This window comes from Lissotriton vulgaris, chromosome 2_1, assembly GCF_964263255.1.
Source record: "Lissotriton vulgaris chromosome 2_1, aLisVul1.2, whole genome shotgun sequence".
Lineage (NCBI taxonomy): Eukaryota > Metazoa > Chordata > Amphibia > Caudata > Salamandridae > Lissotriton > Lissotriton vulgaris.
The window spans coordinates 704,931,344-705,075,522 of NC_141687.1; positions in this window are offsets into that span (position 1 = coordinate 704,931,344).

The following is a 144,179-nucleotide window of genomic DNA, read 5'->3' on the forward strand; positions in this document are numbered from 1 at the left end:
TGGAGCATGACATGTCATAGTGCTCCTAAATTTGCCATAAAGATCCCTTTCCCTTCACTCATGCAAAATCCTTAGGACGTCAACGCCAGTAGCCTCGCCATTCTTCACTAAAATCTGCCTCTACCAGTAAAGCTTCAGGAAACGTTTTCTTGTCTCTTCCTCCTGTCTCGAAATAGGACACTTAAGCAAAGGACTTTTTTCCATGTGAGACATTTATAATGATTATAATATTTGATTTTACACCACTATGAGAATCACATATATCAACGACGTGTTTTGTTCCGATCAAGCGATCATTTCAGCTAGAAAGAAAGATGAGATAATCTACAAGTGAGAAATAAAATGAAACAATAGGCACATTTTTAATCATTAGGAAAGATAATATAAAGTAGATGTGGGCCGATATAGAGTTTACTCCTTTAACCATATTTTGTGAATACCCACACATTTCTATGACCACGTGCACTCTTTCTGGTGATGACTACTCCACTCAAGAAAAGTCATCCATGAGCACAAGCACAATGTGTGTACTTGGATGGCATCATGGTTGAATCCTGATTAATTATTCATCTACGAAAATAGAAAGAACAAAAAGTGATTTCCCACAGCAAATAGCACCCAAGTGTAAATACAAGGGGGCAGTTTTACAAGCCCTGTGCATTGCCAGTACATCACTTTTTATGACACATTTCTCTGACCCATATTTACAAGGACAGGAAATGCCACCCTGCGTGGCTTTTCCAGTCCTTCTAAATACGGCCCCTTTACACGCATCACTTTGCGTGAAAGGGCGGTAACCTGGGTGTTGCTGTGGGTATTCCCACGCAACACCCATGGAACCAGACAAATTTATGAGGATTTGTAAACCAGGAAATGCATTAGTATGCTACGCCACCCTAGGGGTGGCATAGCGAGGCACAACAAGGAGAAATGTTTTCATTTCTTATCGTTTGTTTCCTCTTTCAATGCATTCTGCATTCTGTAGCACCAATTGAAAGAGGAAAATGCCTGTAGTGATTGCTTTTGTGCAGGAAGGTGCCCCTTCCTGCACAAAACAATCTCCCCATGAGTCAGGCATCCTTGCACCATGGTGCAAGGTTGCCTGCGTTGGCGCATGGCAGCTGTTGTGCACCAGCGACTGGGGAGAGCACAGGAATGCAACATATCATTGTAAATATGTTGCATGCCTGTGCTCTGAAAGTGGTGCAGCGTGGCGCAACAAAAGGGCTTGTGGTGCCATGCTGCAGCAACTTCTTGTAAATCTGCCCCAAGATGTGTACTTAATGCAAATGCAACAGGAGAAGAGAGGAAAACTGCTAAATCAACATATGGAAACATTGAGCTAATAATACAGAACAGAACAGAACCTACAACACTGTAGTTAGAGAATAACAATGCAAAGACCTGCCTGCCTCATAATATTCACCTGTGAAAATCTTGTAAAGTATACATGTAAGCATTTCCAACCCAGCTCAAGCACAAGGAGAACGCCATTCACAATGAACATAAATGTACAAAATCGATGAGAAGTGCTACAGATCATTGAAAGGGAACTTGTCTCACACACACTTGCAAAATATGAGGAGAGCATTGATAACAATAAGGTTTCTGGAAAAGAGAATATCTCATGAATTTAGTGACAGACTTTATAGCTAAAGAGTACAGAAAAGTGACACATGGAATGCCTGAATTAATCTCAGTCACTTGTAACTACTCAGGGTTGCATCCCAATCCATCGTTATTTTACACCTCATGTCAACTCAGTTTCGACCTAGCTATGTGCAAATCAGTCTTGACCCTGTTCCAATTGGAACAGTCCAGCCAGAATTCCCCGAACTGGAACAGAAGAAACCCAGGACCGTGTTTGCCTTGGTTATGGGCTCATCAGCTGGGTCCAAACTGAGGTGTTATCATGTGTAAAATAACAATAGATCGGGATACGGCATCAAGTAATTACCAGTGCCTGAAATTAATTCAGCATTCCATCACTTTTTTGTATAGTTTAAAGTTTCTACAGCGATATTGTCTAATAAAGGCCATCGAAAGTTGCTACAAATGATCAAAAACAAAAAGACGCAAAGGAGCACGCTTTTTACTATGATGTAGACTTCTTGATTTAGAGTTTGGCGTAGAGTGTACTCTCCCTTTGTTGATGTATATGCACTAGTAACATGCCAAAGCCACCCTGTGGAATCACTAAAGACACAATTAACAATTCTTAACATTCCATTGAAGCAGGCAATGTCAATTTAAAGTGTCACTATGTCAGTTTCCAAACGCACCAAATGAGATGAAAATTGTATAGTATAAGGTTAATTGACTACACACACCTTGCACCAATAAGATAGTCAACCACAGCTTCAGGGCACTGCTGTGTGATTTGTTTTCTGGATGCGTGAAATATATTGCATATATTAGAGCTCTCACAATATTTTCCCAATCTATTAAGTGTGTAGTAACCAAGTTGAGGTGCTGTGCACTACTAGGTAGGTAGGAAGAGTCTTACAATGTTGATAATGACATATATATCCAATTTACCACAATCCACATTTTGTGCTGCATTATTCTGTTGGGAGTCACTGGATCACTCCTACACATGGGCAACAACTGGATCGGTGCTCAGTCATTTCCTCACACCTTGGTCAGAGAGTCCTCTTGGTAGGGCTCCCCACTGGATCTTGCTCTCTCCAATGCTCTCCTCTTCCTCACAGGGCACACGTGTATTGGCAAGCAGGTAGGCGCTGGTACTCCATCCTGCAGTGCAAGTCGTCTTGGTTTCACTGGGTGAGGTCCCCTCACCTAGCAGAGAGACTAGCAGGTCTTGGCCCCTAGTCCTGGTCACAGGCAGACATCTTGTAGAACCTTCCCTTCTCACAAAGCCCATCTGGCTGCTTAGCAGATGACAACGTTTGAGGCCTCAATCTCCCCTTCTTAGACTCCATTTCCAGACACCAAATGTGATACAGGATCTGTGTCTTTGAAGTTTAGTTGTGGGGTTATGCTTCTTTTGAATTGTACACTTTTCTTTTACTTCTTTCCTCTTGAAAGGCTGTCTGTTACAGCAGGAAAGACTACGAAGATGATTGTTCCCCAACACGGGCCATGGGAGTGACTAGAGTTCACACCTGAATGTCAGACACAGTGATTTGTGCATCAAAAGGTTAATCCTGGGCCCCCAGCCCTACTCTTTATGAATCCCTTATCAGCTCCATCTCTTTCCTGAGATGTGTTCATGCCCCTTCCTTGTTATCTATAATTGAATCAAAAAGCACCTTTGGACGTGTAAAGGGGGAGTCTCTTCCCCCTTCCTCCAGTGAGTGTCCCACACACCCACCTCACAGGAATTCAGCAATACACAAATCTGTCTACAGGAATTCATCTACTCCTCATGTCTTCACCAGGCAGGCCTGAGAGTCCCAAAATGGAACCCCAGGTTCACCACTTAATGTACCATGGCAGGTCACTTGTACTCCGTGTACTTCATAGCACACCTTCCAGTACTGTTACCACCCTGCATTTTGCCACTACAGACACACATATACTCAGCACACACATTCAATCTCTATTTACTGTTCAGTACTATAGTCTCTCTGTATTGTAACAATTATATCAGTGTGTGCTATTTGCAAACACATACACTGCCAGCACACACACACACTCACCATGTGAGTGCTGTGCAACACCTCACCCTTCATGTATTCTACTTCCCACAAGCACACATACACCCAGCACATGTATTTCATTGCACACTCACTGCACAGCACTACATCATTCAAGTAATGTATTCCTCACAGGCATACATACATTCAGCACATGCACCAATTCTGCATGTACTACACAGTATAGCTCCATCTGTGTACTGTATCCTTCCTAGGTACACATGCCTCCAGCGTAGTAGCAAGAGACACACAATTGATGGACGGAATGCAGAACAAATCAAAACATTCACCCCAGTCAAGATATCTGGGTTAAATCCATCATTCGTCTGCTCACCATGCCACTCCAGTTTAGACCTGGCCATATGCAAATCAGTCTTGACCCTGTCCCTCATGGGAACAGTCCAACCCGGACTGCCAAGCCAGGTCCTCCCTGGACCGGAAACAAGCATCATAGGACCAGTTTCGGGGTTTCACCCCTCATCAGCCAGAATAGCTTGAATCCAGTGGCACAGTGAGCCCCGGACCCACATCAGGGCATACCCGGCGCACTTAGGGTGAGGAAGCAAAAGACACACAATTGATAGATGGAATGCAGATCACATCAACAAATTCACCCCCAGTCAAGAGATCTGGGTTAAATCCATCATTCTTTTGCTCACCATGGTAGCCCGGTTTAGGCCTGGCCATATGCAAATCAGTCTTGACCCTGTGCCTCAGTGGAACAGTCCAGCCCATTATTCCTACAGTGCACAACACTCTCCATCTATCTAATGTAGACCAAGAGTGAGTTAAGCACACATCAGTGAAATTTGAAGAGGTGAGGGACCCTGTAGACCTCACTACAGTGACACAGGTTAAAAGCACCTGGTCTCTCCTACTGATCATTACACAATATGCTGCCACCACCCATCTCATGCTGCTGAACTCTTGGTGAAGGCGGCATTTTACACCACTATGAGGGTAGCACTCCCTGTGGAAAAAAGCCGCAATCTGTGAGGCAGGCCTGTGTCATGGTGCACACTCATCATCTGTATTTGCCTATGTAAAAAAATCTGCATTAGGGATCCAGACAACAATACATTTCAGAACTCAGGGCAGGGGTTCATGTCTCTTAACATGCCACGGGCATTTTCTGTCCCAACAGTCGCAAATGAAATTAACAATATACATTCTACATGTTAGACCGGTCAGTCTCGGTGTGGTATTCTCCCAAACATTGTGCCTTCCGCTTTCATATTTACAGACCTCATTTTTACTGTCCTTAGGACTCTGAAAACGTTACCACTGCTAACCAGTGCTAAAGTGCATGTGCTCTGTCCTTAAAACATGGCAGCATTGGCTGATCCCAATTGGCATATTTAATTTACTTATAAATCCATGGTAAAGTGGTACCACATGTACCCAGTCCCTGTAAATTAAATGCTACCAGTGGGCCTGCCGCACTGATTGTGCCATCCAGTTGAGTAACCCTTTAAACATGTCTCAGGCCTTCCACTACAACCTGTGTGTTCAGTTTTAAATTGCCATTTTGACTTGGCAAAATGAACCTTTTGCCAGGTCCAAACCTTCATTTTTAATGCATACAAGTTGCCCCTTGGGTAGGTTCTGTACGGCCCAGAGGGCAGTATCTGTGTATTTAAAAAGTTGGACATGTACTGTTAAGTTCAATTCATTTTTCACTACTACATTAGGGCCTTGATGCGTTCGGGCATGTGTTTTCACCTTATAACTTGCCAAATCAATCAATCACTTGCAAAGCCTACATAACCTATAGAATAACATTGGAGTCCCATCATTACATTTAATAAGCTGTAATTTCCAAATGGGAACAGATAGCCAATTAATGGTGTCTTTGGAATTGTAATGAAAAATCCTAGCTTATGGTAAAGTCGGATTTTGAATCACAATTTTGAAAATGCCAGGAGCTGCCTGCAGCTTGTCTCTGGGTTCCATGACTGGGTGTAGCTGACAGGTGGGCTTTGTGTATTCCTCTTAGACAGCCACAAACAATAGAGAGATTAGGTGTGCCTGGATGGGCCATCATTGGCAGGGTGGGAAGGGGAGCTGGGCACAGCCTAGTTGTACTTGAATAGGTTCTATCCTGGCACCATCCGAAGGACTGCATACTCCCTGTAGGTAGTCTGGAGCAAAGGCAGGGAAGGCAGGAAGCCTGTGGACGACAAAGGGAAACCTCTAGAAGCTTCTCTAACTTCAATTAAAGAAGCAAGTGCTCAGACCTCGGATATCAACTCTTCAGTACAGTTCTGGACCTGTGAAAATTCTGCTAGGAAGAAAGGCTGCTGTGCTGCTGAGAAGACTGCACTCTGTTGGAATGCTGACCTGCCGGTTTAATGCCATGCTGGACTACTGACTTGCTGGATTGTTGCCCTGCTGCCTCCTGCGCTGCTGCCTGAGTCAAAGTAATTTGGACCCGCACCTGAACCAAGGACTCCCGGAGTGACTCCAAGGGCAAGTCTGCTGGCCTACTCTTCAGAGCCACAGGGACATAACAGACACCCAACCACCAGAACCAACACCCAGATCCAGCTGGATCAAGCCCCTGATGCCCAGTTACTGCTACTTAGGTCTTGGAACCTTGGTGTGGTTTCAGAGAGGCTGGATTTAAGCTTGTGGGCTCTCCACAACTTCGAACAGGCCTTTTGGAGTCAAAACCTTGCCACTCCCACAGCCCGCCAATGTAAAGTTACGTCAATCCAACTCTTCATACGACAGCATCGACAGATCATGGAGAGCGCCAGCACGAAGCCCTGGCCTCCCCATTCATGACAACATAACTTTGCAATACAATGAAGACCTTCTGCGATGCCAGACCTCCCCTTCGTGCTACATCGACAAGTGTCCTCATTGTTTCTTCGCTCCTCTCTGACCCCTCCACGACAAACTGGACTCTTTGTGCTGGACTGGGAAAGTGATGTTTCAGCTGGACTAACTGAGCCCTTGTATTCAGCCTATGCTCCAATGTGGTTGGCCTGAACTTGTGACTTTCCCCTGGTCTCGCATGACCGGAGAGCCACGAGCGGTATTTTAATTTTTGGTGATAATTTCACTTAATTCTTTAAAATTGCATATCTCTGGTACTACTGATTGGATTTGTGTTGTTTTGCTCTTGTAAAATCTACTCTATGTTTTTAATTTGGTGTGGGATCCTTTTTTGTACAGTGATTTCATTGTATTAAGGTTTGAAATATTGCACAAATATCTTAAATTTTGCTTCTAAATTGACACTGCCTGCTCTGTGTCAAGCTACCAGAGGGTTGAGCACAAGTTAATTTGTGGTTTGCTTGTGCCTTCACCCTGACAAGGGTTGTGTTTACCACTTGAGTAGAGTTTCAGTCGCCCTAAACCAGTAACCCAATTTCTTACACTACATATATAATGATATCAAACTCCCATTGTGTAAAAAGGCCAGATGTTTCACTGCTGTATTGTTTTATGTTTTACAAGTATTAAAATGGTTATAAAAAAGTTTATAAAACATGACGTTCATACTTAAGACTTGCACTTTTCATCTAACTGATATTTGGAAGCAAAGAGCATTCAATGTGTCATCCTCCTTTTCAATTGATATACAATCTGTGAGAAAGTGGCATATTTTTTGGGATAGGTCGGTGTCCCCCGCAAGTGATGAAGTAACTATCTTGAAAATTACACCAAAACAACAAAAATTCAATAAGGAAAACTGGAGATATGAATGTAAGTTGGAAAAATCAACAAGAAACTGTTGTGCACTCATGTATTGCAGAGACTCCTTTCATTTCAGTTTGAAAACACGTTCTATTGAACATGCAATATGTGATGAAATGTGATTCCATCATATGCATGTTTCTTCTAGTATGTGATTCTTTTCTGTAAATGTGCCACTATTGGACCCGGCCCTTTTGGCAGGTTCACCCCGAGATTTTTTGCTTTTTCCTAGCCTGTTTCTCTGACCTGGTGGTGGTGATTTTAGGCCTCTGTGCACTTTTTCACTGTGGGACAGTGTAAAGTGCGTGAGCTCTCTGTGTATGTGTGGTGAGTGACCTGCCCTCCCGTAGGAATGAATGGGGAACATGTATGCCCATGGCAGTTCCTGATGTGTGGGGAGTGCATGGTCGAGTTTGGTATGTGCGATCTCGTGAGAATGAATGCTGCGTAATGATATATGCGGCATGAGTGTGTCTAGTGTAGAAGTGCCACTTCTAGAAGTTGGCATATTTGTGTAATTTGTGTCTGGCATGTGATTGGCTGAGGCTGGCTGGTGAGCCTGGATCCAAGAGTCTGGGAGGGTCTGCCCCGGTGGTGAATGGAGTGTTTAGCATGCTGATGTGAGGGGAGGAGTGAGCCTGGGCCTGTTTGTGGATTGACCGTCTGGTTTGAGGGTCCTGAATGAGGCTGGGTTTTCCCCACACAATGCTGGCTCCACCCCCTGGGGTGCGTCTGATGTCCCTAGCCTGGTCAGTGAAAGGAATTCCCTATAAACAGTTCCAACATCCACAAAGTCATAATTAGCAATATCATGGAAAAATGCATTCAGTGATAATTTAGTTTAGAAGTTATTCCAGGGATGTTACAAACATTATGACCGTTCACCTTCATAATTCTATTATTTTATTTATAATTGTCACTTGCTTTTAGGCTTCTTTTTTTGTTTTAGCTTCCTAAGCACATACAGGACAGGTTTCCTTTTAGTTAGCCTATGAGCACTTTGGTCCACATTCAACATGCCATTATCTTTCACAGAATTCTTAAAAGTGTCAATTCATCTAAACAATGACTTTGCTAACACGTAAGACAAAAAAAATCTGCTACACATTACATAATATCTATGTTTCAAGGTCTCACAGTGAATGTGTAAAGCAAACATGGAGTCCGAGTTAATGTATTTTCATCATGCGGATTCATACCGGTTATGTCTCAGGTTAAATGGAAATTCCCCCAATGTAGGTTAAAGGTCATTGGTTAATCCTATACAAACCCCATGAATTGACCAGTCAATGAGGGAGAAACGTCACCCGGGCCCATATCCAGACGCAGATCCAGATGGACACAGCACCAGATTCCACCTTTAACTGTAGAAGGCATAGCAAGACTCTCCAAAGCTCTGCAAAAATGTTGCCTTCACTGACTGGTGCCAGAATTGGGTTCCCACACATACACACCTTGCCCTGTGCTCGAAGTAGCTGGAAAGCTATTCCAAACAGACAACAAACCTTGTTCTTCCAGGTATACACACCATCTAATGATTTATTAATCTGCTAGAACTAGTACCGACAGGTAGCACAATGAGGGTGTTAAGGGCACAAATTGTGAATTATAATTTTTCTGTGTTGTTTTTACTGTTCATGAAATGCTTAGCTGCAGTTAATTGTTACCTCCTGCAATGTTACTAAACAGTATTGTGTGCACTAGATCCAGGAGTTTTGAAATAACTATTTTAAAATATATATGACGAAATGCATATCCGTTTCTAGTAGTCCTTGAATGTGTAACTAAGTAATGAACAATCATTTGGATTGCCAATGTGTCTGTAAACACTTAAGGAACTGTTAGTTTAACTGGCTGGTCACAATGTTCTGGAAATAGACCTTACTGAGGCACAATTGGCACATGGCCAACTGCACCATCTGCGGTGCCCTGGGACCCCGTCTCTGCCCACGCACAAGTTACTGTTATGCATCGCGTAATCGTACTGGAAAATGGAAATGAAATATTGCTTGGTTCAGGAGCGTTACGCTCCCAACATACCCTTGTGAAGCCTCCCCACTGCCGCACCCTAACAAGTAGGAGGCTTATACCCTGGGAACCTGAGGGGGTCACCGCGGTGGGTGACCTGTTTGCAGAGGGCTCCCTCATAACACACAAGATCTTCATACATACTCACACACTCCCGGACACTCTATTCCTGATGCATGCCAGTCTCCTCCAGTATGTGCACCAACACTGGGTGGCTATTGATCATGAGCCACCGACTCATGAGTTATTGAGGGCATTGCACACAATGGGACATGGCCGGCACTTGCAATGATGGTTATGTAAAGTCCTTCAAGACCATTTGATGACACCATTACTACACTAAGGGAGAAGTGGGAGATGGACTTGGGCAGGGCACTCTCTGACAAGGAATGGGTACGACTGCTGGTATACTCTAGGAATGTGTCTCGTAATTCGAGATTCAAATTTATTTAATATGCCATTATACATCAATCATATTTAACTTTGCACAAAATCAACATGCTATACCATGCTGCGTCCTCTATGTGCCCCAAGTACAAGGAGATGACCAGACTGTCTTAGGGGCTCTAAGGTGAGGATGCGATTCGCAAACCTGGCACTATTTCTGGCAAACCATCTTCTCACTTGGAAGTCTCCCAGGGCTCCAAGCCTGACAGACTGGCGAGAAGAACTGAAACAGTGGGGCCTTGCTGAAAGTTTAGCCCTAAAGCGAGAAGAATATAAGGGACTCGCAAATCGCCAACATTAATGGAGTGGGACATGCCATTGGAGAGATTTAAGGCACACGATCCGGATCCCGGAGTGGTAGCAGGGTCCCAGTGAATAAGTGTTCATTGTTCCAGACAAGGTTTTGCCCCAGCGATCACAGGTACACGGGGGTCTATTGTCGCCACTGTTTGCAGTGTTTATAAATAAGCGGTACTCCACCCGCACAGACACTCCCCCTCTCTCCTTCACCCCCCTTTGGGTTTATTCCCATAGCTAAGGCTCTTTGGTGACACATAGGAGTTCCGGTTAGGTTTTGGGATCGGGGTGTGTGGATTCAGTTTGCTTGAGTTCTTGATTACTGTCCATGTTTTTTTAGCTGCATAAGCTGTAACACGGAGGAAAACGGAAACTAGTTACTACAATGCAATGCTAGTTTATATAATACAGTATGTTACTCTTGCTCACGAGATGGACACCAATATTCTGTATTGTGGACTGTTTGTTGCAACAAAAATACAATAAATTTATGTTAAAAAAGGGACTGTTAGTATCCCACAGAACCATCTCAGCATGTATGTCCAGTGGGTTGGGTAGGACTACAGTAATCTGGAATTTACTGCGTGTGGGATAGTGCACTGAACTCAGTATCCCTGCACCTGTGGTTTGAAGTCCAAACATTGTTCACCTGGATAAGGCCCCCAGAAAACACAGCAAAGCACAATGTGCCAATGATAGCCAATGGTTGCAGTAGAATAGGACCTAGGCACGATTTGAGGCACCTGGGTCAGATACATCAAGATTGGAAGTTTGAAAAAGTTTCTATATCCCAATATGCAAAGGGGCTTTCTCATTTTTGTGAGAAACAATTTGTCTCCATGCGGGACAAACCTGAAATTCCATCCAATGCTGTGAAACTGCTGGTCTGATACAATTTTCATAAATCTCCGGATCTCTGGAGCAAACATTTTGAAATAAATCCCAAACTCTTTTTTGGTCCTTAAACAACAACAGGGCACTCCAATGACCCAATGTCCTCAGGACCTCAAGATGAGCACTTAGAAACCCTCAGGTTGTCAGGCAGAAGACAACAGCAATGTCTAGTCTAGGGAGGCCTGGTTTGGTGCCAGAGAGCAACGGTCACATCTCACTGGAGCTTTTACAGTGGAGCTACGCCTGAGCCGACAAGACAGCATGACGGAGAGGTGCTGACATGAGCTGTGTGGCTGGTAAACTTCACAGGTAATCTCCTCTCCCACTTTTGGCCAATGGTGGTGGCACAGGGAGGCTTTACCAGGCACATCCATGCAGCAGTGAAGTTGGACATGCAACCATCCATCTTCCAGGAACACCCTGCCGCTGTAGGGCACGGGGTCCCCCTCATCTAATTAGAAGGACTTACCCATAGAACAAGGTGCTGGAGGGCTCCCTTCCCCTCTCACTGTGGCTGTGCCTGGAGAGTCATAAGGGACATGGGTCCCTGTCCTGTACTCAGCCTCTGATCTTAAAAGAGCTGGAATCTGGAAGCATCCCTCCATTTCTCTGCGGTTTATATTGTGGGACCGACTGGAAACTGCTCTGAATCTTAGAGGGGGGCCACCTATGAAGTCAATGTGGTACTTGGCGAGCCTGCCTTGTGAATGTTTGAAAGAGGACTACACATTCAGACCTCTGGTGGCCATTTTGGATATTTCAAGCGCTCCCCTACTGTTGTGTGCCCGAGTTGGGTCCATGCAACAGAGGTGTACATTTTCTTACATTAGCCTCTTTTCTGCACAAAAACATTATTACCATGACCTTTTGCACATATTTGCATGTGTGACAATGTTGGATGTGCTTCTATGAAACTACTTCAGTTTACACATCTGACTTCACACACCATTGTCACGATGCCTCAAACACTGGGGTAAAACGACTTTACACATGATAGACAAATGTCACTCCCTCTTCATTCATGGTGCGATGGGGATATCTACATATCCATAACATTGCTTTTTTTTTTTTTTTTTGGTAATCCTCATATACCATGATTGGAACTCTTGATGAGAAACTGGCGACTCAATGCACTTTGGTCGTACTGATCCGGCCCTTGTTGTTCTCGGCCAAAAGCAAAGTGGTAAGCCTGCACCCTCAAGTAGCCACTACCTTCCCATCCATACTCCTTTTCACCAACCTGTGGGCGCCCATGCTACTTAGGAGTCCAGGGAACCAGCAGGGCTCCAGATAAATCATTGGAAAACCAATCAGCGAGGTCGCCATGCCTCCAATGCCGCCCAAGCATTAACCAGACTCGCGGATTCACAAGCCATGTCTGACTTACTAGTTATCATAATTTTCCGTAAGCAGCTTGGGAAAGTGGGGGGAATTGGGTCCTTCCACGCTCTACAGATCTCACGCCTTGCGAGTAAAATAACATAGAAAACAAATTTAGTGGGGAGACCGTTTACCTTATAACCCGAAATAAGCCCTGATAGTATAGTGGGGGAAAAGATTGTAATGGGCATAGAAAGAACATTTTCTAGAAATTCACTAATCTTGTCCCAATATTCTTTCAGTTCGGGACAATCGGCAAACATGTGGACATCATCAGGTTTCAGATGACCACATCTCGGGCAGTGGTAAGCTATGTTGGAATATTTAGCCAGTTTCTTTGGTGTTATATAGACCCTATACATTGTGAACAAATGATTTCTTTTTAGTGCTGCTGGGTTTATTACTGCGTTTAAGATGCTGAAAGAGTCGTACCAGAAATCCATAAAGGTCCCACTGTCCAATGTTAAAGCGTTGCACCACAGTTTGTTTACCTCCACTTCTGTCACTTCCTCGCCTTCTAGCAGCGCTGAATACCAAAAAGATATTTGGCTCTTCCACCTGCCACCTCTCGTCACCGAATCGAATTTAGGATTTGGGATTTTACTATCTGAGGGTCTTGTTGGCCTTGTTGCCCACCACCCGGATAACTGATAGTATTTAAACCTGGTGAGGGTTCCCCTTGTCAGATTGGAAAGCATATCCCAACTTAAAAGCCGTCCATCCTCCTGCAGATCCCCCCAACAATTCAGCCCTGCCTGTTTTAATGGCAGTGACAGGTGGTCATTTAGGCATGCTGGAAGGCCTGGTGAATCCCATATAGGGGCCTGTGATGCGTAGTAAGGGATATTCAGCTTATTCCTCACAAATACCCAATTTTTCAGGGCTGTCCCCAGAATCTTCAGCCTTACTTTTTAAAAAAATGTTGGGTCCCCAAACTTAAAGAGAAAATAATCTAATCCCTGTGGGACATCCTGTAGTAAGGCAGAAAATAGCAGACCCATAGATGATTGATCTAGTTGGCCAGCCATTAGCCTAAAATGTTTGAAATGAAACGCCTGGCAGTATAGAAGTAAATCTGGAAAAGCCAGCCCTCCTGTTTTTAAGCTTCTTCGTAGTTTTTTCCAGGCGATTCGCGGGGCTTTAGAATTCCAAATAAATGATCCTAATTTCCCTTGCAGCTTTCTAATTAAAGATAATGGAAAAGATAAAGGAATAGGATTAAATAAGAATGTGGTTTTGGGGAGGATAATCATCTTGAGAAGATTCACCCTCCCATAGATCTTTAAGGGGAGAGAGGATCATCGTTGCAGTATGGCATTTGTGTCCTTAATGACTCTCTCTAGATTGATTTTTGGGATTCCTTCAATTTTTTTAGCTAAATGGACTCCTAGGTACCTCATTTTATTTTTACTCCCTGCTGTTTCTGCCAGCTGATTCCATTCCATAATTTCCGTTTTCTTTGTTGATGGTATACCCGGAGATCTCACCAAAGCCTTCTGCAAGATGTATAAGTCTAGGTATGGCTTCTTTCGGGTTTAAGGTATACATCAACAAATCATCTGCATATAATGCAAATTTCAGCTCTAAGTCCGCAATCTTAAAAGGTTTAATTAGGGGATCTGATCTTAACAGGCAAACAAAAGGCTCAATATATAAATTAAACAAAAGGGGCGACAGGGGGAAGCCCTGTCGAGTACCTCGGGCAATAAAGATCTGATCCGTGAGGGAGCCGTTTACTAAGATTTTTGCTGTTGGAACGGAGTATAATGACTTGATAGCTGTGATAAGGTTATTGGGGAGGCCGAATTTGGCCATAGCCATCCAAAGGTATTCCCAATCTACCTGGTCGAAAGCCTTAGCGGCGTCTACTGCCATGATGGTCAGGGGCAGCTTTTTCTCTTGAGCAACATCTATTACCGCAACCACTTGAAAAGTCAGTTCATTGAGTTGCTTATCTGGAATAAAACCCTTTGGTCACAGTGTACGACAGACTTTACTACCTTGGCCAGTCTAGTCGCTAATACCCCCGCAAATACCTTATAATCGACATTTAATAGAGAGATGGATCTATATGACTCTATCTTGCTTGGTTCTTTATTCGGCTTCAGTAGAAGTGTGACTATGGCCTAAGCCCATGACCTTGGAGCCTGCCCCCCTTGAAGTAAGATTTAATTAAATAATAATGTCAAGGCTGTAGCTATTTGTTCCAATACAATCTTATAAAGTTCCATGGGAAGCCCATCCGGGCCTGCGGCCTTGCCTTTAACCATTTTTGACAATTGAGTCCTCACCTCTCCTTCCCTTATCTTGGAGCTGAGGAAAGACCTTTCTGTGTCTGATAACTCGGGGAGCTGTATGTTATGCAACCAGATTTCTGCCTGCTCCCTGCTCAGAGAAGTATTGGATCCGTATAGGGACTGCATGTACCTCTTGGCCTCCTCTATGATAGAGTCATCGTCATTTGTGGTTTCACCCGTGCTTGACAATAATAGGTTATCGATCTGATTCCTCGTCCTGTCAGCTCGGGCTTTCCACGCGAGAAGGCGCCCACATTTCTTCCCATACGCAAACTGTTGTAATTTGCTCACGTCCCATTTGTCCTTTAAGTCTTTATCTAGCTCTGCTTGATATTCTGCTCGCAGAATGTCCAGTTCCCTTTGAAGGGGGAGCCTACTATGAGACTGCTCTGCTGATGCTCTCTTCAGTTCAAGTTCTTTTGCTTTAATTTTCAATAGACGTGCTTCCCTTTTCTTCCTCCCCAGTCTGTTCTTCCTTATCATCAGGGTGGTCAGAAGACCTCGGGTGAAAGCTTTGTATGTTTCTCAAACAGTTTGTTTGCTTTCTGACCCATTGTTGACCCTAAAAAACTCCTCAGACTGAGTCACAAGGTCCCGACTGACCTCCTCTTCAAGTAGTAATGTCCGGTCTAAGGTCCACCTCCTTTGCTGTACTTTTTGCCTTTGATGAATCACCATTTCCACCACTGAGTGATCAGACAAGATGGCCGGGATATAAATTATGGAGTCCACTACCGAGGAAAGAGTTTTGTCCAGTAGAAAAAAATCTATTCTGGAATGATGGCCGTACCTTTTGCTATAAATGGAGTAGTCCCTTTTCCCTGCATTTTTAAATCTCCAAATATCTATTAAGTTAAAATCCCGCATGATGTTCTTCAGCTCCAATCTAGTTTTTTTGGGGGGAGTGAATCTCACTCTAGAGGTGCGATCCAGATCTCTATCAAAAAATAAGTTAAAATCGCCCCCTAGAATTATAGGTCCATCTGCCTCTATTAAACTGCTTTTAAGTTTCAACAATGCCCCTGGAAAATCCTGATTAGGGCCGTAGTAAACTGCACAGGTAAGAGGAATACGCTCAAATGTTAGAGATGTCACCAACCATCTCCCAGAGTGATCTGTCTCATGTTTCGTAAGCCTAATCCCTGCGTTCGCTCTAATTATTATAGCCACCCCTCTCGTACTGCCACTTTGCTCAGAGCAAACAACATCCTGGATCCACCTGCATTTTTTGAAAACTTGCTTACATTCCTCCTTCTCTAAATGAGTCTCCTCAAGTAGACAGATATGTGCTCCCGAGTTATACAGAAAGCCAATTATCCTGCGAGCTTACTTACTATCCCTCAGCCCATTGACATTCCAACTAATGAGTTTTATTTTACATGTCATATTGGCCGAATTATGATATATCCACAGAATGATTCATTAACCAGCTCCCAATTAGTATACAGTGTAATTTTTTATGTATATGAGGATTGTTTTTTCCCGCTTTTTCCCCTGCCCCCCGCCCACCTACCCACCTCCCATGAGGAACCCCCTCCTTTTTCCTTCTGGCGATCTTATCGCCAATTGAGAACTTGCCGGAACACTGGAAGGTGATCCCTCTATAGTGTGCTAAACTAAATACTGGCGCCTAAACGCTATCTTTAAATCCTACCTATAAACCCTTAAACCATTAAATAATCCTAATTCTTCTATGTGTATATGTTCATATGTTCGGGTATACCTAAGTGCGCTTTTATTTTTTTTCTTTTGCCTACTTGCGTCCCTCTTTCCCCCTCTCATAGCACCCGACAGAGTGTAGTTTAATTTCAGGTTATTCCGTTATTACCCAAAATATATATATATATATATATATATATATATATTTTATTTTTATTCTTTCCCATCATTTTGTTATAAAGTTTCTCAAAAATCCTATACAGTCTTGAAATATGATGGTTAACCGACTTCCTAATGATTTAACTTCAGTTATATTTAAATTTTATTAAAGTGCACTATCTCGCATTAGGGTGAGAAAAGCATCAACTTCTTGAGGCGAAGTGAAAATATATGTTTTGTTTCTCCACACCACTCTCAAAAAGGCTGGGAACTTCATTTGCACCTGTGCGCCCATGCTCTTTAAGTCTGGCATCCGATTCCCCAGCTTCCACTGCCTCTGTGCTGTTACCTTCCCCACATCCGAGCGTATAAGATAGTGAGTAGAGCCAATTTGTAAAGTTTTATCTTGCAGTGCCCTGCTTAAAATCAATTCTTTCACAGTGAAAGTGAGAAAGTTTACCAAAATCTTTCTTGGGCCTGACCTTCCCGCTCGCTGCCTAAAGGGGTCTCTGTGTGCCCTTTGAATCTCGGCCTCTAGATTGATATCTGATCTATCTTTAAGGACTCCCTCTCTAAGGAGTTTACAAATAAGGCCCTTGACGTCACCATTTTCTGCTCCCTCAGGAATCTTTAAGAATTTTACATTGTTTCTCTTTGAATGGATTTCTAGTCTTTCGACGTCCATCTGCAGGGCTCTGTTCTGCACTCTTAGGGTTTCAATGTCTCTGTCATGCCTTTTTGAGGCCCCAGTAAGCAGGCTAACTTCCTCCTTCAAAGCATCCGTGCGTTTACAAACATCGTCTAACTTTATTTCCAGATTGGCACACTGCTCATGAATGCTTCTTTGATTAGCTTCGGATGCATCAAATTTTTTATCCAGTTTTGACAAAAGGTCTTCCCTAAGGCTAAGAAGAAGAATCTCTACCTGTGATATGCCTCCTTCTGCTGTCACTGGTGGAGTTGTTGTGGCTTTATCGCCCCCGATTTCGACTGCTGGTTTAATTGCCGGAACTAAAGGATCGGCTAGATCTGCCTGTGAGGAGTTCTGACTTGGAAGCGCTCCTTCTGTTCCTTCCGTTTCTGTTTGTTCTGTATGTTCCTCCAACCCCTCTACGTCCTCTATTTCTGCCAGAACAGTGAATCTATTTTAAGAGGCACTGGGGGGGGGGCATACTGGGCACACTGGGTGGGCTGTGGGTAAGTGAACTTTGAGCACTAAGCGAATCTATTGCATTCAAACCATCAGCTGACTGGGGGCTAGGGGTACTGGCGCTAAGAGTACTAGGGATACTGGCCCCAATTCCTTTACTTATGCTAGATGTTTGTATAGGGGTCAGGGTAGTAGTAGACCCCCCACCTTAGGGTCAACCACCTTCTCCATAATTCTAAAATAGGATTTTAGGGAGGGTGTAGGCTTCGACAGAGATGAACACACTTTCAGAAGCTTTTGATTCTTATCCTCACCAGATCTTCCGATATTCCCCCTCCTTTCTCTCCTCTTTTCTTTGGGTGTTAGTGGTGTAATTTCTACCCTCGAGGTACTCAGACACCCGGTCCCAGTCTTCTGGAGTTCTAGTCTAGACCTTAGCTGGTATCTATTCCTGGTCTGGGGAGCAAGAGGGAAGTGTGGAGGCTCCTTGTCCTTACTCTTGGGATTGCTCTCCTCCCCTACCTGGCTATACTTAGAGGGGCCAGTCAAGGAGGCTGTGTCGATTTCTGTTATATGAAGGGGGTACAAATGCACTGTGTCAGGGGTTGTACCTGGGTCCATGCCCTTACACTGTGTCAGGTTTGAAATATCGGGGGGACACTTCACAAATATCACACAACCTGCAATACCAGCCCTTGTTGACCCCTTTCCAAAGAACTCCAAACCTGCTGCCCCTGCAGTTTGGCAATTCGATCCCCAAATATTCCCCTGTGTCCCCTTGACTGACCGTGCTGAATATGAATATGAGTGGTTACGTTTTAAAGGTGAGCTGAGGCTGACTCTTTCCAACAGCTGCCTTGAACGACGCCAGATACTCGCACGGTCACCTGTGTGCCTCGCCGGTTCACCGGTACACCTCCTCCTTAATCCGCCGAAAACATCTGCTGCCTCTCCAACCGCCTCTCCAGCCTCCCGGTCCACCACACACCAGGAAGAACGTCCACATCAGCCCATAGCCCGGGCGCTTGCCTTGCTTGCCTCGCCCACTTGCCTCGTCTGCTGGGTCCTAATGCTCGTTGAGTGCAGGGGACAGCCAGGACGCGGCTAAGGTGGAGTTGATTTCTCACCGTACAAAAACTTAAGAAAAATAATAGAAAAAAGCACATCAGAGTAGGCTCGTTATAGAAAGTGAGCCATCATATGCTCTCTCACCGTTTCAGTGCCTGTAGTTCTGCCTCAAAGCGGGGAAACCGCCTCCCGGTCCGGAGCTCTCACGTCAGCCTGCCGCCATGTTCCTCCGCCTCCGCATTAAACATATCCATAACATTGCTAATCTATAGGTATGTTGTACGGGTTCTTTTTATTATAAATATTAGGCATCTCAGAGGCTTAGTAGAGAAAACACTTAAGCTAACTCAGAGGGTCCCTGCATGCTGAGACTTCGCCACGCTGCGGTCTGACATCTTGTGACCAGGACGGAGTCCTACATTCTCTCCTGCCAGGTAATGGGGTTGAATCATCCCCATTAGGGAGATTCTTGGCTCTACACCTACACACATTCTAGACACACACCAAGTAGGGTTTGCATAGTAGGAGTAGGCCTGATTACAACCTTGTATTATATGCCTACATATATACACTGACTTAGCACCATGGTGGAACTATATCTGCGTATTACTCTTTTTGTGCTTGTAATCACTTTCATCTGCTTCTGTCTACTGATTATCGCAGCACATGCATTTTATACAAGAATAAAGTTTGTTCAATAAATATATTGAAAATGTCCCATTGTTTAGTTGACTGGTGGGACTTCACAAAGTGCATGCAGATGTAGTGTGGCAATCTTCACACAAAATGGCAGAATACAGTTCAATCAAACACAGGTAGGCAAACTTGGTAGATATGTTATTGTAGAATGCCAGACATTCATGGGAGAATGTTTACTTTGTGTTCAATTTATCGATGTATCTCCGATGATCCTGGCTTACTTGATTGGCTATCTAATGAGTTGGCATTGTGGTCCCTTTCTATTAATATGTGTGGCGATTTTAATAACTATTTACCGGGGAATTGGTCTATGGGGAATATCGGTTATAAGCAGGGAGGAAACCAACAGTATTGCAATCTTTGAGGGGTCTCTGTTGAGATCTTGGCTTGGCTGACTTGTGGCATATCCAAAGACCCACAGAAAATTGGTAAACCTATTACTCAGAGCCGCACCATTCTCATACCAGGTTGAATGATTTTTTGTCTCACATTCCTTAATACCAGAATGCGAAATACAAAGATATCCTAGTATTTTGTTCAAACGCAATCCCTTAGTGTTGGAGATAAAGGAAGCAGCTACAGGATTGGTTTCTGATCCTGTCAGGATCAGAGCGCTATTGCAAAATGATTGTCAATCTCTTTATGCTGATAGCATTAAGGGGGATTTCAGTGAGGTACATGAGAATTTGGATGAGATACCTCTTAATAGACTCTGTATAGAGGATCAAGAACTGCTGGAAGGTTCCCCACAGTGGGTAGAGATTCTTCTTGTGTTGCCTAGTCGTTCAGCTGTAAAAGCAACAGGTACTGATTGCATTCCTACCGAGTGGTATAGAGTGTTCTCCGGGCAACTTGAAGACTGTATGACCAGTTTGTGTTAATTTATATATATAGGGAAGTTCCTGGTCATCCGCTTACATTGTTGTGGTCCCTAACAAGAATAAATCGGTACAGGAACTTGGGTCTTATCACCAGACAACCTTTTTAAATAAGAATTGACTCTAAGATTTTAGCCTCACGTCTGTCTTGAGTAATACACAAGATAGTTTCCAGACGGCAACACTGGTTCATTTCCGGGAAAGGTACAGCAGATCATGTTATCAAGTTATCTTTCTTTTTGTGCCACTCAGGTTACGGGGGACCCCATGGCTCTGGAAAGCCTTTAAAAGGGTCTTCTGGCACTTCTGTGGGCTGCTATGCAAAGGGTGGGTATTGGTAATGGTTTTATTCAGGCAGTAAAGGCCCTCTACAATAAAATTGTGGCCAGAGTATTTTTTTAACTGGGGATTTATCTGAGTCATTTCGATTTTGAGGGGGACACAGCAAGGATGGCCGTTTTCCCAGCTGCTGTTTGCAATATATATGGATCCCTTTAGGCACAGGTAGGAAAAGATATGGCAACTCTGCCGATACAGCCGCAAGGTTGAGGCACTAAGACGGTGACGTATGCTGATGATAATGCTCTTGTGACCCCTGACCCTGTAGTGGCACTTAAAGTCATTGAAGAAGAGGCTTCAAAGTTTTGGGGGCTGTCCGGATAAGGGGTAAATAGGGACAAGACTAAAATAGTCATCAATGATAAGATACCACTGGTGAAAAACCGGGTGGTTAAAAATCAGTATATCTGGGGTCTCGCTACTATTCCACTCATCGTCAAAGTTTCAACCAGAGGGATTCAGGTTAGATAGGGAAGGTAGAGTGGTAATGATCAAAGGATGAATTCATGGAAGGAGGTGTACCTTTGCCTCTATATATATGTTCCCAATAGTAACCAGGGTCTATTCTGGAGCACTGTATTGAGCTTATTGGGCAGACTCGCCGAGGGAAACATAACGTTAATGGAGACTTCAATATCACTTGGGAGCCGAGCGAGGATAGCACTCATCCCCATGGCGCCAACACTGCTTCCCGAAAACGAGGAAACAGGAATTTAAAGACCTAGGCCTTGTAGAAAGTCTGGTGCACCATGCACCCCACAGAGAGTAATTATACATTCTTCTCACTCACCCACCGTGCATACTCCCACCTTGATTATATTTTTGTAAACCAGGCACTGATAGGAGAGGTGAACTTTGCTTTGATTCACCCAATCATGATATCTGGCCATGTCCCAACTACCATTACTATGAAATGGGATCGGGTGGGGCCATTGCAAATGTTTCTTCCCTGACATGGGCGTCCGCAGGGGGGGGCAAGGAGGGGCGCTTGCCCCCCCCTGGAGCGACCCTCCTTGCCCCCCCTGCGGATGCACATGAAAGCCTTCACTTCAAGGCAGGGTTCTCACTCTCTCTCCTCTCCTTTCTTTTATTTGCTTCCCTGTGAAATGGATCCAAAAAAGAAAACACTTTTGCTGGAAATGTCATATTTTTCTGACATTTTAATTCCAAAGTGCAGCATTGGGAGTAAAAGGCTAACAACATGAAAAATGATAGATAACAAAATCAAGTAAGACGGAGTGGTAGCAAACTGGCCAAACTGATTTTATTCACACCGAAACACAGTTGCGCCACTTTTACAGAGTTTGCCAGTGAAGTACAGAGTTTTCCAGTGAAGCGCTATTTTTGTTTTCTTGTCTTTGTTTTACCTGGACTTGGAACTAGTGCACCAATCCTGGAGGAACTGCACTCTGTGGATTGGAAAACAAAATGTGTGCTGCGGCTCTGCGTCCAGGGATGTGGTCTTTTTACCATACTGCTTACGTTTAGTAAGGATATAAGCAATGGCCATTGAAATGGGTCCATTCAGGGCCCTGTAGTCGCGTCCTTAACTTTTCAGGCAAAAGCACTCACTGATTTCTGAATAGTGAGTGTGAAAGCATTATGGTAACCATGTTGTTCCTGCTTACATTTCCCATGGTTTGCTAAATTTTGCATTCCCTATAAGTGTTTGCTTTTTCTAGGATGTTGTTACTTTTTTTTTTGTAGGCCGCGTATTGCTCTTGACTAGTGCGTAATTTAAATTGAGCCGCATCCAGGTGTTTATAGCGGGCAACAATTGGGTTGTAGTTGAAGACAGTGGGAGTTTTTCTCAGTGGGGCAGTACGGTGTTCAGTGGGGGAGAGGATGTGACACTATGGTCAGAGCTGCTGAATTTGGAACTGGGAACCAGGTTCAGCCTTAATAACCAGTCCACCAGATCACTCTCCTGCGAGAGCACAATCACATGCTTGACCTTAGAAGGCTTCGCAACACCTTAGAAGTCCTGGTGTCTTCGCACCAACAGGTGGACCCTAGCATGACAGGTGTAGGTTAACCTTCAAGGCTTGTCCACCACTATCCATACTGAAGTTCACCTCCAGTCTTGCGGGCAGGCCTATGAAGCAGCACACCCTAGAACAACAGTCACTGAGGTCACAGGGCCCTTGAGAAGGGCCAGATCTAGGGCAGTGCAACCAGTATGACAGCAACAGGTGCTGACTTTAGGTGGAGGCATCATGTTTGCAAGTATATTATGGTTTTAAAAACGCTTGCTGCTTCCTTCCTGGCCTCTAGCAATTTTCGGCAACAATAAAAATGTCATGATGACTCTGGTGATTAATGTTCTTCCTAGAGAGAGATCAGAAATTTGTCTAGTGGAAGTTTTGACTCATGGAACGGTAGCTCAGAGGGTTAATGTACCGGCTGCAAAGAACATGTGCCATGCAGATCACAAAGTGCACATAATGTAAATAGGTCAGTGGGCTACTGCTTTTGTCAGAGAGATCCTTTTGTTACTTGCAGTTATAAGTTAAAATCCTAACATAGAACAGTGAGCTATTAACTGTCATCTAAGAGCTGCATACAAACTGCAAGGTATAAAATAGAGCGTTATGTCCCCCCCCCTCTCCCCCAGTCTTTGTTTATCCTAATGTCCCAAAAAGTGTTCTTTTGGACAGAATTCAATTTGGATTATTAAGGAGAACCCCCACCATGGTATTACGTTTTAAATTCCGGGTATTGTGTTTCTCCAGACCAATCACTATAAAACTATACGGGCTACTAGTATGGTTGTCATGTGACTCCTACACCTTTTAGTTCTTAGTCTTATGTAACATTTTCTATACAGTGATTTACACACATATTGATTGTCTCTGTGTAATGTGTGTGATGTAAAGTACTCTGACACTCTACAATGGTATGAGTGGCGCTGTAAATCAAATTAAATGCATCTGAGAGTCGTTATGGAAAATGGGGGGGACAGTTAAAGGGTGGTAGTGAGGGAATCCATGGCAGAGGTGGTCATTGGGAGGCACTAACAAACATTAATGCACAGGACACCACCAGTGCTGTGGCTGGCCCTACCCTTGAGGCCAGTCTGCCTCACCCATAGGTACCTCCATTGGCCTTGTTTCAGCAGTAGTAGCTGCAACTCACCAGGTATTGGCAATGCAGGATTTGCACACACACCAAACTAACAGTCATCCGGCTTCATTCACAAGCCCTTTTAACATGTGCTGCATGCTGTGGGGCCACTGGGATTAATTATGCAGCGAAGGATGACAACATTATGCCGTAGTGTTGACTAAATGATGCATTAAAAAAAGGCTGCAGCATAATGCAGTATATTTTCAGATATTTTATTATTTTGACATGTGTACACATGCTAACAGTCTATGGAAAGATTTTGCCTTATTTGTACCAGTGTAACATATGAAGGCAGCAGTGAGAAAGGTGACCAGTCAACCTTTACAATAGGCCATCCACTACGCAGCAACACAAGTCACATTTTATATTAACTTTGATATGTTTGAGCTACAAACAATTTAATAGTTTAAATGGTCAGATCATGCAGCAGATCTTGCATTATGAGGCAAATATGGCAGAGCCATAATTTTAGAGAAAACATTTGCAAACTAGGATATTTTGCCATTCATGTTTGAACTGCTGTTGTGGAAAAATGGAGTAGTGCTGGTGGCAGAAACTTCATGGCTCAGAGACAAATGGCTTGTGTTTCCACATTTTATTGTATTTGGTACATTCTGTGATTAGAAGCATATCCCACTTTGTGAATATATTTTAATGTCAATAACTCATTATAACCTTAAATAATCATGTGTATCCATTGGTTGATTAAACTGAGCAGTGAAATGCCAAACAAATACAAACAATTGTAATGTCTGCGCATTCTGGCCACACCTCTGGCTCCACCCACAGATCCAATCCTTGGGTTATTCCTGCCCTTTGATTCTCCGCCCACTGTTCCCCTACTTTTTTTACCCCACTTCGACCACTGTGTAAGACTCAGCATTCCTGGACCTTTGATGTGCCGCCGCTGCTGGCCATTATTGTATCCCTAAACGTGGGCACGTTGTCAGTTTGACATTGACTACAGTTAGAGGGACTCTAAGTTTCTTTTAAAAAATATAGCTAACATTTGGACCTACACATTTTATTTTGTATAAATTAATTGATTGTGTGTAAAATTTAGCAATGCACGGGGAATTCTAGTAAAGGGAGCACCCATTGGCGAATCACTAGCGTGTGTGATTGCTGAATTATTTATTACTAACTTTGACGTTGTGCTTTAACTTTGGATAAAAGATATCATGAATTCTAGCACCAAGAAGCCAATATTGGTAAATATGTGTGCTACAAATAATCCCTAACATACACTGTGCATACAATATATTTAATCTGGTGCTTTAATCATAGGCTGTTTTAAAGTATTCTGATAAAAATCGAATCGTGCCGATGACAGCCTTTATTGGTGTTGGATCGAGGACCCGGGAAGTCTGCACACCTAGCACACAGAGATAAAGCACCTTGTCAGAAAGTTTAGTGTTTTCCCTACAGGTGGTGTTTTTTGGCCTGTGGCAGGGTCAGTCACATGTCCTGGATTCATGACATTTAATTGAGTCTATCCCAGTTCTGCGCCCCAGTGTTTCTTGTGCCCCATCTGGCACACATCATGTCGGAGGATGGGGATGATGTCAACATTTTGCCCCCCCCTGGAAAAATTTCTGCGGACGCCCATGTTCCCTGAGTCCTTGATTTGCGATAGGCTGACGCGAGACGAATTACGAAAAACGATTACAGACTTTTTGAGTTGAAGGCCTCACAAGACACTACCCTAAAAAACTACTAGGATGCATTTAAGGCAGTACTTAGGGGCCAATGTATTGCTAAAGGTGCAAAAGACAAAGAACGAAAGCGAGATTAGGACTAGAAAAAGAGCTGAGAGAGGCAGAGAAAATGCACTAAGCAATCCCAACATTAACACTACAAAGGAAAGTAATGACACTCCGGGGAAAACCCAATGCAATTTATAATAATAGGGCAGAACTCACACTCCTGAGACTCAAACGCACTACATATGCGCAAGAGACTAAAGTAGGGTCACACCTAGCCAGACAACTGAGGGTTAAGCAGGAGAAGGAACACATAGGAGACGTCCTATCTAAAACGGTAGAGAGAGTAGTCACAGATTCTGAAAAAGCCCAGGTTTTCATCCAGTTCTATAGACAGCTATACACTGAGGAAACCTCGGCCGAGAAAAAAGAATACTTCCAGCCCCTTTGGTGCTAGATGGAGAAAAGGCTTTCAACAGGGTGGATTGGTCCTTTCTATTTCTCACCTTATGAAGGTTGCGCTTCTGTGACCGATTTGTGGAAATTATAAGGGCTAACTATATAAGGCCTTTTTCTCTGGTACTGGTGAATGGAGTGAGCTCGGACGTCTTTGGTTTGGAGAGGGGAACTAGAGAGGCGTGCCCCCTTTCTCCACTACTGTTTGCCATTAGTATAAAACCCTCTAGCAGCACTGATTAGATCACTATCCACTATCAGGGGCATCCCCTGTGGCAGAGAAGAACATAAGATATATCTCTTTGCTGTTGATATGCTGATGACTATTACAGACCCCACAAATACATTGAAAGCTCTACGCGCAGAGCTTCAGAGATTTGAAACTGCATCGGGCTTTCATAGTAATGAGTCTAAATAGATTCTCCTTAATTTGAACTTACGGCATTCTGCGGTGGCACGGGTTGCAGAGAACACTCTCTTCTGATGGAAGAAAAGGGGGATTACCTATCTAGGCATTAAACATGCACCCAAACTCTCCGATCTTTTTAAGACCAACTACACCCAACCCCCTACTACAACAATTGAAAAATGGACAGGGTAAAAGTATAGTGACATGTACACATTATTAATACATGGAGCTCAAAGGACTGACTATTACGATTAACATGTACATTTTGAGCTATGTTTATATGTGGGAACAATTGACCTGTGTTAGGCTGGAAAGGTTCAACTCCATGTATTAATAAAGTGTACATGTCACTATACTTTCACCCTGTCCTTTACCTACAAATTCACCACCATCTACCCTACACTTCCTTCCTTGTCATATCGATTGGAGCAACTGTGTTGCAATTCATTAATGCTTTGAATTTATATGGCATTTTATGCCCCTCTATTTTAGAATTAAATCTTATTTGAGCATCATACCTAAGTGAGAGTGGTGCATGCTATTCCATTATATGTTTTTTGTTTGATGAATTGCTACCACGACCACTACTCTAGTGTACTGTAATACTAACCCAGGTCGGGGTAAAACTCAACACTCTTGGTACATATACATGCCATAAAAATTAACGTACCCCCCTCGACTATAATACCTATTTCATGGAATGCCAATCGGAGTAATCTATACAGTTTACTCAATATGCCATTAAAATTTGACATAAAGAAGTCTTCACAGACGTGGCAAGATAAATTGCGGATAACTGATACAACATTTCTCAGATTTTTGTCACCTCCAGAGTCTGTTTTTAAGTCAGCAAATTTACAAGTGCAGTATTATAAGACCTGTTGTTTTCTGTATTATACTCCATATAGGAGGTGAGAGGGCAAGGGAACATGTTGCCCTCATTATTCATTACCTGGAGCACATATGTTTGCCTATTGTGGAGAGCTTTAGATTTCTGATAAACTCAAATGGAAAGTGTCCTTAACCCCTGCGTTGGTTCTATTAGGGGTATTAGGAGGTGAGGCAGCAGAAGCCGGTGAAGTCCTGATTTTTATTTCTTTGGTTATCTTGAGTTTGTGCATTGCGTCAGACTGGCTGGATCCTAATCCACCTGTGTTTCAATAGTGGCTGGACCGGCTATTGGCGGTACATAACTTAGAGAAGGCTGTGTATTCAAGAAAGGCTAGTAGGAAAGGATTGAGAATATGGGCACCCTTGACTGAATGGGTGGATATGTTTACTGGTGAAAGAAAAGAAGCCTTTAGATTTAAAAAGTTATTAGGCAGTTAATGCACCTGGCACTTTGGACGCAAAGGGTTCTGCTATGTTGTGAATGAATTATAATGACATTTATATTAATGTAATGTATTTATGGGATCTTGTTTAAGGTATAACATGTTTATATATTTAATTGAAATTGCTACGTATCATGTGTGGTAGGGTGGGGGTATTGTGTATTCATGAAAAATCAGAAATAAAAAATATTTTAAAAAAAGAAAAACAGAAAACATCCCATTGTGTATTCACTGCATATTTCTCTGAGTAAGCCCGAGTGACTTAGCTGCAAGGTTCTATATATGTTACCACAATCCCTGAGTGGTCAGGGTTGTTATGTTCAGTGGTTGCTAGAAACCATTTTCTCCCTGTTTGGGTAAGAAAGGCTAGTGGGCTAGTGGTGGCACTGTGAGCTAGCTTGTCTCTAGGCCAACATATCCCGCGGGGTACCCAGAATAAGTCTAGGCACCTTGCCCAAAGTTTATGTTCTTCACAAACATGCAGGTCCTATGGATTAGTGGGAACTACACAACACTACAGCATTGAACAGTGCTTGGATCTCTGCCTTCTATTCTATTCTATTCTAGTAAAATATTTGTAACGCTCACTATCACCATTGGTTTCTTGGCGCTCATTGATATATATAGCGTTGATCCAGGGTGAGGAGTAAGTTGTACGCCACTTGAAAGAGCAGAGTTTTTAAAAGGGTACGGAAACGGTCATATTTTGGGCAGAGACGGAGAGAGGGGGGTAGGGAGTTCCAGGTGGCGGGAGCCAGGACAGAAAAACTCAGGCCACCATGCTTTTTTCTCTTGAATCTAGGGACCTCAAGGAGGTTTAAAGATGCTGAGCGCAGGGCTCTGGTAGGAATGTGACGGGACAAGGCCGAAGAGATGAACCTGAGAGCTGCGTCCGATAAGGCCTTAAAGGTAGTGCATGCCAGTTTGAAGGTGCAGTGTTTGGAAACAGGGAGCCAATGCAGACTGCGGAGAGGGGGGTGACGTGCTGGTGTTTGGGCTGGCAGAAAATCGGGCGGGCAGCCTGATTCTGCACCAGCTGAAGTCGGTGGAGGTGACATGCAGGAATACCTGCGTACAGAATGTTGGCGTAATCGAGCCTGGAGGTGATAAGTGCAATGACAACCTGGATCAGGGCCTCTTTGGTAAGAAACCTACTGATCTTGCGGATCCGCCTGAGGTGGAAGAAACAGGCAGATGTAACCGCGTTGATGTGTGGTCTCATTGATAGGTCTTCGGAAATGATCACCCCCAGGCTTTTGACTGAGCTCACAGGAGTGGGTGCGGTCCCCAGAGATGTGGGCCAAAAGGTGGCATTCCATGGGTGGTTGGGGCCACCCACCAGGACGAGCTCGGTCTTGGTGGGGTTCAGCTTTAAGTGGCTGTGGTACATCCACTCAGCAATGGTCAGCATGGTGGACTGGAAGTTGATGCGGGAGGAAGGGAGGGAGTCTATGGGAAAAATTAACTGAAGGTCGTCGGCATAATTAAAGATTGTGACCGGGGAATTGCGGAGGGAGGCTAAAAGTGGTTGGAGATACAAATTAAAAAGGAGAGGGGATAGTGCAGAGCCCTGTGGGACACCGCAGTGAAGGGAGGTGAAGGGTGCGGAAAAGGTAGAGAGGTGGACGGACTGTGAGCGCTGGTGAAGGAAAGATCTGAGCCAGTCAAGGGCCACTCCCTGAATGCCGGCGTTGTGGACACGGTCGATCAAGATGGTGTGATCGACCGTGTCAAACGCCGCAGAGAGATCCAGTAGGACAAGGGCTTGAGAGATGTTTTTGTCAGCTCCTTTCCTAAGGGAGTCCACAACTGCTACTATGACCGCCTCGGTAGAATGGAGGGGTCTGAATCCCGCTTGTTGGGGATCTAGAAAAGATGATTTCTCAATGAAAGAGCTCAAGCAGCGGGTAACGTAGGTCTCCAAGATCTTACCTAGGTAGGGGAGAAGGGAAATGGGTCTGTAGTTACTGAGTATTGTAGGGTCTGCATTGGGTTTCTTTAAGATTGGTAAGACTGCAGCTTGTTTGAAGGAGGATGGGACCTCCCCGGTAGCAAGGGAGTTGTTAAGTAATGCTAGCGGGGGGCCTGGGCACGCAAGAAAGGCTCCTTTCAGAACCTGCGGAGGACAGCAATCATTGGGGGAGCCCGAGCTAACTTTATGAAGCAGTGAAGAAAACTCTTGTATAGATATAGGTGGGAATTCAGTCAAGATGCTGGTGTTTGAAGGGGGAAGAGGAGGAGGAATAGGGGATGCCGGGGTTGGGATGTTGTGTTTTATTGTTGTGATTTTTTCTATGAAATAGGAGTTGAGCGAATCGCAGAGGATTTGGGTCGGCTGAGGTTGGGGGGTGACTCTGTCTGGTAGGTGAAGCTCATTTACAATTGAGAAAATCTCTTTCGTTTTGTTATTTGAGTTCACAATTTTTTGTGAAAAATAGGCTGTCTTGGCTGCCAAGATAGATTTTTTGTACGATTTCAAGGTCTCAATGTAAACTAGTTTAAGCTGAGGATCGTAGTGGCGTCACCAGCGGCGTTCTGTTTGCCGCAGGGCGAGTTTATCCACTTTGAGTTGGTCCGTAAACCAACGTTGAGCGTCGTGGGGGTGCATAGCTTTGACTTTTTTCAGGGGGGCAGCTTTATCGCTAGCCTGACGTAGCCATTCGTCAAGTTTCTCAGCCTGATTCTCTAATGAGGACTGCGGCGAAGGTGCAGTGGAAGCCAATGAGGCGTAGAAATCAGGTAGATTGACCCTTTTCCAATTGCGAGCCATCTTGTTCTTAGTGCGGGGGGGGAGGACACAAAGTGTGCAGATGTAGGTGAAAGGAGATGAAGTAGTGGTCGGACCAGGAGCACGGAAGGACTGAGGGAGGCGAGATGTCGAGGTTGGATGTCCAGACTTGGTCAAGTATGTGACCTTTCAGATGGGTGGGGGTGTGAATATGTTGAGAGAGGTTCATACCTTTGAGAAAGTCCGTGAATTCCACCGATGCATGGCTTTCGTGGACATCAGATGGCCAGTAGTTAAAATCACCGATAACCACGATGTTGGCGTGGCCGATTGCCAGTTGAGCGATAGCATCGCTAAAGAGTTGGGGAAAGAGAGGCATAGGATCAGGCGGTCTATATACGAGAACACAGACAAAGGATGATTTCGGGGAAGTGAATTTTAGTGCCAAGCGTTCTGTGTTCGGGATGGGGGTCATCGTGATCTCGGAAAAGGTGTGTTTAGAGCGAATGATAGCCGCCACTCCGCCACCAGTCTTCCCGACTGGCCGGTTGGCGTACATAATATAGTATCCCATAGGGATTGCTGCAAGAATGTCGGGGGCTGAGTCTTCAGTAATCCAAGTTTCTGATAAAAGAAGGATATCAATAGAACTTTGATGCAGTAATTGAAAGATTTCAAGCTGATGTCGAATGAGGGAACGTGTGTTAAGGTAGTAGATCGATAGGGAGGTGATGATCTGAGATGCAGAGGGGGAAGGGTCGTGGAGATCGCCCAGTGCCGGGAAGTCGGATGGGACGAGAATGCCACATGTCTGAGCCGCTTTAGCAGCGCGGGCAGGGATGGGTCCAACACTATTAAGACTCAAAAGGTCGGCGGGGGTATAGGAGTAAAAATGGGCATTATGACAGGGCCCTGGGCCTGGTCGGCCGTGGACGGGCGCAGACGGGCTTGACTTGTGCGCGACTTCGGCGCGAAGTCGGCGCTCCCGCTGCGCTCGTCCGCTGCGCTTCCACCATGCCGCCATTAAGTACTGAAGGGGAGGGAGCACTAGACCGCTAACCTGCGAGTATTCTGCGCAGGGCGGAAGTGATGTCACTGACAGGAAGTGACGCTCCTCGAACTGACCCTCCGCGCAAACGGCACAAGCCGGGGCGGAACGGGGCCACGAGGGAATTAATATGCAGGTAAGAGTATCTTACTAGCTCCAGAGGCAATGTGCAATGTGAAGTTCAAGTATTATCAGAGTGCGGATAGGGCCCAAGTTTCTAGGCTGGGTGAAGCTGCTATACTCGAACCCTAGAGCGAAAGTGCGGATCAATGGGAGGCTCTCCAGGGAGTTTGCGATAGAGCGGGGGACACGCCAGGGGTGCCCGCTCTCCCCACTCCTCTTTACCCTCACGATAGAGATCCTTGCGATCCGTATTCGGCATAACCGAGATGTGATGGGATTTCACTGGGGGGAGTCGGACGCCGACCAGGAGAAGATCTCCCTTTATGCCGATGACGTACTGTTATATGTCACGGACCCAGCCAGGACAATCCCGGCCCTGTTTAAAGAGCTGGGGGACTTTGGGGCAGTGGCAGGACACACTATAAACTGGCATAAGTCGATCCTCTATGACCCGCAAGGTGCCCCTAGGGGGGAGAACCTGCCCGAGCTCCTCATCCACACCACAGAAGGCTTCCGGTATTTGGGGGTTTTTATCAGTCGGGATAGGCGACGCTCGTACACAGACAACATTGACAGGGTATTGGTGGCGGCGAAGACGGAGATGGATAGGTGGAGACCTCTCCCACTCACCATTCTGGGCAGGGCCGCCCTGTATAAAATGATCCTACTGCCGAAGTTTTTATATGCCCTCCAAAATGAGTATTACCCTCTACCGACTCTGACTACACGGAAAATCCATGCTGACCTCCGCTCCTTCCTGTGGCTGGGGAAACAGGCCCGGGTGGCACTCACGACCCTGCAGCGCCACCAATATAGTGGGGGAATCTCGCTACCTAATTTGGAGGCATACTACTGGGCTGAACACCTTACCCCCATCAATGAATGGATACATGCCCCTGCGGACCACCCAACCTATGCACTAGAGAAATCCAAATGGGGAAATAAGACGGTGCTACACTTCCTCTATGGAGGTAAGGGAGGACGTCAGCTTCTCCCGGCGACTAAGATCACCCTATCCGCGTGGCGTAGAGCGACGGTTAAAATGGGATGGCAAGAAAGGCCCACCCGCCAAACCCCCCTGTGGTCGTGTAGATGGCTGGCTGAGCTGAACAAACTGCGGGGATTTCGAAGGTGGGACGACATTGGCATTTCCACAATCGGAGATGTCATAGCGAGGGGAGAGCTTAAGACCTTTCGGGCGTTACAGCAGGACTTTGGCCTCCAGAAAACCCAATACTTTAAATACTTGCAACTGCGACATGCGTGGTGGGCACAAAACATTTCTCTTGCAGACATTCCCCAGTATGCACCACTCGAGGGACGCCTGCTACAGGAACAGATACAGAGGGGGGCGGTGTCTATGACATACAAAACATTGACGAATAACATGTTGGGTGATTTACAGGCTCGGAGGGAGAGGTGGGAGGGTGATGTAGGCACACTGGAAAACCTGGATTGGGAACTCATTCTCATGCACCCTCGAGAAGTAGCCATAAAATCGAGGCTTCGCCTCATACAGTTTAAGGTTCTTCACCGGGCCTACTATGACAGAGTGAGACTCTTCCGGATGGGGAGGGCTACGAACTCCTCTTGCTTACGATGCCTGCATCCAATGGGCGATTTCTTCCACATCATTTGGGGTTGTACTGTGATACAGGAATATTGGGATGAGGTCTTCACTGAATTGAGTGCGATACTGGAGGTGGACATTCCTAAGGACCCCAAGCTGGCGCTTTTGGGCATGTCGACTGAGGTGGATATCACACGACACTCACTCATTTTTCTGCTGCTGGCCTTGGTAGTAGCCAAAAGAGACATTGCGAGACTATGGGGGGCGCCAGGGAAGCCCAATCTGGAGGATTGGAGGAGGGGCCTGGATATGTATATGGCGGCTGAACGGGTTACATATAAAGCGAGAGCGTGCCCACGAAAATTCCGTAAAATCTGGGCCAAGTGGAGGCACTATCATGGACTAGAGTAGGAGGTTGAAACCGAGTGGGGGGGAGTGCGGGTGGCTGGATTGATCGTTGGGGGAGTTCTATATGTAGTTGACTTAGGCCTGTTGACCCCAGGAGGACTCGGGCGATGGGACTGCATATGCTCATATCACACACCCTGAGAGGACCGAGAAGGGCACGGGAGTCGGGCGGTGGGGTGGAGGGAAGGGGTACAAGCTGCTTGGGGGGGGGGAATGGAGGGTGGGAAGGGGGGCCTCGGGTAGAGGTCTCTCAGTTGCTGACTTTCATGGTTGTTGGGGGGGGAGTTCGGGGCGAAAAGAGAAAAATGATTTTGTCATGATGAATGCTATGTAACTGTCTATTCTAAAAGTTGCGTAATGTTGGGTGGAGCGGAATGTTGACGCTCCCCCGTCATACCATGATGCTTGTACTGATGATCCACCTGATGCAACAATAAAAAGAAATTAAAAAAAAAAAAAAAAGTATTATCAGAGTGCTATTAAAATCAGCAGAGATAACAAACAGTAAAATACAGGTTACAGTTTTAAAATTGCTTGTCCAGCGTGCTGGTAAATCAGCAGCGCGATCAGAGGTTCACAGCATAAACACAGGAACACAACCTACTACCGCAGCCTAGATCGCCGCGTTTTATCAATGGGGCTGGGAGCTAAAGAGAGGTTTAAGTAGTCGGAAGGCTCGGCAGCACTAGACCGCTAACCTGCGAGTATTCTGTGCAGGGCGGAAGTGATGTCGCTGACAGGAAGTGACGCTCCTCGAACTGACCCTCCGCGCAAACGGCACAAGCCGGGGCGGAACGGGGCCACGAGGGAATTAATATGCAGGTAAGAGTATCTTACTAGCTCCAGAGGCAATGTGCAATGTGAAGTTCAAGTATTATCAGAGTGCTATTAAAATCAGCAGAGATAACAAACAGTAAAATACAGGTTACAGTTTTAAAATTGCTTGTCCAGCGTGCTGGTAAATCAGCAGCGCGATCAGAGGTTCACAGCATAAACACAGGAACACAATCTACTACCGCAGCCTAGATCGCCGCGTTTTATCAATGGGGCTGGGAGCTAAAGAGAGGTTTAAGTAGTCGGAAGGCTCGGCAGCACTAGACCGCTAACCTGCGAGTATTCTGTGCAGGGCGGAAGTGATGTCACTGACAGGAAGTGACGCTCCTCGAACAGACCCTCCGCGCAAACGGCACAAGCCGGGGCGGAACGGGGCCACGAGGGAATTAATATGCAGGTAAGAGTATCTTACTAGCTCCAGAGGCAATGTGCAATGTGAAGTTCAAGTATTATCAGAGTGCTATAAAAATCAGCAGAGATAACAAACAGTAAAATACAGGTTACAGTTTTAAAATTGCTTGTCCAGCGTGCTGGTAAATCAGCAGCACGATCAGAGGTTCACAGCATAAACACAGGAACACAACCTACTACCGCAGCCTAGATCGCCGCGTTTTATCAATGGGGCTGGGAGCTAAAGAGAGGTTTAAGTAGTCGGAAGGCTCGGCAGCACTAGACCGCTAACCTGCGAGTATTCTGTGCAGGGCGGAAGTGATGTCACTGACAGGAAGTGACGCTCCTCGAACTGACCCTCCGCGCAAACGGCACAAGCCGGGGCGGAACGGGGCCACGAGGGAATTAATATGCAGGTAAGAGTATCTTACTAGCTCCAGAGGCAATGTGCAATGTGAAGTTCAAGTATTATCAGAGTGCTATTAAAATCAGCAAAGATAACAAACAGTAAAATACAGGTTACAGTTTTAAAATTGCTTGTCCAGCGTGCTGGTAAATCAGCAGCCTTCTTACTTCATCCTGTTTTATGCACTGTGCTCATTGATAACATCTTTCTCAGAGTGCTCCTCACTTCATATCTCCAAACGTTATCTATCCTCAATTGCTTTTCATTTACAGGCTATACTGCTGGACTCTGATTGCAGGTACTGTGGGTACTAATGATTGGTATGTGATTTGAGGCCTTTTTTTTCTATAATTCATTAGCTCCACATTAAATATAGGAGTAACAGAGCAGTAACACGGACTCAAATGCGGACCCTTGGGGCTTTCCACCAGCAGAACATTTCCATGTATGCCTGTCATTGAATATTCCCCGCTTTTCATCCTTGCCCATGTCGCAATCCAAACACGTTTGTCAACTCCTATTTTCTGAAGCTGTGGCCTATTTTTACAAACACAAGTTACATGCTATTGCCATGGCTGTCATACAGGAACTTCTGGACATGGCCTTGTCGACCATATTGAACAAACTGGTGACCATTACAGTCTTGATCAACACTGTCAACACTGCAATGTTGGGTAACATCATGGAGGTCAAATCTCTCAGAGGGGAAATTGCAGCTTTTCAGAAACAGATTGCAACAGCTGAATGTCTGCTTGTTGATGTATAAAAACAGATTGACACCCAACTGAACTGGGGCTCAACATATGGAGGCTACACAAAAAGACCACTGATTTGAAGAACCACAGTCGGAGAGATGACAACAACATTTCTGGATTCCGTGAGCAACAGGAGAAAGATAACATGATTCTGTTTCTCAGCAAAAAGATCCCAACCCTATTGAATATTACCTTTCACCCTCCCTTGAAACTACATTGAGTAACCGAACCATGGGAGCCCCCACTTACCCACATTTACCTCACTTCTCAATGGATTTCTCTTCTGAAACTAACGCAAAAACAAAACACATTTTTGCTCTTTTCCTTTCTCTCCATAAGCTGGAAATCAAGTTTGGTATGCTGGAACTGGCCACAATGTTGATGACCGTCCATGGACACATAACAGAATAGGAGGATCCAGAAGATCTGGAATGGTTCCTTTACGAACTGGAAAGTGCAAATATAGAGACAGATCTCTCATTGCAGAACACCCATGACAGTCTTGGAAGACAAAATCCTGACAAATAAGACAGCATGGATCTTGAGGAACGGCAACGGTGGGAGAGTGGGACCAACAAATGGGCAAAAAGTGGAAATCCGCGACAAGGAACCCAAACTCAAGACAGGGACAAATCTAGGACAAACTGAGACAGGATATGAGAGCACCAACATCAGTTCTTTTCAGTGATGTGTACAATCCATTCTGGCCCATGCTGCTGCCATGATCCACCCCTTCCCTCCCATAGAGCACCCATGTCTCTCCTCACCTATAGTTCTATTACCCCCTCCTAGTGGTGACAACTACTCTACAGCACATTACCTGCAGCCATGGAGGGTAGCTTTAACTATGACAAGTTGGCCCGATGACAAGGGTATTCCCAGTATGGCAGCTTTTTGACCACCTGCCCATAGTTGTGATTGGTAGTCCAATCTCCTGGAGGTGTTGAGGTCCAGCCCCTGCCTTCAGGAAATAGGCTACTATGAAGTAACTCACCCATATTTACTATACTTCTTAGAGCTGTACAACCCTTATCAGGGATATAGCACAGACTGCTAGCACCGTAAACTTTAAATCTTCTCTATGAGATGCTGAGAGCCTGCTGTTCACTCCACCTAGACTGTCCATAGCTTTTCTCAACTTTAAAGGCTTAACCCATTTAATTAAACATCAGAAAATCATTTCATTCTTGATCATCAACAACCAGACATTGTATTATTGCAAGATGCACACTTCAAGCCTGAAGAGGGTGCTAAAGATATGTAGAGTTTGAGTTGGTAATTCGTTCCATGCTAACCATATCCACGAAGGTGACTGCACACCGACCACTCTAACTAACCCAAGGAAGAGAGGTGTTGCAATCCTATTTTGCAAATCTTTGTTAGTAAGAGTCCTACAGAAACAAGTAAACAACAAAGGGCGATATGATTTTGTGAAACGTTGCATATTTAAATCATGTATCATAGTGGGATTTTTCTATGCCCCAGTTGGTGACAAGCCCGCCTTTCTCTCCCAACTACGTAGGATGCTCACCTCTTTTGGGAAGACTAAAGTACTGTTGGGAGGCGACTGAAACATAATCATGGACCTGTGTAGTGTAGTTCCTATTTCCCTTATAGGTTCTGCGCATTGGAATAATATACACTAGGTTTTTGAATGGGACTGATGTTAGTATGCCTCTATCGAGTATATTAAACTTAATTACTTGTGCGCTAGCTACCTCAGAGGTCACTGGAAACTTCTCAAATAAACAAGAAGGGATTAGTTTCTGACAACCGCATAAACATGACAATTTTGTTTCCTTTAGAATTGGAACAGTTCTCAGAATCGTGGAAACAATAGATAAAAGTTTCACTCTGTCAAACGTGCATGCTTAGTTTCTTCATAGTTACACAGATATAAATAGACTGCTGTTTCAATAAAATGATTTCTTGAACTGTCTTATTTCTCCACAAGAGATATGAGCTGTTACAATCGCAAGACAGTAAGAAGAAATAATACTGCAAGAGCATTGTCTTTTAGCTATGACAGATATTCATATATACATACATAAATAGCACAGGCTAAAATATGAAAACTCGTCTGGTGCTTCTAAATAGTTCTACCCCAGTGTACCTAACCTAAGTGTAGTACGCGGTAAGAAGTAGGTGCTGTTTTCTATAGTATGGTACGCTATAGTTTGTATTGCGTTTGTATGCCAAGAGTCCCTCTAGGTTCTAGTCTGCTCCATACCTTAGAATGAGAGAGGTGGGAATCGCTTTCGGGATCTCAATCCCTAACACCCCGCGAAGGGAGTCAGGACACTGGAAGCTGGATTCTCTGCGAGCAGGATGAAAGCGTCTGGTCAGTGCGTCAGGCGGGGACTCGAATTCCTTCCGGAATTGCCGAGGCAAGCCGTATCGAGCTGTGTAGCCGAGCTGTGGTTTGCTATGGTAAGTGAAGGTATATTTATACCTGGAAGGTCCCTAGGAATGCTAGCATTGATGTAAAATCGGGCAGAGGAATACGTCATGAATGAACCCCTAAGGAATAGTTGTTCATGCATAATAGATGAGTTCTTGGAGAAATCAATAATCCAAGCAGGGAAAGTCCCAAGGGCTTAAGGGTCTGGTTTCTAAGAACTCGTTGTGGCATGGGATGGACGGATGTAGGTGGCCATGCCTGTATTTGGATAGCATGGCTGATGCCTTAATAAGGACTGGGATACTATGCCTAAATAAGGGCAATGTGAGTTGTGCCTATATAAGTGCATGATTCGGGAAACCTATGTACAGGTATCTAAATCGAAACACAACACCTGGAACTGATTAGATAAGGGAAACTGTATGTTAGGAACGACAGAGATAGACAGGCCTTACAAGGGCTGATCCAAGATAGTGCCTTGATTGAACCAGTTGAGAGAAGAGCTTACAATGGCCAAAATTAAATTGCTTCCCAAACCTGTCAGAGATCCCCTCGAATGCTTGAGTTACAGACACATGTCTTCGATCAATGGCAATATTAAAATCATAGTAAAGGTGTTTGTGAATCGTCTCAAAGCTGTTGTCTTCAGATTGATACACACTCCTCAGGTAGACTTTACCCGAGGGGTGTTCATTGGCCAACCCATCTCCATATGTTATTCTATGTGATTTGGCATGTATAGGAAGAGTACTGACACAATATTGTGGTAAACAATATCGTTGACAAAAATATTGTGTCAAAAATATTGTTTAGCACAATATCGTGGTCAAATACTTAGAATGATAAGGACCAAAAGATCAGACACAAATATCATTTTCCACAATACTGTGTTCCTATCATTATAATGAGGAGTACCAAAATATTGAGAAAAAATTCTTTGACTCTAATATCATTTAAAACATACAGAAATATAGATTTTTTAATATAGAGTTAAATATTTGATGTATCAGTTTCATATAATGTAAATTAAATAAATTCCACTAATATTTAAATCTCTATATGAATAAATAAATATATACATAAACACAGAGAGAGTAAAAACAAAAAATAAACAATTCAATAACAAGGAATATATTAATTAATGTAGGTAATAAATAAATATTAAACATGTAAAATCCCAAAAGCAGATATATGAAAAATACTATCAACATTGAAATACATTTAAAAATATAAACTAATGGGATAAAATGCAAAATGTAAACAATTAATGCTATAAAATTTATTTAAACAATAAGAATATTGAATATACTATTCCCACTCTAGTTTATGCAACAGTAGAGAAAATGTTGGACTTTGGATGGGTTAGAGTTAGTATTTCTACTCCAGTTATTGCAATAAAAGAGAAAGTGTTGGATTTCAGAGTGGGCAAATTTACTATTCCCAAGTTTTTCAAAACAACAGTAGTGAACGTGTTGGACTTTGGAGGAGTAAAATTACCTATTCCCTTTCCAAACAGCAAGACATTAGGGAAAGCATTGGATTTCAGATGGGTAAAATACAGTATTCTATTTCAAACACAGAAACAACAGGGTCAAGACTGATTTGCATATGGCTGGGTCTAAACTGGGATAGGGTGGTGAGCAAAAGAACAATGGATTACACCCAGATCCTGTGACTGGGGGTGAATGTTTGCATTATTCAGCATTCTGGCCGTCACGTGTTCTTTTTGATTCTATTCCAAACATTGCAACACAAGGGAAAGTGTTGGATTTTGGAGGGGTAAAATTTACTATTTCCACTCCAAACAGCTCAACAGTAGAGAACATGTTGGACTTCGAAGAGGGAAGATATACTGCTCCCACTCCAATCTGTGCAACAGTAGGAAAAGCATTGGATTCCAGAAAGGTTACATTTACCATATTCACTCCAAACAGGGCAACAACAGATAAAGCGTTGCATTTCAGAGGGGAAGAATTTACTGTTCCCACTCCAAACAGCGCAACAGTGGGGTAAGTGTTAGACTTCAGAGGGGCAAAATTTACTATTCCCACTCCAGTCTGTGTAGCAGCAGGGAAATAATTGGATTTTGGAGGGGTTACATCTACTATTCACACTCCACACTGTGCAAAAGTATAGAAAATATTGGAATTTGGAGGGTAAAATGTGCTATTCCCACTCCAGTTAGTACAACAGTATGGAAAGAGTCGGACTTCGAAGTGTTTAAATATACAATTCAATTCAAAAAGTCTTTAATGCAATTTCTCATCTTAAAAGACAGGACAGTTAAATAATTACATGTTACAACAAAATTCAACCGTTAAAACACCATAAAAACTGTCCGACAAATTTGGTAAGGATATAAAAACCTATTAACAATTTTAAGAATCAATATATCAAAACAGGATTAAATATATCACACGCACAAGACTTTACTAAATACCGAACCCTGGAGAAATTAATGTATAGCTATTGCAACCCCCCATTTCTCTCCCGCAAAGCCCAAGCCCAACTCAAGAATTTAGATACCCCTATTGTTGCGATGTCATTATAACCGGTTTTCAGTAGCCTTTTGGCAGACAGCGCAGAGCGCGTCCCCAAATTTCTGCATGTTTGGATTAAGCCATGTACTTCTGGGTTGCTGGTACTCCGGACAAATATATAGAAAATGGTCAATATCTTCTACACAATACGGGCAAAATGGGCATTTATCACTAGTTCCTGGTAACCATTTGCATGCAAACTTCCTAAGCGGGAGCGTCTCAACTCTGAACTGGTGATAGAGTTTACGATCTCAGGGTTTTGTTATTAAATCCCAATAGCTTTCCAAACAGGGTTCATTTTTGAACTCGCAAAAATCTCTAGACAATGAAGCACTAGTCAGAGTGGAGTAACTCCTAGTTCTAATAAGATTCCAATATGCAGCTCTATATATTTCTTTGGAAGGAAATTCTGAAGGAAGGAAATTCCACAAGTCTCTCATCCCCATCTCAATAAGCAAGGCTTTGATACCAGTCAACCAGGGGATCTTATGCGAGAGGTCCAATCCCATTAGTCGATCAAAGCCCTAGCGAATAGATGTAATCTGGGTTGTCCAGAGCCTCCTCCAAAAGGCCAATGGCCTATACCTTGCGGTATCCTCAATTGAATGACAGCCAAGGTCCAGGAGAAGTGGGATGCGGGGGGAGGATTGGGGCAGACCCACAACCATTCTCATTAATTTATTCTGGGATACCATTAGTTTGGCTAAATTACCAAAACCTAGTTTGGCTAAATTACCAGTGGGAACCCAGTGATGAAGCATGTCACCGCTAGGCTGGTGAGTGAGGGTTCTTTTTACAATTAACTTTTGTGTTATTCTTTTCACCAGGTTTAACTTTTTTCTTCTTTCCTCCCCGGGAGAATTTCTCTTGAGGTGTTTGTTATAGATCACTCTTCCGTTGTTGATAAAAAGTTGTAACTAGGGGTAAAAGAGTGATTATTCACACCCTGCCTCTGTTGTTGTTTGAAGTAGTAAATTACCAAAACCCCAAATTTCAGCGCCATGTAGGATGGCGGGATGATTTTAGTATTATAAATTTTAACAACTGGGGCTATGGGTTTAGTTAATGAAACCCTATGTTCCTTAGGTAGAGCTCCTGCTAGTTGTGAGTGTTTCAGAGCTAGGATGTTAATTTGGGGTTTCCAGCTCATTTTATTGCCAAAGGTGATGCCTAGGTAAGTGAAGACATCGGTCTGCTCCAAGAGTTTTCCGCTCATGAAGAATCTTGCTTTGACAGGCCTAGTTCCATGAAGTACCATAAATTTGGTCTTCTCTACATTCACCACTAGCCCATGATTGCAGCAAAACTCCTCAAAACGAGACAGAATCAACTGTAGCCCCTGTCTCATCTTAGATAGTCTCAAGGTGTTGTCTGCGAACATGAGCAAGGGCACCTAGCATAGGCGCATCCGTGGGATGGTTAGCAAAATACTGCACCACACCGTTAATAAATAGTGAAAACAGTGTGGGAGCCAACACACACCCTTGACGGACACCTTTCCCTACCTCGAATCTCTCTGTAACTTCACCAGGTTTCCCCCACTGAACCTGAGCATAAGTAGAAGTGTGAAGTCTCATCACGAAGGTGACTAGCTCCTTAGGCATTCCCAGTCCTAATAAGACTTCCTACAATTTAGCTCTAGGGACAAGATCAAACGTGGATTTTAAGCGGTGAAGATCATACCCTTGCCCAAAAGGACCTCCTTCCAAAATAGCAGGAGAAAACAAAAACTTGGTTCAGGGTCCCCATATGGGACCAGAACCCTGCCTCAAAACAGTTGGACAGTATGAAAAATATTGGACTTGGGGGGTGGGAGGTAAAATCTACTCCCCCACTCCACTCTGTGGAAAAGTATGGATAGCTTTATTCATTATTAATTCATTAATGCCCCAGTACATACCCCTGCAAACCTAGCAGGCCACACTTAAAATATAACTAAAAGAAGTAATCTATAATGGACATAGTCAAAATCAATTAAATAATTAATTAACAATTAATAATTGATTGGTAATTAATGCATATTTATCTTCCTACACTAGATTCCTACACATCTAGCAGCCTGCTACTAAAATATAAGTAAAATAAATTAGCAAGCAATAATCTACTGTTAGAAATGGGATCCCTGGCTGGCCAGGGCTTGCGCCAAAGTCAGTCAGAGACCACCACTTCCACGTCAGGGCAAGGGAGTTACACGCCAAGAAAACTGCTGCTCACCCCCTTGGTAACGTAGCACGAGCAGAAAGGCTAAACTCGGAGGCAATGTGAGTTAAGTGTTTGCCTACTCACCCCCAGCAACAACACCCAAGGCCCACCACAAAGGAAACTCCACACAAGGTTTTGTATAAAAATAGCCTTTGTATTACACCAAAACACAGTAGATAAAACACACACACTTTACAATGTTCCAACAGGCACAGGCAGAATTTACAGGGGATATGTACAAGACAGGGCCACATGGACCACTGTCAGGAACATGCACTTTTAGAATATCACTTAGAACATAGAACATAAATCACTTTAGCACACAACCAGTAACTACTGGTACCAGGTAAGTACCATCTACGCAACCCTAACCACCCTAGGAGAATATTACGCAGGGAACCAGGACCTCACAGGGAACACCTGTACTAGGAGAAAACAACCAACTAAATATCACCATACATTTAGGGGTATAGGCCTGGGAACAAAACACATGATGCATTAACATACATTTAGCGGTTTAAGAAAGGAAAACACATGATGCCTAAAAACATTCAGAGGCGTAGCAAATAACAATTCGCAGAATTCACATTAGCACAGAACTTACATCAAAGTCCAGGTTGCGCCACTGCGCCAAAACCTAAACGTAGCAGCTACCCACTACTTGCTGGACAGCGGAGGACAGGGACAGGGCCTACACGCTGCAGCTAGCACTAAGTGCTGCGCAGCTGGGGAAGGCCAAGAAGGGTTGAAGGAGTGCGCCTCACTCCTAAGTCCAGAGCATGTCCCTAGAAAAGAAAAGCCTAAACGGTGCAGCTGCCCACTACTTGCTGGGAAGCTGGAAATAAGGAACTGAGACAGGGCTCTAACTAGCCCTTAGAACCAAAGACTGCGCCAAAGGGGGAGCCCAATGGCTCTGCACGCACCTGTGCATTTTTGGGAGCTCTCTGAGATAAAAACTGCGTATTTTAGAGCCCTCTAGGCTCTGAAACAATAAGGGGGCGTGGGAGCCTTGTGGGTTCTGGCCTTGAATGCTGCCAATACTATGGGAGCGCCCCGCTGCCAGCTGGGGCCGCTCTTTCAATAAAAATGCCCCTGGAATTGTTGGAGCCTTCTAGGCTCTAGGAGCAATGAAGGGGGCCAACAACAGCTGTGGGGGGCCCGGGGGCAGGCACCGATCATGGGCCCCAACATCACCCCCCTTGCACAACAAACCCTTCTATGCGGGGCTGCTCGAGAGCGGGACACCGGCAGGGTGCCTCGCTCAATTTCCCCCCCAGCCGGCCTTTACTCATCGGCTCTGGGGCGGTTTGCGGCTCTCGTATTCGGCGGCGGTAGCGCATGGCGGGGCTCTCCCTCCTCATGGGAGCCCCGCCTTCACAAAGCGCCCACTTCGCTGTTCACCCGGTCCCCTCATCTCGGGACCGGGACTCGATGTGGAGCCTTCGTGGCTCCAAGGCAGCCCGTCTCCTCTCTCGGCCGGGCAGCCAATCGCAGCGCGGCAGCGGTCAGGACTTCCTGGAAGCAAGCAGAAGTCACGCCCCGCTCCAGGCGCCCGGCCGCCTGATTTCCGGTTTTGCAGCCATTTTCCTTCCCGGTGCCGCGGCGGTGAAATGAACGGCAGAAAGGAGGGGTGGGCACATTCGGCAAGTAAATATAAGGCGAGGTAATGCTGGGTGGGCACCGGCTGTGGACATAAATCGCTTCCTCAGCGCTAGTGGAAAATAAAGCTCCCAAAAGCGCTAGAAGGGCAATAAATCAGCGCTCCCAAGTGCTAATGGCCAGATACAGCGCTCCCCAGCGCTAGGGCAAAGAACAAGTGCTCCCAGGCATTTAGAGACAGAATTCTTGGCCCCCAGGCCCTAGAGGAGCCAACAGTCCAGCAAAGTACTTCAGGGGTCAAGGGGCTGCAGTCCAGGGGCTGGGCAGGGCCCAGGGAGGCAAGCCTTCCCCTGGGCCCCAGCAGCAGCACGCCCCTGGTCGATTCGAGTTGAGAACAAGAACCTTTTCATGGGGTCACAGCCCCTCTTTTATACACCTTTTCCCTTTGTCTGAGGTGCAGGGTGGGGGAAGGACCAGTCGCAGCTGGTCTGGGAGCACCTTTGATGTGCTCAGCCCCTCACTCTTTTCACTGGCAGGGCTAAGGTCATTAGACGCACCACAGGGGGCGGAGCCAGCATTGTGTGGGGAAAGCCCAGCCCTATTCAGGACCCAGGTGCACTCCTCCCCAGCCATCAGCATGCTAATCTCACACTCACCACCGGGCAGACCCATCATGACTCATGGAGCCTGGCATCCCAGCCATCTCCAGCCAATCACACGCCAGCATCTTTACATTACACACACAGCCATGTCTAGAAGTGGCACTTCCACACTAGACACATACACGCCGCATACATCATTTCGCAGCATTCAATCACACAAGTCCGCACATACCAAACTCGAGCCTGCACACCCCACACATCAGGAACTACCAGGGACACAGACATTCCCCATGTATTCCTATGGGAAGGCAGGCCTATCTCACCACATGCACTCAGAGTGCGCAAGCACTTTCCACTGGGACACAGTGAAAGTGCGCAGAACCCAACAATCACCATCACCAGGTCACCATTAAAAGCAAAAGGTTTAGGATGGACCTGCCAAAAGGGCCAAGTCCAACATCTACATAATAAAAATGTATTGAATATTTCATTAACAATTAATAACCAATTGTTTATTAAGCATTACGTAAGTTCCCACTCTATGACCCTACAAAGCTAACAGGCTGCAGAAAATATATAACAAGAATAAATCAGTATTATATATTTTACTTTTTAAATAGCATTCATATAATTAAATAACTAATTATTACCTAATTAATTTCCCACCTTATCCCCAAAAACCCAACAACCTTCGGTAACACTATAAATTACTATTAATAATTGTATGATAAATCTAAATCATTTAAAATTATAAGCTATATTGTTTTTAAATAATAGCATGTATATAAAGAATAGTAACACATAAAATCAATATAGCAGCTTAAAAACATTAAAATGATTAAAAAATTATATTTTTCACAACTATATTACTAACACTAACAAATATTTTAAAACATCAATAGTCTTTAAAATGATATCACTTACCTCAAAAAACAATATTTTTGGAAACAAAGTTTGTGTATGACGATATTTGTGTGTCACAATGTTTCATTTCAAATATTTATGTCTCCCAATATTTTGAACCCAATATTTTGTCTAAACACCATAAAGGACGATATGGAGGACCAGGTTCTCCTTTTATAAGATGCCCAAAAGGCCTTTGACAGGATAGAATGGTGTAACTTATTCCGAACAATGGAATGGGTGGGGGAGGCCCCACATTCGTTAATATGGTTAAGAGCATGTACTCTTCCCCTACAGCTTTAGTCAAGTGCTGGTGACAGTCCTCCTCCTTTACTTCTGGATCTACTGTGGTACCTGGCAGGGGTGCCTGCTCTCCTCAATACTATTTCTGTTAGAGCTTGAGCCCCTGGCCTTATCCACAGTACATACACCAGTGGTAGAAGCTATTCTACTACTCCGATGACACCTTGCTAACTTTGACACACCTCCCTGAATTGATTGCTGTACTAACGGCCCTGATCAAACAAGGCTTGAGATTTTCTGGGTACAAAATAAATTGGTTAAAATGTAAAGCCCTGCTGTTAACCACTGAACACGCTGTTTTTTCAGTTGAAGATTTATAAACTAAAATACTTGGGACTCTGTCCCTAAGGATCTATAACATATAATCCCTGAAAATATCCTCCATTTGATAAAGAAAATAAAGGCAGACTTTCAGAAATGGTTGTCGTTCAATCTATCTCTTTGGGGCAAGGTGCATGATATTAAAATTAACATTGCTCCAATATACCTATGGTATGCTCCCCATGCTGGTTCACTGCGAAGTCCTCAGAGACATGAAGGAAATGATTATGTGCTTTGTCTGGGGAACTATGAAATCTAGATTGAAAAGTTCAAACTATACACTGCTAGCAACAAAGGTGTGCTACGCTTTCTACACATCGGGAGCTAATGTCTGGCTCATCAACTGGCGAAGTCAATCCATACGTTTAAAAAACATAGGGTGATGTTGGGTTGGGTGAAGCTTGAGGAACACATCCTAGGTGTGACAGGTGGTCTCTCTTTATATAACACAAAACTACCTAGGGACCTGGCAATCACAAATCCCATCATTTCTACCTCTCATCGTGTACGGGGCAGAACTCATACATTGTAGGAGTCAAAATAAATGTTTTTACAATTACAAGTACAATTTCATTGTTTGCGAATGACCCTTTGGTGGCCGCGAATGGCATTGTGGAGTCGAAGGCATTTCGACCTCCACAATGTATTGTTTTACTGCTTTTTTGCCGCTTCACGTTGTTCCTTAATCACTTGTGTCACTGCGCCGTTCACTCACAGCAACACTTCCAGTGCACAGTTGGTTGTGTGATTGTTACACCTTCTATGAACAGTCCCCCTGAATGATATACCAGTTGAGTGGAGAAGTGTGGCTCAATGATTAGAGCGGCAGACCCTGATGCAGAGGTCTAGCCCGGGACCAGGGTTCAATTCCCCGCCTCAGCGGGTCTTGGGCTTAAAAATTCCACAGACCTGATAATTCTCGCCTCGGTGCCTATTCCAATCATGGAGTCCCACTCTGCAACTCTGGTCAATAGCTTGCTTAATCTCCACAACAGCCCCCACAATGCTAAGGATGCCTGGCCTCCACCTTGGGGGTGCCCAGGAGTGGACGCCTCACAGGGAAAGCCAGGATGGGTTCCACATCGGTATTCGTACAAGCGCTATACAAGTATCAATTTACATTTACATAGTTTTTTTGTTATAAAGCTTACCCGGTCTCTTCTGGGTCAACGGATTTACTCCTGTTTCTATTTCCATATCCAATTTTCAAGCACACTGGGGGATGTACTGGGCTGCTCAGAGATTGTATTACCATGGTCACCCACAGTTGAATAGCTCCAAATATGGAAAGTTTATAGTGGGATGATTGCCGGCTTACACTCGTTCCTGATTGACCATCCCTTTTCTGCAAACACCTCGTTCTCCTTCGCACCTGGTAGGAGGGTCGACTATACTTAGAGTTTCAAGTGAGAGACTGGTAGGTGGTACTGAGTAACTATAACAGGGCACTGAGAGCATCCAACTGAAATATACGTACTATAAATTCTCCATATATCGCAGCCCACAAGTCGCCTGACAGGAGTTGCTGGAGATTTGGAGATTGGGATTTTGACTTTTTTTTATATACTGTGGCCCTGCAGACTGGTACAGAACTGTTGGAGGCAGATTTGGGCATGTCTGAAAGTGAATATATTGATAAAAAAATTCCCTAATCCATGACCTGAGTATCCACCTGCCTTAACTTCCTATTAAATACATTGGCTAGCCACTGCTTTAGGGGGTTGGCGAAGATGCATAGTTTTAGGCATTGCAAAATGTCTACACTTCCTCCACTCCTCCACTGGTTGCATGATATGCACGACATGGCAACTTTTGAAAAACTAATTTTTAAGGTTGATGATGGACTGCCCCAATATTATGAGGCTTAGGGATGATTCCTCAGAGGAGAGACACACAGGTTTGGGACTTGCTCAGATGGTAAACCAGACCCAAGATTGACAGCTTCGGGGCAGCATGGCCCCTCCACAGATAGCAAATTTCACATAGGGGACACCAAGTGGTTAGTCTTCCCCCTTTTCTCTTACCTTTATCCTATAATTTATTACTACAAAGGTGAATGTACCTATTTTAAGGTTAGAGTACTCTCTGTGGAACTTGCAATGTTCTGCCTTTGTATCTTAATAGGCTTTTCTTTAGCTACAAGGTCCATAATTGATTACAGCAAGCATATCTTATGAGCTTAATCTCCTCCCTATGTGGGAAGGGACCTCTAAAGCACAAGTCTATGAGCTCTTTGTACCATCCATGGCTTTATTCCGTAGCCTTGGGAGACACTGATCATCGCTGCATGAAGGCATATTAAGCCCGAAGTATATTTATAACTTGTTGCAACTTCGATTTGTGCATGATGCAATATTTTGCGCAATATGAATACTGTAACTGATCTCAATGAACTTAATCATTTCACTTTTCTCTCCATGGAAAAAGTAAGTAAGCTCATTAGGTCTCCCAAGTCATGTGCTCCTTTGAACCACTGCCACATGCATGTTCTACATAAGGTTTGTGGTACAGTGTCTGTGTTTTTTGATAGATCTACTCAATACAATTCTAATGTCAGGACAGTTTCTAGCCCCCTGAAAAAAGCATCATTACTTCAGTGTGTTGAAAAGCCTACATTAGGTCCAGAGGGTGTAAAAACTATAGATCTATTTCTCGCCTCCCCTTGCCAGCCAAGGTGCTGGAAAGGGCTTTCGAATGAGGATATTCTTACCTTTCTGGATTCAAATCTTCTCGACTCCTCGCAGTATTTTCAGGGCTAACCGTAAACACACCAAGGGGGGTAGTGTGTGTGGATGTCTGGATTAGAGGTGGCATGTGCTCAGTGGAAAAATATTGCCCTCACTCACAAAATTGTGTCATGCTTCATCATCGGGCTGTCTTCAGTACACCCCTTCACAGATCAACACCCGGGGTGGATCAAAAGGTAGGGGAAGACAATTCAAACACATATAAATATTAATATACGTAATGGATCCTGGGATCACCAATAGAAAAAGTGCAGTGTGAGTTAAAACTAGTTCAGTGGTATCTACAGCAAATATTTGTATTCCTAGATCCACCGACTAGGATTAAAAATGTAAAGGATGGCGGTGACAGGAAAGTATAAGGAGTTTCTTTCTGCCAGATTGTCAACATGCTTCAGCTGCTTTTTATTTCCTACAATTTTCAAGTCATCATAGCCTTAATCAGGACTTTTCAGATCCCAGAAATTAGAATCCCCTCAGGACCCACTGTCTTGGGACTCCGAAACTAATTGTTCGTAGATTTAGGGGCCCAATTAGTAATTCACTCCAAAAATTCTGTGGGTAGAGAAAAGGGTAAAAAAGGGTGGAGTCAGTCATACCTGGGTAAGGGTTGTCAAATCCAACCTGATTTACTTCATTCAACTAACCATAGGGCTAACCACCACACCGAGTTGACCCTACTAGCAGGCACTGAGGAAATAAGAATGGTGGTTGACAAGGTGTGGGAAGGCAGTGTTGATTTTATTAGATATTTCTGCCGTTCTTCAACACAGTCAACCACTCTCTTCTTATTAAATCAGCTTGGGAGGATTGGCATTAAGAACTCAGCATTAGCATTGCTTAGTTCGTTCCTGTGCAATAGGAAGCAGAGGGTGGCCTATGAAGACTTTCTCTCTGATTCTTTCTCCCTTCAACGTGTGGTGCCTCAGGGGTCCTCCCTGAGCCCCAAGCTCTTTAACCCCTTGGGTGCTATGGGTTTTCCCCCTGGTGCTGCAATTCCATAAATCCCACTTTACATGACAAAGCCAGCTCGTCATAAGCACAGCGCAGGTAATGCCCATGACGAGCTGGCTTTGTCATCAGCGCTGAAGGGGTTAATATTTATGTCATCCCCTTAGCCAATCTGATCCATAGCTTTGGTTTTGTAGTTATTGCCTATGCTGACAACACAGAAATTGTGGTGTCAATATCACCTGAGGCAGTAAAAGCATTGACAGCATTTAAAGATTGTTTATGTGCAGGAAGGGTGTGTTTCCTGCACATAAACAATCTTTCCCTACACACAGGCACTATAGTAGAAGGGTGCCTGTGTTGGTACTAGGCAGCTAAATGTAGTGCCAGCGTAAGGGGAAATGCAGGGCTGCACCATATTCTAGTAAATATGGTGCAGCCCTGCATTTCTACGGTGATGAAGCGTGTCATTAGCCTTCTTGGCTTAATGACACGCCTCGCCACTTTATTGTAAATATGTCCCTTGGTAGTGTTTTTCAATTCAAATTAATCAGACCACCTCTTCCTGCATCTTCTTGCTTAAAACTTTAACTAAGACTTTTCAATGTATTCCTACGGAACTACGTAAGACAGTTGTTACAGCTCTAATCATCACCATGATCAATCATTGTTATGCTTTGTATCTGGGTGCTTGGAAGTGTCGGGTGAAAAAACTGTAATCTCTTCAGAATGCAGTCGCTAAGCTTCTTTTGACAATTCCTAAATTCACCTCCATTTCTCATTCCTTGCTGTACCTTTATTGGTTACCAGTCAAGGAGAAAGTTAATTTCAAAGCACTGTGCCTGGTGCATAAAGTCCTTCACCTAACTGGACCTGATTTTTCAAAAACATCTTTCATTGCTACTCTCCTGGTCGTAGGCACAGATCCTGCGTGGCTAGATTGGTGATGGTTCCTAGAGTAAAGAAGGCAAGTTGGGGTGGCAGGAATTTCTCCTTCTGTACCAGCAAGCTTTGCAACTCTAAGCGATTAAATGTAATCTCTTAATCATCCTACAGTTGTTTAGGAAAATGCGTTTAGGCTCTGTGGTTTTCTTCTGGAACCCAAGTGCTAAGACACCCTCTGGGTAATCATGCGCTATGCAAAACATTTTTACTTACTTACTGTTGTGTTTTATGAATTTCAAGACTTTAGTGGACATTATTTATGATATCCTGTGACTCAGAGTATCCTGGTAGAGTTGGCCTATTAGTACCCAATAGAGGTCAAAGTGGCACATTGTTATTGATTTTTTGATGGAGTTTAAGGGGCTTCTGGGTCTGCTCTGCTCTTGGTGTAGTTGTAGGTTAAAAGCAAAAGTAAAGAGAAGCGCGTTGCAAGCATTGCCAAGATGGCCACTGGAATATAATCATCCTAAACTGCCCATGTAAAATTCTAGAATAATGCCTCTTCCATGTACCGTTTCCCCACCACTAGATTTGGATGTCAGAAGGCGGGCGCCACCCACTCTTACCATTTTTCTTCCATTGGGCATAGCCCAAAAGTAAAAGGCAAAAGAAACTTCTCCCCCAACCGGAACCAAGTCTACCATTCATCAAACAACTCTTCAAAGAGACCTCGTCCCTGAGAATTTCTCATTTCTAATGGATGGTGCCAACATCTTTGGGATGATAAGTTCTGCGTCATTCTCCACTTCTCTGACAAAAAAGCCCTCCTCTACTGTCAAAAGACCTAAGAAGGACTTGGAACCTACCTCCAAATCATGCTCGCCTTTTCCTTTAACAGACATTTTGAAAGAAGAAAAGGACTTAAAACCCTTCGTGGTGGAGACCAATGCCTCTCTAATATGCATTGAGGAGAAATGGTCCACTCACAACCAACGTGTCACAGCCATAGAGCAGCGCATTAGTGATGTCGAGGACTCTATTAAGAACGTACCTCAGATGACAACAGAAATTGAGCAACTCAAAAAGACCACTGAAGACTTAGAGAACAGAAATAAAGTACAACTTTATGGTATTCCAGAGAATTCAGAAGGTCCCAACATGATCTCCTTTTTACAAAACGCCATTCCTTGCATTAACCATTTTCAAGAGCTCAACCCATTAAACATTCATATAGCTCATCAACTGGGTAACAAACCATCAGCTACAGCACTGCACTCCAAACCCAGATGCATAATTATTCTTATCTTGCATCACATTGACTTAATGTGTATACTCTCTGCAGCCAAACAAGCCAGGCCCTTACTGCGGTCTGGACATAAGGTTTATATTTCACAAGATGTCTCCAATATCACAGCTGCCAGAAGGAAACGACTTCCTTGAATTTCATCCGCAACTAAAGTCCATGAATATGAGACATGGTTTAGTTCACCATTGTTTCTTCAAAACTACTTACAAAGAGTGTGTTACATTTTTGAAGACCCATCTAAGCTTCAGGACTTTCTCCGACAACATAGTCATGGGGACATGGAGATCAGCGCTATTACCAAAACATAACTGTTGTATTTGACAAGTTTGCTCATTTATATGACTAACTCATTGTTTTTTTCTATTTAGGTACTGTGTTTCCTTCAGAGTAATCCCCCCTTTGTACCTCCTTGTTTATCTCTCTTGGTATTTCAGCACCAGAATTTCATATGGAGTATGTATTTGGCTCTGTCCTCCCTGCCATAATTTTACATTGCACAGCTCCTATTGACTCCTTCCCCTTATACCCAATGGTAAGTTTTTTTTCTTTCTTGTACAACCTACCCTTATGTTTTTACCTTTCTAGTAACAGTTTCATGTTGTATCATACCTCCAACCCCTTACATCCTTCCTTAGTGGTGTAGTATTTCTCTCTTAGTGTTCATTGTGTTCTTTTTTTTCTTGTTCGCCAGGGCCGAGTCTGGCTCTATCTTCTTCGGGTGGTTCCGCATGCTACACATCCCTTAGTATGGTCTCTATTGGTTCTAGTGATATTTCTGTAACAAAGAAATTATTTTCCTGTGTTGTCTACATGGCTTTATTAGTTTTCAGGGGGACTTCATCCCCTATCCGTTCTTCCTTCTTCCTTTCTGTCTTACCCTTTTTTAATTTATCTCTCAAGCGGACATTCACTATCTTTGCAACTAAGATGCCAATGTATTATTTTGCTGTTAACAGATTACTTCTTTCAAAATGCCACATAGAATAACAACATGGAATGTAAATGGTTTGAGAAATCCCATAAAATGCGAACATATTTTGTTTCACCTCTCTAGAATAAATTGTCAAATGTGTTTACTTAAATAAACACACCTTACTGATGCAGACAATGCTAAACTTAAAAAACAATGGGTGGGCGACCTTTTCTTTTCCCCCTATGTGTTGCTTAAAAGGGGAGCTGGAGAAAATGGAGTGGCAATATGTGTCATAAGTATTTAAACATTTCATTTGTTTCCCAGGATAATGATGAGCAGGATAGGTGGATCTTAGTTCAACTCAAAATTGATGCCATCATTGTTGCAATTATGAATATCTATGGACATACACACCCTGACTGAACTTTTTGGAGGAATATCTCTAAAAAAAATTGCACAATTTCCTGCAGTAAATTTCAGTTTGGGTGGTGACTGCAATCCCATCCTTGATCCCATTCTAGATTGATGTTCAAATACAATGTTTCTTCATTGTAAAGCCCAGTAAGCACACTATTACCTACAATGCTCTCTCTGATTTCTAGAGACATTTGCACCCCACTCTTCAAGAATCTTCTTTTTACTCTGTTCCTCACCATTCCCAAACTGGAATTGAGTATATCTTTCTCAGTAAAAGTTGTACCCAGCTCCAAGTTCATTCGTAAATTGGTTCCATGCTGATTTCGGACCATGGCCCTGTCTGTACTGATTTAGATATTCTCCCATACAATCCTCCCAAATCTCGCTGGAGGTTCAACAAAGACAAGGATTTGCTCAATTCATTGAAGCTTATGTGCAGGACTTCTTTGTGATTAATGACACAGAAGAAACATATTTTCAATTTCTTTAGGATGCTTTCAAAGCTTTTCCAGGTATTTATTATTAATTACGTCTCTAACAAAAGGAAAGCTATGGAGAAGGAATCAGCCTTTATTCTATCTAATATCAAGCATTTAGAACACAAGTATTACACTTCTAGAAACATCAAAGCAGATCTCCACACCCTAGTAGCTGCAAAGATTCAATTCAACAAATCCACCACAGACAAAGCATGTGGTATGCTTCTAAAAATGAATGCTAGATACTATGGCTGCAAAACCAGAACTGGTGCTCAGTTGACCAACTATTTGAAATACAGGAAAGATAAGTTATCCATAAAATCAATAACCAATCAATCGAGTAATCACCTGTTTTGGGAATTGTACATAGCTAGTTGCTTTGCTGATTACAACTAAGCCCTGTACACTCCTGAATTTACGCCTCCTGAGGACTCTATTGTGTCATTCTTTTATCACCCCACAATGCAAAAGCCCACATATCCTGATTGGAATTCTCTTGAACGATCATTACGTATAGAAGAATTATTCTCAGCTGTTAAACACCTTCCTATCAGTAGAGCACAAATTACAGGTGGCTTTAAAATCAAATTTTATCAGCACTTCTCAAAAATGTTTCCCAAATTATTTAAATTACTAAATTATTTTCTCTCAAAGGAATACTCCTTGGGTTCTTTTACAGGAGCTATTATTTAGATGCAGAAAATGCTTTTAATAGAGTTAATTGTGCTAAAAAAAGCAGGCACAGATGTGACAAATCCGTTCAATTATAGACCGATATTTAAACACCCGTATCTCTCCAAAGTTTTGGAGAAGCTAGTAAACAGACAGCTGACAAAATCCCTAGAAGATAACAACCTACAGGATAACTCCCAAACAGGCTTCAGGGCCACCAACAGCACAGAGGCCACTCTGCTGGCCGTTACAGACAACATTAGAAACTCCCTAGATCAAGGCAAAGCTGTTGCCCTGATCCTGTTGGACCTGCGGCACCGTTCGACACGTTCTCCCACCACCTTCTGCTAGAAAACCTACGGGAAAAAAGGATAAATGGGAAAGCCCTTGAATGAATCAGCTCCTTTCTGTACAACAGAACCCAAACGGTTCAACTAGGAACCTACTCATCCAAGCTAAATCAACTGAAATGCGGCGTCCCGCAGGGAGCATCCCTAAGCCCTACGCGGTTCAATGCTTATGTTTTATCTTTGGCACAAATTGGAACAAAGTGGGGCTTTGGGGTTTGCTCATACGCGGATGACACGCAACTCACCATCACAATTGGGAAGGGGCATGAAGACACCAAAAACAAACTCTCTAGCTGCCTAACTGAAATGGCCACCTGGATGGCAGATCATTGTCTAAAGCTAAACGCGGATAAAACCGAGATCCTGCTTCTCGGAGGAGCCAAACTTATTTGGGACTCTTCCTGGTGGCCCTCCTCTTTAGGAGATGCCCCGACACCCAAACACTGTGCCAAAAACCTGGGTGTAACCATTGACGACACATTATCCATGCAGGCCCACGTACGAACTCTATGTGGGAAAAGTTTCACCACCCTGAAACTCCTAAAAAGGCTATTCCCATGGATTCCCCTGGAAAGCAGGAAGACAGTCACACAGGCCCTGCTAGTCAGCAGGCTGGACTATGGCAATGCCCTTTTCATGGGCATGCCAGACTACCTATTCAAATGCCTAGAGGTGGTGCAGAATGCTGCAGCAAAACTAGTATGCAACAAAGGCAAACACAGTTTTGCAAAGGAATGCCTAAAACAACTTCACTGGCTACCCATGCATCAAAGGGCCTGTTTCAAGCTCCTCGTCATGTCCACAGGACTCTTCATAACACAGGTCCCATGATTCTTAAAAACAAAATACTCTTCTATTCCCTCGCCAGACTACTGAAGTCGCAACACCTTGCTCTTGCAAAAAAAAAAAATCTAGAACAGGTGGCTGTTCTTTCTCTTACCTGGCGGCACGGTACTGGAACGAGCTTCCAGTCGAACTTAGGCTGACAGAAGACTACAACACTTTTAGGAAAAACCTTAAAACACATTTATTCCCAAAAGGAGGATTTGGCCCCTCAATTTCACCCACCTACCTGTTACCGCAATCCCTAGCGCCGTGACATACTCCGGGATAAATGTTGTGCTTTATAAATAAATAAATAAATAAAATAAAATAAATTGGCAATTCATTATGCATGCTGATTTCTACACCTCATCTCCTTGATGTATTCCTCTCCCTGTTCTTTTGTTATGGTTAACAGAGAACGGTCCCCATACTTCTCTCGACGTAGAGGCAAGAGGTAGGATTGCCCCTTATCAACCTTGTTATTCATCACTGCTCTTGAACCCTTTTTGCAATGACTAAAACCTTCCGCTGATATTTCTGGTTTTCATTACAACAACATAGACTCTGTATTTACTGCATATGTGGATGATATCCTTCTTTACATCTCAAAGCCAGAATCTTCTCTTTCACATTTCTTTATTAAGCTAAAAGCATATTCAGCAGTATCTAACTGAAACTTAATGTAGAAAAGTCTGAGGTGATGCCTTGGAATAAGTTCTGTTACAAAACCATATTCAGTGTTATGGGCTTATCCTGGAACCCTGGCAAAATAAAATGCCTTCAGGTCTGGTATTATAATAATCTCAGTAATACCTTCAAAACAAAGATAGGTATTCTTCTCTCTAGAATTCCTAATCTGAAACAGGGCTGGTCGTCTTTCTGTCTTGGTGGAGTTGCCTGGGTGCAATGAAAATGATGTTACTTTCTATTATTCATTTTTACCTTATGAGGTTTCCTATTCAAAATTCACAGGAAGACCAGCTGTTGATAAGCTATTATCTCTCTTTCTCTGGAATGGGAAATGTCATTAAATCTCACTTCACAGCCATAAAGTGTCTAAATCGTTATAGGGGATTAATTTCTCTGAATTTTCTCTTCCTCACCAAGCGTTTGGTATCAAGCAGTGTCAAGGTTGTTTTTATGATCACTTTGATCCTGCATCCAAATTGTGATAGCAATTGGAGCATTGACCTTCACCCACAAGGACATCCTCTATATGTGCCATCCCCGACAGTTTTGAATACCTTCATTTATTTCACATTCCTGCTCCTTATTCAAGCCAAATTTGGCACCTCACCCATCTTAATATTAATATTTTGTTCAAAGCCCCATTTGGTATAGCAAACTGGTATTGCAAAATGGTACAGAACTCTTTTGACAGGAGTGGTGCACCAGCGGTTTATTAACCAACTCTCAACTGCTATATTATAACAATGCTCAATTCCTTTTGACAATATTTCCTTATCCTTTGAGCTACCATCTAAATGTCTTAAAAAATATCACCTTTTGGGACCACTGCTCTTGACCATAGTCTGTTCCTTCTCATCCACTCCTACAACGGATCATGGCCTACAGAGTTTCCCTTTCTCTATTAACACCCATTCCAAAGCAGCTCTTATCTACAGAACACCACAAAACAGTTGAACAGATAGACCCAAACCCAAAATTAAACTCACTTGGGAATTATACTTACAATCCACCACCCTGTGGGAGAAAATATTGGAGAAATTCCACAACACTGCATGCTCTGCTAATCTCACTTAAACACTATACTATTGTTACAATAAGCTTTATTATACCCCAGCGCATCTCTTCAAATTGATATTGCTCAAAACAGATAAGTGTTGGCATTGTAACACAAATTCTGGATTGTACCTCCACATTATTTTCCTGTTTCCAAAGCTCTCTAACTTCTGGGATCAAGTGTGGGCATGAATAAGTGCTATTTTGGGGTTCAGCTCTCCACTTTCAATGTCTGATTTGTTGGTTTAGGTAATCTCTGGTCTCATAACAGACTTCATGGCAAATTAGTAGAACTTATGATCGTGACTGGTCTACAAGTAATCACCTCTACCTGGAAATCTTTTTCTCTCTCTTTTTTTTGTTTTTTATTACTGAAAAGGAGAATCATCACAGTATATACAAAGAAAAATATTTTGACCGTGGGATGGGTGGGTAGCTTCAGACTCACATAGTTTACATCAGGGGTCTCCAAACCGGTCCTGGAGGGCTGGATCCATGCCAGATTTTTGGGATATTCCCATTGAGATACATGTAGTGATTTAAAAAATCTGGCATGGATCTGGCCCTCGAGGACCGGTTTGGGGACCCCTGGTTTACATGAAACAATCCAATACATCTGGTAAAAAAAACATAAAAAGCAGGAAAATCCTATTACATTATTCATCTGTAAGTACATTATGCCAAACAGTTTGAAATTTCTGCATAAAGCGTATACCACTGGCTTAGCCTTAGCTTTTTCCATCTCACAAATCCCGACCAACATGATCCATCATTCTACCGTGCTGCTAGGTTTGGGGAAGATCCAGGCCCTACCGATGGTAAGCCTAGCAGAAAATAGTGAAACATGCAATGCGTGCAGGGCTAGGGTCCGCCTTGAATCACATCATGATCTCCTGTACAGTAAATCTTAATTCTAAACCAAGTCTGTCTTTACAGACATAGCTAACGCCCTCCCAAAATGCCCAGATCAGTGGACATATGCACAGGGTCAATCGCAAAAGATCCACACTTGGGGCATTTGGTTTTATCGTCCGGGGCGTGATCACCACTTTTGCACACCTACTTGCTATCTTCTCAGGGGTGTAGTATAGCATGCACAGTGCCCTAAAATGTTGGAGCCTTAGATTGAATGAGGCTACAGCTTTTTTTAATGTGGTAAGTGAGTACGGCTCCTCTTCAACGAGAGCCAGACGCAAGGATCTATTCTGTGCTGCAATAGATATTAGTAAGCAATGCAAATTGAGTGGTAATGGGGTGTTTCTTGCATTAATGTCAGAATCTCGTAAGCAGATATGGATACGAGGCTTTGTGATCTCAAGAAAAAGTCTCTAATTTGCAGATACTTATAATAATATTGTTGAGGGAAGGAGAACATATTCTGGAGACTTTGGAATCTCTTGAATTTGTTGATATCGAATAGATGTCTGAGTCTCTCCACTCCATACATAGCCCACCTTTTTGCCACCCTGTCATTGAAGATGTCGGGCAAGAATGGGTTACCCATAAAGTGAACTTATCGTGAAAAGTAGGAAGCGATTGGTCAGAAAGTATTTCCCGCCAAACAGTGACAGTGTCTCTGATTGTCTTAAAGCAAACTTGTTTGTAATAGTTAGAATCTAAGGTTCGATAGAGAAATATACTACTGTCTTGGCCCAGTAAAAGCTAGTGGTTGAAATCTTGATCTTTCTTTTAGAGAAGGCTATGTAAACACCACAAGAAAGAGGCCCTGAAATATAGCTTGAAATCAGGTAATTGAAGAACCCCTTATATGTATGGGTATTTTATAAGCTTAATTGCTCGCCAAGCTCTCTTATAGCCCCAAATAAAGCTGCTTAACCCCTTGGACGCTCATGACGAGCTCAGCTCGTCATGATGTACACCTCCATACACTCATGACGAGCTGAGCTCGTCATGAACAATGGGAATCCAGAATAGTCAGCATCCAGGAGAATTAGCTGTAGCATTCAAGGTGTTAAGATACCATCTAGTCTTTTTATAGAAAAAATGGGCATTCTTAACGGAATAGCGCGGAATACGTATAAACATTTAGGTAATATCGACATCGTTATAATGTACCACCTGCCGATAATACTGATAGAAAGATTATGCCATTGGTGTACAGACATAATATCGACTTTTTATTTTCGAAGTACAGAAATATTGAGTTTTGAATATCGAAGGGACAGAATATCAACATCAAGAATATCGGTGACCAGAATATCGACCTGAAGGTAAGAAATATTGTTTTCGTTAATATCAAAGTCAGTAATATCATTTGCAAAAATATTGTTGTTAATAATATGGATGTTTATATTAGTGTTATGTATTTTAGTATGTATTTTATAAGTATGTGTTCAATATATTTTTATGTTTTATATATTTTTTTAAATATATGTATTACATTTTTTGAAGTTAGTAATTCTTTTTAAAGTAAATTTTGCATTTTAGTACCGTAGCGGGTTGTGGGTTTATAGGGGAATAGGGTGGGAAGTAATTTAATTATTGAAAAACAAATAATAATTTTGGGAAATTATTAATCATTTTTTATTACATTTTGTATTTTAGTTTCGTAGGGGGTTGTGGGTTTATAGGGGAATAGGGTGGGGAGTAATTTAATTATAACAAAGTAATTATTCATTTTTATTTTTTAGTATTGATAATTAATTTATTGTTAAATATTTTTATTAATTGATTAATTGATAATTATAATAATTGTGTTAATTTTGTTTAGGAACGGGTTGTGGGTTTATAGGGGAATAGGGTGGGAAGTAATTTATTATAATGACAAAATTATTATTTTTTATTTATTTATATTGCTAATTAATGTATTGTTAATTTATTATTATTTGGTAATTACTTTTTATTAATGGATTAATTGATAATTATAAAAATGGTGTTTATTTTTTGGGGGAGTGGGTTGTGGGTTTATAGGGGAATAGGGTGGGAAGTAAATTAATATAACAAAGTCATTATTTTAATTATTGGTATTGATAATTAAGTAATGGTTAATTCATTAATAATTGGTAATTATTTTTATTAATTGAATAATTGTTTATTATATTAATTGTGTTAATTTATTTTAGGAGTGGGTTGTGGCTTTGTAGGGGAATAGGGTGGGAATTCATTTTATTTTATTAAAGTAAATATTAATTTAAATAAATTGGTATTGATAATTAATTTATTGTTAAATATTTATTAATTGGTTATTTAATTAAACAAATATTTAATTGATAAGCTTTCTGGAGTGGTAATAGTAATTTTAACCCTTTTGTTACCCAACACTTTCCCTACTGTTGCACTCTTTGGAGTGGGAATGGTAATGTTTACCCCTACGCTATCCAACACTTTGCCTACTGTTGCACTCCCTGTAGTTGTAATAGTAATTTTAACCCCTACGGTATCCAACACTTTCCCTACTGTTACACTCTCTGGATTGGGAATAGTCATTTTAACCCCTTCGCTATCCAACAGTTTCCCTACTGTTGCACTCTCTGGAGTGGGAATAGTGATTTTTACCCCTACGCTATCCAAGACTTTCCCTACTGTTGCACTCACTGGAGTTGGAATAGTAATTTTTACTCCTACGCTATCCAACATTTCCCTGCTGATGCACTCCCTGGAATGGGATTAGGAATTTTAACCCCCACGCTATCCAACACTTTCCCTACGTTTCACTCCCTGGAGTTGGAATAGTAATTTTTACCTCTTCGCTACCCCACACTTTCCCTACTGTTGCACTCAGTGGAGTGGGAATAGTAAATGTTACCCATACGCTAAGCATGGGCGAATTTTGCGAATCTCGCGTTCGCGAATTTTGCGGATTTGCGAACTCGCAATTCGCAAAATCCGCGAATTCTCGCAAATTTGCGGATTTTTTTTTTTTGTGTGTTCGCGCGGGTGTCTGCCAGTTCGCGAGGGTTTTGTACAATTTCGCAAACGCGAACTTACCTGTTGGGTCGCAAGTTTTGCGAACTTGTTGTTTCTACGTGTCCAGCCTGTTTGGGACACTCTTCTTCATCACTGCCACTCTCTGTCACCACTGCCACTCTCTGACTACTCATGCCATCCTCTGGCCCACCCATGCCACCCTCTGTTTCATCACAGCACCCTCTGGTTGTCCAGTCAGTGTACATTATTGTGGCAAAGCAAAGCACACCTTCCCTGCCTCAAGTGACCTGAATTAATTTGGGGCTGATTAATGTGTCACAGAATATTTTTTTAGCTGGCACCTGCTTCCTTAGTGCTTCCTGATTAGTGATCTTTTGCACTTGCTAAGTGCTTTCATTGTTGCAAAATTAGTTACAACACCTGCCCTGCCCCAACTGACAATAATGAATTAGGGGCTGATTAATGGATTTGAACTTCCAGCATGGCTCCTGCTTGTCTCCCTTAGCTGTAATTCAGAACCTTTGTGGCATATGTGTAACTATTCTGAGGTTCAGAGCAGGGTCACATAATAGTTGCAAGTAGGCAACTGAACTCTGGAGGGGCCCCTCAGGAAGCACTACAGGAAATGGCTACTAATGATGAGCCTGAACTTTTGAACCTGGTAAGTAGTTTCAGTTTTGCTAAGATCGTATTTCTGCAATTTAGCGCTTATTCGCGGGGCGCGAAGTTGTACTGGGAAGCCGCGAACTCACGCGAACAGTGCGAGCAAGCCATAAAATCCGCTGCTCGCGGATTTGCGGATTTTGCGGGAGATTCGCGAATCTCGCGGATTGCGAATTTACCGAAAATCCGCAAAATCCGCGAGCGAAACGGATTTTCCGCCCATACTTACCATACGCTATCCAACATTTTCCCTATTGTTGCACTCTCTGGAGTGGGAATAGTAATTGTATTCCCACCGCTATCCAATATTTTCTCTACTGTTTTTGTTAATGTAGTGTATAATTTATTTTTAAAAGATTACAAATATTTTATTTTTTAATTTGTTATAAATATTTTTTATATTTTTATTTATATTATTGTTGTATGGGTATATATGTATGTATAATTTATAAAATGTGTTTTAACAATGTATAAGTTATTGAAATAAAATAATTATGATTATTATTAAGTAAGTATATATCATATTTTATATGTATATGTTTAATTTATTTTCGATGCTTGTGACAGAACTATTCCGTCATCAGTCACGGTTGAGCTGTGCTGATGATGGAATGGTTCAGTCGATATTTGTTTCCGATATTTTTGTACTTGCCATAATGTAGATAGGACTTTGATATTCTGGACATCGATATTCTTCTTTGGATATTTCTGTACTTTGATATTCTGACTGTCAATATTTTGTCAGTGAACTGAAGTAATACACACACCGAAATCACACACCTAGATAAGTTGCTACCTGGCACACTCCCGCTATAGGTCTAGCAGGTTTGAAGTTTATGATCACCTGTGTCTTACTAGGGTTTAATTTGTACCCTGAGAATGACCCGAAAAAATTTGCCTCGTTCGAAATCTTCTACCTGGAAATCTACCGAAAATATCACTCTCCAACAGTGGTGGAATTTGTTATGTCATAACCATCATCTGAATCAGCACAATTTACATTCTACCTTTCTATTACCCAAGCACTAAGCTTTGGGGAGCTACTTGCCAGATACTTATCCCTTCATCCATGTGCTAAAGCGTAATTTATTGGTAAGATTACTGCATATTGTTTGTAAATTATACCTTCATACTTACCATGTTCTTTTCTTTATATTTTCATTATTGATGTGAATCCACAGTGCTGAGTTAATTTTTATTCTTACATTTTTCTCTTTTCTTTCTCTTCTTCTCCTTCCTTTCCTTTTCTTCTTTCACCTTTACCATCCTATCTTCTCCTTTTCTAATTTTTCTCAGGATCTTCTCCCATTGACAAATGTTTTAGCACAAGCGCTGCTTGTATTTGTTTTCTTTATCTAAACTATTTGAACATGTTGTATTATCTAACTTCTAAGTTCACAACATATTACTTATAGATTGGCTTCTCAAAGTTAAGTATAATTTGGTTGCTTTTCTTTCATTCCCTTTAGAAAAATATTAAACTTAAAAAAAAGGCAAAAGTTAAGCTCCCAAAAGGATTTGTTCCCAAGAAACAGCTACATGTAAAACCTCTAAGGAGTTAATCAGTAGGGCAATGCGCTAATAGTGAAGTCGGAGGGGGCATTTATTACAGTGGCCTATGAAGAACAAAAATAATGCAAAAGAAATAAATAAGCTGTTGTTATTGTAGTGGATGTTGTAATCATTATGATTGTTATTATTATGTTATTGTTATTTTGTTATTGTTCTTATTATTAGATTGCATGGATTAACCGTCACTCTATGGGCTATTCTTTTAAGATTGAGAAGCAGTGTGTTAGAAAATGATCTTTATTTATATTTACAAACAGGCACATTTTGCCTGCAGATTAGGAATGGGGGATTCAATTTTTATTTACAAGTAAAATGCCCTTTCATCTCTATTTCCTGTAAGAGTAGTGCACCTTAACAAGCATTTATAGGTTTCACATACATCTGAAAAAATGTGTTCAACCTTCTGCCTGACAGCAAACTCAGAATAAGGTTTGCACTTGTGCTGCACTAAATGTATTGCCTTGCAATACCTTCAGGAAAATATAACCTGGAAGATAAATCACCCTTTCTTCGTGTGGCCTTTCCTTCCAAATACACCAGCATTCCTATTACTAGCAACACAGCAGGCTAAAAATCCCAACGAAAATGAGCAAAGTCCTTGGGGTTCTAAAGAAGCTGGGAGCATGTCATAGATGAGTTAGTTTCTTTCGCAACTGCGGAAGGAGCTAAGGGAATAATGAAAGTTGAAAACATTCGTTTATAAAAAAAAAAGGGAAAGCTATTACCAGACTGTAAGGTGAATAGAAAGCTTAGCGCTGCCAGAGTCTTGATTCGCTGACCCTAACGCCACTGTTAATTTAAGTCGATCTATTATTTCTGTTATCTTTTTAGTAGAATGTGGGCGTTTATATAAAAAAAATACTTCTCCATGGAAACAGGGACAGTTCGAATGTCAGGGCTGAGTGGTTGTATTCAACTTCCAATTACGCTGGACCTGCCCAAGCAGTGCTCGACCTCCCGGGCAATGAATGGATGCTACTGTGCCAGCAGTAATGGCATCTAAGTGGTTTTAAAACTCCAAGATTCTGCAGGACTCACAGACCATATCAATAGAAACATTAAAAAATGCATATATCATAAAAGGCAAAAACATCAGTACAAAGTAACTTCAATATAAAAAATGACGTATGAGGCAAACAAAAAAACCCGAGCTGTTGTTGTTGTGTAAAGATAAATGCAGGTGTTTAGTGAAAGTGATAAAGTGCCCTTAAAACTGACTGATGCATAATCCAGATGAAAGGAGGCATTGAGTATGCCAAACATGTTCCACTGTTGATTACACTGCATCCTTCTGGAAGACTGTGACCCTGAACGTATGTGCCTTATCCACATACGACCACGTGTTTTACCTGCAATGCTTTGGGCAGCTCTGTTCACACGTGTACTCTTCTTCCTGTTAGCGATCAGTTTTCCTGTTGAAACAAACTAAGGAACATCTCCTCTCCTGCTCATATTTTATTTCCACAAGGAGGAAGATGGTCTGGCATCATCCTGCATTACTAACTTAAGGCTTTCGGACTGGTTACAACTAAAATGTGCACAATATGCATTTCGGTGAAAAGTTACTCTTAAGCGCATCCATTTCCCACACATTTCAAAGGTCCGCGAGGGACACGCAGCCTCAACAAAACTCCTAATTGATCCTTTGCGTGCTTTTCTGACTGTAAACAAAGCAGTCTGGGCTCTGGCTAGGAGCTATAAATCTTATATAGGAGAAGCAAGGCTGGCAGTAACCACAACTCTTTTACTGCCAGCCATGCATCTTGTAAGCAAGATCTATAAGTACAAAGTGCGTGTTTATGCACTGCTTACAGGTTTTAAAAACACATAAATAAAAGGTATTGTAAATTACAATGCCAATAGCACAAACTCTTGCAGATGCAAGATCTTTTGCATTGCAAATGCTTGTTTATTTTGACTATATAACTTTACTTTTGTTTTTCGGCTACTGATGCATTTTTGTCTGGTGTAGGTTTTCTAAAAATCTATTAGAATCTGTGCCACCACAGATACTTGGGAGCAGATTTACAAGCCCCTTGCGCCACGTTTGCGTCATTTTTAACATGGGAAAAGTGACGCAAAATTGGCGCATGGGGCTTGTAAATCTGCCCCTTGGTGAACAGCGGCCAGAATTATATGATTAAATGAGTAAACATGTTTTAGCTAAACTGATAAATAAATACCATCTCTCATCGCTTTTCACACATAAATTAATGTGTTTAAGTGCATTTTCTTTACTAACATCATTTTCAAGGGGGAAAAGCACACCTCCTAATTCTTAAAACACATTTTTTTATTTTCTCTTTTCATTGTAGAACCCTCACATCTTTCTAGCACAGTGACTGCACCTAAAACTAGCCCTGACCATAGACATTTTGCTAACCCTTCCAGAGCAATATCCATAGTCCCTAAAGCTATCAATTATGGATTTATTTGTTGAGGGGGCGTGGCTAACAGCCGAACATGGCGGTCGTCTCTTAGACGTGCTCCGGACCTCGGCTGCAATATCCTGTAAATTACCTGCTGCGCACGAGTTACATGGGTCAACCGGCAGGGGAATACTCTGCATGCGGCGGTGCTGAGACTCGGAGCTGCTTTCCAGCTGGAAATCATCGGCAAACGGGAAGAAATCTGCCTCGGGCCCAGATGCGAGGAGTGAGGTGGAGCTGCACAATGGGCCTTGCTTGAGACGCACCACAGGCTTGAGATACACAACACTCTGTACGCCGCCCTTCATCCTGGACACAACGGCAGGGAGTGCTGTGACGAGCTCCCTGTGGGTGAGTGCCGCTGGGACTGTGAGTGGCGGCCCGTGTGGGGCGGAGCAAGTATACGGGAGTGGCTGAGGAAGGCAGGCCGGGGAGATACAGTTAAGCGAGGCCCGGGGATGCGGCACGGCCTACGTTGACTGCTCGCATGAAGTACGGCACAGCAGCAGGAACAGCGGCGGTCGCGGAAGAACGCCTGAGTGCAACACGCACATTGGCAGTACGTGTAAAAGGAGTAAGGCAATCTTTGCTGCCTAAACAAGACGATAGAGGATTGTTGCTATCACACTAAAACAGCGAGGCCTCATAGCACGCGGCCCAGACGGGGTGGCTTAACATGTGTGCCCAATTAATCTCGGGTTAGTTTTCCTGCGAAGCACCTACTAGAAGGTGGATGAAAGCAGCGAGTGAAACCGGTCAAGGCAGGTGTCTTGGGAGAGAGTGAATTGAGCAGTGGGTCTGTGCTGACTGGGACCGACGGTCTCGCTGCAGCAAGGAAAGCCTAGCACCACGAGACGCCGAGGAGAGGCGAAACGTATAGTGCCAACACTACTAGCGTGCGAGTGGCATGAAGTAGCCCTGGAGGAAATAAGGTGCTGAGTAGGAGGAAGGTCGGAGGCTACAATTGCCAGAATATTGCACTGTGCAGGTGTTGGTGTGGGGCTGAGGTGGCTGACAGCAGTGTGCAGCGGAACTTCGGCCCAACGTGGCAATGGGGCGCCCCAGGGGGTAGCAGCAGGAAGCGAGCGGCAACCCAGAACATGGCCCGGATAATGTAGAGCACAAGGATGCTACACCAACGCCCAGCTGCATACCGCCCACGGCCATGACTGAGCCTACAGACAAATTAGATCTGATTCTGCAGGAGGTGTGAGACTCCCGGACGGCTATCAAGCACCATATTGGGGCCCTCACGACCAGACTTACATTGCTATGGGCAGACCACGCAAAACTTACAGACAAGGTTAAAGACAGCCCAGTGACGCTGAAAGAGCTGACTCCGCAACAGACTCAAAACACTGCTCATATAAAACAACTGCAGGAACAGGTTGCCACTCTGCTGGATCAGGTGGAAGAAGCAGAGGGGAGAGCTAGGCGGAATAATATCCGCGTTATTTGCCTGCCGGAGAGCTGTAAATGAAGTGATGCAACACGCTATATGGAACAATGGTTCAAAGACCATGTAACATCTGAAGGACTATCTGATCAATATTGTATTGAACGGGCGCACAGGATACCCACAAGGCGGCCAAAGTCGGGAGTCCCTACGCGCCCTCTTATAGTCAAATTATTGAACTTTCGAGACAGAGACACACTTTTGCAAAAAGTCCGTGAACTGCCCCAGATCAACTTTGAGAACACAAGGATATTGCTATTTCCCAACTATACGGTTATGGTGCAAAGTCAACGATCATCATTCATGGCGGTAAAGAAGAAGTTGAGAGACCTGACCTTAAAGTACGCACTTCTCTTCCCGGCTCGGTTAAACATTTTCCACTACCAAAAAACACACTTTTTTGAGAGCCCGTGTGATGTGGAGGAATGGTTGGAGGTGATGGAACTGAATACAACTGCGATGTCTATCTCTCAAAGCACTGCCAAAAGTCTCAACAGTACAGGAGGGCCTGGTACCCGAAACAGCAGACGATCGTGCAAGAACACTGTAAAGCAGTACATCACGTCGCAACAAATGCAGCGGAATAAGTCGCAGGAGATCCTCGCAGCAGCCACCTTCACATACACGGCTCGGACGACTAGCAAGACCTCTTTGGAAGAAGATACGCGAGACACAGACTCGGAAGGAAGTGTGGCCCTGTTCCCCACTGTGACCCCGGAGATGGTGGATGAGCTATTTGGCTGATTAAGATGACGCCTTACATTGCGACTGTTCTGTGTTATGATTTAGTGTGGCACTCTTTATGTGTACATATGATAGTGCTGCGTAGTAGTGTGCGATTATGGCCCAAGGAACCGTAAGAGCTTATAAGTCACTGGGAATAGGTGGTTATACCGCATGCGAAGCGCTGGCAGTACCCCACACATGGCGAATGTGCTTAACGTATTTACTATGGTTTTTTATGTTAGGTTTGGTTGTTTGGCCCGGTATAGTTCTCAGCCCGGACCGAGTATTGGGGTGTTCAGGGGGAAGACAGTCCTATTGTAGATATTTGTATGGTTAGGCTCGACTGCACAAAAGAGATATCTGTCACGGTCCGCCAGCTCCTCAGAATCAGGATGATGCTTATAGGGTTCCACCTCCAGCTTTCCTTGCACTCTGACTGAATATGTTTACAGAGCACAAAGGTAAGCAGGGCGTCCGCACTACCACTTCCTTCAACCTAAACGGAATCACGTACGAGGCACCCGGCATCTCACGCGATTATAAAGTCTTCCATTACCTTCCAGAAGGATGGCCTTCTGGGAGATGTAGTTCCGCCATGCTGTTCCTAGGTAGGCACTATCGGAGCCTGACAATATCTGTTGTTAGGAGGGCACTTGGTGCACTGCAATGCCTACACATAACAAATACACTATAATAACGTGGAATATTTGGGGAAATGGGTTCTGTGCAGAAGTGACATAGGATACACGCGCAGCTACAGCGCCGTAAAGCACAGATAGTTCTTCTTAAAGGAGTCTTACATGGTGGATAGTGAAGTAGCAAAGCTCTGTAAGAAATGGAGAGGGCAGGTTTTTTCCACTACATACTCTGACTTTGCATGAGGAGTCACAATATGGGTTAGGCATGGAGTGCCATTTACAGCATTAGGGCAACGGGTGGATAAGCAAGGGCGATACATTCTTGTGCGAGGGGCCCTGGATGGGCAGCATATTGTTTTGGGCAATAACTATGCACCCAATTCTGACCAGGATAAATACTGGAGTGTATTGAACCTTGCACTGACGTGATGGGAACTGCACCCGTGGATTATCGGGGGAGATTGCAATACAGTAATGGATGTCACGTTGGACAGGTCCCACCCACCTTTACGTGGAGCAGGTGTAATTCAACAAGCGGAGGCATTGAATAGGTGGGCTGCAGGCTCGGAATTATGCAATACATGGAGTACACAATACCCTACCCATAGAGAATATTCTTTCTACTCCCCTGTCCATGTGCTTCACACGAGAATAGATAGAAGATATTGTTCCAACAGGATAGTAATGCAGGTGGCCCAGGCTACATATTTGGCAAAGATCTTTTCCGATCACAACCCACAGGAGATGGTACTTGAATGGGGTAGAATACCCACCCCGACCCTAACCTGGCGTCTGGGGCCACAATTGCTGGAGGACTCAGTGTTCCAAACTACTAAGTTAGACACAATTAAGCATTATTTCGCTGAGGATAGTAACACAGCATCAACTAGGTTGATTGAGTGGGACGCCTTTAAGTCGGTTATCAGGGGAAAGGCCATCAGTGCGACAGTGGGTGCAAGGCAAGAAGTCCATAAGTCTCTAGTGGACATATTGAAGCAGATAAATCCGGGACATTGCTTGCCAGGCTAATTCGAGATGCACTCCCTGTGATTATAATAAACAGAGTAACTACCATAGGAAGAGACACAGCCACTGCCCAGGAGGATATTAATACCGCCTTCAAACAATACTATGCCATACTGTATAGCAAACCCCATTGCAGCGAAGAGACTCACTTTCATATAAACGCTTTCCTCGCCACCCTCCCATATCCACAGTTTTCGACAAAAGCCCAGAAGGAATTATTAGGACCATCACACAGTCTGAAATTAAGATCACAATGAGGGGACTCCTGCGTAAAAAAAACATGGGCTGGATGGCGTACCTGTCAAATGTTATGTTACATACTCAGATTACCTAGTACCCCCAGCTGGAAATATTGTTTAACACAGCACTAGCTAAAGGTTTCTTACCTCTCACTACAGCTCAAGCATTAGCTGTATCGCTCCCGAAAGTAGGACGTGACTCCACAGATATGGCCAACTATCGCCCGTTGTCATTACTGCCCACAGAGAACAAAATACTCAGTAAGGTATTAGCGAACCGATTATTGCCCTCCCAGAATAAATTGATTCATATAGACCAAACTGGTTTTCTGCCTGCCCACTTGCCGTCATTGAATACCAGGAAGCTCCACCATCTCCTATCAGAGGCCCCGCGGCACTATGAACATGCAGGGTGTATCTCGTTGGAACTAAGGAAGGCGGTTGACTCTATAAATTGGGGCTATATGTTCCGGCCATTGGAGAAATTTGGGATACTGGTAGGATATATGGACTGGTCACATCTCCTATATGATTCCCCTACAGCGAGGGCACGTACTGGAGGTAATATCTCAGCTGAATACCCGATATACAGAGGGACGAGGCAGGGATGTCCCCTATCGCCTCTCATATTTATACTGGCCCACGAACCACTGGCACTCAAGATACGTAGGGACCTATTGGATATGAGCATAAAGATAGGGAACACAACACACCTCTTTTCAGCTTATGCGGGAAATATAATTTTGTATCTCCGTGATCTCTGATTGCCCCTAGGCCCGCTTTATGAGGTATTTCGTCACTTTGAATCGATCTCAGGTCTTACCATCAATGCAGCAAAGTCACATGTATTTTTCTTCACAGAATGTGCAGGTCCCACATACATTGAATTTGGCGCTACACGGCTCCAAGTTGCACAACATACATTCAAATACCTTGGGATTCAAGAATACTGAACGCATGTAGATATGTTAGAAGGTAACTTGCACAGAGCGCTTAGAGCATTGAGATCTTGTATTGCCTTCTGGACCACACTACCACTATCAGTGATGGGTAGAGTGGCTTTAGCAAAAATTGTGGTTCTTCCGCGATTGATTTATTATTTTCCTAATCTACCTATTATAATACCACATTCAAACTAATGAACACATTGCTGACTGATCTCATATGGGGATCTGAGAGATGACGCATTAGCCTTAACAAACGTCCACTTGGCATATGCAAGGGAGGCCTGGTGTCCCTGATCTCAGAGCATATTATTACGCATGTCAACTGCAGTGGCTGTCATTCTGGACTGCTAGGCGTAACTTACAAGAGATAGGATTCACGGACAGAGATATTGACAGAGGAACCTTGCATGCCTTTTTACCTAATAGCAAGATCCCGCAATGTCTCCCTCCACTGCTGCGCACCGCACTACAGTGCTGGAAGGCAGCACTACACTACACATGTGCGCCCCCAGCTTATGCCGGCAACATTCCATTATTGGGAATCCCACTGATGGATGGTAACCTAACTAAGCGTAGACTAGCGACATGGCTAGATGTAGGGATCAGTACGGTGGTTGACATCTTTGGGGATGGGATGCTGTTAGATCATGATACTTTTGTCCATGAAATGGGAGCTGTGGCGCATTTATATTTATTGCATGCCGCATTGCTACAATATGTGAAAACCTATTGGGCCCCACAATGACAGGAACCCTCTACGCAAGAATTGGTCAAGATGCTTTACTACATGGGAAGTGGCAGACACCTCATTAAGTGGATATATACTGGGATACGCTCAAACACAAAGGTTGACCTAACACCGTTGCGCACAACTTGGGCAGAAGATACAGGAGAGCTCTGAATGATAGGGAATGGGCGGCTATTGTAGAGCATCCCAACAAAGTGTCAAGGAATGCAAAATTTTAATTTATCCAAACCATGATTCTTCACAGGGCTTACCTCACCCCCCATAAATTAGACAAAATGTTCACGCAGACACAGCATTACTGCCCCAGGTGTTTGTTGGAGGGGGTAGGTCTCATATACATGTTATGGTCATGCCCACAATTTCGAGGGTTTTGGGACGCAGTCCGACAAATTATCCAAACGTCCACACATTGCGAGATATTAAATACGGTAGATGAATGTATTCTGGGTCTGCACAAACACGTGTCTAAACATAAAGTGCAATACCGTTTTGTTAATCTGGCACTCCTCTTAGCGATACGTGCTGTCACAATGAGATGGAAGTCAAAAAAGGCACCTAGAGAAGACGCCTGGCATAGTGAGATGCTCCGTTGGGGCAATGCCGAGAGTGCTGAAATTCGTCGAGAGGAGCTTAGAGGCCAACGCAAAGTCCCAATAGCTCTAGAATGGGATGCTATTTTGCAGTCGCTTAAAGCTGTGGATGTCGACCATTACCATACCCCTAGTTCCACACAATAGAAGGTGCAATACGGGGTTCACTCCCCGGAAGTCATGAAACAAGATGACTATTTAGAATATGCAGTTTTAACAAGAGCCCACGATGTCTGTAAGAACTTTACACCGGACTGTATGAGCATGCATAGGCCTGGAGGGAGGGGGTAAATACGAACAAAGCTTGTTTATTGTTATGTTACGGATGCTTCAGTTAAGCAGTTTACACAAGGTACTACATATGATAAAAGGCATAAATGTTGGAAACTCCAGTGGAGAACTCGTTAATTTAATTGATATGTGCCTACATGATCAGGCGCCCATCTACTCAAGTCTTTTTGCATAGATGTGTATATATAGGTAATCTATGATTCATTATGCATTATTTTCTGCTGAATGCAACTCGTCTAACGATGATGTATTTACCTTGTACCAATGGAATGCTGTGGTTTGGAAAACAATAAAAATATGTTTTAAAAAAAATTATGAATTTATTTGTTTACGATGGGTTCATCAGCTAAACAAAATACTGCTCGATTTTTCTATTGCCTATTACATAAATTATTTTTAGATTATCTATTCATATCCTATGCTAGGCTGCCGAGGAGGGGAAGTGGCAACCGGACTTTGGCGGCCATCTTTAGAGGTTAGCATTCTAGTTGCTAACTCGGGGGGCATAAATGCAAGCTCTGCTCGGACGCACAGCCGGCGCGTCGCTGTTGCGCCGAAGGCACGCCTAAGGAAAGCTCGTCTGCGCCCGTCCGCGCCTGGACGCTGTCGGCTGCCAGGAAACTCTGCCCTCTGCAACAGGCTTAATGACGGTGTTAAAGTACTCTAAAGAAAGGTTGCCTTACTTAAGGGACAGCCTTTCAAGTAAGTGCTGCAAGAGAGAACCCTCAGGGGAATACTAGAGGAGAGATGTGGACACTGTGGGTGAGAAGCCACACAATCTAGGCAAACAGCCGATCCTCTCTACCCTCAGACCCTAGGCAAGCCAGGTAACAAATCCATCAAAGTCTCAAATCCTGGGTATAACCCCCAATGGACAGCAGACCAGGAGCCCTTCCAGGCCCTTTATATTAATGGAAGATCTATCCCTAAGCATTTTGCTGAATTATGGGATTTACTAGAGGATCTGAAGCCAGATATATGTCTCATATCAGAAACCTGGTTGCAGAGTCACACTACACCAGTGCTAGCCCTTGCGTTCCCTGGGGAATACTCCATCACACAACTAGACAGGACAAACAAGAGGGGGGCCTGGTTATAGCCTCACAGGCCCCCCATCACATCAAAGTACTTGAAACAGTGCTGACAGATGGTATGGAACTGATGGTGTGTTGGTTATACTCACGGGGAGGTGTGAATGGGATAGGGCAGTAGTGTATCATCCTCCAGGAGAAAACAATAAAGCTTTCTGCACTTCACTACTGGAGTCCCTCGCACCTTATATTCCACAATCTGAACTCTTTTTTCTGGTTGGCGACTTTAATCATTACTTTGACGACCCCACAAATACAGACACAAAGAGGTTGGTATCGCCCATGGAGTCATTAGGGCTCTCACAAAGGACCCATGAACCTACTCACATAGCAGGTCACACCCTGGACAATATTTTTGCTAACTTTGGTCAATTAGCAGACCCCCCTTGGGCAATGACCTGGACTGATCACTGTGCACTTAAGTTCACCGACGAGGTGATAGGCAGAGGCAGCAAGCCCCCACGTAGAGTGATTCCTTGGAGAGCATGGAGGAAACTCACCCTGGGGTCATTTAGTCAAACTTTTAGACCCCCTGTTAGACCTGACATCATTGGCTTGAGTCTCTCCTCCATTTTTTTCTGTTTGCCTCCACTGTTTTACGATGTTTTGCTACTATATGCTTTGGGCGCTGTGCCACTGCTGATCAGTGCCACAGCGCAAGTGCTCCCTATGTTAAATTGATGTATCTATTGTATCCATGTTTGGCTTATTTGGTTTACTGTCAGTCCCTAGTCTAGTGCACCAGGAGTGCCGGGGCTTGTAAATACAAATGCCGCTCGTGGGCTTGCAGCACGTGTTGTGCCACCCACAGTAGCGGCCTCGTAAAAGAATGTCTACGGGTCGGTCTTTGCGAGACCCACGTGCAGCCTAGTGCTGTCACGCAGGCTGCGCAAGTATACCTACTTGCCAGCCCCTCAAACCTTCCCTTAACTGCATGTTAGTCACCCCTATGGTAGGCCCACGGGCAGGGTGCATTGTAAGTATAAGGTAGGACACGCCTGACCAAGTTGGCATGTCCTAAATAGTGAATTACAGCCATCTTCGTTCTTCACTATTGCGAGGTAGCCTGCTCTCCATTAGTTAGAATGGGCCGCCGGGATTATTAATGCTATGATCCTAGTTGGCTCGGGGAGCATGGTGCAATGTCGAGTTTGGTATCCCTGAACTCGGGGTTTAATTACGCATCCGTTGGTGTGGATGGTTTTTGGACTCTGGGTTTGAAAATAGCACTTTTAGAAAGTGTCTATTTTCTTGTCTAACCATATCTGGTTTCTGCTGGTCTTGCGTGTGTGTGACAGAAGCTGGGTGGCTCCACAGGTCTGGATGAGTCAGTGTGGGATGAGTGGGACATTTGCGTTGAGAGTAGGGGGAGAGTAGTTGCTGATAGCCGCCCTGCCTGATACAATGCTGGCTCCACCTCCTGCCAAGCGGCTGATGGCTCTGTGCCTGCCATGGACGATCCTAGCCCCACCTCCTGCCAGGAGGCCGATAGCTCTGCTCCTGCCAGTGTCAATGCTGGCTCCACCTCCTGCTGGGCGTCTGAGGACCCAGCCATGCTCAGTGAATAGGCCAGGTGCTACTGCCTGGCTCCACCCACAACAGACTCAGGATGTTGGGAAATTCCCCTGCATGGACAAAGGGATCAAAGCCGAAAAGGGGTATAAGAGTAGGACCCCTGAACTAAGAAATCAGATCACTTCTGACAAGGAACCCTGTAACCAAGGACAAGAGGCCTGCTAATCTGAGGACTTGCCTACCCCTTCTGCCAGTGTGCTGTTTGCTGGGGGGAATCCTGCAGTGCTTCTTTATTTTTGCCAAGGAACCAGGAGAGAGGAACTGTGTGTGTACTCTCACGCTTGCTAAGAAAATCTCCAAGGACTGGAAGAGTGCCAGTCTCCTGCTGAAGTCACAGGGCTAAAGGACTTCATCTGCTTAAAGTGCTATTTGCTGGAACCTGTGAATCCAGCACCTCTGAAAGAGCCGGCAACCTCGACGCCGACGGACGTTGCCGAATCCAGCTCGACATAGTGGGTAACGGCCCCAGTGTCCCGCTTCCTCGACGACCAGCCGCCGGGCCCGACCGACGCCAGCAGCAACGCCAGTGAGTGGGAGTATGGCTCCAGCTCCAAGGGACCTCATGTCTGCACCGCTGCTGATGGCATCGCCCTCGTGCCCTCTCGACGCCGTGAGCGCTGCTCACTCTGTGCAACCGCATCATCGACAACGACGCCTGCTGAGGCCTGATCGACACCGAAGACGCGACGCCGGATTGCTCGACGCCGCTGATCATCGTGTGCTTCATTTTCCAAAGGTACTGTGTTGTTGGGGGTCCGTGTGACTCCGGGCTCGACGTAGCGCTCCTCGCGGTCGACGCCGAACCTTTGGATTAACTTTGCCTCGACGTCGTGTAGCCCCCATGTGGGTTACCCTGTTGCTAAGAACTGTGTTTCCAGGAAGAAGATTTGCTTTGATACTAAAGACTTCGTGCTAAAGAAGAAACTACCTTTGAACTATCATTTTTCCCTTCCCAAAGTATTTATTAAGATTGTGTACATTTTTGTCGTTATTTGGTCTTGTGCTAAGCCTTATAGAAAAATACTTATTTTTATAATACTACTGTGTCGTGTCCATTTGTAGTGTATTCACTTTATTACTGTATGTGGTCATAAATGCTTAACACACAGCCTCTGAGATAAGCCTGTCTGCTCTGCCAAGCTACCAAGGGGGTGAGCAGGGGTTATCGAAGGGTGTGATCCCCTTGCCCTGACTAGAAAAGGTGTGTCCCTACTTGTCAGAAGTGCATACCTCTGCCAACTAGAGACAGCCGGTTCTAACATTGGATGCAGCGATGAGGATTTGGACCTTGCATTTATGACCCATGTGCAGTGATTAGTGTGCGCTACATAGTGAAAGCAGACCATAACGCAGTCACAATCTAATTTGGAAGGATCCTATTTTTGGTTCTCCGCTTTTCTGAAGCTTGATTTTTTTTTTAACACTGCCAGTTTTGACCATGAGTGACACCGGAGTCACTACCCCTGTTGTTGTTGAGGAGGAATTCGACAGAGCGAAGATAAACGACTACGGCTTGAAGAAACTAAAATCCTTCTGCAAGCAGTTTAAAGTTCCCACCAAAGGCCTCTCATTGAAGGAGGAATACCTCAAAGCTCTGGAGGCCTGGTTGGAATCCAGAAATCCCACTGATCCGGTGGTGGTACCGCCAGTGGAAGGGGAAGAGGAGGCGCCAGCGAATGGGCCGGAGTCCTCTCCCGGAAGCAGTGTTTCCTCCAAAGGTCTTTCCCCTGAAGAAAGAGAAGAAAGGGCGAAGGAGCGTGCATACAACATGGAAATGGCAAGGCTAAAGATAAATGGGCAGTTGGAGTTAGAAAATGCCAGAGGTAGAAGAGAAGCTGATTTGGAGACCAAAAGGTTAGATTTTGAAAGAGAGAAGTTAGCTTTGGAGCGTGATACCAAGTTGAGGGAGTTGGACATCCAAGCTAAGAAATTAGAATTGAATCCCTCTGGTGGCAGCATCCCATCTGGGCCTGCAGAAAGTAAGTTTTACTTTCCCAAAGATGTGATAAAAGATTATCATAGGAACGAAAATATTGGTCAGTGGTTTAAAGCATATGAGTTAGCATTGCTGGCCCACCAGGTCCCTGAGAAGAATTGGGGAGCGGGGTTGTGGGGTCGCTTTGTGAATGAGGGGAGAGATACCCTGTTAGACATGCCTGTTGAGGATAGGATGTCGTATGCTCATATGAAAGATGCTTTAATGTTGCGGTATGGCCTAACCCCCGAGAAGTACAGACAAGCTTTTAGAGAATGTAAGAAGTTGCCTGGTACGACGTGGGTTGAATATGTGTCTTATTTTTGCAGAGCCATGGATGGTTGGGTAAAGGGCAGCAAAGTGGAAAGTTATGAAGCTCTTTATGATTTGTTCGCTTGGGAGCATTTGTCTAATAACTGTTTTCCAGAGCTGCGCCAGCACCTGATTGATAGCAAGATATCTAACCCTAGAAAACTTGCTGAGGAGGCGGACCGCTGGGTCAGTACCAGGGTCCACAAGGGTCCAGTGGGAGACTCAGCCAAAGGTGGGCAGGGTCCCCAGCAGAAGAGTGGGGGGGACAAGGGTAAACAGAAGGAGTCTCAGAAAGGGCCCCAAAGTAATCCCCAAGGGAACCAAGGGAAAGGTTCCCAGCCTCCCCCTGAGAAGAAGCCAGGGGCCCCGACGGATAAACCTGTTCATAGGGGCCCCCTATTCTGCTACGGTTGTGGGCAGGTGGGACACCAGTTTTATGACCCCCAGTGTCCCAAAAAGGATTCGAATGCATCGCCGCGTGCACCCCCCCGTCAGTTGGCGAGTGTAGCCCTGGGAGGGGAGGAGATGGTTGTCCATGGTGGGAGGGGTCCCGCAGAAATGTCCCTGGTCTCGCTAGGAGACATGCAAATGGTCCCTCCACCCCCTCTGCCTAGTAACACTAGTAAATATAGGCAGTGGGTGACCATTAATGGCCATAGAGTGGAAGCTCTCAGAGACACCGGAGCGAGTGTGACAGCTGTCAAGTGTCACTTAGTGTCCAGAGAGCAGGTGGTTCCCCACGCATTCTACCCTGTGATAGCTGCTAACAACTCCCAGAAAGAGTGTGAAGTAGCTCAGGTTTCCTTTGAATGGGGGGGAGTTTCAGGTACTCTTCAGGTTGCTGTAAGGCCCGCCATGCCTGTCGATTGTCTCCTGGGCAATGATTTAGAAGACTCCCCTTGGACTAAGGTGGAGAGGGAGGCGCACTTAAAAATGTTGGGTGTGCCAGAGTGGGTGTGTGCAACCACTCGATCGATGACAGCGAGTAAGGGTGTTGATGGGGTCCCGGAGCCTGAAAGTATGGCCCAGGACCCAGCTGTAAAGGGAAGAGGCAGGAGGCGCGGGAAACCGGCCCCTGTAGTTCCCGTGGTCCAGGAGGAGGTAGACCCTGAGGGGGATGCCCTGGAGCCCACAGGGGAACAAATTGCCGAACTGGGAGACCTGCCCGAGCTGACCCATTGGCAGCAGGATGGTGGTCCCTCCAGGGAGGAATTCTGTGCGGAACAGAAAGTGTGCCCTTCTCTTGTGGGCATGAGGCAGTAGGCCTCAGCCCAATCCTCAGGTGATCATCAGTCAGGGTCACATTTTGTGTACTGGGAGAACGACCTCCTGTATAGCGAGCCTAAGGCTGCTGAGCCTGGGTCAGCCCGTGTGCTGCTGGTACCCCAGCGCTTCAGAGCCTTCCTACTGGGTTTGGCTCATGACGTTCCGTTAGCTGGACATCTGGGGCAGGACAAGACCTATGACAGGCTTGTCACTCATTTTTACTGGCCTCAGATGCGTAGGGATGTAGACATCCATTGCAAGACTTGTCACACTTGCCAGGCAAGTGGGAAAAGCGGAAGGAAGCAGAAGGCTCCCCTCCAACCTTTTCCGGTGGTCAGTACCCCCTTTGACCGGGTGGGTATTGACATTGTTGGGCCCCTGGACCCCAAGACAGCCCTGGGCAACAGGTTCATCCGCGTCTTGGTGGACCATGCCACACGGTACCCGGAAGCCATCCCTCTCAGAACAGTGATGGCCCCCGTGGTGGGACGGGCACTGATGGGTGTTTTCTCCCGGATGGGGTTCCCCAGAGAGGTGGTGTCGGACCGAGGCACCAACTTCATTTCGAACTATATGAAGTCTCTGTGGAAGGAGTGTGGGGTAACCTACAAGTTCACCACTCCTTACCACCCTCAAGGAAATGGGCTGGTTGAGAGATTAAACCGGACCCTTAAAGGCATGATTATGGGTCTTGAAGAACCAATGAGGCGGGAATGGGACGTCCTCTTGCCATGCCTGTTGTTTGCTTACCGTGATGTGCCGCAAAAGTCTCTAGGGTTCAGCCCCTTTGAGCTCTTATACGGTCACCCGGTAAGAGGGCCTTTGAGTCTGGTCAAGGAAGGCTGGGAGCAATCTCCCAGGAAGCCTCCCCAGGATGTATACATCTACATGCTGGCCTTTCGGAACCAGACTCGGCGCTTCAGAGAACTTGCTCAGGCAACTCTGGAGGCCAGCCAGGAGGAGATGAAGCGATGGTACGACCGGAACGCCACCCTGGTAGAGCTTCAGCCTGGTCAAGAAGTGTGGGTCATGTCCCCTGTGGAACCTTGTGCGCTCAAGGACAGGCGGACTGGACCGTTTAAGGTTGTGGAGAAGAAGAGCGATGTCACCTACTTGGTGGACTTGAAATCTCCCAGGAACCCCTTGCGGGTCCTGCATGTCAACCGTTTGAAGCCCCACTTAGAGAGGTCCGAAGTGGGCATGCTCCTAGCTACAGATGCTGGAATGGAGGAGGAGAGTGAGCCTCTTCCTGACCTCCTGTGTGCTAAAGAGCAAGATGGGTCAGTGGATGGAGTGGTCCTCTCTGACACACTGACCCTTGAGCAGAAACAGGATTGTCGCCACCTGTTGGGACAATTCCCGGATCTGTTTTCCTTGGTTCCGGGCGTCACTCCTTGGTGCGTCCATGACGTTGACACCGGAGACAGCCCTCCTGTGAAGCACAAGGCTTACAGGGTGACTGACAAGGTCCGAGCTTACATTAAGGAGGAGGTCTCCAAAATGTTTGCGTTAGGGGTGGTTGAGTCCTCTAGCAGTCCTTGGGCCAGCCCAGTGGTCTTGGTCCCGAAGGCTGCAGCGCCTGGTGCTTCACCGGAACTCCGGTTCTGTGTGGATTACCGAGGACTCAATTCAGTCACGAAGACTGACGCGCACCCCATCCCCAGAGCTGATGAGCTCATCGATCGGTTGGGGGCTGCCCGGTACCTTAGTACGTTTGATCTAACGTCTGGGTACTGGCAGATCGCCTTGACCGATGGGGCAAAGGAGAGGTCCGCATTCTCCACACCAGATGGGCTATACCAGTTCCGGGTGATGCCCTTCGGGATGAAGAATGCCCCTGCCACCTTCCAGAGGTTGGTCAACCAGGTCTTGGCTGGACTGGAGGATTTCAGTGCCGTCTACCTGGACGACATCGCAGTGTTCAGCGCCAGCTGGGAGGAACACCTGCGCCACCTCCAGGAAGTGTTGTTGGCCCTGCGCAGAGCAGGCCTCACAATCAAAGCCAGTAAGTGCCAGATTGGGCAGGGTTCGGTGGTGTACTTGGGGCACCAAATAGGGAGCGGCAAGGTTGCCCCCCTGCAACCCAAGATTGATACCATCCTGGCTTGGGCGCCGCCCAAAACCCAAACTCAGGTGAGAGCCTTCTTAGGACTCACGGGTTATTACAGGAGGTTTGTCAAGGATTACGGCAACATTGTCCACCCCTTGACTTCGCTGACTTCCAGGAAGCAGCCACGAAACGTGATCTGGACTGATGCCTGTCAAACGGCCTTCGACACCCTGAAAACTGCAATGTGCACGGCACCTATACTCCAGGCACCCGACTTTTCAAAAGAATTTATTGTCCAGACGGACCCTTCAAAGCATGGCGTGGGGGCTGTTCTAGCTCAGGTGAATGAAGAGGGCCGAGACTTACCTGTAGCCTTCATCAGTAGGAGGTTACTTCCCAGGGAAACGAGGTGGAGTGCGATAGAGAGAGAAGCATTTGCTGTGGTCTGGGCACTGAAGAAGCTAAGACCCTACCTGTTTGGGACTCACTTCCGGGTTCAGACAGACCACAGGCCCCTCAGATGGTTGATGCAGATGAGGGGTGAGAATCCGAAACTGTTGAGGTGGTCCATTTCCCTACAGGGGATGGACTTTACGGTGGAACACCGCCCTGGTACAGATCCCGCCAATGCTGATGGTCTGTCCAGATTTTTCCGCCTTAGTGATGAGGACTCCCTCGGTCAAGGGTAGTTCTACCCACATTTCAGCTGGAGGGGACACGTGTTAGACCTGACATCATTGGCTTGAGTCTCTCCTCCATTTTTTTCTGTTTGCCTCCACTGTTTTACGATGTTTTGCTGGTATATGCTTTGGGCGCTGTGCCACTGCTGATCAGTGCCACAGCGCAAGTGCTCCCTATGTTAAATTGATGTATCTATTGTATCCATGTTTGGCTTATTTGGTTTACTGTCAGTCCCTAGTCTAGTGCACCAGGAGTGCCGGGGCTTGTAAATACAAATGCCGCTCGTGGGCTTGCAGCACGTGTTGTGCCACCCACAGGAGCGGCCTCGTAAAAGAATGTCTACGGGTCGGTCTTTGCGAGACCCACGTGCAGCCTAGTGCTGTCACGCAGGCTGCGCAAGTATACCTACTTGCCAGCCCCTCAAACCTTCCCTTAACTGCATGTTAGTCACCCCTATGGTAGGCCCACGGGCAGGGTGCATTGTAAGTATAAGGTAGGACACGCCTGAGCAAGTTGGCATGTCCTAAATAGTGAATTACAGCCATCTTCGTTCTTCACTATTGCGAGGTAGCCTGCTCTCCATTAGTTAGAATGGGCCGCCGGGATTATTAATGCTATGATCCTAGTTGGCTCGGGGAGCATGGTGCAATGTCGAGTTTGGTATCCCTGAACTCGGGGTTTAATTACGCATCCGTTGGTGTGGATGGTTTTTGGACTCTGGGTTTGAAAATAGCACTTTTAGAAAGTGTCTATTTTCTTGTCTAACCATATCTGGTTTCTGCTGTTCTTGCGTGTGTGTGACAGGAGCTGGGTGGCTCCACAGGTCTGGATGAGTCAGTGTGGGATGAGTGGGACATTTGCGTTGAGAGTAGGGGGAGAGTAGTTGCTGATAGCCTGCCCTGCCTGATACCATGCTGGCTCCACCGCCTGCCAAGCTGCTGATGGCTCTGTGCCTGCCATGGACGATCCTAGCCCCACCTCCTGCCAGGAGGCCGATAGCTCTGCTCCTGCCAGTGTCAATGCTGGCTCCACCTCCTGCTGGGCGTCTGAGGACCCAGCCCTGCTCAGTGAATAGGCCAGGTGCTACTGCCTGGCTCCACCCACAACAGACCCAGGATGTTGGGAAATTCCCCTGCATGGACAAAGGGATCAAAGCCGAAAAGGGGTATAAGAGTAGGACCCCTGAACTAAGAAATCAGATCACTTCTGACAAGGAACCCTGTAACCAAGGACAAGAGGCCTGCTGATCTGAGGACTTGCCTACCCCTTCTGCCAGTGTGCTGTTTGCTGGGGGGAATCCTGCAGTGCTTCTTTATTTTTGCCAAGGAACCAGGAGAGAGGAACTGTGTGTGTACTCTCACGCTTGCTAAGAAAATCTCCAAGGACTGGAAGAGTGCCACTCTCCTGCTGAAGTCACAGGGCTAAAGGACTTCATCTGCTTAAAGTGCTATTTGCTGGAACCTGTGAATCCAGCTCCTCTGAAAGAGCCGGCAACCTCGACGCCGACGGACGTCGCCAAATCCAGCTCGACATAGTGGGTAAAGACCCCAGTGTCCCGCTTCCTCAACGACCGGCCGCCGGGCCCGACCGACGCCAGCAGCAACGCCAGTGAGTGGGAGTACGGCTCCAGCTCCAAGGGACCTCGTGTCTGCACCGCTGCTGATGGCATCGCCCTCGTGCCCTCTGGACGCCGTGAGCGCTGCTCACTCTGTGCAACCGCAACATCGACAACGACGCCTGCTGAGGCCTGATCGACACCGAAGACGCGACGCCGGATTGCTCGACGCCGCTGATCATCGTGTGCTTCATTTTCGAAAGGTACTGTGTTGTTGGGGGTCCGTGTGACTCCGGGCTCGACGTAGCGCTCCTCGCGGTCGACGCCGAACCTTTGGATTAACTTTGCCTCGACGTCGTGTAGCCCCCGTGTGGGTTACCCTGTTGCTAAGAACTGTGTTTCCAGGAAGAAGATTTGCTTTGATACTAAAGACTTCGTGCTAAAGAAGAAACTACCTTTGAACTATCATTTTTCCCTTCCCAAAGTATTTATTAAGATTGTGTAAATTTTTGTCGTTATTTGGTCTTGTGCTAAGCCTTATATAAAAATACTTATTTTTATAATACTACTGTGTCGTGTCCATTTGTAGTGTATTCACTTTATTACTGTATGTGGTCATAAATGCTTAACACACAGCCTCTGAGATAAGCCTGTCTGCTCTGCCAAGCTACCAAGGGGGTGAGCAGGGGTTATCGAAGGGTGTGATCCCCTTGCCCTGACTAGAAAAGGTGTGTCCCTACTTGTCAGAAGTGCATACCTCTGCCAACTAGAGACAGCCGGTTCTAACACCCCCCCTCCTTTGATAAAGAAGAGGCAAGTGGCAAGGCCTTGGATAAATGGGAGGCCTCTATTGAAGACACTCTAAACCTTATTGTGCCTTTTAGAGCAATACAGATGTGGGATAGGGTCCGCTCAGCCCCCTGGTACTCAGAGACTCTTAAAAAGGAAAAGGCCCAGTGTAGAGGGAGAGAAAGAAAATGGAGGAAAATCAAATGGGTAAAATTTAAACAGGTCTTCTCAACGTACATAGAATCTACGTAAAAACTGTAATACAGCCAGAGATCATCTAGGCGTGCGAATACGGTAGGCAAAGAACTCCTCCAAGGAGCTCTTTAAAATACTCAAGGAGTTCATAAACCCAATAGTAAACACACATCCATCACCCCGACACAAACACTATGTAATAATTTAGCAAACAATTTTAAGGACAAAATCGACAAGATGTACTGTTCCCTGGCGGTAGGAAAAGTGTCTAGCGGGATACCTCCTCCTGGGAGAGACCCCTCACTACCCAGACTAGACTTCATCACAATAATTACAACAGAGCAAGTGAAAACTTTGCTGGCACAAACTAAATCCGGTGCACGCACAGACCCGGTGATACCATTCATAACGGCTGAACTAGCCCCAATCTTAGGTCCCTCACTAACTGAGGTCTGCAATATTTCCTTGGCTACAGCCACCTTCCCAAGGAACTGGGAGCTTTCGAAAATCTTTATTCGGCATATAAAAAATATCATAAAAGATACAATTCATATATAATAAAAACATAACATTTGAAGTATGCAGCTTTTTGGAAAATTCTTACAGAATACCATTTCATCATAGCCATCATGTTTTGTTACTGTAAGAGATTTTTAAAAAAACAGGAGGCCTACCTAAATTTTAAACCAATAAACATGTATCACCCAGTAAATTTAGTTTTATGAGCAAGGAAATAGTTCATAAACGACACAATGAAATGTAAAATACTATAAGATACTTTTACATAATAGCAAGGTATAAAAGCCCAGAAAGTAGTTTATTAAAGTCAACCGTCCCTTGAAACCCTTAATCTAAAAGCACATCTTAAGAAATGTATAATACTAAAAAGGATGAATGGATCTGGTGCCAGTTTTAAAAAAGCCAAAGCAATACGTGCCTGCCTGAATCTGGATTTCTTTAAAAGACCCTTCAGGAAATATTTTCTGGGGTATACATAATACGGGCAAAACAGAACAAAATGTAAGGTATCCCGCAGAGACCTATTGTCGCAGCCGCAGGATCACTTCTGTTCGGTGGACGCTGTGAAGCCTGCTGGCACTGTCAGTAAATGCTGAAAAATATTTAACCTAAAACGTGTAATAAATAATCTGTCATGGGCCCTTCATATGAGAGACAAGTAAGGCTGAATGCCCTCGGTAGACTTAATTACTAAATAATATTTCACTGAAGACTTAATGAACTCTCTGTCCTCCCTCATATAGTACTTAATAAATCATTCCTTGACAATTATCTTTTCCCGGGTACTCATATTAGCTGGATTTGTAAATAATTCTGCACTCCCCATTTTTAACACCTTAAGTGCTGCGCCTATTCCAACGGCCGACGGCACCACTACCTCGGGAGTGCTGCCGTCGGCCGTTGGACGTTCCAACTGCACCTGCACAATGGAACATTCAGTACTGGAGCTGGACGTTCCATAGCTGCTAAGGTGTTAAGCATTGGCAAAATTTGCGAATTCGCGTTCAGCGAATTCGCGGATTTCCCAGCGAAATCGCAAAAAAATCAGCAAATTCGCAAATCTTCCAGCGAAATTGCGGTTTTTTTTGCGATTTGCCCTGGAGTACTTTCTACTGGCTAATCCAGTAAGTGCTCCCTCATTGGGTAAATGTATAGTGCTTTTACTACACTGCAGCTGCGTAAAGGGCCAGAAGATGTGTCTCCAGTGACCATGTGTGTCTGTAACACAGGCACAGGCACACATGGTCACTGGAGACACATCTTCAGGCCCTTTACCCAGCTACAGTGTAGTAAAAGCACAATGGGGCAGATTTACAAGCCGCTTGCGCCTCTTTTGCACCGCAGTTGCATCACTTTTGTGACGCAGCGGCTGCACAAAAGATGTGATATGGTGCTGGGTATTAACAATGTGACGCATCTGAGAGATGCGTCATGTTGTAAAGCCTTGCGCCATCAGGAGGCGTTCCGGCGCTGGGGAGGGCGTTCCTGCGCAGGAACTCCTCCTAAAAAAGGCTGAGTAAAATCTACAAGATTTCACTCAGTCACTTTTAGGCCAATGCTGCGTCAAAACCCTGCGACTGCTTGAAGCAGGCGCAAGGCTTGACGCAGCATTGGGGAGATAGGGCCCCCCACAGCATTGCTGGAGCTGCGTCGCGCTTGTGACGCAGCTCCAGCAATGCGCTGCTTTTACGGCACAGATGCGTGACGCATCTGTGCCGTTTTTGCCACATTGTGTGCCACAATGTAAATGCGGCGCACCTTGGGTGGCGGAGCTGCGGCGCACAATAACTGACGCATCCCTGGGGATGCGCCAGTTATTGTAAATCTGCCCCTATACATTTAGCCAACGAAGGATCACTTACTGATTACACAGTAGAAAGTACTCCAGTTGAGTAGAGGTATTGCACAAAACGGTGGCATATTTGTGGACAAACATGTAGAGCAGGATTCATTCTGCCCCCTGTTAGACTCATTTTTTGTGCCCTTCTGCCCTCTGTTAGACTCGTTTTTCCCTTGTTTTTCTGCCCTTCTGCCCTCTGTTAGACTCATTTTTCCCTTGTTTTTCTGCCCTTCTGCCCCCTGTTAGACTCGTTTTTTGTACCCTTCTGCCCTCTGTTAGACTAATTTTTCTCTTGTTTTTCTGCCCTTCTGCCCTCTGTTAAACTCGTTTTTTGTGCCCTTCTGCCCTCTGTTATTCCCTTGTTTTTCTGCACTTCTGCCCTCTGTTAGACTCGTGTTTGTGCCTTTCTGCCCCCTGTTAGACTCATTTTTTGTGCCCTTCTGCCCTCTGTTAGACTTGTTTTTCCCTTGTTTATCTGCCCTTCTGTCCTCTGTTAGAATGGTTTTTTGTGCCCTTCTGCCCTCTGTTAGACTCGTTTTCCCCTTTTTGTTTCCCTTCTGCCCTTTGTTAGACTGCTTTTTGTGCCTTTCTGCCCTCTGCATCACCACATCATCACTCAGCGCTACCCCAGCATCACTCAGCACCACCACATTATCACTCAGCACCACCACATTATCACTCAGCACCACCACAGCACCACCATAGCATCACTCAGCACCACAACAGCATCACTCAGCACCACCACAGCACCACTCAGTGCCAGCACAACACTACTCAGTGCCACCACAGCATCACTCAGCACCACCACAGCATCACTCAGCACCACCACATTATCACTCAGCACCACCACAGCACCACTCAGCACAACAACAGCATCACTCAGCACCACCACAGCATCACCCAGAACCACCACAGCACCACTCAGCACCACCACAGCATCACTCAGCACCACCACAGCACCACTCAGCACCACCACAGCACCACTCAGCGCCACCACAGCATCACTCAGAGACACCACAGCATTACTCAGCGCCACCACATTATCACTCAGCACCACCACAGCACCACTCAGAACCACCACAGGATCACTCAGCACCACCACAGTATCACTCAGCACCACCACAGCACCACTCAGCACCACCCCAGCATCACTCAGCACCATCCCAGTATCACTCAGCACCCCCACAGCACCACTCAGCATCACCACAGCACCACTTAGCACCACCACAGCACCACTCAGCGCCACCCCAGCATCAATCTGTGCAACCATTCAACAACAACTGGTTCACTTTTGTTCTCTCAATGTTTCAAGCTTACAAATGTCACAAAAACATGTTAATATTTCACTTCTGTTCTTGGATTTTCGTCACAATAAAATACACTGAGCATAATCTTCACAAAAGTTATTTACAAAAGTTTAAGCTATTGCCATTATAAATTAAAATCACTTTTATTTAAATATTAATTATTTAAAAAAATTAAAAGCCATTGTAATTTGTAATACCAATACATCTAAGTCACGTAAATAAAAAACATGTTGCATTACAAATGCTATAGATGTCACATTTGCGAAAGTTATAACTATTGGAATTGTAAATGACAAAGCTATTAATTTAGCTATTTTCAAAACCAACACATAAATAAAAAAAATAATTTACATGACCAATAGCTCAAACTTTCCTAATGCAAGACCTATTGCATTGCAAATGCTTGTTTTTATATCTGTCACTGCTTCCTGTTGAGGTTTAATTTTCGTGACAGGCGCCTCATTGCCTACTTGTAACTATTCTCTGACCCTGCTTCAAGGGTCAGAGCAGGGTCAGAGAATAGTTGCAAGTAGGCAACGAGGCGCCAGGAAGCACTTGCAGGCTTACAGCAGCAGGTGCCCAAGTTGAAGTTAATTTCTTTGTAACCCTTTTGCAAAAGGTTACCTAAAATTAGCTTCAACTTTTGCACCTGCTGCTGTAACCCTGTAAGTGCTTGGCTGAAAATTCGTCCCGCTGATTCTCGGATTTTACCGCGATTTCGCGAGATTAGCGGATCGCGAAATCGTGGAAAATCCGCAAATTCCACGAGCGGAACGAATTTTTAGCCCATGCTTACCCGTTTTAGCAAAGGACATATTCACATACCCTAGTCAGGGAATTTTAAGCCCATGTTCGAGAGAAAGACAGTCTTGAATCACCAACCTGCTAAAGGCTGCCTCCTCATTTGCCCAGATCTTTACCCAACATAATAGTGATCTAACCGCCATCATGTCCGATATATAGCTGGTTCCCAACTCTTCATGGATAATATATGCAGGAGTGCCCTGGGGAACTTTTAGTAATTGTCTCAGATACCTATTTTCTTCAATTTGTAATTTGTGGCTTCCACAAATCCCCAGACCTCACTTCTGTATAACACTTTGGAACAACACATTGAGCTATATAATTTTAAAACCATTTCTGGGGTCCATCCTCTTAATCTATGTGCAAAATTCGAAATTGACCCTGTTGATTTTACCAAAGCTAGGCACTTTTCCTCTAGCAGGTGTCTAAAATGTAGGTGTTCATCAAATAGGATGCCCAGGTAAAAAAAAAGACTGTACTTTGCCTAGGGTGTAGGAACCTATTGTGTATTTATACGATTTACGTTGCTTCTTTCTAATTTCCATAATGTATGATTTTGTGAGATTTGGAGCCATATCCAGTTTCTCCATGAAGGTCACAAACCATCAATTAGGACCTGCAAATCTCTGGGAGTGCGAGCAAGAAGCACAGGATCATCTGCATAAAGCAGAACCAAAACCACCAGATAACCTATCCTGGGGCTATCTGCCTGTATCACGCTCAGGGCGAAGTCAAGAGCGTTGATATATAAAGTAAAAAGAAAGGCTGCTAGTATACAACCCTGTCTCACCCCTCTGGAGCAATTGAAAGGGTCCGTTACCTTCCCCTCCTGAGTATACCTAACCATCGCCGAGGTATTAAAACGTAAGACCTTTAGAATATTAATTAAGGCCGCGTCCACCCCGAGCTCACTCATCGTCAGCCACAGTTTCCCCCGGTTTACTCGGTCAAAAGCTGCAGTAAGGTCCATAAATGCTAAACACATCGACCCACTTTTGCTACCATGTATTTAGCAGTAATAAGATAAAGGGTGAGGCATTGGTCTGTGGTGGATTTCCCAGGTCGGAATCCATATTGCACATCCATAATAACATGGTTTGCCTCCGCCCATTCCATCACCCGATTGAAGACCACCCGCCCCAAAACCTCGATAGGAGATATTGGGCGGTAGCATTCTGGACTGTCACTATTGCCTTTCTTGAAAATAGGGACAATGATGGCGGTGGACCATGATGCCGGCATTACTGTGTCCACTGCTGCGTTTAGGACCCTTGTCAGAAGCGGCGCCCAGATCTCTATATTACTTAGGAAGAGATCTGGGGAGATCCCATCTGAGCCCGGCGCTTTCTGCCTAGTGAGACCCTCAATTCCCACTCTAACCACATCTAGGGAGAAGGGGATAAGGGACAGCAACTGCTCCAGATATAGCTCCTATGACTGCTAGAGTGGTGATTGTACAACCCCGCGAAATGCTGCTGCCATTGCGCAGGGAAAATGTTGTTGCTTAGCCCGGGTCTATTCGAGTCTTCAAAGCAGGGATTATTTATAACTCTCCAAAAGCGAGTAGAATCCTACATCTCCCCTGCCTCTCTGAGTTCTTTCCAGGCTTCCTGCTGCAATTTTCCCTAGCGCCCCTTGACAGCTAGCTTATATTTTTTCTGACAGACCAACACCCATTCTTTATCCCTCGGAGATTGCTTAAGGGCTGTCAGCACTCCTAAGTGAAAGCAGCAGCTTTCAGCAAGCTATCGACTAGCTGCACAACATTACCAAAGGCCTCCACTAGTTCTACCCCTTGCACATCCAGGTCTAGGCATTTCATAATTTCCTTCTTGCTTTTACTATAAAGGGAACCATTAAAAACCTTGCTATTGACCTGTGTCCAACGCAACCTGCTGCCTTGATCTGTTGCCACAATTACTCCTCCCACCAGACTGCGAGGTACTGGAGGGTGACACTGATCAACAAGGGATAAGAGCACAGGATTATGATCACTAAACACACTGTACTGGATGTTCAAGATACACAACATTTTAGTGTAGAGGATACAAAGATAAAATCAATAATCAAAAATCATCCTCTCCCCTTGAAGGTTGGGTGGACAGTTGATCCTGACTTGGTAGCGATTAGCTGCAACGTATGAGTTAGTACTTAACATGCCACTCAGTTCGTTTCTTTCCTGTGTGTGCTCCCTATGGAACCTGAAAAGGACGCATATAAAACTTCTGCTTAAAAAGACGCTGGCAGACCCGACAGAGTTGCAAAATTATAGACCAATCTCCCTCCTTCCGAGCAGCTCGAAAGTCATGGAGACTCTGGTAAATAAGCAACTGATGGAATATCTAGAACAGCATAGTCTACTCGACCCCTCGCAATCAGGATTCCGTGCAGCCCACAGCATGGAGCATGGAGGCGGCATTGGTGGAAGTCACTGATACCATTAGGATGGGACCCCCACCATGCTGGTGCTCATGGATCTATCGGCAGCCTTCAACACCATCTCCCACCATGTCATGTTGGACAGGCTGCGGGAGATTGGTGTCAGCGGTCGAGCTGGTCATGGCTGCAGAGCTTCTTGAACAACAGAACTCAATGTGTCCAGTTAGACACATTTGTTTCTCAGACCATGGCAGTACACAAGGGGGTCCCGCAGGGCTCAATTTTAAGTCCCACCTTATTTAACATCCATGTGGCTCCGCTGGCCTCCATTATTAGATCCTATGGCTTTGAGACAATCACGTATGCGGATGACACACAGGTGATAGTCCCCATCGAGACGGATCCAGCTGAGACGAAAGCTAAGTTTAAGACCTCCATGCTGCTCATTGCCACCTGGATGAGCGAGAATTTCTTGCAGTTAAACTCCAATAAAATGGAGATCCTCCTATTCAGGAAGGCCACGGAGATATGGTCCTTGGACTGGTGGCCATCGGAATTGGGGGAGGCACCTAACCCAACGATACAGGCACGAAACCTGGGTATACTGATCAACAATAAGATCTCGCTGGAGGAGCATGTGAAATCAGGGTCAGGAACATGCTATGGTATCATGCGGATGTTGAAGAAAATTTTCTTATTGATCCCTCTGAAGGACAGAAAGACCTTAGTACAGGCATTACTAGTCAGTAGACTAGACTATGGCAATGTGCTTTTAGTAGGAATCAGGGAGGGCCTTGCAGCAAGACTACAAGTAGTGTCAAGTCAAGTCAAAATATATGTTTATTATGACCGTAGTCTTTAAACAATGCAATTAGAATAGCACAGAATGGAGTATGACTTATTATTTTTAAAACTTTGTCCATATACGAGGTTCGTACACACCATTATCAAAAATACAAAAAAATCAGTAAAATTTACAGTTATCTTAAAACGTAATTTGTCTAATAAAACCTATTCCTATTCTTATTACTCCGTACAATTACAATCTGCTAAAAACTCATACAGTACTACATGTTATTCTGTATCTCTCAGTGCAGTCAGAGACACCTTTAAAAATTTCCCGAGGGCAATTGCGATATCAATGTAGGGGATTTCTGTTAAGAGACTGGCTGCCTGTGATCTTGTTTTTACATCATATTTTATGAAGACAGGACGCAACAAAAGTTTCCTAAGGTCTAGGAGTGTAAAACAGTCTAACAAGATATGCAGCGGGTCTCCCTTTGTCCTCAAGTAACACTTGCAGTGACCTTCCTTATCTAACATTTTTGCATTCAGGTCTCTGCTTATTAACCATGGGTTGATCCCGATTCTAATTCTGAGGATCTCTTGCCTGTATCCGCGATTGGGTAATCTGTCGAGGTAGGGGAACCAATTATCAAGGGACCACGCATTTAGCATATGTACCACTGATTTTTTCTTTCTTAAATAGCCTCTATCAAGCATTTTCGAGACTTCTTTCCCTCTTTGCTTCAATTCACCTTTGGTACTAGTGATTTGCAATGAGCTCAGGTCCCAGTCGAGCTCAAGAGTGTTACAGATTCCCTTCACTTTATCCCTACTGGACTTCGCCCATTTTAGCTCGCTTTTCTGGATTTCTTTGCGACACCAGTATGCCACTTTTTTTGTTTCAGGGTCTTCTAATCTCTTCCAGAATCTGATCACAGCCATCTGGGTTAATATCGCCCAGGACTTTGTGCCTATTTCTGTTCTGATGGCTTGAATCATAGCAGATTTAGGAAGTGATAGGAGCCTTTTTATGCAATTTCCCTCTATGACGTCCCAGGATCCCCTACCGCTCAAATAAAGGATCTCTGCGCCATAAAGAACTTGGGGGGGAATCATTGCCTCAAAAGCTCTGAGCATTGGCCGGTGTGACATCTCACCATATTCCCTATTGAACCTTTTAAGTCCGCAAATGGAGGAGAGAGCCTTTGCTTTTTGCGTTTCTAAATGGGTGTTCCAATTTAGTGTCCTATCGAACCAAATACCCAAGTAACGGTACTCATTTACTGTTTCTAATTTAAGGTCACCTATGTACCAGCTAAATCTGCTTAGCTTTTTCCCGAAACATAGGGTTTTTGTTTTATCCAAGTTGATAGTCAAGAATTTTTCAGCACAGTAGGTATTAAAAGCATTAAGCTTCTTTTGGAGGCCTCTCTCGGTCTGATCTACTATCACCAGATCATCCGCATATAATAGGCATGGGATTTTGTTTCCATCCATTTTTGGACTGGCACTGCCCTCCACCTCTAAATAGGCCGGGAGATCTGACAAGTAGATAGAAAAAAGCTGGGGGGCCAGCACGCAGCCCTGTCTTAACCCATTAGCTATGGGTATTTTGGGGGTTAGGGAGCCCCCCGTATCTTTAATTACTTGCCCCCAGTTTTCCCTGTGTAGTTCTTTTATTATGGTCAAGAGATCTGTCGGGATATTTAGTCTCTTTAGTGTCTCCCATAGGCAGGCCCGATCTACAGAATCAAAGGCTGCTTTGAAGTCGACGAAACAGCAGCATAGTTTGCCGTTCTGTTCCGTCGACTTCCTCGCCAACGCCCATAGAGCAAACCCGTGGTCTATTGTCGAGTGGCCTGCTCTGAATCCACCCTGTTCTGTGGGGATTATTTGGCACTCTTCTACCCATGTATTCAGTTGTTTTAAAACGATTTTAGAGAACACTTTCTCTCCAATATCTAGGAGGTTAATCAGCCGATAGTTTCTTGGCTCCTCTTTGCTCCCTTTCTTATGTATCGGCCTGATTATGGCCCCCTTCCAGGTTGGAGGCATTGCGCCATCTTTTAGCACTACCTGAAACATATTGGCCAGGAAACTTGCCCACCATGTAACCTCGGTCTTCAGAATTATTGCAGGCAGATTGTCTGGGCCTGCTGCCCGGGTTAGCTTGAGTTCTTTTATTGTGAGCTCTACTTGTTCTTCGTTAAATTTGGCAAGGAGGTCTTCAGAAATATCTTGCCATGATTTAGTCTCCATCTCCTGACTGGGAGTCCTTGCCCCGTACAATTCCCTTATGTATGTATCCCATGCTGCCTCACTCACCACACAGTTTAATTCGCCCTCTGAAGTGCCAGATGCTGTCTTTACTAGTTGCCAAAATTTCCTTAGATTTTTATTCTCTATGGCTTCCAAAAGTTCTAACCAGCATTTTTCTTTATGTAACCTTTTAGTAGAGAGTACCATTTGCTTGAATTCTTTTTTCAGTTTTACCAGGTGATCATGTCTCTCTTGTGTAAAGGTCTTTTTTTGTTTCCTCTGTGTTGCTCTTATCTCCCTTTTCTTGTTTTGACATACTACTGAGAAGCCTTTACCATAATTTCTTTGTTTTACCCTATTGGGATCTTCTCTTTTTAGATTTATCTTGAGGCATTGAACCAGTTCTTCTAATTTTGAGATGAACCATTCCAGTTTTTTATTTTTAAAATTGGCAGGTGCCATTTTTATTTGCGTGGCCTTCACTTTTTCCAGATATTCCTCAGTTAGGCGTGTCGTCACTCGTTTGGGGTACTCAACCGCCTGGTTTATCACTGTTTCTCTCTGTAGTTTCCTACCCCCCGTTATTACTATATGGAGGAGTTTGTGATCGCTCATCACATTTTGAATTAACTTGAAGGATCTTATCTGGTGAAAATTCCAGGCCTGCAGGAATATATAGTCAATTGGGCAGTTCTGCTGCCCTTGAATAAACGTTTTTCCTGCTGGTGTATCTGATTCTATTCTTCCGTTAACACAGTGAAAACCCCTGCCTCCTAAGATATGTATTAATTCCTGGTCTTGTTTCGAGGTTTCCCCTACTGGGAACCTTGCCGGGTTTATACCGTATGCCTCTAGCTGTTCCATATTATAAAGGTCTGCTTTTCTTGGGTTTAGTTTATGGTTGAAGTCCCCCAATATCACTATTGTGTCTGCGGAGTATTTTTCTAAAATACTGTCTACATCCTCCTTAAAAAACCTCCTTTCCCTTTCATACTCCTCCCCATTTTCCCACTGCATGTATACATTCAATAAAATCATCATTTTGTCTTTTAGATCCACCATCAAGAGTTCAATTCTGCTTGATTGTACCCATTTACATTTTGTGTTCAACAGTTTTATTTCCCTCATTACTCTTGTTGATACCAAGGTCATGAGGCCCCCAGAGGGTCTCCCACGATTTTTCTTTATGGCCGGCTGATGTATCTGGGCATAACCGTCAAAGGTTGGGGTATCGTCGCATAACCAGGTCTCTTGCAAGCAGGCAATGTCTACTTTGTTTATGGATTCCTTTATGTATTCCCATTTTTGTTCATTGCCTAGCCCATTTACGTTCCAAGATAAGAGACCTAGGTCTTGCGGACCCCCTTTATCCTATTCGACGTCACTCAGCTCTCCTTCCTCATCTGTAGCCACTGTATTCCTTTCGATACTTTCCTCCGCGTGGGTGCTGTTAGGCGACCAGTTCCCCCATGAGGAATCATTACCTGTGTTTTCAATTATAATGTTCAGAGAGTTTCGATCACTTTTTGATTCTTTATATAGGATTACTTGTCTCTTCTGGAGCCCGGCATGTTGTTTTCAGAAATTATTATCTTTCACCGTTTTTATATCTCTCTCTGGGATAATCTTTAATCCTTGATGCGTTATCTCCTTTGTGGCATTCAGGATTGCCCTTTTTACCAGGTCTGAGTATAATGTGATTTTTGTTATTTCCTTTCCTTGCTTGTTTTCTACAAATCCAACGTGCTGCAGGTCTTTAGTGCCGATCCCCCTCAGACTAGCGCATTTTGCAAATGTCGACAGAACCTGTGCCCTATTCGGGGGGTTAATGTTTCTTCCAGACTTTCCTTTCCTCCCTGCTGGTAACAGGTCCAGGAATAACCATTTGTTGTCATCTCTCTCGTATGAGTTCATGTTTAATTCGTTCTGCTGATGGCTGGTGAGTGTTCTTCCTTCTCTCCGGCTTTTGATTCTTATATTGGGTTCTTCATGTATCTGTGGTCTTATACACCTTTGTTCTGTGGCCGGATCATCCAATAGCCTTACGCTTTGTCTCGTCATACGGGTGGAGGGGGGAATCTCTGTTGCCTCCCTATGTGATTGTTTTTTCTTTGGTACTCTCACAAATTTAGGGGGTATAGGAGTTTTTGCCGCCACCTGTACAGGTCTTTGTGTTATAAATATTGGGGCTAAGGCATTTAATCCTGGGGCCACCCTCCCTTTCCTTGATTCTTTCTCTTTTCTTGTCCTGGCATGGTTCGTTTTCCTGGTTTTTTCCTTCCTGTTCCTAGTCCCGAGTGTAACATACCCTCCTCGCCTTTTTATCAGCATGGGTCTTCTTGATATGTACACGTTGTTCACGGGTTCTACTACCTCCTTTGCTGCTTGTTCTGCAGATTTGGGCATCCTTTCGAGTAAAACCAAGCTTTCTTCTTCCGATACTGTCCTGTCACTTTCCTCGTTTGGTAGGACTGTGTCTGTTGGCATTACCCTACTTGGCAATTGGCACTTTATTTCTCCAAGTTCTTCTTCTATTTTCTTTAAGTGTTGTTTCTGTGCCTTCATTACTCCGTTGTTTGATAGGGTTACTTCCAGGATTCCTTGGAGCGCTCTCTGCATTAACAAGATTAACTCCATCAGAGAGGATGTTGGGGTTTCCGAGAGCACCGAGTCCTGTGTGATATTTCTGCTTGGGTTTGCTGGATAGCTTGTCCTTAAGCACTCTTGCCGTGTTGGGGATTTTTGTCGTAGTTGCTGTTGTAGAAGTTGGTCCGGAGCTCCTCCCCAGATGATACTCTGGTTCTGGTCATCGTTTCCCCTGTGGCCTTCAGTCCCTACTGACATCAAAGAGAACATTTTTGGTGAAGATGATAGGCGAGGGGCCGAGATTTGGTGATTTTGACTCTGTAGTGTCAGGTTTAAGGATCTATGGATCACACCGCCTTCCTCGTTATCAGGGTTGGCTTCTTCCTGGGGATCTCCTTGGTTTGACCGACTCTGGTTTTCATCTGGCAAGCCTAATTTTTCCCCGATTTCTCCGCCAATTTCCGCTATTTCTTCATCTAAGACAGACGCTATTGCTGGGTTTAAAGTTCTATAGTGTTTACCTACGAATTCCTTTATAGATTTTAGCGCTGCTGTGTTCTCTTTCTGTTTGATGGTTGTTTGATTCTTGAACTTCTTGAACAACAGAACTCAATGTGTCCAGTTAGACACATTTGTTTCTCAGACCATGGCAGTACACAAGGGGGTCCCGCAGGGCTCAATTTTAAGTCCCACCTTATTTAACATCTATGTGGCTCCGCTGGCCTCCATTATTAGATCCTATGGCTTTGAGACAATCACGTATGCGGATGACACACAGGTGATAGTCCCCATCGAGACGGATCCAGCTGAGACGAAAGCTAAGTTTAAGACCTCCATGCTGCTCATTGCCACCTGGATGAGCGAGAATTTCTTGCAGTTAAACTCCAATAAAATGGAGATCCTCCTATTCAGGAAGGCCACGGAGATATGGTCCTTGGACTGGTGGCCATCGGAATTGGGGGAGGCACCTAACCCAACGATACAGGCACGAAACCTGGGTATACTGATCGACAATAAGATCTCGCTGGAGGAGCATGTGAAATCAGGGTCAGGAACATGCTATGGTATCATGCGGATGTTGAAGAAAATTTTCTTATTGATCCCTCTGAAGGACAGAAAGACCTTAGTACAGGCATTACTAGTCAGTAGACTAGACTATGGCAATGTGCTTTTAGTAGGAATCAGGGAGGGCCTTGCAGCAAGACTACAAGTAGTGCAAAATACAACGGCACGACTGGTCCTTAATAAACCAAGGCGTAACCCCTCCCGTCCTCTTTTGCAACAGCTGCATTGGCTGCCTGTGAGGAAGAGAGCATTGTTCAAGCTACTGGTAATGGTGTTCCTACCCCGGCAGGGGATTGGCCCCTTATATTTTAGGAGAAATATTAGCCTATACCCCTGCGCGCCCACTAAGATCTATTCTCTGCTTCTCCCATGTAAAATCAAGAAAACCAAAAAGGGAGGACACCCATTCTCGTATTTAGCCCCTCTCCACTGGAATCAGTTGCTGGATGAGTTGCGTGCCTGCTCCAGTCTGGAACAATTTAAGAAGCTATTAAAAACCTGGCTGTTTTGAAGCCGTAATTTCTGTCCTAGCCGCTCGCACTGTGCCGCCAAAGCGCCGAGATATCCCTGTTGGTATGATTCGTTTGCGCGATACAAGTCTTAAAAATAAATAAATAAATATCCTATCAAAGAAACAAAAATATGTAAAATAATATTACACAAGAATTTGGGAGAGTAGTGCTATTTCTAGCACTTGCTGTGACCTTAAAGCGATTTGTAAGCCAGAGGCATTAAATTAGATGCAGGTGTGATTGGTTGCAGGATCACAGTGGGTAGCAGTGTTAATGGTTGCAGGAACAGAGCCGGAAGCAGTGTTAGCTAATCAGGTTGAGTATTCATGTCATGGGTGAAGCCCAGAGATCATGATCAGTCTAACAGCCACTGCATGGTGCTGACTGGAATTGTATATTTCACTCAAGCGTAAAGGTCACTAATTTTCATTTAAGAATGTACGTTGATTTCAGCCTTTCCAGTCAGTCTTGCGCATTATGTTGTTCTCCTAAAGGTCTCGGAGCTTTGTACAGAGGTGAATGGGGCATCGGGAGCAGAACAAGTGCACAGTCATTCCACCTATGAACTTTTCACTCATGGACTTTTTAAGAAAAGTTTACTAGCACTTGCTCTCACAGCCACTTACTGTCCTACTCGGATTCTGGTGTACGCTGAATGGTGTTTATTTTAAAAAGAAAATGGCATATTGCTTATCATTTGAAATCACTAAATGGAAGATTTGGGTGGTTAACAAGTGCAATGTTTTAATTTCCTATTAACCTGAACTCGTGTAAAAAGGATTTTCCGGTTAGAAAATAATGCACTTTTTCAAAAAAATTGAAATTCGACCCCTAAAATGCGGTAGAGCTTCGCATGTATACATTATCTCCTTTTGTATCATGTTCTTATATTTTTTTGCAGTTGTATGCAGCGCAAACTCTGCCCGCAGGAATATCATAGCACTTTACATGTGCACCAGTTGCTTTACAGACTGGACATTATTTGTTTTAGGCACAGGGGGGAATATTTATAATTACTGGCGCATCCCTGCTAATTAGCAGGGATGCGCCAGTAATTGTGCGCCATGCCTCCGCCACCCATGATGCGCCGCATTTACAATGCGGCGCACCATGGGCCAAAAACGGCATAGATGCGTCACGCATCTGTGCCGTAAAGTTATTGAATTGCTGGAGTTGCGTTGCATGCGCGACGCAGCTCCAGCAATGCTCTGGGGGGGCCATTCTACTAATACTGTGTCAAGCCTTACGCCTGCTTCAAGCAGGCGCAGGGTTTTGACGTAGCATTGGCCTAAAAGTGAATAAATGAAATCTTGTAGATTTTACTCAGCCACTTTTAGGAGGCGTTCCTGTCCCGGAACGCCCCCCCCCCCCTGCACCAGAACGCCTCCTTAAGGCGCAGGGCTTTACAACGTGATGCATTTCCCAGATGCGTCACGTTGTAAATAGCCCGCACCATGGCGCATATTTTGCACCGCCGCTGCATCACAAAAGTGACGCAACGGTGGTGTAAAAGAGGCGCAAGGGGCTTGTAAATGTAGCATGTAAAATCAAGAAAACAAAAAGGGAGAACACCCATTCTCGTATTTAGCCCCTCTCCACTGGAATCAGTTGCTGGATGAGTTGCGCGCCTGCTCCAGTCTGGAACAATTTAAGAAGCTATTAAAAACCTGGCTGTTTTGAAGCCGTAATTTCTGTCCTAGCCGCTCGCACTGTGCCGCCAAAAGCGCCGAGAGATCCCTGTTTGGATGATTCGTTTGCGCGATACAAGTCTTAAAAATATATAATAAATATCCTATCAAAGAAACAAAAATATATAAAATAATATTACACAAGAATTTGGGAGAGTAGTGCTATTTCTAGCACTTGCTGTGACCTTTAAGCGATTTGGAAGCCAGAGGCATTGAATTAGATGCAGGTGTGATTGGTTGCAGGATCACAGTGGGTAGCAGTGTTAATTTTTGCAGGAACAGAGCCGGAAGCAGTGTTAGCTAATCAGGTTGAGTATTCATGTCATGAGTGAAGCCCAGAGATCATGATCAGTCTAACAGCCACTGCATGGTGCTGCTAACTGGAATTGTATATTTCACTCAAGCGTAAAGGTCACTAATTTTCATATAAGAATGTATGTTGATTTCAGCCTTTCCAGTCAGTCTTGCGCATAATGTTGTCGTTCTCCTAAAGGTCTCGGGGGCATATTACCAAGCAATAGCGATAATTATCGCTATTGCTTGGTTAGAAACAAATATTTACCGCTGCACTGCAGCGATTTTTACCGCAAATAAACCTTGGTATTACCAAGGTTTATCTCAAATGCGATAAAAATCGCCGCAATGCATGAATATCGCTGAAAAGTCAGCAATATTCATGCATTACCGAGCTAATGCTCTTAGCCATGTTATCCACCTCCCATTGGATAATATGGCTAAGAACTGCTCAGAGCAGGTGTTAGCTTTTGGAGATATTCGCGCTTAGCGCGAATATCTCCAAAAGTTGGTAATAGGAGATAGCGATGTTAGCGACTGTTTTCAGTCGCTAACATCTTGGCACGCCCACTTTGCATATCATTAGTGATAAATATCACTGACATGCAAAGTGGGGCCCAAGATGGTCACTATCTCCTACTAGCTGTCGCTAACTGGTGTTAGCGACAGCTAGGTAATAGGGAGATCATTTTATCTCCGCTTTCTTGGCTTTTATAGCCATAAAAGCGGAGATAAACACCCTTGATAACATGCCCCTCGGAGCTTTGTACAGAGGTGAATGGGGCATCGGGAGCAGAAACAAGTGCTCAGTCATTCCACCTATGAACTGTTCACTCATAGACTTTTTAAGAAAAGTTTACTAGCACTTGCTCTCACAGCCACTTACTGTCCTACTCGGATTCTGGTGTACGCTGAATGGTGTTTATTTTCAAAAGAAAATGGCATATTGCATATCATTTGAAATCACTAAATGGAAGATTTGGGTGGTTATCAAGTGCAATGTTTTATTTTCCTATTAACCTGAACTCGTGTAAAAAGGATTTTCCGGTTAGAAAATAATGCACTTTAAAAAAAAAATTGAAATTCGACCCCTAAAATGCGGTAGAGCTTCGCATGTATACATTATCTCCTTTTGTATCATGTTCTTATATTTTTTTGCAGTTGTATGCAGCGCAAAGTCTGCCCGCAGGAATATCTTAGCGCTTTACATGTGCACCAGTTGCTTTACAGACCGGACATTATTTGTTTTAGGCACAGGGGGGCCCATAGGAATGAATGGGAAGTTATTCTCAATTTGCGAATCGCAATTTGAGAATCACAAATTGAGAATAATTTCAAGGGTGCAGGGGTGTCAAAAGGACATCCTGATGCACCCCTGAAATAAGCATGGGTGCACATGTGGCGCACATACATTCCCTAAGGGCATGTATGTGCTTCACATTGCACTTTGAAAAATGCAAAAAAGTGCATTTTTCAAAGAAATCGCAAATTACCACCAACTTGGAGTTGGTGGTCATTTGCTACTTCTTAAGGCCAAATTGCACTTTTTTGGTGCTTCTTACACTGCATTTAAGGAATCGTAAAATTTGCGATTCCTTAAATGCGATCGCAAAATAAGGAATCGCAAATTTTGCGATTCCTTATTTTGCCTTAATACATACCATTTAGCAAAATTGCATTCGCAAACGCCGAAATTCTGCCAATTTCTGCATTTGCAAATGCAATTATGTTTGATACATATGGCCCATAGTGACAATTTCTTACTAATGTGGAGAATTTGGGACATCTTCCGAAAGGTCTTAAAAAAAGAACACCTTTCTTCTTGACATCCAAGCACAAGGTTGGTCTTAAATGGTGACAGGTCTACATTTCTCTCAGTAATTTACTGCAAATACAATTGAAAAGAGGACTGTTGGATAATACAATTGAAAAGAGGACTGTTGGATGGAAAGTAAAGCCTTGGAGATATCCTAATAATGTTCAATTTTCTATTTGAAAGGTTTTTCAGTGTCCAGCTGTTTTACATTGAATGTTGGAAATTGTAAAATACTTTACAGCTTCTTTCCTACTTACTCTTAATTCTCCACAATCTACCAGCCTGCATTCATGAACCTGTCAAAGACACGGCGGCGCTGAATCATAATTTAAGAATACACTTTGACAGACCATTTCCACGCTTTGAAGATAGATTTTGTTTATATTTCTGATGCAAGCAGTTAATTGCTTGACTTTTTGTTTCGACTCTTTTGAATGGCAGTTGCATTTATTTTCTTGCCATAATTTAAATTATGTCTACTTTCTTTTCATTCCGTGTCCAGGAAAATAACTTAAGAGCTAAGATGAAAATTGCATTCATACCGTCAAGTGTTCAAACAAAAAAAACCTGTCAAAGGAATTTTCAGATATGTCACTCCAAGCAAAATGTGCTTTTAGATTCGAAAGTCACGTTCTTCTATAAGAATGCTGACTGAAACACTGTATGTAGCCAATTATTTTTATTATTGATACACGTTTTCAAATTTCACACCTTGTCATTCATTCAAAGACAGAACATTGAATTTCTTAATAGCTTTGCATCGTCAATGTCACAACATGTATTCTCTGAACACGACGGCCTTGGTCACAGAAAGAGCGTATGGTGCTGAACGTCCTTGCTTTTGTGCACCCTCCAAACTTTGGCATTACAGATGCACTGACACATTCTGCAATACTAAGGAAGGCGGCAGACTTTGTTCATCAGCAAACACGCAAGGTGAGGTGCCTCATTTGCAAAAAGGAGATCCCAGTGTAGATAAAAAGAGGCCAAATGTTCCAGCGTATGTCCTATTAAAGGTTGGTCCAAAAAGAGTGCTTTGGATGCTAGATGTATGCTAGTGGTGCAAGGGCCATATTTACATGGCAGGTGCATGGCTTATGTCAGTGCACATGCAACACTACAATTGTTGCATCAAGTGGACATCGGGCCCTTGCACCAATTGAAACAATAAGGGCTTTCCCATGTGAAGGCGCCTAGGGCAAGGCGAGTGTCTACCAAACTGAAGGCCCAGCAGATGCACACTGATCCGCTGGTGAATCTGCAGCTCTGTGTCTTTATGTTGAGACTTCCCATCACTTGAGTAAGTCCAGACTACACCCTCCCCAACCATGGTCACAGAGTCCATTACATGCATTGGGTTTAGGCTGCTCAAGCTTGGATTCTGGCAGTATAGCTATTGTCATACAGTCAGTGCCTCTGAAGGGTCAAAGCTACACGCCAATTGGAAGGGAGCCAGGGACCAGACACTGGCTGTGCAATACGCACCCACTATTGGACAATTCTCAAAGACTCTCGAACAAACCATGCCCTATCCAAAGTGGCACTCAGGGGTGTGCTACCACTTGGGTTGTACAAATGCAGTTCGTCCACTTTGGGGCATCCTTGCTTGTGAGAATGCTTCAATAATATGCACACTTACAACATTGATTTCCTCATTCGCACGGTGCAAGAGCTGGCACTCCATCTTTTGGTAAGATTACACTAGATCAGGGAGCTCAGTTATATTGCTTTAACCCCAGTAGTGTTCAACAAACCGTGCAGGGACCAAGGGCCATAGAACAAGAGAAGCAGCAAAGGAGTCTGAATAAAGCTACATGCACTACACATCCTTTTACATTTTTTGTGCGTGCCTGAGGGCCCAATGAGTAGAAATTCATTATCAAACTTACACTCTTCAAAGTCAGCTGTTTAAACCCAGTTTAAATGTCAAACTGTGTCTTTTCAGAGACTGACCTATACAAAATGCAACATTTTCTCTCACATTGCATCGTTCACATTTCAAGTCTCCCCCCATGCAGTCATTGACTATTTTTATTATCTGCCAGTGACTTAAAACTTTGGAATGTGTAAGGTTCTCTACCTAGTACTTGGTATCTCTGCCTAGTAGTAGTATGTCTGTCAATATTTGTTCTAGTATGGCTACTGCACTGTAAACTGCATGCTTCAAACAAGCAGTAGCATTCCAACATTAAAATAATTAAAAACAGAGTGCTGCTTTTCAAACTCTTATATTTACAGACAATGCAAGCAAACCTGTAGTGATAAAGTGCTGCCAGAGAAGATATAATAACCCTAGAGGTTCAGACACAGAAAGGTATATGAGACTCTAGAAGGCTGGATTGGTGGAGTGGCTACAGGTGACTTATGGGGCACCACTAAGTAGGATGAAGTCAGCATTAAGGAAGAGTAATATGTAATATTGAAATCAGTATCGTTACTCATGCTATAGTCTCTGTTAGAAATGGGATTCCTGGTTGGATGAGATATGCACCCAGGCCAGGCAGAAACCACCACTCTAGGCAGGGTAAGCTAGTTACACACTAAAAGATCATCTATGATCACCCTCTGGTATCTTGGCACAGAGACAGGTTTAGGAAATGTGAGAATATTAATCTGAGTAAAACAAGACCAAAACAACAAAAATCCAGTCAGTAGAAGTCGAGAAGAAATGTGAACAAGTAGAAAGGCAGACCTTCTTGAAAAGCAGTCCAGTTGAGTACTTCAGGCAGCACAGAAGTCCTTCAAACAGAGGTTCAGTTCAAGATCCATAAGTGTCTGATTTGTGGTCATCAGAGACCCAGCACATATACACAAAAGTGCCTTTGATGTAGGGGATGACTTCAAAGGAGCTCTCTGAAGTGTACAAGGATCACTTTAAACCCAGTCCTGTCTCCCAGGCTAACCCTGGGTGGTAAATCATGGCTTTGTGTGTGGATAGGACACTACCTATTGAAGTGTAAGTGTCAGTCCCTCCCATTCGTCCCTGCCCAGTAATACCCATCAGAATGCAGATGAATGCAGATGAGTGCTCTGAATGCAGATGAGCCTAACTGTTGTGGTGTACCATCGAAATAATTATACTAAATCTACTGTGCTAGTTGAAACTTTATTTGAATATCCATAAACAGTAGGACGGCACAATCCTCCTCCAAGGCATCAGCTGCAGTGTGACCTAATGTCAGATGTCATACATTCTAAATGCCCACAGGTACAGCCAGTCACAAGGCTGGCAAGCCCTACATGAAACGACAAACCATAACACTCACCTTCCTGTGTTTGTAGCTATCTAGAGGCATTTCACAAAGTGTAGCTGTCACCCAACCCAGACATGTATGGGAGACAGTCTGCCAGGTTCAAAGAGCAGTGAGTACAGAGAAGAGTTTTAAAAGCCAAGTCGAAGAAGCAGTAAACTGCACACACAGGCACTATACTGTCAGGCCTGAGACAGGTTTGAAAGACTACTTGTGTGGGTGGCACAATGAACACTGCAGATCCACTAGTAGCATTTGAAGTACAGGCCCTCGGTATATTTTATATCACTTTACAAGGAATTTATTAGTACAACAAACTATGCCATTCAGGTATTTACAATGTCATCATGTTTATGGGAGAAGCACAAGCACTTTAGCACTGGCCAACAGTGGTAAAGTGCTCCGGGGTGAAAGGCCAACAAAAAGAATCAGCAAAAGGTGGAGGCAAAAGTCAAACAGTCCAGGTGAAGGCAACACTAAGGATGCCAGGTCTAACAGTCTCTAACATACACCACTCACTGCAATCGTCTATGTGTAACCTAGTTATTGAATAGAATCTTTCCATTGGAAATAAAAGATGCCAATAAGTTCCGTTACCGTGGCTAAGGGCCTCATTTAGATTTTGGAGGATGGGATTCTCCGTCACAAATGTGACGCATATCCCATACGTCGTATTGCAAGTGAATTATATCTTATGGCACTTGTAATACGGTGGACAGGATATCTGTCATGTTTGTGATTGAGTATGCCATCAGCCAAGTTCTAAATTTGCTCCTAAGGTTTGATGTGTATTGACCAGTTATTATCAAAACATATATTATTTGCCATTGTGTTGTGGAACAACTGTGAATTGAACGGTGGCACAATTAATTCTTCCTCTATGAAGGCTGAAATATGATGACATATGTTTCTCTCTCTGAGCTGGGGTTGTAACTGAGGCAATTCATTATCTCCGCACGTGGGCTGAACAACTGGAGAAATGTATTTTCCATTAAACCAACAAAATTGGCATCTTCATCATTCTGCATATGAACAGTACCACCTTCCTACAAGAATAGTGAATGTTTTTTCCATATCTAGAGTTTTACACCATAGCAGTTAATGTCCATTCTCCACCACAGAGTGGACAACAATGAAGCCATTATTACTGCATCATCCCTGCAGCACTCCCCCATCATTATCGGACTATAGATTTGCTGTGTTCCTTGAACCACCCCCTGCTGTACAGATTTGCTGTCATTTGACCTGAGAGAACCCTATGTGTAGAAAGGGGTTCAATGTCTAGAACACTTACAGGCAGATAAGGCATCTGGTGTAGGTTCACTCTACTGCCTACAGGCCACCCCGCATGACCCCCACATTTCCCTCGATCTCACAACAGGTAAATTCCAATCAATAGCCTCAATCCATCACCTTGATGACCTCTTATTTCACAAGTAGGCTTAAGCACTCCTTTTTTGGGCACAAGCTCTATTTCTGTTAGGGGAATCGTACATATCCTACATGCATTCCTTGACAAGCCCCGGAGTCTTTCTTCCTGGACCTGGTCCATCGACTCAATGCCCTGGAGATTTCCTCTTGCTGGATTTATCCTGCTTAATGACTTGCATAGGTATTCTTAAAGTACGTATTGCAATTATAAAGAAGAAGAAGCCTTGTTTATAGCAACAAGTAGTTAAGGATATTAGTGAGGGGCATATCATTATTTAGAAGGCTTGAACTTCGATTGGATCTGTTGAGAAAACTCTTATTTCTTCAATATGAGTCAGGGGTCCAAAGACTTTTGCCTTTGCTTCTCCCTGTAGTATTTTGAGTTGAACACCCATGTTCTTCTGCCAGTAAGGATATAACAATTTTAATATGAAATCCTGACTCAGACACTCTAGAACTTACTGGAAAATATGAAATAAGGCCTGTTGATGATTTCTCCCAACATTTCAGACCCCCACTTCAGGACCACATCATCTCCAATTATCCTGCTACCTTTTATTAGGACCAAATATAGGTTAACCCAGCTTGGTTGCCGTTTTATAGGGTCTGTGGGTTTATGCTTCAATGGACAAGATATGCACAACATAGAGTAACGTAACACTTAAGCACACTCACACTAAAAGCTATGGTCCTGCATTCAGTATGGGCTGTTCCCATTTTGCACAAATATTTCCTGCAATGACTGAAGGACTGGGTACTTTAAGACCCAGCGGTGCCAGGGGACAACACCTGAAACCTTCGTGGGTTACCTGTTCCGGCGTACGAATGACAGAGACACGGGACACTTCCTTGGGCGTCAAAGATTCAAGGGTTTATTTACTGCAGGGAACACAGAAGTCACGACAAGTACAACACGTGCAACTTGGGGAGACTGCTTCAAATTGGTTCTGTGGATCGCTCCTTTTATACAGAATTTACCCATAGGACAACATGACACACAAAGGTTTACAACCCGGTTCCCATAATTATCCCCCAGAGGGGTCGCTTTGGTCACTTTGATACACACAACGTCCGGGACATAAGTGCGGAAACATTTGGCGGTTCCCAACTGTAAAAACCCATCTTCCCAACATTAGTGCATTCCAATCGGCAGTAAAACAGATCGAAATAGGAACAAAGACAGGTGCAGAGGAAGACGGAGACAGTGGGGAAATCGGAAAGGGTGTAAAAGGGGAGGTATCGGGAAACATGAGATACAGGCATCAAAGGGACGTGCCTAATGAGATGCACGGCTGAGACAATAAGTCCGTGCGGCAAGATGGGCCTCGAGCGGCGCCATCTGCCTTACAGTATCATAAAGACACTTATAAAGAACATGTGTCTTCCGCAAATCTCTTGAGAGTCCCAGGGTCGCGACGCGGACAGCATCCGTTCGCTGGCTACTTGAGGGCAAGAGACAAAATGGATGCCGTATCTAAGATGGAACCCGTGGGTACAGATGAAAAACCCACATAACAAACGAACGGTTTAAGTTAGCACAGCGAAACTGCGCACACTTACCAAACTCGTCATTTGCGGTTCATAGATACCAGACTCGACCATATTCGTGCGAGTCGAAAACACCACTTATAATTGTCACGGAACCTCAGACGCTCCTTTTGCCCTCATGTAGGCAAGCACTAGTCAGAATCATATTCGATATTCATCAGACCATTGAGATGTTGTTGTAGCATAGTTCTGTCCAACCGAGTCCCCCTAGTAGCAGGTGGCTGTCTCATACACGTTGTAGCACAGAGGCCACATAAGGCAGGACCACACTGCACACAAAGGCAACACGTGAACAGGAACGCCACAACGACTCCGATGATCGTCAGAATCTTCCAACCCCAAGTCGACATCAGGCCCCAAAACCACCCAAGTAGCGTCCAATCCCCTATATCCACGTGTATGGATTCGGAGATCTTATGCAACTTCGAGATGGCTTGATAGACAGTTGGAGCGTTATCTGGAATGAAAATGCAGCAGCTCGAATGGATCACCTTACATACCCCACCTCGATCTGCTAAGATGACATCTAAAACCATACGGTTTTGTAACGTCATAAGCCTATCCGCCTGAAGTTCAGTGGTGATATTACCAAGGGCACTGGCAGTAATATTAGCTGTCGATTCTACCACTCGAGTCAACTGTCTCAGGTTCCTACTATTAACCATAGGTCCCCAAAACGGGAGGAAACCCTTGAAAAAGTCTCCTGCCTCTTGACCGGCAGTATCCTCTTCGCTAATTACGCCTCTCACAACTCTAATCTTGTGATAATCTACATCTACAGTAAACGTCGGAGGCAACAAGTTTGCGATAAAACATGAGCCCATGAAGTCAGAGGGCAACCATGCATACGCACGATCATGACAGATAAAGTATGTACCCTTGGCAGCCAAAAACACAGGGGACGAGACCATCGGCAGAATGTAATTTTCAGTGCAAGCACTCTCTCCAAGTCGGGCTTTTGATCTTCGGCCACGACCTATTAGACAAAAATTACCAATGTGGGGTACGACCCATATCGGAGGCGAGCTTTTAAGCTGTTTTTCACCAGTGAACACACTATATTCGCCTCTACTTAGGACCCTATAGGCTTGTACCTCTTCTTCAGGAATAAGCGAGGGATCATAGATATCGCTATCTAAATCCTCTATTGCTATAGACAAAGGTTTTTGGTACGAGGTAGGACCAGAGTAGGGGGAACGTGGTTCTCGAATGGGGTGGAAACCCAGTGCGCTTCGAAACATTGTTTGAAATGCTCGAGCAGACCCTTGGGAACTATACGGTAACACCAGATATGGAATTCCCTTATCCGTAGTATGTGGCATCAACCCACACACCCAACAATTAGTAGTGTTAACCACTAACTGATGCTGGTGAAGGAGCTGAATAAAGGAATTGTTGCGGAATTCTGCACGTCTAGCCTGTTCGTGTTCAGGTAAGATATGAAAAGAATGAGGAGATACAGTGGAGGTAAGTTTAGGGTCAGGGGTAGGAGTGGGTGTAACAGAAGGTAAGAAGTAAAACATCGTGTAATACACCCCACCCGCCAGTAATGCAGAAACAGTCAAAAACAATACAAATATTTGGAATTTAAAACATTTGGTACGACTGAGTTGCCGCAGCTTGAATCTTTGCTCTTGAGCTCCTTCCAAGTCCGTCAGCTTCGAAAATGTCATTCCCTATGACCGTCCGCAACGTTTCTTGACGCACTTCGTTCTGTGTAGCAGTAGTCAATCCCTAGGAGTTCCCAGGAACCGACGGTCTTTAACCTAGTGTCAAGACCTACTAACCAGAAGGAAGTACGCGCGCGGCCCTACGGTCTTTATTTCACAAATATATATATATGTATGCGAAAACAATGTCTCTCAGCTGTGGAAGAACGAAACTCAATGAATATATATACAAAATAATTACAGTAATACGAGTGTTCAAACTGATCGTGGAAAACGGGATAATGCAATTGTCAGGGGACAGAACAGGATCTTTTATTAGTCTCTGGTGCTAGATCGCAAAAAGTATCGGGTTTTCCCAGGACGTGTCTGTTCGTCAAACAAAGGATCGGTTGAAGGGACAACGTCCTGTTGATCAGCTGAATGTTCTGGTCTTGAGTCTTTTGCTGTCAAATGTTCAACAGTGTCTTTCTGCTGCGCTGAGGATTCTCCGACAGGTTGTGCGTCACTGAAAGGTACAAACGCCGGCAATCCTTCGGTTTCAGTTGATGCAATGCCTTTCCTCACCCACGAGTCTGCTGGCAACGGGATAGGGACTTTCTTCGTGTGGGTGGCGTGCACCCAATTCTTCCGCCCCTCAAGACGAACTGCAGTTCTCGTGGCAAGGAGGACCTGGTAGGGTCCAGTGAACCTCGGGTCCAAGTTGTTCTTGCGCGAAAAGTTGCGCGTCACCACCCAATCTCCGGGCTGGAGCTGGTGGCCTGGACCCTCCGTCTGCGTCGGCAATGCTTCGTGAACCTGTTGGTGAATTAACCTCAGTTTAGCAGTCAAGTCATGAAGATAATCGATCAACATTGGATACTCAAGATCACAGAAAATACCCGGTCTAGGGACCCCCCAAACATTAGCAGGACGACTGAACACTATTTCATAGGGACTGAGCCCTACTCGGGAGTGTACAGTTGCCCTTGTTGACAGTAATGCTAGGGGTAAAGCGTCAGGCCACGAGAGACCAGTCGTAGCCTGAATCTTTGCTAGTTTTAGTTTAAGAGTGCCGTTATACCCTTCAACCAAACCAGCTGACTGGGGATGATTGGCGCTATGGAATTTCTGATTAATTCCAAGGCCCTTACACACACTCTTCATCACACTACCCACAAACTCACTTCCGTTATCTGACCACACGACTCTAGGCATTCCATACCGAGGAAAATATTCCTTCAGTAGGATTTTCGCAGTAGACAAAGCAGTATTGTCTTTGAGAGGATAAGCCTCGATCCATCGGGAGAATGCGCAAACCACAACTAAGACGTATTTCAGGTTATTGCATCGCTCCATATGGATGAAGTCCAATTGGATCACTTCAAAGGGACATGAAGGGGGAGCAAAACTGCCAGGAGGAGTTGGGGTTCCCTTACCAGGATTGTACAACATACATACCATACAATTCTTAACCAAGCGTTCAGCACATTTCGTAATACCATCATTCTTCCACACAGGAGACAGTAATTTACAAATACCTTTCGCACTAATATGTGCTACCCCATGCGCCATAGTCACAACAGCCAACACATACGCATCCGGTAACATCCATCTTTTCTGATCAGACAAATCAATCCAACAACCATTCGTATCCAACTTTCCCGTACTTTGTTTCCACTTCGTCTTTTCAGTCTCGGTGGCCTCATTCTGAATTGCTTTCACACTCTCGATAGTGTCCTCACACATACTTGATTCTGTAGGCCACCTAACCGAGCTCGTCACATACATTCGTGTGCTAAGGTTCCGGGCAGTCTCCTTAGCAGTCTCATCCGCAAAAGCATTACCACGACCAACATCATCCGTCACCTTACGATGCGCACTACATTTAACAATTGCCACTTGCTTAGGCAACGTAAGCGCATCCAAAAGATCATTCACGAGCTGGCCATGCTGAATCTTCGTACCATGCGATGTTAGAAAACCTCTCTCTCTCCACAACCGTCCAAAACTATGTGCGACGCCAAAGGCATATTGGCTATCGGTAAACACATTCACACGCTTCCCTTTTGCTAACGCACATGCTCTAGTAAGAGCGATCAGCTCTGCAGCTTGGGCAGAATTCTGACTTAATCTCGCAGTCTCAACAACAGTATTCAACGTTACAACAGCATATGCAGTAGTCACATCGCCATTCGGCAACTTCAAACATGAACCATCCACATACAGTGTACCGTCTGGGTCTTCCAATGGGGTGTTTTTAAGGTCCACTCGACCTTTTGTTTCCTCCTCTGTCCTCAAATAACAATCGTGTTCTGTTATTTCATCTGACTCTGAGCTAATTGGTAACAAAGTTGCCGGGTTCAGAACATTACAACGTTTTATTCGAATGTGGCTTGCCAACAGCGTCAACTCGTACCCAGACAACCTCGCACTCGTCAAGTGCTGAGTTATCGTACGATTTAAAAGAGTATCGACTGCATGCGGAACCATCACCGTAAGCATATTATCCATGACCAACCCTGCTGATTGTCGGATGGAGACCGCGGCTGCCGCCGTCGCTCGCAAACAACTCGGCAATGCTCTAGCTACCGGGTCCAAAGTCGAGGAAAAATATGCACATGGACGTTGCTTACCACCAAAAGGTTGCGTTAAAACACTCAACGCACAACCTTCCCTCTCGTGAACATATAATGTGAACGGCTTGCTATAGTCAGGAGTACCCAACACAGGAGCCGAACACAATGAATCACGTAATTCAGAAAAACTTTTCTGACATTCTTCCGTCCATGGTAAAGGAGTCGAAACATCCTTGCACGTAAGAGCCACTAATGGTTTCGCTAGCAATGAAAAATTAGGAATCCACTGCCTGCAGTACGACGTAATACCTAAAAAGGCACGCACATCTCTTTGGGTTGTTGGCACAGCCATTCGCGCAATCGCCGCAATTCTCTCTGGGGTCAACCTCCTTCCCTCCTTTGACAATAAGTGACCTAAATAGGTTACTTCTTGACAACAATATTGGAGTTTAGAAGACGACACCTTGTGATTTAACTCGCAGAGATGTTGCAGCAGCGATACTGTAGCAATTTTGCAAATGTCCTGAGTATCGGCAGCTACCAATAGGTCATCGACGTATTGGATTAAGGCCGCACCAACCGGCAGCGTAAACGCATCCAGTTGGCCCTTCAAGGCTTGACTGTAAATCGATGGACTTTCACAGTAGCCCTGAGGAGCGCGTTTAAACCGGAAGCTGCGTCCCCCAAGAGAGAAACCGAAAAGGTCTCTACTCTCTTCTGCAATCGGGATGCTGAAGAACGCATTCTTCAAGTCAATCACCGAAAACCACGATGCAGAAGCTGGAATCAGAGTCAGTAGCGCCGTGATGTCAGGCACAACAGGGAACTGAGGAATCACAATCTTATTCACCTCCCGTAAATCGATAACAAAACGATAAACAGGTGGTTTCGAAGGATCAGTACGTTTTAGAATGGGAAGTACAGGGCTGTTGCACACGTTTCCCCGTGTTTCCTCAATAACGTCTTTCTCGATCAAATCATAGATGATCGCTAACAGCGCTCGTTCACCATCAAGAGAGATACGATACTGGGGAATACGTGGCAACCGCACATTAGATTTCAACTGAACAACATATGGTGAGATATCAAGCAGGCCCACATCATTGGGACCTGTTGCCCACAAAGACGCAGGAAGAGAACTCAATTCCGGTGGAAGCTTATCGAGAGACAAGTACATAGGAGAGACAACCCTCTCTCCCAACGTAAGCTTTACACCCGCAGGAGAACAATGTAAAGTCGCATACAAACGTTTAAGCAAATCCAGGCCCAAAAGATTTTCACCACAACCTGTGGTTAGAATCAACGGAGCTTCGAGCTCACGAGGCCCAATTTTAAGGGGCAAGGGGCGCGAAACTGGATTGCTAACGGGGGCGCCAGAGAATCCAACGGAAACATTTGTTAAGCCAGACAAAGGTGCGCCAGGGAGTTTCGAATGCTTTATGGAACTTTTCGCTGCACCAGTGTCCAACAGAAAAGGCTCAACGACGCCCGATGTAGCAACTGCGACGTAAGGCCCTCTCTGATCAACCGGAACTGATACCACTCCCTCTCCTTGTCTTTGGCTGTCCTAGTAATTACTGTCGTCAGTTCCCTGATCGACGTAATAATCGTCTACATTGTATTGCGCAGATCGTCCTTGCGACGATCCACGTTGATCAAAACAATTATCGGAGTTGGATGAATTATCCGAGCGATCATTCTGAGCACCACGACCTCTGCCACGTGGAGCCTGCTGCGAACCACCACGACCTCCCCTAGATGGATTACTACTATTACGTTCATTTAGAACAGGACAATTGAATTTGATATGTCCCTCCTGTCTACAATAAGCACATTGATTGTACCCTAACGAGGATCTTTGGGAGGAAGAGTCATTGCGAGATTGTGATCGGTTCGATTGCGGCTGCGATCGATTTTGTTGCGAAGTAATCTGATTAGAACGTGGAGGATACGCTTGCTGAAGCAACACTTTAGTTTTAAGCTCTTTCGTCTTTTTATCAACACGGTCGCTCTCTTCTTTCTCTCTGTTCTCATAATATTGTGCCGTGGCCAATATCTGAGCTGAAGTAGAAACGGCCCATGCACTTTCTGAATTCTTCAATTTATTGCTCAAATCGGGCAGTAAGTTCGAAACGAATTTATCCACGAACAACCTTTGACCACCCTCAGTGCCCATATCCTGACCACTATGATCAATGAATGACTCCTCAAACCTAGTAAAGTAGTCGGAAACACTCTCGTCCTTCTTTTGCTTACAAGCTGACAATTTGTCCCAGTTCACCCTCATAGCTGGCATAAGAGTTTTCATTAATGTTATAATTCTTTGAGGAAGGTCAACAATCAGCTGCTCGGGTTTAGCACCACCAACTTGTCGAGTATCCGCCGCTACAATGGCAGCCCAAGCACCACCTAATTCATTCGGATGATTCTCCTGACGAATCTTAGCCCATACCGGTTGCGGTACGACATTACCAAACAACATATCAATATCGGCAAGATTCATTATCGTAGCATCTACGAGCTGCGATAATTCCTTATAATACCCTGCAGGATTTTTGCGAGGGTCAGGCAAAGATTGCTTCACTTGCAACACTTCTGATCGTTTCCATGGGAGATGTATCCATACCCTCTGAAAGAACGGCAAAATCGGAGGTTGCGCTGCAGCATTACCTGGCATCCACACTGGTGGAACTTCTCGCATAGGAAACTGACCAGACTCATCTGGCAGCCTTTCGACATCCTTGACAAACAAGGCTTGAGGTATAGGGGAGGAACGAAAAGATAGCAACCGCTCAACAGCACGTCGAACATTGGTATCCACTATCAGTCCAGTTGAGAACTGAAGTTGCAAATCAGACAACGCGGTCAGCACCTCGTCAGGTGCATCGGCCGATATCTGATCACGAAGAACCTTACACATTTCCTCGAACACAAATCTCTGGGTTGGTATATTGAATTGACAAAACGTGTCGAGTACAACACGGGGTGGATTTCTAAGGGGGTGCGTCATCCAACCCATCGCCATATTATATAGCGAAGCACGTTCCCTATTACCTGGAAGCTGGCTACGTCTCTGAGGACCATCTGAACCAGCGGACCCAAGAACAGGTCCGAGCGAATGAAAGAAGCTAGCCGCAAGAGGAGAATTACGACTACGAGTAGAGGGAGAAGTATAGGACACAGGACTAACAAGTGAAGGAGTAGAAACAGAAGCAACAGCAGGAGTTAACAGAGCAGAAGCAGTAGCATGAGCAGGAGTATGTGGAAGCGGAGGAGCAGTAGGGATAGCAACAGACAAAGAAGCAGGAACAGTCGGAAAAACGGGTGCAGGTTGAGGAACAGGCGGAGGAAGAATAGGTGCAGGAACAGGTACAGGGGGAATCACAGGGGCTGTGGTACCCTGTACGTACGGAGGTGGCGACCTCATAAGATAGGACATTAAGGAATCCTCAACTGGCTCATCCTTCTTTTCCGACTCCGTAGGCAAAGTAGGATAGCATTTATCTATAGTCATACGCTGTAATCTGTCAAACACTTCCTTTTCCCTAATCTCCTTATCATGCTGAAACTGCTCTGCTTTCTTTACAATGGTGAATCTAGTTTAAGTGGGCACTCGCACAGCGTGGGTAAACTTGAGTTGATACGGTTGTAATGGATTGTAGCGTGCAATCGGATAAACACTGTCTGACCAAACAGTGAAAGCACAAGAGCTAAGAAGTCTGAAGGTTCCCCTACTCGGAGGGGAACAAACCGATGCACAGCATGTAGACCTTGGTCTTATTCACTAAACATTTTTGATGAAAAACAGTCTGATTGTTGAATTATCAAGTGTTTTATTCTTCACGTGGTATGTTTGTATTCATCTGTGTATTATACATCAAAGGCAAGTTACTGGGTGATCCATAATTCAATCATTATAATCCAAAACACAAATTCCCGATGCATTTCGGGCAGACGCCCTTTCTCAAGGGAAATGCTCTACAAAAAAGAAACAAATTGAACCAAAATCAATAATATGCAGGCGGTTAAATATTCGACCGAATAGCAGCATGTTGAAGCCAGATTTAAGGTGACTAGACAGCAAGTGACGAAGGTTAAAAATGAAATGTGACTAAAAAATACACCGGAGAAGCCAAGTAAAGTATGGTAACCAGAAAGGTGCATGCAAACAAGAAACGGAAATGATAGCAGAAAGTTACACAAAAATAAACAGAGTTGCTAGACCCTAAAACGGGTAAGAACAAACATCAACCTGCTTGGTAGCGCTCAAGTGAACTTACTTGAAGTTGTTAGTAAAGTGCCTCGCGGCGTAACAGCGGTGTGATGATACCAATGTAAGAGGTTCAAACGTGTGTTTAAATAGTGTGTAAAACATAAAGGTAGGACTCAAGATGTGCAATTAGTGAACAGTGAAGAAGGACATCGAACAGAGGAAATCGGTCGCCATCTTAGAACGGGTGTAAGAACAAAAAATCAGTGCCATGAGGTACATTATATAAACAATAGTGATAGACATAAAGTTCTTAATGAATCATAAGTAGCACAAAAATTCAATTCGGTCGTTCAGCCCATTTGGTACCATCGTGGAAAGGAAACGGATCCAAAAGTTCTCACGTTTTAGTAAAGTGTTCTTGTTGTTGTAAGTGACTGGTACTTGTTCCAAGATCAAAAATTTGAGTTGTGCAACTGTATGTCTGGATTCAGCAAAGTGAGAAGCAACTGTGGATTTCAGATTGTTGGTACGTATATTGCTTTTGTGTTCTAAAATCCTTGTGCGGATTTTTCGTTCTGTATGACCCACATAGCATTTTCCGCATGGACACTTCAATAGGTATATGACATTGTTTGAGTTGCAAGTGGCGTTTACTTTCAATTTGATTTGATGCCCTTTCATGGGGTGACAGATAACATTACCAGAGATGCAATTGTTGCAATTCGAGCAGTTGTAGCAAGGTCTCAGTCCTTTGTAGATCCTGGGTGTGTTATCAAGATTAGGTTTGGATATAATTTCCTTCAAATTTCTACCTCTTGTGAATGCGAAAATGGGTGGTTGGTTGAACAAACCCTTAAAATCAGGTTCAAGGGTGAGAATAGACCAGTGTTTACGAATGATGGCTTGAAAACGGTTGGATGATTTTGAATATTTGGATACAACCACGATGCGTTCTGATTGTTCTTTGTGCTTGGGTTGCAACAAGGCGAGCCTACTTTTCTTGTCAGTTCTTGCCATGGCAAGATCCAGTATGGGTGTGGGATATCCTCGTGCTTTGAGTCTATCCAATGTGTGTTTCATCTGTGTTTTGCATTCATTCTCATCAGAAACTATTCGTTTGATCCGTAACAGTTGTGCGTAGGGTAGATTATTCTTGAGACCAGAACGGTGAAAACTGCTGTAGTGGAGGGTTGAGTTTCTGTCTGTAGGCTTACGGTATACCGTGGTGAACCAGTTGCCTTGACTCCTGTGAATTTCCACGTCTAGATAATGTATGAGACTATCACTGTGTTCCCATGTAAATTGGATTCTTTGATTGAACTGATCCCATGTTTCCAAAAAAGCATTCAAAGTGTCTGTGTTGCCCTCCCATAGGAGAAAAATGTCATCAATGAAGCGTAGGTAAAGACGTCCATGTTTTTGCCAACTGCTCTGAGTCATGATGTGAGATTCCTCGAATTGCTTCATATAAATGTTAGCATAGCAGGGAGCTGCCGAATTTCCCATGGCAGTGCCATTGAGTTGGAGCATCCACTTGTCTTTGATAGAAAAATAACTGTGATACAGTGTAAAGATAGTCAGTTGCATTAGGAATAGTTTGAAATCTGCATCAAGATCGGACGAGGATAAAACCTGTTCCACAGCTTCAATACCTCCATCATGTGGAATGGAGGTATACAGTGAACTGACGTCCACCGTACACATGATGAGTTGAGTATTCTTGTGCTGGCTCATGATGGATTCAATCTTGAGTAGGAAGTCAGTTGTGTCTTTGACATGTGATCTGGTGGCTAAGACAAATGGTTGCAGATATTTATCCAAGAATTTGCCGGTGTTTTCATGCAAGCTTCCTCTTGTCGACACGATGGGCCGAAAAGGGGGATGAGTGGGGTGCTTGTGCATCTTAGGCAACATGTAGAGAACCGGTGGTCTGGGGTTGGATGGTGTTAAAAATCTGCGGGTCTTGTCATCAATTGTACCTTGATCAAATGCAGCCTTAACAATGAGTGTAAGTTCTTGTGCGTACTCCTTGGTTGGATCTCCTGGTAGAGAATCATAGGTGTTTCTGTCATTGATATGAATTTCCACTTGTTGGTCATAAAAGGTGGTGGTATGGACACCACCTTTTATGACCAACAAGTGGAAATTCATATCAATGACAGAAACACCTATGATTCTCTACCAGGAGATCCAACCAAGGAGTACGCACAAGAACTTACACTCATTGTTAAGGCTGCATTTGATCAAGGTACAATTGATGACAAGACCCGCAGATTTTTAACACCATCCAACCCCAGACCACCGGTTCTCTACATGTTGCCTAAGATGCACAAGCACCCCACTCATCCCCCTTTTCGGCCCATCGTGTCGACAAGAGGAAGCTTGCATGAAAACACCGGCAAATTCTTGGATAAATATCTGCAACCATTTGTCTTAGCCACCAGATCACATGTCAAAGACACAACTGACTTCCTACTCAAGATTGAATCCATCATGAGCCAGCACAAGAATACTCAACTCATCATGTGTACGGTGGACGTCAGTTCACTGTATACCTCCATTCCACATGATGGAGGTATTGAAGCTGTGGAACAGGTTTTATCCTCGTCCGATCTTGATGCAGATTTCAAACTATTCCTAATGCAACTGACTATCTTTACACTGTATCACAGTTATTTTTCTATCAAAGACAAGTGGATGCTCCAACTCAATGGCACTGCCATGGGAAATTCGGCAGCTCCCTGCTATGCTAACATTTATATGAAGCAATTCGAGGAATCTCACATCATGACTCAGAGCAGTTGGCAAAAACATGGACGTCTTTACCTACGCTTCATTGATGACATTTTTCTCCTATGGGAGGGCAACACAGACACTTTGAATGCTTTTTTGGAAACATGGAATCAGTTCAATCAAAGAATCCAATTTACATGGGAACACAGTGATAGTCTCATACATTATCTAGACGTGGAAATTCACAGGAGTCAAGGCAACTGGTTCACCACGGTATACCGTAAGCCTACAGACAGAAACTCAACCCTCCACTACAGCAGTTTTCACCGTTCTGGTCTCAAGAATAATCTACCCTACGCACAACTGTTACGGATCAAACGAATAGTTTCTGATGAGAATGAATGCAAAACACAGATGAAACACACATTGGATAGACTCAAAGCACGAGGATATCCCACACCCATACTGGATCTTGCCATGGCAAGAACTGACAAGAAAAGTAGGCTCGCCTTGTTGCAACCCAAGCACAAAGAACAATCAGAACGCATCGTGGTTGTATCCAAATATTCAAAATCATCCAACCGTTTTCAAGCCATCATTCGTAAACACTGGTCTATTCTCACCCTTGAACCTGATTTTAAGGGTTTGTTCAACCAACCACCCATTTTCGCATTCACAAGAGGTAGAAATTTGAAGGAAATTATATCCAAACCTAATCTTGATAACACACCCAGGATCTACAAAGGACTGAGACCTTGCTACAACTGCTCGAATTGCAACAATTGCATCTCTGGTAATGTTATCTGTCACCCCATGAAAGGGCATCAAATCAAATTGAAAGTAAACGCCACTTGCAACTCAAACAATGTCATATACCTATTGAAGTGTCCATGCGGAAAATGCTATGTGGGTCATACAGAACGAAAAATCCGCACAAGGATTTTAGAACACAAAAGCAATATACGTACCAACAATCTGAAATCCACAGTTGCTTCTCACTTTGCTGAATCCAGACATACAGTTGCACAACTCAAATTTTTGATCTTGGAACAAGTACCAGTCACTTACAACAACAAGAACACTTTACTAAAACGTGAGAACTTTTGGATCCGTTTCCTTTCCACGATGGTACCAAATGGGCTGAACGACCGAATTGAATTTTTGTGCTACTTATGATTCATTAAGAACTTTATGTCTATCACTATTGTTTATATAATGTACCTCATGGCACTGATTTTTTGTTCTTACACCCGTTCTAAGATGGCGACCGATTTCCTCTGTTCGATGTCCTTCTTCACTGTTCACTAATTGCACATCTTGAGTCCTACCTTTATGTTTTACACACTATTTAAACACACGTTTGAACCTCTTACATTGGTATCATCACACCGCTGTTACGCCGCGAGGCACTTTACTAACAACTTCAAGTAAGTTCACTTGAGCGCTACCAAGCAGGTTGATGTTTGTTCTTACCCGTTTTAGGGTCTAGCAACTCTGTTTATTTTTGTGTAACTTTCTGCTATCATTCCCGTTTCTTGTTTGCATGCACCTTTCTGGTTACCATACTTTACTTGGCTTCTCCGGTGTATTTTTTAGTCACATTTCATTTTTAACCTTCGTCACTTGCTGTCTAGTCACCTTAAATCTGGCTTCAACATGCTGCTATTCGGTCGAATATTTAACCGCCTGCATATTATTGATTTTGGTTCAATTTGTTTCTTTTTTGTAGAGCATTTCCCTTGAGAAAGGGCGTCTGCCCGAAATGCATCGGGAATTTGTGTTTTGGATTATAATGATTGAATTATGGATCACCCAGTAACTTGCCTTTGATGTATAATACACAGATGAATACAAACATACCACGTGAAGAATAAAACACTTGATAATTCAACAATCAGACTGTTTTTCATCAAAAATGTTTAGTGAATAAGACCAAGGTCTACATGCTGTGCATCGGTTTGTTCCCCTCCGAGTAGGGGAACCTTCAGACTTCTTAGCTCTTGTGCTTTCACTGTTTGGTCAGACAGTGTTTATCCGATTGCACGCTACAATCCATTACAACCGTATCAACTCAAGTTTACCCACGCTGTGCGAGTGCCCACTTAAACTAGATTCTCTACTTACTCTGTCCACGGACCTCAGCACGCGCTTTGAAAATGAACTTCGACACAGTTTCAGGGATGACTGATCAAAAAGCGTCAACCTTCGCCTACACCACAGATGACGCGAACACAATTTACAATTTAATCCAGGAAGAAGTTTCCGCTGCTGGCAACACCCGCAGCGCTGAGAGTAATCTTAAACAATTGCTCTACCTCTTAAAAAAGGAAACCAACCAGAAATTACATGCAAGTACCCTAATACGGTACCACCGTGTACAACGGATCCCCCGGGGCCTTCGTGTCCCACTCAAGCCTCTTTTATGCAAAAACAACGTTAAATTTGTGGAACGCTGGTACGCAATATTAAACAAATGTTCCCTCGACTTGATCCTGTTGATCGTCGAGGAATTAGCTAAATCTTTGGATGAACTGTCTACGGAAATCACCAATATCAAAAAGGAACTGACCGATTCCCTATCAGCAGAAGACCTAAACAAAATGCTGGATGACATTAAAATCCAACTGGAAAAACACACCCGAGAAACCCAGGAGAGAAAACTACGGAAGTTTAAAAGGGATACTATAGATTATAAGCTCGGCGAGGTATACACCTGGGCAGAGGTGTATGCCCGCCGACGCTCGAACAAACCCTACAACCCTGCCTCAACCACTGAAACATCATCCTCAGAAGATGACAGCAGATCCAGACCAACTCGCACAACACCAGACGTTGGGTCACAAACACCGAGTACATCTTCAGACTCCTCGGTACATTTTTTAGAGTCGGGTCCAGACCAACAGAAAGATCCAGGGGGGGAAAAACCCGCAGAGGAAACAGGAAAGTCACCTCAACAAGCCAAAAAGAAAACCAAGGGCAGACGATAAATACTCAAGATAACCTGGTTATCAACATATCTTCCACCGTACTTACCAGAGATGAAATCAACACGTTACAAAAGGGTCAATCCTTCGTTCCAACCACCACGATCAACTCTTTGGAACTTGAAGTCAGTGCTTTTAAATTGACCCGCAACTTACGTTTAAGACATTTTTTCACCAACATCAACCCTGTTACCACACAGGAAGAAGACATGCTTAGAGGACTGAGACCTCATAGCACATTTATGCCACCACAGAGTCATAAGATCATTGACGCTTTTGAAAATTTGATCAAGCAGGAAATCTTGAACTTGCCCTTTCAATCTAACATAAAACGTGGGAACTTAACCCGGAAGGAAAGAAATATCCTCCAGAGATTGGCTGATGACCCGTCCATTACCTGCCAGAACGCAGACAAAGGTTATGGACACCACCTTTTATGACCAACAAGTGGAAATTCATATCAATGACAGAAACACCTATGATTCTCTACCAGGAGATCCAACCAAGGAGTACGCACAAGAACTTACACTCATTGTTAAGGCTGCATTTGATCAAGGTACAATTGATGACAAGACCCGCAGATTTTTAACACCATCCAACCCCAGACCACCGGTTCTCTACATGTTGCCTAAGATGCACAAGCACCCCACTCATCCCCCTTTTCGGCCCATCGTGTCGACAAGAGGAAGCTTGCATGAAAACACCGGCAAATTCTTGGATAAATATCTGCAACCATTTGTCTTAGCCACCAGATCACATGTCAAAGACACAACTGACTTCCTACTCAAGATTGAATCCATCATGAGCCAGCACAAGAATACTCAACTCATCATGTGTACGGTGGACGTCAGTTCACTGTATACCTCCATTCCACATGATGGAGGTATTGAAGCTGTGGAACAGGTTTTATCCTCGTCCGATCTTGATGCAGATTTCAAACTATTCCTAATGCAACTGACTATCTTTACACTGTATCACAGTTATTTTTCTATCAAAGACAAGTGGATGCTCCAACTCAATGGCACTGCCATGGGAAATTCGGCAGCTCCCTGCTATGCTAACATTTATATGAAGCAATTCGAGGAATCTCACATCATGACTCAGAGCAGTTGGCAAAAACATGGACGTCTTTACCTACGCTTCATTGATGACATTTTTCTCCTATGGGAGGGCAACACAGACACTTTGAATGCTTTTTTGGAAACATGGAATCAGTTCAATCAAAGAATCCAATTTACATGGGAACACAGTGATAGTCTCATACATTATCTAGACGTGGAAATTCACAGGAGTCAAGGCAACTGGTTCACCACGGTATACCGTAAGCCTACAGACAGAAACTCAACCCTCCACTACAGCAGTTTTCACCGTTCTGGTCTCAAGAATAATCTACCCTACGCACAACTGTTACGGATCAAACGAATAGTTTCTGATGAGAATGAATGCAAAACACAGATGAAACACACATTGGATAGACTCAAAGCACGAGGATATCCCACACCCATACTGGATCTTGCCATGGCAAGAACTGACAAGAAAAGTAGGCTCGCCTTGTTGCAACCCAAGCACAAAGAACAATCAGAACGCATCGTGGTTGTATCCAAATATTCAAAATCATCCAACCGTTTTCAAGCCATCATTCGTAAACACTGGTCTATTCTCACCCTTGAACCTGATTTTAAGGGTTTGTTCAACCAACCACCCATTTTCGCATTCACAAGAGGTAGAAATTTGAAGGAAATTATATCCAAACCTAATCTTGATAACACACCCAGGATCTACAAAGGACTGAGACCTTGCTACAACTGCTCGAATTGCAACAATTGCATCTCTGGTAATGTTATCTGTCACCCCATGAAAGGGCATCAAATCAAATTGAAAGTAAACGCCACTTGCAACTCAAACAATGTCATATACCTATTGAAGTGTCCATGCGGAAAATGCTATGTGGGTCATACAGAACGAAAAATCCGCACAAGGATTTTAGAACACAAAAGCAATATACGTACCAACAATCTGAAATCCACAGTTGCTTCTCACTTTGCTGAATCCAGACATACAGTTGCACAACTCAAATTTTTGATCTTGGAACAAGTACCAGTCACTTACAACAACAAGAACACTTTACTAAAACGTGAGAACTTTTGGATCCGTTTCCTTTCCACGATGGTACCAAATGGGCTGAACGACCGAATTGAATTTTTGTGCTACTTATGATTCATTAAGAACTTTATGTCTATCACTATTGTTTATATAATGTACCTCATGGCACTGATTTTTTGTTCTTACACCCGTTCTAAGATGGCGACCGATTTCCTCTGTTCGATGTCCTTCTTCACTGTTCACTAATTGCACATCTTGAGTCCTACCTTTATGTTTTACACACTATTTAAACACACGTTTGAACCTCTTACATTGGTATCATCACACCGCTGTTACGCCGCGAGGCACTTTACTAACAACTTCAAGTAAGTTCACTTGAGCGCTACCAAGCAGGTTGATGTTTGTTCTTACCCGTTTTAGGGTCTAGCAACTCTGTTTATTTTTGTGTAACTTTCTGCTATCATTTCCGTTTCTTGTTTGCATGCACCTTTCTGGTTACCATACTTTACTTGGCTTCTCCGGTGTATTTTTTAGTCACATTTCATTTTTAACCTTCGTCACTTGCTGTCTAGTCACCTTAAATCTGGCTTCAACATGCTGCTATTCGGTCGAATATTTAACCGCCTGCATATTATTGATTTTGGTTCAATTTGTTTCTTTTTTGTAGAGCATTTCCCTTGAGAAAGGGCGTCTGCCCGAAATGCATCGGGAATTTGTGTTTTGGATTATAATGATTGAATTATGGATCACCCAGTAACTTGCCTTTGATGTATAATACACAGATGAATACAAACATACCACGTGAAGAATAAAACACTTGATAATTCAACAATCAGACTGTTTTTCATCAAAAATGTTTAGTGAATAAGACCAAGGTCTACATGCTGTGCATCGGTTTGTTCCCCTCCGAGTAGGGGAACCTTCAGACTTCTTTACAATGGTACCAGCACTATCTCTCTGATTTCGCTTAGTCTGTCTGATTTCTTTCTGTCGGGCTTCTTTGCGCCACAACCGAAAGGCATCAAACATGGCCGGCCTTGACTTTTTCGCAAACAATTTAACCTCTAGATTATCTAAGATCGGGGCCTCGAAGCTACCATGTGGTGGCCAACGAAGGTCACCATCTTTCTTTGTGTATTTGATCCAGTATTCATTAAAGGTAATCGGGCCTAGCCCATGTTTACTGTACAGTTCATAAGTCGGGGTTCCAACCGGAGGTATCGGACACGAGTCCTCCAGTCGGGAATCCGCACCACAAGGTCTGAAACAACTAAACAAAGTACTGCGACCGGGCATCTTGCACACTAGCCGAGTTTCACAAACTTCAAGGGTTACGGGATTTACCAAGTCCCAGCAAAGAACAAAACCCTCGGTTTTTGGCGGCTGCAGTCGTCAAATAACACAACAAAGTACGCTAGCAAAGTGTCACCGACAAAAACACTCACACAGCGTTAACAACAAAAACACCCGCTAAAGTGTCAACAACTAAGGACTCTGGGAGCGACCCACAAATACTTAACTCAAAGATCGATGGCGTCACCAGGAAGGCCCGTCAATCGTCTCGCTATACCAAGGTCTACGCCAGGCGCCAAAACAGGTCTACAGTCAGGGCAGCAGTCCGTCGCAGCCGTCAGGAGGCGGGAATCTTCGCGGGAAAAGTCTTCGGGCCACTTGTTTCGACAAACAGGATTGATGAAGCGGAGTGCACTTTCCCTCGGAGATTTCACACGAAGTTCCTCACGATCGTCGGGCTTGGACCGGTACCACTGATGCAGCCCCACGTTGGGCGCCAACTGAAGGACTCTGGCATCTTTAAGACCCAGCGGTGCCAGGGGACAACACCTGAAACCTTCGTGGGTTACCTGTTCCGGCGTACGAATGACAGAGACACGGGACACTTCCTTGGGCGTCAAAGATTCAAGGGTTTATTTACTGCAGGGAACACAGAAGTCACGACAAGTACAACACGTGCAACTTGGGGAGACTGCTTCAAATTGGTTCTGTGGATCGCTCCTTTTATACAGAATTTACCCATAGGACAACATGACACACAAAGGTTTACAACCCGGTTCCCATAATTATCCCCCAGAGGGGTCGCTTTGGTCACTTTGATACACACAACGTCCGGGACATAAGTGCGGAAACATTTGGCGGTTCCCAACTGTAAAAACCCATCTTCCCAACATTAGTGCATTCCAATCGGCAGTAAAACAGATCGAAATAGGAACAAAGACAGGTGCAGAGGAAGACGGAGACAGTGGGGAAATCGGAAAGGGTGTAAAAGGGGAGGTATCGGGAAACATGAGATACAGGCATCAAAGGGACGTGCCTAATGAGATGCACGGCTGAGACAATAAGTCCGTGCGGCAAGATGGGCCTCGAGCGGCGCCATCTGCCTTACAGTATCATAAAGACACTTATAAAGAACATGTGTCTTCCGCAAATCTCTTGAGAGTCCCAGGGTCGCGACGCGGACAGCATCCGTTCGCTGGCTACTTGAGGGCAAGAGACAAAATGGATGCCGTATCTAAGATGGAACCCGTGGGTACAGATGAAAAACCCACATAACAAACGAACGGTTTAAGTTAGCACAGCGAAACTGCGCACACTTACCAAACTCGTCATTTGCGGTTCATAGATACCAGACTCGACCATATTCGTGCGAGTCGAAAACACCACTTATAATTGTCACGGAACCTCATGACCAATTGCTCTGGCAGAAGATTCTGTACATTGGCATGTATACTAAGAGTAAACATCCCCTCGGACACTCCATACAGCGTGAGCAATACCTTGCAAACATTCTTACAGCTATCTTACACCATGTTGATAAGGGGCCATATTTGTCCCAAAAGAGGGCAGTTATAAGGTAAGCTGATAGCCAATGAAAAGCATTTCCAGAGATTACCAAATGAGAAATAGTTTAAGACAACTAGTGAGTGGATAAACAAGACTGTTAAACAAAAGGAAAAGCCCAAAGCTAACAAGAATAGAAGAAGATTTAGAATCACTGTCAGAGGAGTAGAGATTAATGAAAACTGGAGAGCAGTTTCTGTGTAAAGGTTGCTGCAAAAACTAAAAGTAGGCAGGGAGAGAAAATCTAAGGAAGAGTACAACAAGAAGCAGTGTACGCATTTTAGGAGAGTGTTTGATGGAAAACCCCAAATAAAAAAAATAAAAAAAATATGAAGGAGAGACAGGGATATGTAGGCTTATTTAAATCATGAGAAAAAGTGTGACATTCCAGAAAAATAAGATAAAACCACACATGAGGAAGTTGTAATCATTCTTGAAAGGGAACGGGAAGAGTCAAAAAGGAGATCTGAGGTGTTACAATGAAGTAAATTGAGAGATAATTTGACTTGGAAATAATCATAGGTATTAACAATTGTCTTCTTGCATCTGTTATGAATATATCATTTATACCTTTATTTTTCTAAAAAAATGTAAAATCCCAATAAAATTAAAGCCTCTACTTCATTCCACTCCAAAATGTGTGTTTCGAAGACCTAACACTGGCCCTTCTTAAGGTGTCACTACAAAAGGTTGTCAAACCTAATCTAATGTCAAAGTTTACAGTATGATCATTCAGCAAGGTCATGTGCTCAGGTACCTCCAGCTGACTAACACCAAGATGTGTGCAGCTAGGGTTGGCTGCAAGCACATGACATCAGCCAGAATGTGCACTTAACCTGCCCCAACAACCAATCTCTGCTGTGCTTGACCTTTGGCTGTGCACAGTGGGAGTTGACAGAAGGGCTACCCTGCACCAAATTATTTTTTACATTTGTGGATCCTCGGACCCTCGGAGAAACCACAGTAACCTGGGAGGGACAAGCTCTGTGAACCCTGAAATGAGACTAAAATGTTTAACAGGTATATTAAGGTTAGGAAACCTTTGGGTTTGCCCAAATAGGACTGGGTCTCAGGGTAAGCTCCTCCGCCATGGTTTGATATAAATCTGTTAATTAATTACTTCGCCAAGTGGGTCAACATAGAAATCTGAAAATTGTAGAATTCTCAAACCATTGCTTTCCACATTCCTTGCACTTCTCCAGCTATTTCTGTACTGGTCAGCAAGAGTACTCTTTGGATGCAGCACTGCATTGTACATGTTAATTCTATCTTTAAATCATCAACAGAGAAGGATGTTAGTCATTGTAAATTCCCTATATTTTTCTTAAATGAAATTGTATCTTTAAAATTAATGTTTGGTGATGTCCATCTATAATCCCCTTTACCATGTGTTTTGTTTTGTAATACAATACTATTTAGTGTGTAAGTATACAGCACGATACTCATGTTTTGTGTAAAACAGATGCAAACATCACAGGTTTCTACCTGTCACCTATTCCTATGTTTTCCTTGCAAGCTGATTTTTGGGGTTTTGCTTTTCCGGGTACAAAGAGGGGGGGGGGGGGGGCGGTTGGTGATAGAACACCAGCTCATTTTTAGGTTTTGCCTACCAGACATCTGAAAGCTGTCTAAAAGGTGAAAGCTTCTGGCAGAACACATCAAAAACTTACAGTGGGTTTAAAGCCGATCCATTGTTGACCATTGAGTGGTGGGTTGTCACTCACATTGACTGGCTTCTTCTTTAACGGCTTGCCTTCCTCTTCTTCTGTATTGTTCTCCCCTGGAGCATAGCTTTTTTACCATCCTTTTGTTTAGTTGACTTGTATCCTTCCACAGCTGACTTTTAGGGATCTACTTTTTTCTTTTTGATTAAGCACACCATTAACATGCATGTGTTTTCCAGCTGTCTCCCTCCTGCGCTTCTTCCTCCTGCAAAAACCCACCCCTGCTTTGTGTTGCTCTTTCCATGAAGTGCTGCTCTCTCATGTGCTACTCATTCCGCCAAACCCCTATGCATCGTTTGGCTCTCTTCCGCATATGCTACTTTTCCCCTCCTTTAATGCTGCCACCTGGCATTATTATTTTTCTATAATACCCCCACTCACTTCCTGCTTCCCCCACCCACTCCTCTGTTGCCTATCCAACCCTCATAGTGCTTTAAAATGTAGGTTTCTGCATTTTTTAAAACATTTTTTGGAGGGCCCGCCAGCTTCCATTTGCTGTTGGGCGACTCTGCTTGCTCAATTGATGTTTAGCAGAATTAAAAATATATATTTTTATTTACTCTGCCATGTGGTGTCTGCCATAGTGAACAGATAAATAAAAAATGTAACAAAACAGCACCTTCAACATTCAGTAGGCGCCCATGTGTGTAGTGACTCAGATGCGTGCATATGTCAACCTGCATTAGCATACAGGTTTCAATAGTCTTATGACGCTTACACGCTATGCATCGTGACTCATTTGTTTTTTCTTTTTTTTGCTGATGCTGTACAGCATTTCCAAAAACCATGGGCAAAACCACAGGTCCCGAAGACAAGACCTATCAGCATGGTCAATGCTTGTTTTATGCTTTGTAGAAGTTAAAGTTGGGTTGTTTATGTCTTCCCCATTATTCTTGTACTCCTGCATGGCTCTTTTGAGCAGCAGGTGAGAGGGTCATACCTAATATAAAAATGTATGTTGGCAACTGTTAGACCTCACATCCTTAGGGAGGTCTTCCCTCCAACTTTTTGTCAACCTGTGCTTGTTCTCTTTTCCCTAAACATGTTAATAGTGTCTCATCCCCAATTGGCAAATTTAATTTACTTATAAGTCCCTGGTACCATGCATTACAATGTGCCCAGGGTTCATAAATTAAAGTTTACCAGTGGGCCTCCATTATCCCTCTAACCATGTCTCAGGCCTGCCTTTCCAGAGCCTGTGAGTGCAGTTTAAACTGCCATGTCGAGCTGGCGAAATAAAACTTTTGCGAGGCCCTAATCTTCCCTTTATACACATATACGTCACCCCTAAAGTAAGCCCTGTAAAACCCAAAGGGCAAGGTGCAATGTATCTAAAAGGCAAGACACATAATTTTATAATTTACATGTCCTGTTGTGTAGTTCCTAGGACCCCCAAGGACCTGCGCCTTTTGGGTAACCTAAACTGAGGGCTTGATGTGCAAACAGACTCTGGACACCCCCACAGGATGAGTCAGCCATTAGACCTGCTTGCTTTACAGTGCTACTACCACCCCCCTGTAGGATACAGTGTGGTAAGTAGTTTCTGGCAACCACTGGACATGACAACCCTGATCGTGGAAACAATACAGTATCTTTCACTCAGTCACTCATGCTTACTTTTCTTAGAATACACATTGAATGACGATTGATATGGTTTCAATAATTCTTGATTGGTCAAGTTTCAGTCTAGTGTGAAACATATCAGCTATGACAATCAAAGGACAGGAGCAGACAAATGTAATCGCTGGTACCACTATTGTGAAAAGTAGATACATTTCCACTAGAGTGCTAAGAAGATGAATAACATTCACAAGAATTTGAAGGATCCACCCTTAAGGCTGATAGTACCTGGTTGTGGATCTCTCATTGAGCCATTGGGGCACTATTTGGATGTGTTTCTCCAGCCTATCGTTCAAGCCAGTCCCTCATATCTTCAGGATACTACTCACTTGCTTAGCATCTTGCGCACAATCAGGTTCTCTGAAAGTCAACAAATTTGGTTGTGTACTATAGACGTGGTGTCTTTGTACACATACATACCCCAAATTAAGGGCATTGAAGCCATTGAATGGGCTTTACTGAAACAAGGCAATTTGAGAGCATACAAGGTATTTCTCTTAGAAATTCTTCACTTTTGTTTGTTTCACAGTTACTTTCATTGGCAAAAGCAGTTTTTTCTTCAAGCCAATGGTACATCGATGGGCTTTTCCGGAGCCCCCAGCTATGCCAACATTTTCATGATGAAATTTGAAACAGATGATGTTTGGACCTCGAATTTGGTTACGTACAGACGTTTTATAGATGACATACTCATCATTTGGCAATGGTCACTAACCTATTGCAAACACAGATTCTGAAACTTAACAAGATTAATCCTCACATCCAATTTACATTTCAGATTAAATCAGAAAGCATAGCTTTTTTGGATGTCATGCTCAAATGTTCTGGTACCTTCATTTAAACTACTGTTTTTAAGAAGCCCACTGATCGTAATAACGCTTTACTCTACCAGCGTTTCCACCCTTGGCCTTTGAAACGACATTTGCTCTTTTCCCAATTTTTGAGAATCAAAGGGATTACCTCAGATTCAGAGTTAGGCGTGCAGACCATGAGCGAAGCCAATCAAAAATTCCTTGAGAGAGGTTACCCCTTACAAGTCATTGATCACGCTGCTCCTCATAATTTATGTGCAACAGTTCTTTGTGCTTCAGTTCGCTTTACTTTCCTTTTTAGATATTGAATTGTGAATAACTCCCTTTTACTGCCACAGCAGTAGTTCTGACCATCAAATAGTAGCAAAAAAAAACCAACGTTACGAACACACCCAAAGAATGCTATTCAACAACTTTACATAAGTATTAGTATATTTTTTTTTGTCTATTGTCATTAAAGTAAATCAAAAAGTTAGCGCTTCGAAAAGACACACCCTGCCGTGTTCACCAATGTCTCATAATACCGGTTTCTTCAAGTGGTGCTACTCTGAATCCTCCGCCCAAATCACTGCACAATCAGGAAACTTTACAGCAAGCGCCCCATACTGGGCGTAGCAGTCTTTAATAGCAGGAAGTTGTTGTCATGGTAACATTGCCGTCAGTAGTTGTCAGAGCCTGCAAGCCTAGGTAACACAAAAGCACACTCCCAGGCGTGCTCTAGACAAAAAGACACAACACAGAATACTTCAAGGGTCATAAAAATAAATAAAGGACTCGCTCTCCAAACAGATAGAGCTGGGCTCTCCTGCAGTTAGCCTGCATTTATTTTCTTGGTGCAACCATATACTTTGGGCAAGAACAAGAATGGCTTTTCGGTAGCTTGGTCTTTACGATTCTGTATTCCACCTGAGGTTTTCCTAGAAGGCAAAGTTCCTTTCTATCAATGTTTTTAGTTCACAATAGTTCACAGTATCAAGACTTCCTTTAGGAACTCCAGTCAATACCAAGCGTCAGTGAATTAACAGACTGTTATAACGCATGGAAAAAAGTCATGACATCATGACATTAGATTCGACCTGATGGCCATCCTGGCAGGATGAGAGGGAGGAGCTGGACCCAGCCTACTTACACCTGAATAGGGCTGCATACCCCCTTGTAGTGAGTCTGGAGCCAGGGCAGGAAGGGAGTACCTCTGTGCAGTTCAATGACCTGTCTTCCTTCAAAGGCACAGCGGGTGCTCGACCCCTAACACCACCACGTCAGTACACTTCTGGTGAAGACTCTGCCAAGAAGAAGGAATGCTGTGCTGCTGAATGACTGCCACTCTGCTTGACTGCTGCTTTCTTGGACTCCTGCCTTGCTGTGCTTTGCTGTTTCTATCTGTTTCCATGTTAGAGTGAGAAGAACTGTACCTGCTTCACTTGAATACAGAGTGGCTCCGAGGACTAGCTGACTGGCCAACTGATCTGAAGTCCTACAGATATAAAAGACTTCCAACTATCTGTCTTCTGTACCTGGACTCTGCCAACTGTGAGTCTGCCCTGCCACCGAGTCCTGGACCCTTGGAAGTTGGCTAAGGTGTTTGATCCAGCAGAACCCATGCACCTTCTGTCAAAGCAACACTTTGCCCCAGTGTAGATCAGATTCAGCGCATCTCCTCTGCTGCGTGAAACAGCACGCTGCATCACTGCTATTGCATGGACCAGAACTGGAGCATCGCCTCTCCTTCGTGGATCAAACTCGACGCATCACCTTTGGAACCGCCACTGAGCGATGCTCTTCCTGGCTCAAGGCCTTCACATTCCGGTTGACAGCCATCTCGATGATGATGGCGAACCTCTGCATCGCAGCTCACCACTCATCGGTGCCAATGCATCACGATTGCTAAGTGGGTCTGCTCTAATGCATCGTCTCTGCTGCACCCCACATCCTTGACGTCAGCGCAACCAGGATTAAGGTACTTTTAATCAGCCAGCCTTACAGGGTCCCTGTATCTGCATTGCAGCTTGCCTGAACATTTGACTTTGTCCCAGTCCGGCGCACTCAGATCTTCCAAATAAGTGCTTATTGCTTCAGTTTATTCTTTAAACATTCATATCTCAAGTTCTACTTTTTGGAGTTTTGTCATTTCAGCTGTTTTATTTAATAAATTGAGTTCTATTTCTCTAACCTGTTGTGGAATCTTTTTAAGTGGTGTTTTCACAGTTTTACTGTTTGAAGTGTTGCACAAATACTTTACACAATGCCTCCAAATTAAGCCTGACTGCTCTGTGCTAAGCTACCACGGGGGAGGGGTATAAATTAATTTAGGGTAGCATGCTTCTTACCCAGACTAGGATTGTGGTAGCTGCCTGACTTGGGCTCATACCCTAGTCAACCAACAACCCAATTTGTAATAGTAACTATGAATAATGGTGATGCTTTTCAAATTGGTTTTGAGTGATATTATAAACTCGAGCCTCACACTGTTTGTCTAGTTCCAGTCACTCAGAACTCTTTGGTGAAAAATATCTCTGTCATTCAATTACCCTCCTCTCCCAACTAAATGACATTGTTGTCAGGACCTGATACCTCGCTGTGTACATTAATACCGCGCTTTAAAGCCTCTGCTACTTTACAGCTTCAGTATCTGTACCAGATCACCCGCTCATGTCAGTCCTTTCAGAATTGTGTTGGAAAGGTTTAATCTGCTGCTTGCCTGGTCACTGAAACGTTCTGTCACTCGTGTTCATTTCTTTTAGAAGATGTGAGGAGTACTTTGTTTCAGAGACTGTTCTTGCCCTCAGTGCTCTAAGTGCCAGATTAAAGGGCTAAAAAATATAATTTGTGCAGCTCCCATCAGCAGGGGTGTAGTTAGAAGCAGTGCAGGAGGAGCAATGGACTGAGGCAAAGGGTAATGATGGACCCATTGCTCTCCAATTGTGTTTGTATTTTCCTGCTCAACTAGGGAGTATGGGGCCATTTCATTGGCTGCACTAGGGCCTATTCAAACTTCGTTATGGAAAAGCCCATCTGCACACATAATGAAAGCACTTTATGCAAAATACTCGTGACAGATTCAGTTTGGTGAAGTGTGTGAAAACAGGGGTAAGCAACTGGAGCCAGCAGCTGTTATTTAGCTGCCTCCAGTATTCAAGCCAAGCTAGCCCCAATGAAATGTGCTGAATATAAAGTAAGCGGCACTCACATGTTGTGTGCTTTCCATCCAAAGCAGCAACCAGTGGGTGATGGCAGGGTGGGGAACTTTAGGGGGCTTCTTATTTTCACCTCCAGCTGGGTCCAAAACAAAGGTTTGAATTCAAGTGCCCGCAACACTCCTTTTATTCGAATAAACACCTAGATACCAATGTAATAGAAGGAAACAACGGTGCACAGTTTTTTTATAACTTTGAGCATATTAAATGGAAACTATGATTAGGAAGCAGGTTTTCTTACTTTTTTCCACTCTTGAATGAGGTAAGCATGCACTGTAAAAACTGTCCAATGTATCTGTCCGTATGAGTAATGATTTAAATAGAATGTTTTGATTTATTTTTTATTTTATTTATTTATTAGCACTACTGATCACAATGTTGGGTGTCAGGGTATAAATCAATGTGCAGGAACTGTTATAATGAGGATTACTAGGTATAGGAGTCAAAAACTGTCCCTTCTGCAGGTGTTCTGTGGTAAGAGTGTGTGGTCTGAATAAATGCAATGCCAGAATGTAAAAAAAGAATGCAGGGATTGGGGTTTCGTATACTAAAAAGATGTTATTACTACCCAATGGAATCCTTTACAGTAACCTTAGAATAGCAAAAGGTTTGAAAAATAAGTCTATAAACCTATGATTTGCAGTTTGCATGCAGCTTCTTGATACCGATTCATAGCTTACTGTGATATATCAGAAGGATTGTAACCTATGAACTATAAGTAACAAAAATATTTCTGTGACATAAAGAAAAACTTACTGAACTGTCTACATAAAATGTAAATCTGTGACCTGTATGTCACAAGATCACCTTTGAGGTAGGCACATTACCTTCTGTGCTACAAAACAGAGATCTCTCCAGTAAGTGCTTTATCCACCAGTGTTATCTTATGGTGGTATTATCCCCTGCAAATTGCTGGGCACAAAAGACCTCTGCAGCAGCTGTCTTATCTCCATGAGATATTTTAAAGTGCTGCCTCTTGGTAAACAATTAAGTAACCACTACAGATTTATTGTCACATTTATCCTTGTTGCCAATTTTCTTGTGGCAGTATTTAAAAAAATAAATGTACAAGTCTGTCAGACTTGCTTTTTATGACTCTGTCCCTCGTGACTCCCTTTCTGTTGCACACCATGACCTGTAATTTATGGGTTCCCAGAGTACAATTTCTTTTCCATTTTCAACACCAGTTTGTTGTCTGATATCAAGAGGTGACTGGTTTATATTGTGCAAAGAAAAGATACTTTTCTATTAGGTTGCACATTTTCCCCAGCATGTCTTACTAATGCCTAGCTCATTATGTATCAGTTATGTCATTTGAGATGTCATCAGTAATCTCATCAGCGATCTTACTGACCATGTCATGGGTGACGTAATATGTGAGGTCATAAGCAGTGCCTTGTGGGGGCATAAGTTATAATGAGCTCAGGTTACTATACCTGCTGCATTTCACTGGTTTTGTACGAGTGAAATCTGAGCCTAACTATAACGTCCCTGTAACCTTTGGTTTTTCAATGAATTTCTAAGGTTTTTTAAATTCTATTTCCTAACTATAAGGTCCCTGTAACCTTTGTTTTTTTCAGAGAATGTCTATGTTTTTTAAACAAGCAGTCACATTTGCAGAGTGGTGGAAAAGGGGGCTGGGCTTCCAACCAGCTCTCAGAAATCCCACTGTGTCAGACTTACTGAAGGTAACATGAGGGCTTCTTGGCCCTAAGGACCCTCAGCATCCAAGAGGACTTCTACCCCCAACTAGTAGTACACCAGGAAGTGCATTTGCAAAGGGGTGGAGAAAGGAGGTGTGGCCTCTGAAGACCTCTCAGCTATCCCACTGTGTGGGACTTGTTGAAGGTAACAGGAGGGCTTGATGGCCCCCAAGGACCTTCAGCAGCCAAGGTTTGCAGAGTGGTGGAGGAAGGGGGCGGCGCCCCTGACGACTTGCTCGCTGGCTTTCTATATTTTACTTTTTTGGGAAGTAGGGGAGGGAGGCCGCCTGACCCCCGTTCCCACAGCCGATTTCAGCCCCGGGGACCCAATCCCCTGGGGTAAGGACTTTTTAAAATGTGAGTGTGGGCACGCGGCCTCCCTCCCAGGCTGATTTTGGCCCCATGGGCCCCATTCCCTGGGGCCCAGCCTACCAGTAATAGGGAAGGGGGCTACACAACAGCCTCCTTGGGCCAATTTTGACCCCAGGGACCTCATTCCCCGGGGCCCAGCCTTTTAATTTGTTTTATTTTTTTAGGGGAGGGGGACCAATTTCGGCCCAGGAAAACCATGGACCAGAGAGGGGGTGGTTCCTGGGGTTGAGAACGGCCCAGATGTTGGCCCCAAGAATGTGATAATCCCCTATGCCTGGTGGAGTCCCTGAAGCTCCCAATACTAAGGGCGAGATGTAGATCGCCAATTACCGGTTGGTAACGGCTTATTTCGGCCGTTACCGACCGGTAATTGGTTTTTGAGATGTAGGGGGCCCGAATTTTACCGAATCTGTAAATTGACTGATTCGGTAAATTTACAGATTCGGTAAAATACCGACTCAGAATATTTACCGAATCGGTATTTCCAGTTGTAGGTGGCACAGTTTGCAGTGCCACAGGCCCTTAGGAATTCTTATTTTACCACCCAATCCTATCGGGTGATAAAATACCGAATGCCAGTGTACATGCACATCTGTGCATGCACACCTATGCCATGAGACACACAGACATGCCCTTAGGGTATGTATGTGTGCCACATGGCACACAAGCCCGCAATTGGGGTGCTACAGGGTGTCAAAGTGACACCCCGTTCCCCCTGCCAGGATTCGGTATTTACCGAATCTGTAAATACTGATTCGGTATTTCCCATTGATTCCTATGGCCTTCAAGGCCCATAGGAATCAATGGTAAATACTGATTCGGTATTTACCGATTCGGTAAATACCCAATCTTACAGAATCGGTAATTGAAAAATAAAAATTACCTACATCTGCCTACTTCCAATTTACCTACTCTTAAATACCGAATCGGTGTGATTTGATATTTAAGAGTAGGTAAATCGGAATTATCTACATCTGGCCCATAGTCATTATGTCCTCAGGTAGGTGGTCGTCCCTGGGGCCAGAGCAGAGTCAAGAGGTCTCCAATATTAATACAATCCTCAGGGACGCGGTAGTTCCTGGGACTCAGGAGGGTCCAAGAAGTCCCATGATTCATTTTTGGCATATAGCTGGGGGAAGTGGTGGTCTCCGAGGGCCAAGTGAGGTCTGAGAGCCCCGCCCTAATTAACTGTAAATAAGCCCAGGGGAGGTCGCGGTCCCCAGGCCATTAATACGCCCTAGGAGGGGGGGCGTGCGTCCCTCCTCCTTTATCATTAAAATGCACACAGGACCTGGACCACATGGAGGATAATTATTAACAAAGCACAGGAGCCTTCTCTTCATTTGAAAAAAAACTCTTGGGAGACCCACAGTTCCTACATGACCGCAGCTGATTTTTAAAAAAATGTAATGTTTTTTGGACCGTGTGGGGCCAGGGTATTTTTACACTTCCCCCTTTTCCTTTTTTTAATGTTTTTTGGGACTCAGCTGAAGCCGAGTCCCAAGATGGCTGCCAACATTTCCTGGTTGGAAGTGAACGGATTTACAACAATTTACAAAAAAGTCATGTTCTGGACCAACAGCTACCTTTCTGCCAAATTTGGTGTAATTCCATTCAGCAGTTCGGGCTGTTGATGTGTCTAAATTTTCTATACAAATTAACATAGGGAAACACGTTTTGGTCTCCCCCTTTTTCTCAGCCCCTGCTTGGCAGATCACCCTGAAACATTTAAGACAGTAGTGCAAATGAGAGCCAAAACAGGGTCAAAGTTATTGCCAAATGAAAAAACTCTCTTCCTGTGGAAACTACATCCTAACTATAAGTACCTACTGTTGACCACCAGTCTGTGATATATCTATCTATCTATCGCTCTATCTATATATAGATAGATAGATAGATAGATAGATAGATAGATAGATAGATAGATAGAAAAATAGATAAATAGATAGATAGATAGATATTATTTACGTCTGTCCCAGGTCGTTGTGATAAATGTTTACAAGTGAACGTTCAGCGTGTTTCTTTAATGTGGAGTGGGAGGGGTCGGATGAACAACAAACGAGAAACTCTATCATTGTCTAAGGTCTTCTAGTGGTTCCAGGTACGATTTTATCAAGATACAAATTAATGGATCTGCCCTGGAACAGCAGCCACCAAGCCAAGGCCTCATTTGGCCCTTCCTGGAACGGTTTACAGATAAGAATAACTGCTGGCTGGGGATACGCACACTTTGATTTTGATTTAAGAATGATATTGTTATTTTAAGGCTTTCGCAAAAATAAATATGAGTTTCAATAAATCTTTGAGAGCAGGCCTCCCCCCAATTTGTGACACTTGTTACGAACTCGAAGCGAAATGCTAGCTTTCTTTCCATTGTATACAGTGAGGGACATCTCACGAGGATTGTGCTTACCCAGAAAGATGATTTGCATACTCCATAACAGCACCTTTCCTCAGCCTCGCAAAGTGAACTATCCCTAGGCAACATACCCAACTCACTCTTGATTGCTTCGTTTGGACACATTACATTCATTGATACTGCATCTCTGAATATATATGTCTGATGCTTAGCATTTGTATGTGCTGTGGTTTTGTTTAATGAGTCAAGTTCCAAGATGCTCATTTCAATTTCTGTGGATGTATCACAGTATCAGTTGCCTCCTTCTTCGCCGGCTGATGGTGTACTATATACTTGCCTCTCAGGCCCAGTTGTACATTTTTCTTTCCATCAAAAATAGGATTAAAACATCTTCAAAGATGACGTTAAAATCCTATGGTGGGAGCACAGGAACAGTGTAAATGAATAGAATGCCACACTTGTTTGTTGGACTATTTTTTGTGTAAATAGCATCCTTGCATGTAAAATGAATGTTGGGAATCATTTCATGCTAAAATGTAGCATTAATGTTAGCTCTGTATTTTGCTTGTTTTCGTATAATTGTTCTAAAAATGTGCGTGATTACGGAAATGAAAATGACGCAAACTTTACACACTCCAAGTTAAGCGTTTGAGTGCCAGCAAAGGGCAGTTCAACCTTTCATCATTCCAAGATCAGTAAATTAGTTGCTGTAACATTACAGCAAATTACCTGTTAATTGCAGTGCTTACAAGTGTAAGAAGTGCAGTATTAAGAGCTACCCAAAAAACAAATACATTTAACGGTTAAATTGCTTTTCGGTGTTTAGATTTTATTGATTAATAATGATGATTATGTTTTTTCATAATCAATTTGTAACATAATTTCCACTGTTAAGCCTGTAATTTCCACTGTTATGCCTGTTATGCGCTGCCTTCTATTGTACATTCTATTTCATTCATTTATTGAAAAGTTCCTTTGTTTAAATGTTTCATATTAGTAAGGACATCTCAGCATAGTAATAACATAGAGGGTGCTAAATAGGTTTATTGAGGCGGTATAGTGCTTATGTCTCAGGTGTGGGCATATTATTTTCCTTGTGTTCTGATTTGCTAAGGAAGTGATACTTGTGCTCACAGGACAATGATTTCACAGTTTGCCTGATTTGTTATATGAGAATTGTGTATTGAAGCTCCTGGATTTTCGAGGTGAGACTTGTAATAATTCTGATTTGCAATATTCTGTATAACTGAGTACTTGAAAGCCTTTATGTCATTTACCCTGTCTCACTTATTTTTTAATTTTATTATAAAACCCTTTAACTTTTTACTGATCCAGAGCTCAATTACTGACTGAGCCCAATTATTTATTAGAACTGTTTCATTCTGCTAATTGATACTTAAAAAGTGTCTACATGTGCAATTTAACCTGTGGAAGAACTGGATGAGATAAAATTTAGGGGCGTAAACTTTTTGGCATGTCTAAATTTAGGAGTACGGTTTTGCTCCCATATTACACTGCCAGTTATTGTTTTCCCTTCCATTGAGGCTAAACATGTACCTGATTTTTCACTGTGCGACAGCAATGTCTGTCGTTTGACTGCTACATTTCTTTCCTCACCATGTCATTTTATGTAGGCTAACATATTGCCTTTTGGCAACGTCGGAGTCTTAACATACACTATGATCAAACTGAAATAATATGGGAATTCATCCGATACGGGTAGTGGCAGTAAGCAGAGTGCCTATATGGTCTGAAGTGTGGATTTTCCACAATGCCTAGCTTTGCCATTATCATCTTTACATGAAAACCATAAATGAGACTTAGGTGGTATCAGAAATTCTGATTTGTGGTGAAAGTGCTGAATAATCTATTTGAAGATTGTCTTTAAATGGTGAGTGTGCCTTGTCGAAACATTTTCAAATGAGTAGATTTGGGTAAGAAATAAGTTGTGCATACTAATGATTTTTATGGTGAATATATTTGTAACTGATGAATTTAGGCTGTCGCACTTGAAACAATTAACTATGAGGATTACAAGGGGCGGAGCGTGCCGCAGCACAAGATGGCCGCGTAGAGAAAGAGCTCCGCGAGCCATCGGCACCATGATGCATGAATCCTGGCAATCACAATATTAAACTGCCTGCTTGCATGCACAACTGATGCTGCTATAGAAGAGCCACAGATCAATGTCGTTTCTGTGATGGTTGACGCGTGGAACACCCGGAGACTGTGGCTGGCCTAGGCCGCGAGAGCGAAGTGAGAAGGTGGTCACACACACATTGAGCAGCTACGTGTGCCGACGGAGGCAGGGCAGAGGTGTCGCTACCTGAAACTGCGACCTGAGAGGCCTGAATGTGGTGCGCAGGTACAATGTGCTGTTTCAGGACCTGGCGGGCGCTGAGCGGGGACCCCTGGAAGGCGGCGCTGTAGCTCCTTATGCCTCGGGCACTGGGCTTACAACTCCATCTTTGGGCTGCGAGGGGGCAGTGTGCCTCGTTCCTGGTGGGGCGGGCCCTGCACAGACAAGTGATCTGGGAGGGTGGACGGACCCCCATGGGGCGCACGGATCGCTGGAGCTGGGCCTTCTTTTACCGGCAGCTTTCCTGTCATCATGTGCACGCAGGGCAGTGCCTGCCCCTACTGTGGCCTACGATTGGAAATGAGATCCGTATCGCTGGAGGGAGAGGCCCTATAGCTGACGGTGGCGATGCGCCCCCTTGACATTATCTACAGGCCTGCGGTGGGAGACATCAATGTTTTGCTATGTTAATTTATTTTTATAATGCGCACAGCTACCCAACAAGGGTTTCCCAGCGCAAGCCAACAGAAGCATAACAGTGATCTAGCATTAGCAATATTGATTAAAAAGCCACGTTTTCAATTGTTTGCGAAAGTTGGGAAACAGCTTCTCCCTCCTCATTACAGCAGGCAAGGAATTCCACATGGTGGGTCCCAGTAGGGAAAAGGAACGGCAACCCATTCTCGACAGCTTAATCCTAGGAATCACAAAAAGCTCATCCGCAGAAGAGCAAAGAAGTTGAGAAGGATGCTAAGGGAGTACTAGATCTTGTAAGTATTTAGGCGCAGAGCCAATCTTAATTCTGAACATGTAGCACAGGGCCTTAAATTTTATGCGATGTTCTATTTTCAGCCAATGCAATTCTCTCAGAGTGTTACCCGTGTTGGACATTCTGGGAAGTCCACAGAGCAAACGGGCTGCAGAATTTTACACCACCTGGTGCTTGCGAAGTACATCTTTGTTAGACCCCAAAAGAAGGATGTTGCCGTAATCCAGGCGAGATGTTACAAGTGCCTGGACCACCGTCTTTTTGGTGTCCACAGGGAGCATCCAGATTATTTTTCTTAGCCATTTTAAGATGGTAAAACAGGTGGCAGCAACTTGCACTGCCTGTTGTTTCATTGACAATTTATTGTCAATAATAACGCCTAGATTGCGTACCTGAGAGGAGGGCTTGGGTAAGGGCCCCATTTCGTTAGGCCAATGTTGAGGGCCCCAATGTTCAGAATTTTTTCCGAAGATAAGCACTTCCGTCTTATCCCCGTTTAACTTGAGCAAATTGAGCTGCATCCAGGCTGCGATGTTGCGCAAGCCCAATTGCAGAGTAGACTGGTCCTGTTTCCCATCAGCCGACAAGGAAAAGATCATTTGAGTATCATCGGCGTATGAAAACAGTGTATGCCCTGCCGCTTCAGCGATCACTGCTAAGGGCTGCACATAAATGTTAAAAAAGAGAGGGCTCTAAATAGAGCCCTGAGGTACTCCATACTGTGATGTAAAGGACTTTGAGGTGGCCCTAGGAGAGAACACCTGGAAGGTCAATTCCGATAGAGAAGAGGACAACCAGTCAAGCGCCGAACCAGCAATGCCCAGTGCCTGTAAAGATTTTATTAATACGGTATGTGAAATCGTATCAAAATTGGCACTTAAATCTAATAATATAAGAGCCACTGTATTACCATCATCCATGCGCCGACGTAGCACCTCAGTGACGCCCAGCAGTGTGGTCTCGGTAGAAAACCCTGGTCTGAAACCTGATTGTGATGTATTCAAAAACTCGGAAGATTCCATGAACGTGGCTAATTGGCCGTTTTACATGCCTCTCCAAAACTTTAGAAAAAGTTGGGAGCAGGGAAACAGGCCTAAAGTTAGCGGCATGGCCGGATCTCCATTTGGCTTTTTTAACAATGGCAGGACCATAGCGTGTTTCCAAGCCATTAGCATTACTTCCTCCCTGAGAGAAGAATTTAAGAGCTCCATAACCACACTTAACGCGGGTTCTTCCATCTGTAGAAGTACTGTGGAAGGAATCAAGTCACATGGTGAGCCTGATTTAATGCTCGCAAAACTTTTTTTAAAGGCATCAGTGT